Source organism: Chiloscyllium plagiosum, unplaced genomic scaffold (assembly GCF_037043375.1).
Source record: "Chiloscyllium plagiosum isolate Xiang-an unplaced genomic scaffold, Cpla_swu_hap1 HiC_scaffold_19, whole genome shotgun sequence".
NCBI lineage: Eukaryota > Metazoa > Chordata > Chondrichthyes > Orectolobiformes > Hemiscylliidae > Chiloscyllium > Chiloscyllium plagiosum.
In genome coordinates, this window is record NW_028270157.1 from 36,546,085 (window position 1) to 36,690,263 (window position 144,179).

Genomic DNA, 144,179 nt, shown 5'->3' on the forward strand with positions numbered 1-144,179 from the left:
CAATGGACCAAGGAGTGGCAGAATGAGTTTAACTTAGATACATTTTATCAATCCTTTCTCCAATTGCCGTCACAACACTGCATCTGACTCAAACGCAGGTTCATGCTAGGCTTTACTTCTATCAAGCCATGAAGGAGTAGAGACTGCCTGAAAGAGCCTCGTTTCAAACTATCAGTGAGTACAATAGTCAAGATGAAATAAAAGTGGAGAGTTTGCCAAATGTTTTCAGGGGCCTAAAGAATAAATTTTAAAATTCAAGCCAGAATAAGAGCATGAATACAGTGAAAGGAAAGTGGGCTGAATGGTTAACAGATTGCAAACGACCTTTCAGCTGTAGAGATGCGCAGGATGTGTGTTCAGGTTGAACCTGGAGCTGAGAATTTAATTAATTTATTTATTGTCATGTATATATTGTCATGTAATTTATTAATTATTGTCATGTATAACTTGTCACAGAATACAGCGAAAAGTGTTGTATAGTGTGGCATTCTCTGGCACCATCTTAAAACTGTAAAATAAACCAAAACATCGACAATAAAGGCAGAAAAATGAAGAGAGCATCCAACCTTACAATCCTTCTTGCAAAGTGGTCCATCATGGGCCATGGGTCTGGTGGCCAAGCATGAGACCCCTTCCCAGCATCCCCCCACCCTCCCCCCCAGTCCCCCTCACCCACCCCCAACATCAAAAGTTGCTATTCTTTGGCGCTAGCTTGCCTTCACCGACATTCTCACTATTGTGAGTCCTTGCTGCCACCAATGTTGCCGGGTATCAAACTGACCCAAACTTCACTCTATCGGCACCATGAGTCCTCTGTGGGTACAGCTCACCGATGCAGCAGCTGCTGATGTTGCTGCGTCTCATACTGGGCCTGAACTTACCTCCACCGCTGCCACCATGAATCTGCACTGGACATAGACAACATAGGGAACCCAAACTCACCTCTGCAGGAGCAACCATGAGTCAGTGCAAGGACTGCCTCAGTAATGCCTCAAATAAAGAAAGCAAAACTGTACACAGTACTCCAGGACTGCAACCTATACAGCTGCAGCATAACCTCCCAGTTTTTAAACTTCATCCCTCTAGCAATGAAGGACAATATTCTATTCTCCTTCCTAATTACCTGCTGCAGCTGCAAACCAACCTTTTGTGATTCATGCACAAGGATACCCAGGTCTCTCTGCACAACAGCCTGCTGCAATTTTGCACTATTTAAATAATAGTCCATTTTGCTGTTATTCCTACCAAAATGGATGACCTCACATTTACCAGCATTGTACTCTCCATCTGCTAGACCTTTGTCCACTCACTTAATCTAACTATATCCCTCTGCAGACTTTCAATGTCCTGTGCACACTTTGATCTCTGACTCATCATAGTGTCATTGTTTCATTGTAAGTATGACTCTAATTGGCATTTTAAGACAGAAATAGTGAGGGCCTGCACTGTGTATGCTCCAACATGTTGTATTGTCAATAGAGATAAACACGCAGATGGAATGGATGAGCCCTCCCCCATCTCTCTCTATCTCTCTCTCTCTCTATTGCCTGTGAACAGTGCATGACAATTATATGGCTTTAAGAGGTGTATTTTGCCCTTTTTTTTTAAGAGACATTTTAAGACAGAAGTGATGAGCCAGCTATTGAAAGTAAAAGGCTTGTGAGACATTAAGTTTTTTCTTGAGTAGGATCAATTAAAGCACCCTGAATAGGTGGGGCAATCTCCCACATAACTAATATTTTTAGTTTTAGTTTCTCAGTAGCAGCTGCTGGGCTCTTGAAGCTGGATGTGGGAGCTGTTCTTCCTTTCTCGGTTACAGCTAAAAGCTGGGAGGGGGGCTAGAATTGCATGTGAGACAATCTGATTTACTGAATTTGTCTTTTGCCAAGGGTGTGTTTATGGCATGTTACCATATTGGAACAGTTACTGTTTTGTCATTAACTAATCTATTATTCTGTTCAGTTTTCTGGTAGAGTTAAGTAATTCCAATTTTTTCTTTCTTTTGTTGTTTTTGAACTGTAGTGTATGAATAAAGTGTGTTTTGCTTTGAATCTGGTATTTTGACCAATCAAATTGCATCTGGAATGCAACACCTGGTGTTCACCTTTTATATAAGAAAACACTGGGATCTACTCTAGTTTTTTAGATATATTTTGTTGGGTATTGGTCTGGTCCATAACAAACATTGCCACTAATTTTGTTCTTGACTACATGGACCTCTGAGATCCACACGCAGCCTCTTCTGGAACCAGAAGCCAATGCTGCGAATTGCACTGTTTCACCAATTGGTTTGTATGGATCCACAGAGCACCTGCAGCGTCATGTAGCTCAGAAGGGATGTTACCTTGAGGTTTCCTTGCTACACTGTACAATAGAATCACCGAGGTGAATAACACCCATTGGCCCATTGAGTCTGCACCATTCAGAAACAACTACCTAATTATTCTAATCCCATTTTTCAGCACTTGGCCCATGGCCTTGTATATCTTGGCTTCAGATTCAAATACTTCTTCAAAATCATGAGCGATGCTAAATCTTAATATTGACACCGCTCACAGGCAGAAGACAGTGCCAAGTTATTAGAAAAAAATGGTGTGTATATATCTGTAAGACAATAGCTCAATTCCAGATGTGCCGAAGTAGAACATAGTTATAGAGCAGCAAAAGGTCAAAAAACTACTCACGCAAAGATATTAATGAGCTGGAGTAACCTACATCAAATATATTTCTATGGGACATTGGAGAGCCAAGCCTGACTGGACACAGACGATGCCAGAAACCCAAACTCACCTCTGCACCTCTTGGTTTGGCAAGGAGCAAATTTGTTGCAAAGACCTCTTTTATTATTTATAGATTGTGGACTGAAAATGGGAAAGGGTACTGCTTTAAACCAATAAAACTGTGTAATAGGATGTTTGCAGTTTTATAAACAAGTTGTAGGAGCATATTGTGAGTGTTATATAATGCCTTATTGGAGTAGTGTGGGAAAATTCCAGTTAAATCAGCACCACATGCGTGTGTGTGCTCAAGGCAATTCTGCCCAGAGACAGTCAGTTCATTGGCTCTTTACTCTGTTCAATCTGCTGCCTTGTCCCTTCCATGTTGGCTTCTCTCATGTGCCCTTAAGCTTTTTGTACCTTAAAAATTGAATACATTCTGCCGATTTCCTGTGAAAATGATCTTCTCCTCTTAGTGTTAATCTGTCTTGCTTTTTGACTTCTGGTTCACTCATTACGTGAATAATTTTCTCCAAATCAAATTTTGCTTGGACTGTAATAACGCTGACAAAGACTCATTAGTAATTCCAACAATAATTCTGTCTCTATGAATTCTGATTTCAAAGCTTCATAGTTACACTTGTCCACATGATCTTTAGAGATCATCCATCATGTTATTTAAGGATTCCAATGAATGTTGAACTTGTCTGTTAAATCTTGCTCTTACAGAACTTTTATTTGTTCTCAAATTAAAGTGTCAATGTTGTCTCTTAAGTCTTGGTGAATTAATACATTAATCAGCTTTGGTCCCAGTTGATTAATATAGTGTATTTATTTGCGCAGCTTCTGATTTAGTGTCTTGTTTGGAAGCAATCCTGTATCTTGATAACTGTTTTTCTCCAAAATGTCCATCTCTGTATTCTATTTGGCCCATCTTTGAGATTAAATCTTCATGGCAGTGTTATTTCTACTGCTATTTCTTCCTAAAGTAATTAATTATTCTTCTTTCAATTCTTCACTGTCTCAGTGCTGCTTTATTCTCTTTGTGGTCAAGAGTTCTACATTTACTGCAAAGCAATACTGTTTTATTTTCCCTGTATTAAAGGCTTTTAACTGTGCAGAGTGGTAATGATGCTTGCTGTGTTGTTTACTGCCAGGTTTTGTCATGCTTTTGTAACCAAAGTGAAGGTTTTCTGTCTTCCTTTGAACAAAATGGTTCATTTCTTGCCTTTCATGATCTAATAAATAATTCCTTTTCTTCCTTTTCCCTGACTTAACAGAGTGAATCCTGCTGCCTGCAGACATAATGCTGAAACCCTTTTGCTTTAAAGCTTTCCTGAGATGATTCATGCTATCCCTGGTTCTTCTAATAATGCCTTACAATTTGGCCTTTCAATTTTAATAAAGGTCCCTGTTCGCTTTAATGATGTCTAAATAAATTCCAGTTTCCGCAGAATGAATAAATTCTTCCCTTTTTAACCATGACTTCAGTTGTGGATCTCCTACTCTTATTGTGACCTCAAAAGTCAGCTTAATTTCTTCTCCTATTCGACTCTTTCTACTCCGGATACCAAGATAGGCCTCACTGGACTTCATACATGCTTTTTCCACCATGTTTGCCATTGCCCACCTTGTTCAGGCCTCCACTTTGTGTCTTTGAATGAAAGCTTTTCATCTCTTAGCATCTTCACATTTGTTAGCCTGAGTTTCCATTCAGTTGGGCCATAAAAGACAGCCTCCAACTACTCTTTATTTTGACTTAAAGTAATATAGCACTCAGAACACAGACACTCATTCACAGACAATGACTCCAGTGACAGTCTCACAGTGACTAGAATTAACAGAATATAACATTTATACCTCACTTGCTTGACTATTAACATAACCAAAATAAAACTCAATAGTTGAAAACTAAAAGAAGTCAAGAGTGAGGTGCATCCGAGGAGCAGGAGAATCGATGTTTCGGGCAAGATCCCTTCATCAGGAATGAGGCTGTGAGCTGAGGGGATGGATAGATAAAAGAGAGGAGGGTACGGCTGGGAAGAAGGTAGCTGAGAATGCAATAGGTAGATGTAGGTGGGGGTAAAGCTGATAGGTGGAGAAGAGGGTGGAGTGGATAGGTGGGAAGGAAGATGGACAGGTAGGATAAGTCTTGAGGGTGGTGCCAAGTTGGAAACTTGGAACTGGGATAAGGTGGGGGAGACGAAATGAGAAAACTGGTTAAGTCCACATTGATGCCATGTGGCTGGAGGGTCCCAAGGCAGAAGATGAGTCACTCTTCCTCCAGGCGTCAGGTGGTAAGGGTGTGGCAATGGAGGAGACCCAGGACCTGCATGTCCTTGGGAGAGTGGGAGGAGGAGTTGATGTGTTCAGCCACAGGGTGGTGGGGTTGGTGGGTGTGGGTTTCCCAGAGATGTTCTCTGAAGCGTTCTGCGAGTAGGCATCCTGTCTCCCCCATGTAGAGGATACCGCATCAGGAGCAACAGATACAGTAAATGACATGTATGGAAGTGCAGGTAAAACTCTAATGGATGTGGAAGGCTCCTTTGGAGCCTTGGGTGAGGTGAGGGGGTAGGTGTGGGGTGCATGTTTTGCAATTCCTGTGGTGGCAGGGGAAGGTGTCAGGAGGGGAAGGTGGGTTGATTGGGGACATGGACCTGACAAGAGAGTCGCAGAGGGAATGGTTTTTATGGAACGTAGATAGGGGTGGGGAGGGAAATATATCTCTGGTGGTGGGGTCCGTTTGCAGGTGGCAGAAGTGGCGGAGGATGATGTGATGTATACGAAGGTTGGTGGGTGGAAGGTGAGAACTGGGGAGGGGTTGTAGAAGATGTCAGTGTTGAGTCAGTCTCTTTTGATGGAGATGGAGAGGTGCAGGAAGGGGAGGGAGGAGTTTGAGATGGTCCATGTGAACTTAAGGTCGTGGTGGAATATGTTGATGAAGTTGATGTACTGTTCAACCTCTTCGTGGGAGCACGAGGCGGCGCTGATACAGTCATCAATGTCGCAGAGGAAAGGGTGGGGAATGGTGCCAGTGTAACTGTGGAAGTTGGACTGTTCCACTTAGCCGACGTAAACCACATAATCGGTTTAGTTGAAAATGAAACCTAGTTCTGCAGGTGAGTGAATGATTGACTGCAGTTGGAGGGTGTGAGTGTAGGGGCACACACGTTTCATCTCAAAAATGACATTTCAAAATGGTTATCACTGTACCAGTGCTAGAGTTCCACTTTTTTTTTTACTCAGTGTGTAAATTGAACTCTGTGTTTGGAGGGATTTTTAAAGCACCAAACATCAACTTAAGGGCTGAAGTCTGTGGTACGCTAATTACCTTCTTCTAAAATGTTGTTCTTTGAAAATGACCATACAACAATATATATCATATTTATGAGATCAGATTCCCTACAGTCCGGAAACAGGCCCTTTGGCCCAACAAGTCCACACCGACCCTCCAAAGAGTAACCCATCCAGACCCATTCACCTACTCCCTACTAATGCACCTATCACTACGGGCAATTTAGCATGGTCAATTCACCTGACCTGCACATCGTTGGACTATGGGAGGAAACTGGAGCACCCAAAGGAAACCCACATTGGTGCTGCGAGGCAGCAGTGCTAACCACTGGGCCACTGTGCCACCCTAAATATCACATTCTGTAATTAGATCTTACTGAAAGCTTATCAAATTTGCTTTCAATATTAAACAGACTGAATTAAACCATAGCAGTATAATATTTTCTCCCAGAGAAATTTCAAAATCACTAGTTAATATAATTAAAAGCAAGCGGATTAATATATTTCAAATTATGGTCATGGTTTGTTGCTTTTTATAAAGAAACCAACACAAGTCCTACCTTTGCATTAAAGATATTTAAATAAAACATTCCATAGGTCACAATTTTGACTTTGTGTTATTGAATGGGTTTTGATGAAAGGTGCCTTACTTCACTTACATTGCATGTTTGTTTTTTAGTAAAACGTCAAATTGGCTTGGGTTCACTTGCCCTCTGCTGGCAGTATCCTGTCACTCTTATATTTACTGCCCTACTGACAATTAAATACTTTAAAGGAATATTCGTTTCGAACAAACAATGGTAACGTATCTATCAAGAAACTGATATTGTTGTGCTGTATTTAAACTTGATAACTTCCTATTCTGAAGAAGGGCTTATGCCCGAAATGTCGATTCTCCTGCTCCTTGGATGCTGCCTGACCTGCTGCACTTTTCCAGCTACACATTTTTAAGCTCTGATCTCCAGCATCTGCAGTCCTCACTTTCTCCTAACTTCCTATTCTGTCTGGCTCAGAGACAATGGTTTTGATTACCGTCTTCACTGTCTGCATATTAAGCTGGGGGAGCCCCTGCCCATTGTAGACCCTCTGCTTCTCATTCAACTGATTCCTTGGAAATTCAAATTGGACGGGTTCTACAAAATGTAGTTGATCCATTCTGCCAGTTTATCAGTCAAGCAATGAAGACAATCATTTACACCAGGTTTGGAGTCTCCAAATGAAGCCTTGAATCAGCTATAATAAAAACACGAGATTCCACAGTTTGTTGTGAACAAGTCAAGAAACATAATTTATTGGGTTGTAATTTGGTGCGGAGGTAGCTGGTACACAAAATGATGTTTATCCAGTGATGCATCTTTAACATTTTGATTATTTGATGTGGACACGCTTACATATAGCCACAAGAATTGATTGATTTATTGCTGTTACTTATACTAAGATATAGTGAAAAGTATTGTTTTGCATTCTGTACAGGCAGATCGCACCATACAAAGTGCATCAGGGTAGCAGAACAGACTGCAGAATACTGTGTTACAGCTGCAGAGAAGGTGCAGAGAGAGAGATCAGAATCAATGTTTGAGAGGTCCATTCAAAAGTCTGATAACAACAGCGAATCTGTTCTTAAATTGATTCATATGCATATTCAAACTTGTGTATCTTCTTCCTGCCAGAAGACGGTGGTAGAGAATATAACCAGGGAGGGAAGGACCTTTGATTATGTTGGTTGCTTTCCCGAGGCAGCAGGAAATATAGATGGAATGAATAGATGGAAGATTGGTCTGCGCGATGGACTGGATTGTGTACATGACTCTGTAGTTTCTTGCAGTCTTAAGAAGACAAATTGCCATATCATACTGTGATACATCTAGATAGAATGATTTCCATGATGTATCTATAAAAATTAGTAAGAGTCCTTGTGGACATGCCAATTTCCTTAGCCTCCTGAGGAAGTAGGGGCATGTTTGTGCTTTCTTAACTGTTGCATCAAAGTAGATGGATCAGGATAGATTGTTGGTGATCATCACTCACAGGCACTTGACGCTTTTAACCATCTCAACCTCAGCACCACTGATCCAGACAGGGACGTGCCCTCCACTCCACTTTCTGAAATCAATGACCAGCTCCTTCATTTTGCTGATGTTGATGGATAGCTCAGTTATCTCAGCTTCAGGACATGTCAGCAGGAGTTCCTCAGGATAGTGTCATTGGCTCAACCATCAATGTACTTCCCTCCAGCATAAGGTCAGAAGTGGGGATGTTCATCGAAGATAGCACAATGTTCAGCACCATTCATGACTCCTCAAGAAGTGAAGCAGTCCATGTTTAAATGGAACAAAAGCTGCACAATGTCCAGACTTGTGCTGACAAGTGGCATATACCATTTGTGCCACACAAATGCCAGACACAGACTATCACCAATATGAGGCAATCTATTCTGCCTTTGTTATTCAGTGATGCTTCTATCACTGAATCCCATACTACCAACATCCTTGAGGTTACCATTGAACAGAAACTCAACTGAACTTGCCACATGAACACAGTGGCTACTACAGCATGGTCAGAGACTGGGAATATTGCAACTCCTCCTGACTCCCCAAAGCCTGTCCAACGTTTACAAGGCACAACTGATGGCATACTCCCCAGTTGCCTGAATGGGTACCGCTCCAACAACACTCAAGAAGCTTGGCACAATCCAGGACAAAGCAGCCCACTTAATTGCCACCACATCCACAAACATCCACTCCCTCCACCACTGATGCTCCGTAGCAGCTGTGTGTAATATCCATAAGAGCCACTGCAGAAATTTCACCAAGATCTTTAGACAGCATCTTCCAGACATAATCGCTTCCAACTAGAAGGAGAAGGGTAGCAGATGCATGGGAACACCACCACCTGCAAGTTCCCCTCCAAGTCACTCACCATCCTGACTTAGAGCCAACGAGATATACAACATGAAAACAGACCCTTTGATTCAACTCGTTCATGCCAACCAGATATCCTATATAGATTTAGTCCCATTTGCCAGTACATGGACCATATTTCTCTAAATCCTTCCTATACATATACCCATCTTTACAACATCACAACATCTTTCCTATAGAGGGTTATGCTTTCTATATTTTATATTTTTTCTTATTCACTACTTAGCTGGATAGAATTCTGAGAAGGAATAATTTAACTAGCATTAAGTAGAGATACGGAGGAATGAAATAAATAACATTTAAAAAGGTTTATTATTTGCCCTCTATTTTGTATGTCACTAAACCAAATAAAACAAATAGATTGGTTGTCATCAACCATGAGTGTAATTAACCATAGGAAATTGGAAAAAGACACTGAAAGCATACAACTGAGCATTGTATAAGTAAGTTTTATATCTAAAGTGCCAATGTTGATGGAAATGTTCTCGAATCAATAACAGTATTAAACACAGTTATCAATAGTTATGAGAAGATGTATTATTTTGAACTAAGTCCTTGACTAAAAAAAAGATTCATTAGAGCAATGTTTCTTTGAATTGTTATCGACTTGTAAACTGAATTTGAAATGTAATTTCAATTGTCACTGTTGTTAAAGATTTTCTCAGTGTAATTTATCGTCCCATTAAGGACAGGAAGAATTATACTTGGACTGCAAAAGCCACCAACTGGGTCTTAACTAGAGTATGGTATACAATTCTGGTCACATTAAAAAAAGTGATATGGTCATGATAGCGACAATATGGAGAAGATACACAAGGTGTTTCTGGGAATGAAGGATTTTAGCTATGAGGAAGGGTAAGGTGGAGTTGTTTTCTTCTGAAGAGGAAGCTGAGGGGAGAGTTAATTGAAGTATATATACTTGAGATAGTGCTGGATAGAGTGGGTAGGCAGGACCTATTTCCCTTGGCAGTATTGCCAATAGCTGGGGGTGTAGATTTAAAGAAATCAGTAATAGGGTTAGGATGGAATAAGGAAAAAAATATTTCATGTAGTGAACTGTAGATACCCTATCACATTTAAAAATGCTTCAGTATGCACTGGAAGGGCTATAATCTGCAGGAATAAGGACCAAGACCTGGAAAGAAGGATTAACATTTTTCACCTGACACAGATGTGATGGGCCAAATGACCTCTTTCTGTGTTATATATTTTCCAGAGCCTGAGTTTATCAACAGATAATAAGTTCCAGCTGGGACTGAGAAAGGGATCTGTTCCACACCGGCAGGCAGCAAGATCCTTGGATGTCATTAGACCAGCAGCAGCCAATTAAGAGGTGACCACCGGTCCTCCATGCAATTCAAGTTGTCAACTATTGCTCCAGGCCCAATCAGAAAGCCAATAGTTTAGCAACCTGGGCAGTGCTATTAGTAAAGCTGGCTCCTGCTGTGGCTGCAAGATGAAGGAGAGGGCACTTCAATATTGAGGACACTTGAAGGCAATATTTGCCTTTGTACTGCACCAGGCTATATACTGTAGGAACCAGTGATTGGTGGGCCACATCCTGAAAGTGGAGTCCTAACCATATGGGGGCCATTGCTCTTGGGAGTCCCTGCTGCGGAACAAGGAGTGGCTATAAAAGTGGAAACCATCCTACAGCATGGTGGTTCAGAGTTTAGCACTGCTGCCTCACAGTGCCAGGAAGCTAGATTTGATTCCCTTGGACGACTCTCTGTGCGGAGTTTGTACATTCTTCTTGTGTCTTTGTGGATTTCCTCCAGATCCTCCAGTTATGTCCCACAGTCCAAAGATGTACAGGTTAGGTGGATTGGCCATGGTAAATTATGATAGCGTGCAGTGGGAAATGCAGGGTTACAGAGATGGGATGGGGGTCATTCTGGGTGGGATGCTTTTCAGAGGGTTGGTGTGGACTTGCTGGGGTGAATCACCTGCTTTCACACTGTAGGGATTAAATTCTATGACCTGGGGATCGCTTCAGGAGGCTTCTTGGTGTAATCTGGTAACTCTCCCCAGTCTTGAATAGATTTGCACCATTGAGGTTCCTTGCCATATAGCATGGCAGCGGAAGCTATCAGAATTCCCTGTAGATCCATAAACTTGCATATAATTTCTTCAACACTTCTCTAACATGGGATTGAAACATTTTATTAAGTTATGGTCAGAGTGCAAAGGCAAAATGAAAAAATATTAGGCAAGGTATTTCACTAAACATGATGGCTATAAGATGTCATATTGTGGTCAATATGCAATTGAGAGGTGATCAAAATTAAACAATAGCAATATGGATATTTTAAAAAGGATTACGAACACTGTGCTGCTTTGTTCAAATTCTAGTATGGTGGAGCTGCAGTGCAAATTCCCTGCTGGTTCAATTAGGAGGTGATCAGTTTGAACCCACTCTTAAGAACAACCAGAATGTACAACCAAAATATTGACAATCTGTGAATAAAGTCAACTGACTCAAGTAAAAAATTTATGAGTTAGAAAAAGCTCTTTCTGTGTAATCTCCACTCTCGTCTGACACAAATCTTCTACAATTGAACAATGTTGGCTTTTGAACTTGACATCCATGATCCATTGGAATGTTAAAAAAAATGAAGATTTTCCTGTCAGAATAATGATAAAGTTAATAGTATGATCATTTTCTAAGTGTAATCTGCACAGCAGCTTCGGTATTTAAAATCAAATTCCAGAAGTTGCTGTCCAGATTGGTTTAATCAGATGATTGTTTCATAAATATGACCTCTTGTTGTTTGGCCAATCATTGCAATGCATTGAACTCTCTGACCTTACTGTGTTTGGATGGTAGATAGAACAAAACACATCAGAGAAAATTGGTATTGTTCATTCACATCAAATACTTTTGATCAATCAGATTACTGCCAATCAACCTTTCTGACAAGGAATCTACTACAACTGTGGAGTTTCATTCATTCAGGTGCTAAATATCAATGATTTAAAAAAAAAAATTACCCTTGATTAACTTCTTTCCTTTTTCTCTACTTTTCTCTCTGTATTTTATTTCTACATCCCATTTTCTCCCTTTATCCCATTTCTTTACCTGATTTGGTATTAAATTCATGCACTCTAATTTACATTTCCTTGGCAGTCTCTGCACTGATAATTTCACAATTCTTCAGTCAGGTCGGTTAAGGAGATAGGTAGTGGCTTGACCTGTTCATTCAGGTGATGATTATACAATCTTCAGCATAATTTGAAACTCTTCAGGCACTAATATAGGATATGGACAACATTCAGATCACTGATATACTCACTGTAATACTCACTGCATACTGCCCAGCAATGGCTATTTCCAACAGGAGAGAATCTGACAAATGTTTTTGAGATTGAATAGCATTACCAGAAATGAAATCCCTATAATCAATATCCTTGGGTTACCCACTGGCTTGAAACTTAATTGTAAAAGACTTATAAGTATTGTAACTAAAAGAGAATATCAGTGGTTGGGAATTCTGTGGTGTGTACCTCACCTCCTGACCCACCAAAGCCTGTCCACCATCAACAAAACATAAATCAGGATTGTGATGGAATACTCTTCAATCTTCTGAATGACCGAAGCTCCAACAATACTCAAGCAGTTCAATACCATCAAGGATAAAGCAGCCCACTTAGTTGGCAATGCATTCACCACCTTGTATATGCTCTCTCACCATCAATGGTGTACAGTGGTAGGAGTGTGTGTCATCTACAACATAATTGCAACAATTCCCCTTGTCTCCTCTGACAGTACCTTTCATTATCAGAATCTTGATCAGCAAGAAGAACAAAGGCTAAAGACACAAAGGAGAAACACTACCTCCAAGTTATTCACCATCCTAACAGGGGAATATATTGCCGATTCCTTCCATGGCTAGCTAAGAATGCTGGAACTCTGTTCCAACAAGGCTGTGAGTGTACTTAATGCACATGAATTGCAGCAATGAAGAAGGTGCTTCATTACCATATTCTCAAGGGCAATTAGGGATAAGCAATAAATATTTGTCTCGACTGTGGTGCTCATATTCCAAGATGAATTTCCAGCCAGAGATTTATGGGGTTCATCCAGCTAAATTTCTAGTCACTGGTAATGGTAAATCAATCAACAATAATAATGGTATCTCACTAGCATTCGCACAAGTCCATCCAGTATGAGTGGAGTGGAGTGGGTTTAGATATCACTGTCGGGAATTAGTAGAGCAGAAGTGAACAGATGCAAATGAAAGCAATCAAGAATGAACAGGATTCCATTTGGAGATCAAGCAAAACAATTCCTGATCCATGAAGTCAATCCTTCGTCAAGGGAAAGCACAAAAAATTGTTGGCCAACTTGCCCAGACTCCTTAACCCAAGACGAGTTTGAAATAGTTTGCATTTCTGCAGTTGTGACATTGAAAGGCCACATTCACTTGGAATAAGTGGCAATTGAAGCTCCAGCTATAGTGCAGCCCCTCTCAGAGACCACAACACCAGTTTTAATCTCCAATCTGAGTACTCTCAATGCAGCCATAAGACAAGACATAACTGTCAACTGACAATTCAATAATGTATTATATCCTAATAACAGGAACAGGAGTAGACCATTCCGATCTCTTGATGCTGTGTTAGATCAGGGTTAATCTATACTTAAGCTTCATTTACTCACATTTACTGCACATGACTTGATATTTTTATCAAAAAAATTAATTTCAGCTTGAAAGGTTGTTTTGTCTCCCAGCATCCACAACTCTTCTTGGGAGTGAGTTCCAGATTTCTATTACTGTCATTATGAAAACATTCTTGCTTATGTTGTTTTTATTTCTAATTTTGTTATTCGCCAAACACTTTTTAAAATCATGTTAATACATCTTTCGGAGTCAAATCATGACATCCTATCACATTGCGTATCTCACTGAGATCAAACATTTCTTATTTGCTGTATAGTGCACTTTGACTGAGGAAGTAAAAGATACTATTGTTAAAAGGACAAGTTAGGATGCTCCTTTAATGACATTTAAATACATTACTTATTTTGTAATGTGAAGAACAATGTACAGTGTATTGCAAATTCTGCCGCCTAGTGGAAGCAACTCAATCCATTTGAAATCTAAACCCTGCATTGCCTCATGTTGTGTTCAAATATTGACTATAATTTTATAATATGTTACCAGTAAAAATCTCTTAATTTAAGCTGTAAAGAAAATCAATATTGTCAATCAATTATTTTTAGAATGAGATAAAAATATTTCATGATGACCATCTGACATAATACTAATGTCTAATTATAGCCTTTTTGCTGACTACCAGCAATTCCACTGAGATGAACCACAGCCCTTAATTTTCAGATCTGGTTTTAATTACATACACTAAGTGCGTAACTGGTTTAACTACCTGCTTTCCTGACATGATTTAAAGTTAGCACAAAATATGATTGAAAAGATCCTTTTGTATTGTCCAGGAAATCTTCTACTGATGCTTTTTAATTCTGCTTCAGTGTCGCTTACATCTGATGTTTGATTGGGTGGATTATGTCTTAACAGCTAAATTAACTACACTCATATACACAGATGCACACACACTCTCACATAGAGACTGACTCACACATGGAGATTCAGACACGTATAGTTCACTGATATATAAAGTAAAAGTAAACTGTGAGAAGGAGATAAAATCAGCAGAGGAATACGGATACATTAATGGATTGGACATGCAGGTGGTATATAGGGTGTAAAGTGAGGAAATGTGAGGTTAGACACTTTGGTGGGAACTTTCAAAAATGGATTTTATATTGAGAAACTATTACACGTTCGAGTTCAGAAAGATTTGGCTTTCTTCTGCAAGACATGAGGGTACAGTAAACTATTGGATAAACATAAGGTGTCAGCTGTTATTGGAGGTTCAGCGGCAAGAATAAGGAAATGTTTCTGTAATTCTTCAAAGCTCTGAGAATTGGGGGCCATTTAACACCCAGTGCATGGCTTTTACACTATCTACTTGCTGACTTCCATGATGTGAGTGAATGTCTGTGTTTGTGAGTGAATGTGTTTCTACATGTGTGCAAATGTGTGTGTGTCTGTGTGTGTGTGTGTGAGAGAGAGCGTGCACCTGTATAGTGTGTGTCTGTATGCATGTGAAGGTGTGCTTGTCTGTGTGTGTATGAGAGAGAGAGAATGTGTACCTGAATATCTTTACATGTGTGTATGTGTGCGCATGTGTGTGCATATTTGTGTGGGTGAATATGTATCTGTATGTGTGTATACATATCTGTGTGTGTGAATGTATTTGTGTGTATGCGCTTGTATCAGTGCATCTGTAAGTGTGTATGTCTGTCTGTGTGTAAGTGAATATGTATCTGTGTGCATACGTATGTGTGTGAGTGAATGTGTGTCTGTAGAGGCCTCCCTCTCCTCAAGGTTATACCCACACATAACCACCACCCCTAAGCAGCCTCTCAAACTTGACACCCCACACACCCCCATCCCTCACTGAGACAACTGACCCCAGACGTACTGGTCTTTCCATTATGGTGGCTCTGCTTATAGTCAAATAATGGTTCTGGATTAGTCGTGCTGGAAGAGCACAGCAGTTCAGGCAGCATCCAAGGAGCAGTAAAATCGATGTTGCGGGCAAAAGCCCTTCATCAGGAATACAGGCAGAGAGCCTGAAGCGTGGAGAGATAAGTGAGAGGAGGGTGAGGATGGGGAGAAAGTAGCATCGAGTACAATAGGTGAGTGGGGGAGGGGATGAAGGTGATAGGTCGGGGGCAGGGGGAGGGTGGAGTGGATAGGTGGAAAAGAAGATAGGCAGGTAGGACAAGTCATGGGGACAGTGCTGAGCTGAAAGTTTGGAACTGCGGTGAGGTGGGGAAGGGGAAATGAGGAAACTGTTGAAGTCCACATTGATGCCCTGGGGTTGAAGTGTTCCGAGGCGGAAGATGAGGCGTTCTTCCTCCAGGCATCTGGTGGTGAGGGAGTGGCGGTGAAGGAGGCCCAGGACCTCCATGTCCTCGGCAGAGTGGGAAGGAGGTTGAAATGTTAAGCCACGGGGCGGTTTGGTTGATTGGTGTTGGTGTCCCAGAGATGTTCCCTAAAGCGCTCTGCTAGGAGGCGTCCAGTCTCCCCAATGTAGAGGAGACCGCATCGGGAGCAATGGATACAATAAATGATATTGGTGGATGTGCAGGTAAAACTTTGATGGATGTGAAAGGCACTGTCCCCATGACTTGTCCTACCTGCCTATCTTCTTTTCCACCTATCCACTCCACCCTCCCCCCGCCCCCGACCTATCACCTTCATCCCCTCCCCCACTCACCTATTTTACTCTATTCTCCTTTCTCCCCACCCCCACCCTCCTCTCACTTATCTCTCCATGCTTCAGGCTCTCTGCCTATATTCCTGATGAAGGGCTTTTGCCCGAAACATCAATTTTACTGCTCCTCGGATGCTGCCTGAACTGCTGTGCTCTTCCAGCACGACTAATCCAGAATCTGGTTTCCAGCATCTGCAGTCATTGTTTTTACCTTATAGTCAAATAATGGCCATTCTTACATCTCAAGCTGAAAGAACACATTTGAAATCAGACAGAACAACGATTTAATCAGCGATAACAGAGGCTATCTCTCATTGCTGTTGCACGCACTATCTGCTTCTGTGGAGTACCCTCGGGTTGCATGATTCCCCATGAAGTACAGAGTGTTCCTGAATCTGTGGAAATTGTTCTGATCCATGCAGATCATTTCCATTTTGTTCAAGCAAATTTTGTCTCTCAACTTACTGATACATCTTGTTGAAACATTCCTCAACTTGTTGATTAGCTTGGATTTCTTAATTTGCTGTCTATGGCTGTCTTACTGGTGAGCTGGATAGTTTTACATTGAGCTCTACGTGTCTGTAAACACCATCAGTTTTGCTGCACTGAAACTACTTCCTACTTCTGCACATCATCTGGAACTGATCTGCAGATTTACAGACATAGCATTCTTTTTGTTGGGGCTGGGCAACACTTCTGCTTGTGTGGCATTATTGTTTTACAATGCCGATATTGAGACTCAAGGTCAAGTAAACCATTTGATGTCTATCCGATCCACTGTAAATTTCACACTTGCCTTTTGTGCTGGCCTGTTACATGTGTTTGTAAAGTGTTTAAGTGGATAGGTTCTGTTATAAAGTGGATAGGTTCTGTTGTCTCGTAGGGTGAGGTTGTCCCACTCTTATCAGGATTTGTTTCAGAGTCTCACTGATTTCTGCTGCCAGCACAATTTGAATGGCATTTTCTAATGTAATAAATCTGACAGGCTCATCATGAATTCCAACAATTCCGTCTCATACAAATTCTGGTTTCAAAACTCCATTGTCACAATTTTTCATTAATCTGCAGAGGTCATTAATGAAATTAACGAATCCCCTGGATGCTGAACTCTTCAAATAAATCCTTGCTCTTTCAAGGAGTCTGTTTTCTCTCAGACTAAAGATTACCAAAAGCTGTTTGACTTTCTTCAAAGGTATCTGTGCCTTCTTTTACATTTTGGTAACTTATAGCATCATCCATAGTAAGTCTGCCTGAATAAAACAGTGAATTTACTTATTCAGGTTGAGACTTAGTATTTAATTTTGAAGCAATTCTGTATCTGAAGAACTGTTTTTATTGAAGACGCCCAATTGAGTGTACAAGATATCCAATCCTGTTTGATCCATCTCTGATATTATATCTTGACGGCAATATTATTTATTCAACCAGTTCTGCTCAATGCATTGTTTGTTCTTATTACTTAAAAACTATTTTGATCCATAGAGTATCAATGCTGTTTATTACATTTTCCTCAAAGGTATAATGATTTTTAATGAGTAAATGATGGATTTAAAACTTTAAGCTTGCATTAAATAAGTAATATTTTATTTCTCATCTTAAAGAATCTTTGAACTTTCACATGCTATACCAGCAATATTTTCTTTGCAAGTGTTTAAATGCTATTATGGAAAAATTGAAGTTTTATATCCTAATAAAGTTTTAAAATCCATGTTATGACAAGCTGCCTGTCTCAACTGTACCTCCTCATACTATCCTCATACTCCTTAATTCCTTTAGCACCCAAAATTTATTTCCCTTAGTTGTGGAGCATTTTTAAGTCAGCTCATCCCTCTGCTGTACAAAATCCTCTGAATGAAAACAAAATCGCCTTGTGAAAGTTACGTTGCTCAAGGCGTAGACTTGCATAGTTTGCCCACTGGTAGCATTGCATTGAATAATATTTTAAACAAAGTTTAAGATTATTTCTATATTTATATTGGTTAAATCTAGCTCAATCCCACCATCACTTCATCAGCCTCTCCATGGTGTCTTTCAACATCTTCAATATTTACTTTGATTCCTTTTTTCACTGTCCCACTAAAGAACAACATACATTTCTTTGCTTTTTAACCTGTTTTACTATTTTCAAAATATTTTTTTCTCCGCTCTGCGCTACGGAAACTGTCTACACTGAAGGAAAGGCATAAATGAAGTTGTTGTAATTTTATTCCGGCAAATTGTTTTCCAAGATGGTGAATCGTCATTTCCCGTTTCGGGTCCACTAACCCTTCCTCAGCACTTCAGTTCTGAGGAAGCGACACTGGACCTGAAACAGTTACTCTGTTTTCTCCCCACAGATGCTGCCAGACCTGCTGAGCTTTTCCAGCAATTTCTGCTTTTGTTTCTGATTTCCAGCATCTACAGTTCTCTGTTTTTAGTCATTATTTCCTGATGGCTTTGGGAAATATATAGAGATTAGTACTCTTAGAAGTTATTTTGGTGGCCCTTCATAAATTATAAAGGACTGTTGGATAAAATGTGAAACTGTGACCAACTGCCTCCTCAAATGAACATAAAAGATCCTTCAGCACTAGTTGAAGATAAGGGGATTCCATTGCAGTGCTAGACTCCAATCAACATAAAATGTTGAATCTAGTAATTTATTTCATTGCTATTTGTTTATGTTACCTGTGTTTATGCACAAATTGGCAGTTATGACTCCACTACAACCATAATTATGTCTCAAAATTAGTTGCAATATGCTTTAGAATATCCTGAGGTCACAGATGGCTTCATGAAAACCCAAGCCTTCTCTCCAAAACAGGTTCCAACTATTGACACAGTCCAAGTCAAAAATATGGAGAAAAATATTTGATCAACTAATGCTTACTAATTAATTCATTTATTATTGAAGCTTCTACCTCAGAAGAGGTTGCCAGAGGCTAACCACACTTAATTCAGTTTATGCATTATAGATTGAGTTTATATTGCCATAGGAACTGCATTCAGCTTTTACGTTTGCTTAATTTAAATTGTCTAACCAATTAGTTCTTGTACCTTTTAATAATGCAGTTTTCAGATTATTAATTTTTAATTACATTGCCTTTAGTTCTTGTCTCAGCTAATTAAAATTCACCAATTATATCCATCGCTTTAAATATTGACATGTCAATTTTAATCCTTTTATGCAAATTTGTCACATTATCTTTCCAGGTTCATTGATTGTTACAGCTACATATCTCTTCAATATTTGTTTCAATTTCATGAAAAAAACAAAATCATGAAAAATTAACTCGTAGTGTTTGACATCTAGTCCCATAATATGTGGTCAACTCTTAATGGTTTAACAAGCCATTCACTTGTAAAAGAATGAGCATTAACTTACAAAGCTTTCAAATTGTGCTTGCCCTTTGAGCCAGCTCTAGCATTCAGCAAGTTGGCAGTCACCTTGAACAGCAGAATTTGGAGCAGCAAAAAACTGAATGAACTATTCATGAAACTACACAAGTAAACAAACAGGCAGCAGTAGTGGGAATGAAAGTTCTAGCTGTACTGATATACATGCTCATGCACCGACACACATATCAATTTCCATGTATTTACATTGCATGCCTTCCTAAAATTTCATGCCATATTCCTCATTCTGTTAATGCTGTATTTCCCATGGCTAGAACCACCTAACCTGCACATCTCAGGACACTATGGACAATTTAGCATGGCCAATCTACCTAACCTGCACATCTTTGGAGTGTGGGAGGAAACCAGAGCACCCGGAGGAAACCCACGCAGACACGGGGAGAACGTGCAAACTCCACATAGACGGTTGCCCAAGTTGCCCAGTTGTTAAAAGTTCTCCAGAATGAATTTAACCCATTGAATATGTCATAGCACACTCTTGGACTCAGTCTTTGCAGATTAGCATATTTCACTTTGATTAGTAAAGAAGCAAAAATTCTAGTTGATACTCTCATCAAAGGATAGAATTTAGTTAGCGTATTAATTCCTATTTCTGAACAGGAATTTGAAGATACTTGTTTTTGAAACAAATCAAACAGTTTGGTTGCTATTAGTTTCATATAGAACACTTTAATACCAAAGTTCATTCATAGATTGATACTTGCATTGGGAAGTAAATGAGAGATTGTTTAGAATTAAACAGACTCCTGTAAAAAGGAATTAACTGCCATGCAGCATTGTGACTTAATTCCTTTTGGATTTCTTGTTCTGTAATTCAAATCAGTTTATTCTGCTGGGTCAGGTGACTGTAGTCAGTCAATGGCTGATTCAGTTTAATTAGCTGGAACATTTGCAATGGATCACATTTATAATTGCATTCACTGCGAAGGGTTTGTTATTCTTTAATGTTTCTTGAAGGAATCCATGTGACTGGGCTTAGGCATTCTTCCAGCACCACAGTTGACAATACAATAGACATAGTTTGAAGAAGATTATGTAAACTGAGGCATCATGTTGGATGTTTTAGTTTTCATTGGAGTCTTTAAAACCTGCAGACTTTATAAGTCATTGATGCCTTTCAATTACATTCTTCTCATCATGGGCTTTGTATGTTAGAGATGGGAGATATTCCAGCTACGTTACTATCATTTAGCTCGTTTGAAACATTGAAATGGTTCATCATGAGAATCTTGATGTCTTTAATATTTCTCTCTTCTGAGGTCACTCTTGTTGAAATGTAATTAAGCTGATTCTCCATTCTTACTGGATAAACAAGAATATATGTTTGTTATTAAGTGTTTTCCAACTATGTGTCAATTTTACATTGCTTTAAAGACACAAAATCCAATCAGTTCCACAAAATGAGCACATTACTGCGTATAATTCTCAGTTAAAGGTTAGGTTTTTGAATAACACTTTATAATAAAGCTATACTTAGCAGAATTGACATCGCAAACTAAAACTAGGGGGATCGCATTTAAGTGTCCAGCTCTGAAATGAATACAAAGGCCTCAACCTTGAAGTAAAGTACAAATCCATGTCAGTGTATTTGGCAGAGCCACCCAAAGTCCTACCCAATTTAGTAATGCACCCAACTACTGTGCAGACTAGGTATAAGCTTTCTGCATGACTAACTTGGTTAATCTTTGTACCTGTAAAGTGGACGCAACTAGGTTAAAACTATCGATAATTATCTGAGAAATTTTGAAATGATATAGAACCATTCAGACACTGATGTAGCACCTTCAACTGATTGTACCCAATTACAGTTTCTTCTCAATTTACATAATTCCAACAAACAGATTTTGTGACAGTGAATACATCTATAATTAATCCACTTACGTTGTCATTATGCTACCACCCCAAATAAAGAGCACCTTTCATACAATAAAACATCCCAAGCAGTCCAATTTCACTTCAGACAATTTACCAGTCAGAGAGATCGAATTGATCGCCAGGGAACCATGGTTCAAGTGGGGACCAAGGACCAATGGTTAGGAGGGAAATAAACTGCTCACCCAGCATTGGATGTTGGACATACAGTATGATGGTTTAGAGAGAGGGCATTGGGCAAGAGAGGTGGAGGTGGGTATTAGCAAATGATGTTGCCACAGTGTGACATGTAGCTGAGGATCAGGAACGGACCAATAATAGCTCCTTGAGGGATATGAGAGATAACAGTGTAGGAACAGAAAGAGAAGTAATTACAGCTGACTCCCTTCTAGGATTGAAAAACATCAGATTAGAATCAGGTGCTGCAGTCCCAGCTAGCCAGATATCAGTGGAAAAGCGGGGGGTGTGGGGGTGGTGGAGCACTCTTGTAGTGCAGTGGTAATATTCCTAACCCTGGGTGAGGGGCCCAGGTTCAAGCCCCACCTGCTCCAGAGGTGTGTCATAACATCTTGCAACAGGTTGGTTAGCAAAATAGGTAAAAAAAAAATTAAAAATCAGTGGAGAAGCATTAACATTGAATTCCATGATCAGCTGTGCCAAAGACTGCAGGTAAGATGAGGAAGAAAAATAGCTTGCAGTTGGTGGTGTCCCTAAGTCTGAGACAAACCCATCTGTGTTCAAATCCATCTCCTCTGGAGGTATGTAATAACATCTCTGAACAGGATGAGTAGAAAATATCTACATAGGATGTCATTTATCACCTTGGTAACTGCCATTTTGTTACTTTGAACTGAATGGATTCAGACATGACATTCCAAGAAAGACAGCCCAAATTTGAGAGACAAAAATCTTGGTAAGAATGGTGTTTTAGAAGTGGACAGGTAGTTTGTGTGATGAAGGGGTCAAAGGTTAGTTTTTTGATGAGAGATGTGATGACAACAGATTTGAAGGAGAAGGTAATAGTACCTGAGGAAAGAGAATCATTAGCATATTAGCAAACATGGGAATCAGGAAAGGAAATTGTACAGTCAGCAGCTTAGTAAGAATGGGGCCGAGAAAGCAAAAGATGGATCTAATCAACGGAGAGCACATGAGGGGATTTTGGAGAAAAACTAATGACATTTATGAATTCAGGGTCAAAGTAGGGAGAACCTTAGATTTAATCAGTATCAACAAGTTACAAAAGAGAAGGGAAACAATCAAGGTAGCTGATCAAATGGACTCAGTCTTTGTAACGAAAAACTCCATCAGCTAAAATAAAAAACAGAGAATGCTGGAGAAACACAGCAGGTCTGGCAGCATCTGTGGAGAAAGAAACACGGTTAACATTTCAAATCCAATAACTCTTGAGAGTCAGCACTGATTTGCTCAGCTTATCAGAGACGGAAGAATGTGGTGATTTCATCTGAGGATTACCATGTCTCAGGGAGGGGCAGAGGTTGAGAGGGAGTGTCCTTCATGGTAAGGAGCCCACACTGTTGGCATTACAAACCAGTCATCCAGCCAACTGAGCTAACTGACTCCTTTTGTATAGGGACTTTCATAAGGTATTTGACAAAGTGCATTTTGTAGATGATGGAAAAATCAAGTACAATTGGGGAAAAGGGCAATAAAAACATGAATGCAAAAACAGAAACAGAGTTTCACGGTGATTTTTTGAATTATAATAAAATATGCAGTTGTGCTCCCCAACATTAAGGGCTAAGACCACTGTTGCTTTGGATGAGCTGAGATGGACTTACCAAATGTTGAAATTGGATGAGGAGATGAAACTAGGAAGTGTAGTAAACAGCAAGAAGGATTGCTGTGGATCAGAATTTAATGTAACTAACAGAAGGCCCATCATCCACAGTGAAAGCTGATGGCACCCCTTTCAACCCAATCTCTCCGTGAAGCAAGATTTATTAATCAGCAGCAGGGCCCATGCACTGAGGCTCCTGGATCCTCTGAGGCACACAAGATTGCTGTATTTGATCACTGAAGATGGTGGGGAGGAGGGTTGATCATAAGGGGAGAAGCATTTTCCTGCAGTCCCTCTTTCCCAGGTCCCTTGATTAGACAGCAAGAGTACTCCAGGATAGCAGAAGTCCACAGACAAACCCAACAAGATTTGTTGCATGTCTGGCCCAGATGGAAAGTTGAATAATAGCAAGACTAAAATGAGATCCTTAGGAGGTCCTTTAGTGGTCAATTCAGGGCCTCAATTGATCTCTAAACATGAAGACCACCTGTTAATCTTTCTGCCCCACAGTTAATCACAGAGAAAGTCAGCAGACAGCACTATTTTTTAATGTTTAGAACTAGAGATGTGTGTTTGAAATGCACTGACTGATAGAAGTAGTGGCTATCTTTTCAGTAGCAATCTTCAAAAGGGAATTGGGATAAATCTGATGAAAAATACAGAGATATTGGCAAGAATGTGGACTGGGAATAATTGGAATTATCTTCAAAAGACCTAACACAGACTCGGTGGACTGAATGATCAACTCATTTTGAGTAAGTCACATTGACCAGAAAAGCTAACTTTGTTTCTCTTTCCACAGACGCTGCCAGAGCTGCTGAGACTCTCCAGCATCTTCTGTTTCTGTTTCAAATTCCATCTGAACTGGATTAAAATGTATTGGTTAACATGGGTTGGGCAAAAGACTAGGCCAAAAAGATTGCTCAGGTAAGAAGCAAAGAGTCAGAGAAAGACATATTGGAGTGAAAGGCACGATTCTCATATAAACATCAAGAAAACTTGCAGAAAGTCACATTTAGTTATTACCATAACAATTGTCTGTCAATTTGTTCACTCACAGAAATGTGAAAGTGATATCTGATCTAGTACAGATAGATCAGAAATCTGTTTCCACTGCCAGGTATATAGGTTCCCAGAAAGAGTTTCCAACAGAATCTTAGAATACAACCACAGAATCCTAAAGTGCAGGGAGAGGCCATTCGGCCCACCAAGTCTGTGCTGACCTTTTGAAGAATATCAGAACATCCGTGGACACTACAGAACAATTGAGCATGGCCAAACCACCTAACCTGTACATCTTTGTACTGTGGTGCACTCGGAGGAAACCCACACAAACACAGGGAGAATGTGCAAACTTCACACAGACAGTCGCTGGAATCAAACCCAGGTCCCTGGCGCTGTGAGGCAGCAGTGCTAAACACTGAGCAACCATGCTGTCCCAAAGTATTAATTTATTCAATAAAACCTATTTCAAATTTTAAAAAGAAAAATTACGTGTTGCTCAGTGACCCAGTTGCTCTGTCTGCCTTGGGCGAGAGCCATCAGAAGCAGCCAATTACTACTTCTTGCTCTGGGAGTGGTGAGATTGTAGGAGCCATTTTAAGGTAACAGGAATGGAGCAATACCACTCTGAAATTATTGAGGAAGAACAGCTGGCTCTCTTCCAACCAACACCACTTCCCAAAGATCCATGGAATAGGCAGTTCAGCTCATTCAGTGACCTAAACCAGGGTTCCATGATGGGGGAGTCTCAGCAGAATAGAGTGGGTGACATGAATGATTCATCTTAGTGTTAGGCTGGTGGCCCAGACAAGGAAGTACCTTTTGATTCCCTGAAGCAGCTTAATAAACCAACCAATCCCACTGAACTTGAAAGGGATTTACAGCGAATCTAAAATTTGTAATACTCACCAATAAAAAAGATAGCAAGCGCAGCAAGTGCAAAGCTGACCAGAAGAAGTATGATTACAGTAGCAAGCAGTAACATTTTCTTCAAATGCCGAAAGCAAGACGGAGGATCAGTTTTTGTAGAATTAACTGTTGTTGGACCTGGGAGAAACAAGATAACATCATACCAAAATTAAAATATTAACTGGGAAATTATAACATTATTGCAAAATTGTTTCCATTTTGAACACCTCCCCCACCACTTAAAAATTGTGTTTTTTTTCCTTTATTCCAAGGGGTTGAATGGTTGATGGGGAAAGCAAAAACCTATAAATATATAATTGTTTATTTTGCTCAGCAACCATTTAGCAGGACAGTAGCCTGGAAGCTTTATTATCCCTTTCAACATAAGAAAGGACCTGGTCTACCCTTCCCTTTATCAGCTATTCAACATCAGGAGATAAGGCATGTAGACTAATTGATTATGACCTTGTATCTTTGCCCATCTTTGCATTATGCCAAGGTATGATGACCAGTGTAGCCATTAATTAAAAAAGGTTTTTAACTCTGCAGGGTTTATTATATGCCAGAAATGTCAGTCAATGACTAGTTATGTCAAATTTTTCATATTTTGTTAGTTTAAGTAACTAAGTTAAAAGTTAAGGAATCTGCTTTTTCTACTATGGAAGTTTTTGGTGTGTAAAATGGCAATATTGGACCAACTGTTATTTAACAGGCTGCCTGTTCACATCACCATGGATTTTCTCTTTCAGTGGAACAAGCTGGAATATAGTCAAGAAGATAAAACTATGTCGATTAGGTTTAACATATTAGAGTATCGACTTAAATGGAAAAAAGACTGTAGAAAGCTGTAGCAGAGGAATTTGGGAGTATTCGTGCATAAATCCCAAAAGCTAACAAACAAGTTCAGCTGGTAATTGTGAAAACAAATGGAATTTTGGGCTTTATTTCAAATGGAACAAAATAAACATAGGGAGGTCTTGCTAAAACTTGGAATTCAAGGGAGAGTGGCAAATCTGATCCAATGTTGACTTAAAAGCATGAAACAATGATTGATGAGTATTTTTGTGACTGGAGGTTTATAGGGCTCAGCACTGAGTCCCTTGCTTTGTGTTTTTATAGTCTATATTAATAATTCACAATCAAATCCTAGAGTTACAATAAAGAGTTTTTACAGATTATTTTAAAATTGGCCATTTGGTTGGCAATAGGGATGAAAATTTTAGATTACAGGAAGACATGAATGGTTTGGTCAGGCTGGTATATGGAAGTCAAACTGGAGAAGTCTGAGCTCATACATTTTGTGCAGTGAAGCAAGGCAATGAAATCCACAATAAATAGAGAATATTGGGTAGTGGAGGAACAAACAACACTGGAGTGGATGCCCACAAATCTTTGCATGATAAGGTGGTTAAGATGATATTTTGGCATGTCTGACTTTATCAGATAAGATAGAGAATATAAGAATAGCGAGGTTAGGCTAGAACTGTAAACAACCCCAACTAAACTACAGCATGAGTAATGTATACAATTCTGGTCTGTATTACAGGAAACGTGGAAGAAGGCACAGAGGAGATTTTTGAGAACGTTGCAAAAATTGTAAAGTTTGGATAGGCTGGGGTTATTTCCCTTGAAACGGGGAGGTGATGGTTGAGTAATTGGGTGCATAACGATACGAGAAGCCTTGATAGAGCAAATCCATTTACCTTAACGGAAAGATCAAAAAGCAAGGAGCAAAGATTTAACACAAGTGGTTGTAGGATAAGAGAAAAAATGTTTTCATGCAAAGGCTGGTTGGAATCTCAAATTCAGTGCCTGAAAGAGTCATAGAGTCAGAAACTCTGGTCATATTTAAAAAGCACTCAGACCAGTCATGCTGGTCATGCCCAGTCATAGCAGGGCTATGAACCAAGTGCAGGAAGATGGGATTCAGCTGGTTAGCTATTTATCAACCAGCACAAAAATGACAGCCAGAATAGATGTTTTTGTTCATTTCTACGAATTCTATGATTCTAAATTTAACCTGTATCATTGAACTTGTGTTTGGTTGCTTTACAACATTCGATATTCCCATAGTTTCTGTAAAACCAAAAGCTTTAAGTTTCTTTGGATATTTAACCATCTGTGTACACATGTATCCTTTCAACTCCAGTGCATTTCTTAACCAAATATTTGTCCAGTTCTTTTTCAAACAGGTAATCAGATTTAACATAGATAATAGCAGTTTGAGAGAGAAACATATTTTTCTAGCTTGAGTTCAGCCATTACTGCTTTTCAATGTTGAAATTGGAGAGTAAATAATCAAATAACAGAATTGATTTCAAAATTTTAAGATCCTGAATTCTGCTCTTCCCAACCTTTAAAGAAGGCAAAACTGAGGAATGCAGATGCTGGAAACCAGAGTTTAGATCAGAGTGGTGCTGGAAATGCACAGCAGGTCAGGCAGCATCCGAGGAGCAGGAAAATCAACGTTTTAGGCAAAAGCCCTTTATCAGGAATAGAGACAGGAAGCCTCCAGGGTGGAGAGATCCCAACCTTTAAAGAAGTCTCGTGCAGAAAAGGACACTGGGAGATGGCGCTGGCATATTCGAGGTGAAGGATTACCTTTGAGGTGTTTTTTTTCAAATGGTGAAGGAAAGCAGAAGATTGAAATACTTATTGAGGGAAGAATTGCAAGCAAATAAAATGGATTTAAATATTGGGATTTTTCTTATTATTATCAGTTTATAGGGTGCGGGTGTCGCTGGCTAAGATAACATTTACTGTCCATTACTAATTGCCCTGGAGATGGTGACAGTGAGCTGCCTTCTTAAATTGCTGCAGTCCTTGGGTGTAGAAACATCCATGATGATGGTCAGAAAACATTGCCAGAATTTTGAGCCAGTGATTTTACACTGCTAGCAGGGGCTCTTACCTGCAAGAAACCAAACTCAGTCAGCACGTCTGGGATTTTGCAACCATTCAATAGGCTGAAAGTCATGGCAATGCATACCTGCATTCCAATTTGTGCTTAATCTGTTAAGTTTCCTCTTCTGCAAAATCAGCCCAATAGATTACATTTACTGTCAGAGAGCTGACTCCCAAGTGAATACAGAATGCACGATATGGTAGACTATTGTGGTACTTCACCAAATTTATTATTAATTTCTTTTCATTTGTATATTAAAGGCATGCTTGGCTTTACCTGGAATTCATTTTTTAAATATATTCTACGTGCAAGTAAACTCTGGTTATTTGTTAGTCGAAATCTATTATTCTCAGCTACATTTAAAATGAATATAAGCCTTACAATAAATATTTAAAAGTTGCAGTGGTTTGATAAAACAGTTTCACTATTACAGCTACAGAATGAAGCTCTTGAGTTGAAGGATTAGGCATGCTGTTGAGAACTTTAAAAATAGGTCTGCATTACTCCCAGCCTGTCAACTACTTGTTTGAAGAGTGCTTTAGGGCTGGGTATATAATGGAAAATACATTATTTCATCTTGATATTCTTTCAACATTGTCCAGCAATAAGTAGAAGCAAATAGAGAGGATAAGTGTTACACATAAAATGTTAAAAAAATATTCTTGGTCCTCATAGCTAATAGACAATACAGATACCGTACATTACCAGTAATCTAAAGAACAACCCACAAGTGTATTGTTTTAAATGACAGATTTTGAATTATCTGTACAATAAAGTGAACATCCTAACTCTATTTCACGACCGTACTGAATGATTTTAGCTGCTTGCATGATACCATTAAGACCATTTTGTTTGATGAATTACACTGTTAATGATACACCACTGAAGGCAACTCTGATAATATATACTTGTTTTATGTTAGTGTATTTGATCATTTGCTTAGGAAATTACCTCACCCCTTCTGGATCACCAACACATCAATAACCTGTCTACAGAAATTGCAGCATTTTAACATTTATCTCTGATTGCCCATTCAGAATTTCTGTGCCTCATACCAACTTCAGGCTCGTTTTTCTCATTATTTTTCAACAATTCCTTCGTGGGTGCTTCAGTTTCATCAGCAACACTTCCACATTCTGCTGACTCTAGGAGAGATTTAAAGAGAATTAACTTGGCACACATTCTGCATGTTTAAAATGACAATGCCACTGAACCACTTCAATAATTTCCAGCAAACTATTGTATGAAGGCTCAGTAAAAGGAAAATGCTAATGATTTCATTTTTGTCCTTTCCCTGATGTGCTTTTATGCATTACAGATGTTGGATAAATTAACATCTTACACATTGTTAGTGCCTTTGTAGCAGTGTTTTTTAAAAAAAATGTATATGATACAAGGACAATTGTAGCAAGGACATATGTTACATGGTAGTTGGTAGTATCAAAGAAAGATGTTAGAAATTGTAGAATTGTACTAGCTGAGACTTTTAAAATTGATTTTATTTATTTGTCAGATAATGTTACTAAGCGGTAAGGCCACCTTAGTGGATGAAAGCCTCGGAACATAATGCCATCATTGAAAGTATCGTTAGACAGGAAAATTAAAGTACTTTTAAGCAAGTTACAGGTTCTTTGGAATAATAGTGGCAGTACACTAGGGATATTGAGTAGGTAAGTAGAAATCAGAATTAACGTGTCAGGGTCCTGTTGATCCTTCCTCAGACCAATACACGGCAAAACATTAATTCTGATTTCTCTCCACAAATGCTGCCAGATCACCTGAGCTTTTCCAACAATTTCTGTTTTCGTTTCAGATTTACAGCATCCACAATTCTTTTGGTTTTTATTAAATATTTCCTGTGATTGTCTGGGAATGGTAGTTGTTCTGTGAGGGATAACATCAGGTTCTAGAGAAGAACAGAGATGAAATACAAGGATTACCTTTAACTACATGTACTGGAGTATACCACATACTAAACAAAATGATTACACTTTCTTTATCAGTTACAGGACAATGCCACTATATCATTAGCTCAATCAAGATTAACATGAGATGGCTATTTGACCAGCAGGATCATTTTTACATTTATACTTTTCTTCTGTCTCTTTCTCCCATGTTTTCCTAAAGTTAGCAAATCTTATTGTTACATGATTGCACAAGTATCAGTCGTCCTCAGTTCCATGCCTGCATGGCCAGCATTTATATGAACCCAAAAAACAGGGGGAAGCAGTGACACAGAGACTGGTAATCTGGAGGTCCCTGGTTAATTTTCTCGGGACACGGGTTTGAATCACAGAATTGCAGATGGTCAAGTCAAAAAGAGCTTATCTAATGGTACCCCGGAAACCAATGTCAATTATTGCAAAAATTCAACTAGTTTTCTAATGTATTTTAGAGAAGAAAAATCTGCCATCTTCACCTAATCTGATCAACATATGCCTCCAGACTCACAGCAAGGTAGCTGACTCTTAATTCTCCTTTGAAATGACCCAGGAAGCCATTCAGTGTAAGGGCAATTAGGAATGGGAATTAAATGCTAGCCTTGCTGGTGATTCCCATATCCCATGAATGAATAAAAACAAAAAATGAATGTTGACGATATTAGATGGCACAATGACATGGTGGTTTACACTGCTGCCTCACAGCACCAGGGACCCAGGTTGGAATGCAGCCTTGAGCGATTCTGTATAGAGTTTGCACATTCCCTCTGTGTCTTTATGGATTTTTTCCATGTGCTCTGGTTTCCTCCCACAGTTCAAAGATGTGCAGGTTAGGTGGATTGGCCATCCTAAATTGCCCATAGTGTCCAGTGACATAGAGGCTAGCTATATTAGCCATGATAAATGTAGGTTCTGAGCTACGTCTGCATAGGATGCTCTTCAGACTTGATAGGCTTAATGGCTTTTTCCACACTTTAGTGATTCTTTGATTCTAATCACTCTGATTTTAGCCTCACTTCATATCTTCATATGCACACTTCCTAGATAGGCTGGGAACAGTGTCCTATTTCATTTCAATACCAGTTTTTGTAACTTTACCATTGCCTTGATTGAATGAAACTAATTCAATAGGGACCAGTCAAAACATTTTTAAGTTCCATTAATTAACATTATAATTCAGTATAATTACCCTACAGCTTCAATAGTGCAAAATGAACACTTGAAAATAGATTACATAATAATGTAAGAATTCCAAACTTGATCAAAAAGACTTGCTTTTAGATAACACCTTTTGCGATTATAGGATCTGAAAGCATTTGACAGCCAATTTAATTAATGCACTCCAAAGTTCGACAAAGAGCAATTTGATACACAACTAGATAATCTGTTGAATGATTTAATTGAAAGGAAACTGAGGAGAACTTTCCTGTTTTTCTTAGGAAAATGTCACATGAACTCTTTCTTCCATTTAAAGGGCAACTGGGGGCCTTTGTTTAATATCTTCCGACAGGCAGCACCTCCGACATGTCAGCACTCCTTCAGTACTGCACTGGAGAGTCAGACTAAATTTTGTGCTCAAGTTCTGGATTGCAATTTGAAATGATAACATTCTGACTCAGAAGTGCAAGTGTTCCCCAATCGATTGAAAATATTATTAAAATATGATTTTGCAGTAATACGTACTTGACGTTGGGTCACAGGGGTCTTCACAGGTATTTGCCCTGTGCAAATTGTTTATCGAATCAACCACATAGAGTTTGCTTTCACCATCCAAGTCAAAAAGTGTAAAATCCTTGATACCGTTCTGCATTTTCATCTAACAGAAAAGAAAATTATGTAGCAAACTAAAATATAAATCTGCAACAGCTTATCTGTGATACAAAGAATACAAATTCACAAGGAGTTTAATTTCAGACAAATAGGGCATCCAAATCTCTTAAAGATTAAAACCATGTGTAATACATATATAAACAGATTAATAATCTTGAATTGTAAAGTACAAATGATGGTTTGGTGTTTTTTACATTACAATTCAAGATTACTAATCTTAATAATTTGTATAAAGAGATTAATATGTATTAATTCCCATTCAGTATTCCATCAAAACTAAATAAAAGAGAAGGAAATCAAGGTAGAGAATATTTTCATTAAATGTAGCCTAGCCCTATTCAAATAATGTCAAATCTTTGTATTAAACCCCTCATTAGCATTCGTATTTTTCAACCCAGATCCACTACTTTGTAAGGCTGCACAATTCTCAATGGCTGGCTCTATTCAGGATCTCTCAAAAGGTATTAAAGCCAGGAAAAGATAGTACTTACATTCTATAGGTTTACAAGTAAATGAAAGTTTTAGTGCATCTTCATTATAAAAGAAGATGAAGAAAATTTGTAGAAGGACAAAACCTTCAAACCCCCGTATACTGTTGGGTGATGACATTCTTTCTTAATAGCATTATGGTTGCACATACCTTAATTTTATAATTTCTCCTCTATTCCATGCTATCACAAACTCCATATCACTATATAAAACTTTGGATTTCTATCTTACCTGCAGCTCTGACATTGAAATTAGGGGAGATTTTCCATTCAGGTGTTTATGACAAGATGTCTTGGAACTGCAAGTTTGCAGCTTTGATTTCTCTACATTTAAATGGAATGAGTTGAAAGTTGGGACTGAGACAAAAAAACTGCAGATGCTGGAATCCAAGGTTGACAGGCAGTAGGCTGGAAGAACACAGCAAGCCAGGCAGCAGCAGGAGGTGGAGAAGTCAATGTTTCGAGTGTAACACTTCTTCAGGACTAAGAAAGTTGGGACTGAGCAGGCTTGCAACTTCCTATCTAACAGTCTTTGTGAAGTTTATTTTACTTTTGTCTACATACACTTTGTTCTGGAATCAAACCTCATTCATTCTTAAAACCATGGATCAATAATATGAGATTCCTCAGTAATAGGCAATTAGCTCTGGTATCCCATTCTTTGAGATTCTTCAGAACATAGGCTAAGCTAACATCTGACAATAGGTTTAAACTAAGGTTACTTGATCAATTTTTAAAAAATGATCCAATTCATGCTATTGCCGTTTCTGAACATTGATATTTCTATAACACCGCCTTGTTGCGACCTGCAGAGCTTCCCTTGCTTTATTTACAATTCATTCATATATTGTCATGAGACACGTTGGCAATCAATTAATGCTAAATTCCTTGTTACAAAGCTCAAATCAGTATATTTCAATGCCTTTTTTTTCTAAATCATTCTTGGCAAAGAGAATACCTCAGGAATTTACTGCCCATCCTTAAAAACCTCTCAAGAATGCAGAACTGAACTGCTGCAGTTCAACGTACTGTAGGCTTGATACAATTAGCTTGTTACATCAACTATTACACTTTGAAGCTAAGTCTCACGGTCTGGAATCATAAGTAAGCCAAGCTAATCCAGGCCAGATCAGAATGGCAGATTTCCTCCCCTAAAAGACATGAGTGAACCAAACAAGTTTTAAAAGTGATGAATTGTTTTTATATTACAGATTTATTAACTAATTGATGTATGAATTCCCTAGCCACTAGGATTTGAGTTAATGTCTCTGGAATGTGGGTGCAGGGGGCTGACCAGCAATTACCAACATGTTACCATTCCCTTACAAGGCCCCTGTTAATATCATCAAAGCTCAATACTTAGACCCTATTCTGACAATGGCACAAAAATAACATTGAAGCATAAAGCTCTTCGCTTTCTAAAGTGGTTCCTGAAGACGTGATAATTTCATGAAAACATGACAGCTCTTCTTTATGAAAACTAATCATTTTAACTGTAAGGTTATTATAAAATTGCCAAGTAAATCAAGCTTTGTTTTTAAAAAAGCAGATGTCTGCAATGAACCAATCCCATTGCTATTAAGCTAGCTCCTAGAAAATACAATTCAGAAATGGATGATAGAATCACTTATTTTATCTATCCTAAATCCTGTGGTCTTAATATTCCACCCCTTTTCACCCTACTTCAGCTGAAATCCTGGCAAGACTTCACATTGTGAACTTTTGCCTAACAAACCCAACCCCATCCATTTAGTGGCTAACTAACCATTAAGCTGGCCAAATCTGGCCAATTACCACTCCATCAATTGACTCTCAATCATCAGGGAAGTGATGGAAGGTGTCATCAACAGTGCTATCAGGCATCACTTGCTCAATGATAACCTGCTCAGTGACACCCAGTTTGGAGTCTGCCATGACCACTCAGCTCCTGACCTTATTATAGCCTTGGTTTAAAACCTGGATAAAAGAGGTGAGATGAGATTGACAGCTCTCGACATCAAGGAGGCCTAGCAAAACTGGAATCAATGGGTATCGGGGGTAAACTCTTTGGAGTCATACCTGGCACATAGGAAAATGGTTGTGCTTGTTGGAGGTCAACCATCTCAGCTCCTGGATATCTCTGCAGGAGTTCCTCAGGGTAGTGCCCTAGGCCCAAGCATCTTCAGCTGCTTTATCAATAACCTTCCCTCCATCATAAGATCAGAAGTGGCGATATTCACCAATGATTGCACAATGATCAGTATCATTTGCTACTCCTCGGATACTGAAGCAGTCCATGTTCAAATGCAAAAGATCTGACAATATCCAGGGTTTGGCTGACAAGTGACAAGTAATATTTGTGCCACACAACTGCCAGGAAATGACCACTTCCAGTAAGAGACAATCTAACCACTGCTTCTTGACATTCAGTACTATTACCATCACTGAATCCCTGGCTATCAAACATCCTGGGAGTTACCATTGATAAGACTCACCACATAAACACGGTGGTTACAAACGCAGGTCAGAGGCTAGGAATACTACAACAAGTAACTCACCTCCTGACTCCCCAATGCCTATCCACCATCAACAAGGCACAAGTTAGGAGTGTGATGGAATACTCCCTATTTGCATGGATGGGTACAGATTCAGCAATACTCAAGCAGCTTGATACTATCCAAAACAAAGGAACCCTCGTGACTGGCACCACATCCACAAGCATGCACTCCCACCACCACCAATGCTCTGTGGTAACAGTATGTACTATCTACAAGATGCACTGCAGAAATTCACCAAAAATCCTCAGACAGCACCTTCCAAACCCATGACAGCTTCCATTTAGAAGGACAAGTGCAGCAGATACATGGAAACCTGCAAGTTCCCTTCCAAGTGACTCACCATCCTGACTTGAAAATATACTGTGATTCCTTTAGTCACTTGGTCAAAACTCTGGAATGTCCTACCAAACGGCATTGTGGGTCAACCTACAGATCTTGACTGCAGTGGCTCAAGAAAGCAGCTCACTACCATCTTCTTGATGGCAATTAGGGATGAGCGATAACTGCTGGCTGGCCAGCGATGCCCAGGTCCACGAAAAGTGCCTTCAAGTTGGTTTTCTGACCAACAGGAAGTCTCAGCACAGGGAGCAACATGCAAATCAGAAACCATCATGTCTTTATTGGGAGCAATGGCTTCTGTTGGTACTGCACTGGAACTGGCACAAAGGCATTGTTGTGCTGAAACCAGTACTAAACGTAAGTCTGGAGATTTTTTGCCTTGTCCAGGCTGGTAGGCTCCAGAAAATGCAGTGAGGGGCCTGGGGCAAAGGAGCCAAACATGTAGGAAGGTATTGGTTCTCTGACAAGCCCACTGACTCCCCCTATCCCCTACCAAATATTCATCGCCAACCTGCACAGTAAAAGCCTACCAGTGTAGCATGATCCAGCCTCTAAGTAACACTTAAGGCGCCTCAAATGGCTCATGGCCTGGCAGGCTCCCTGACAACTCCACGCCGCTGGTAAAATTGTGGTGGACACTGATCCAGGTCGATAAGCATGGATAAAGTACTGTGGCATTTACTTCCCCCTTCCTGTCCGCACAAACTGCCAGCCTGCTGTCATTGTCAGATTAGATCAACTAATTATATAAAATAGTTTGTTTTACTATCCCCATGTTACATGGCTTGAGGAAATTATTGTTATTCCAATATTTTCAATTGACCATTAGAAGCTGCACTGTTTGTGTTCTGATGTAATTCGAGCTGAGTTGACAGCTCCTTTTCTCATTTCATTATTGCACTTCTATTATGGGTCCAGATAATTTGAGTGTGCAAATCTCACACCAGTGAAATTTTAAATTAACCAATAACAAAAGTCTAACTTTATAATTACATATCTACTTGGATTTTTCAAGGAAAACAGTAAATATAGACGTATGGAGTCTTTGGAGACTCAAGTTTGGGTAAATTGATAAGAACATCTTAATTATATTAAACAAATACATTTTACTGTTCAAATTTAATAACAATTACAGAATCACTCTCCAAATCTGTGTGCGTCAGGACTTAGGTGCATCTTAAACATTTATTTCACTAATCAACTGTTAGAGAAATTTGATATTAAATTGGAAATTGATGAACAGAAGTTTCAGGTTGCTGTCTAGTGTCCATTTGATATAATGTTAAAAACTCAGCGACTTAAGTATAGCAATCACTACTTACACCACTTTCTCCAAAAATAAATTCAACTTACCAGGCTTCCTTTGGAATCAAATTCTGTGAAGCATAAATTGAATCAATGGGTTGTCAGCATTCACCAAGAAAATTACAAAATTGAGGTGATCTTTTAATATAAACAGCGTACTGCTTGAAATTCTCTTTACTGAAACAGAACTGCTGCAGATCAGCTGTGTGATTCCAGCAAACTACACTCAACAATCTAAATATAGATGTTCCCACATCAAGTACTCGGGTTTCTAAATTTTAAAATATCGAACCAACATGGGAATATCCATGGAGAATCATTTTTACAATATAGCTCTGTATAATTTCTCATTAAAAAGTTTTTAAGTTAAACTTTGGATTCTACTTAAAATTGAAAGTTCAAGACATGACGATGAAATATTTGTTTCCATGTATGGTCACAGCTGCAGGGAAACTATGAATTGCATTCTTACAAGAAGGGAATGGTGGTCTTTTAAGCTGGCTTGCTGGTTCTGAAGGAATGCACAGATGGACCTTCAACCTGAAATAACAAAGATCTCCCTGGGGTCGAATATGGTTGCATGGCAGGCTAATGATTGAAAATGCGTTTAAGCAGAGTCAAACAAATTAATCCCAGAAATAAACAAATTGAAACTAATCGCCTTTTTTATACAAAAGTACTGTAGTCAAAGTGGTGCTACAATGACCTTGCAAAATAATCAGTGAGCTCTTTAGATGGACTCAATTTGATTTGAGTATGTTAGAAAAAACGTGCAATATCATCAAGATATCTCAGTGCTTAAAATGTTCCTTGTGAAGGTCAATGAGGAGTCAAAGTGAACTGGTTCTAAAACATTAATGTTCAGGGAGCAATCACAAGTTGTTTGTGAGAATGCTATTAACAGAGATTTGTATCTAAATCAAGTGAGCCAAAGACATTTCAGATCCAATTTTCACAGTGGGCAGCACGGTGGTTAGCACTGCTGCCTCACAACGCCAGAGACCCGGGTTCAATTCCCGACTCAGGCGACTGTGTGGAGTTTGCACATTCTCCCCGTGTCTGCGTGCGTTTCCTCCAGGTGCTCTGGTTTCCTCCCACAATCCAAAAATGTGCAGGTTACGTGAATTGACCATGCTAAATTGTCCGTAGTATTAAATGTAGGAGTATGGGTCTGGGTGGTATACGGGTCGGTGTGGACTTGTTGGGCCGAAGGGCCTGTTTCCACACTGTAAGTAATCTAATCTAAAAAAAATCTGAGTCTTGCAGGAATTATAAGTTGGTGAACGAAGCTCCTGGTCTCTTCTTGCTCCACTTGTCATCACCTTTACATTTAAGACGTTCAAAAGATGAGTAAGTAAAGATATCTGTCTGCAATGTGAAACTAGGAAACAGCACTGTGAGGTGATGATTGTGCAAACATTAGTTGTGGGGTGAGATTGTTTTCAGTATTAGTGTGAAGACAGTGAGTATACTTAGAACAGGAAAATGGTGCTGCAGTGTTTTTTTTGGTTGAAAGGAGTAAACTATTATAATTTGTGGGTAGGGACAGAGACAGGAGCATTGGTAGTTGTTGTTAAAAGACAGGAGAGGTGAGGAACTATAATCAATTTCAATTGTGAAATAATTGAACCCTTTCCGACTATATAGCCAAGTCTTGCTATTGTTGCAACTAACTAAGCTCCCCTTAACTCACTCTGCCCAATCTGCTGGGTAATTACATGATGATCCTGCTATTAGAGGCATGCCACATCTTTTTCCTGACTTCCAAAGAGGGACACGAAAATTGCACATCAAACTTGTCCCAAACTTATAGAGCAGACAAAATTCTGTCTAGGCTGCCGTTAAATTTGAAAACCAGAAATTTAATTTCACTTTAAGGCATGCATCCAGACTTTAAAACACTCCTCAGATGATCCACTTAAAAACTGGACTGCAAAAATATAGAAACTGCCTGTTTTCTGATATGATTACATGAGATTACAACAGTCAGATTAAAAGAGGGTCTAGATATTACAATCACTGGTCCCACTCTGGCATTATCACAAGGGTTTGTTGGTTTTCCTGGCTACCCCATGTTAAAACCAAGACTTAGGATTCAGCAGCAATTAAATAACTTTCAATTTTGCATTGGGCAGATGGTGTGCTGAACAGGCAGCCTGTCCAGCCAATGACTGAAGACCTGAATGATTTACATAATCACCTGAATTTGAAATTTGGGGAGGGCTGGTTCACGAAAGTAATCACAACACCATATGGGTAACTTTTGCATTGGGGTGTGGGATTCTTGGGTAGTATTGAAAGGATTTCTTAAATGGGTAGAGCCAGTACTCAAATCTTCAGGAGGTAGCTCTGGCCTGAGAAGCAATCTCCAGCATTTTAGATGGTATTGTGACAGACATTTCTTGAACAGGTCCACAACAAAGTGATCCGAGGTGCTAGTTCCCTGGCTAAATAGCTGGATCCTTGTAGGTAGAAAGAAAAACAAATCTAAAATTGGATTTAACATTGAATGTTTCAGGCTTATTATGACAACAGCAAGCATCGACGACCAATACTCAACTAATTTCCTCTGACTTTAATGCTCTAGACCTTCATGATTTTTAAACAAGATAAACACGGACCTAAATGGTTGCTATGATCAGTTGGCCAGGCTGAGCCAAGCTCATGAAATCATCAGTAAAGAAGAATCAGTCTGAGCTGAAACTACTACTGGTACAAGACACTGGAATCCAGCTATGTATTATATGGTTTGAAATCAAACCTTTCTGGAAGTTAAACATTGGGATGAAAGTCACAGTGGATCATTTTTAAAAGGAAAACAACAACAAATAACGTCAGTTACACAGGTTAGAAAGAAGGGCATGATTTGGAGTCCCCTCATCTGGTTGTAAAAATGGGACAGAGTTAGGAATTTACACCAAGTTTGACAGCTTTAGTGGACTGTAATGAAATAGTAAAGCCTAGAGATACCAAAGCTGCAGGTTTTGATAGCAGATGAGGCAGGATCAGAGATGAACAATGGTACAGATTTGAAAGCACATAGTAATGGTTCAGTTAGGTGGTCAACAACTCACCTGGAAAAAAAAAATTTGCAAAACAATCTAGTTCAGCTTCAGACAATTGTCTGAATGAGGGACAGGGAACCGATACTGGGAAAAAAATTCTGCTTGTCCAATACTCCATAGCAGACAAGCAGAAAGTGGTTAAGAGGTGGTGAAGGAAGCAAGTGCCAGAAGAATATGTTACATTCCTAATGCGTTTGTGGGTGAATGCCTTGAGGGCTCGCACGTATATGACTAACTAAAAGTAGATCCTCAGGAGCTTTCCAGGAATGGGGAAAGGCCATTACAGGTAATTCTCTAAATTTGATTGAACAGCGAAGAATGGAACTAAGTATGCCAAACAACTCTGGACATGGGAGGAGATATGTTGGAGGAGGATGGTGCCAACCACCAGTTGAAGGCTGTCAATACGCTTAGAATGTTGAGATTGAATGGTTTATGCTCATCACTGCAAAGTCTAAAGAGATTTAAGGACTGTGATTGGGTCAGAATATGACTGAAGTATCACACAAAATTGAAGGAAGAACTGCATTTGAGAGACCACAAGACATAGGAGTGGAAGTAAGGCCATTCAGCCCATTGAGTCCACTCTGCCATTTACTCATAACTAATGGGCATTTCAACACCACTTATCCACACTCTCCCCGTATCCCTTAATTCCTGGACTTGAGAAAAAAACTAACCGGTGGCAGAGTCCAAGTCACTCAGCATAAGGTTTTAGTTCTACTATTTTGATCATGCTTTGCAACATTTAAGAGATCATACCTAAAAGATTCAAAGGAATGCATCAGTTTGGTTGCAGTGATACAGGCGGTCTATTGCTCTCATGTAATTCTGAGCATATTAAATTAGTGACTGTGTCAAAATAATTCCACTTCCAATATCTACAATCTGTTTTATGTTTGACCAGTTTCGCTCTCCACAAATGCTGCTTAAGCTGTTGAGTGTTTCCAGCACTCTTCTACTGCAAGACAGCATTCATTGACATCTACACATTCCAGCAGTTATCAAGAAAAGGATTTAAGTTCTAAAAGAGCAGCCAAAAACTTATCAAAACTACATTTGCAACTGCAATTGAAAAATTAGCGAAATGCAAGGCCAGCTAAAGCTACATTTGGATGCTGTGAACAAAGCAATTTTCTAATGCGTGTGTGGTTGAAGGTTGCAGATGGCTTTTAGGAATGAATACCAGATGCACACAATAAGAATTACATACAAAATTGAGTCCAGGCTTTCATTCCACTCAAACTTTTACCAAATAGTTTTTGTTCAATTAGGATTTGCAATTAAATATTCAAGAGATATGGATTATACAACATTGATTTATCAATAGCTCAAGACTATTTATACAGCACACAATTAGCAGACACTGAGAAAACAGTTAACTGAGTAAATATCTATAAAGCAGACCCATTTGACTGACTTTAGAAATATGAATAAAAAAGGATAAAACATGAAATATTAAAAACCTTTGATAAAATGTCATTGTAAGGCCTCCAAAGTGGGGTTGGCAGTTGGCAAAAGCTGGGCAGAGCAAGGATGCCAGACCCAGTGCAGACTGTGGTGGCAGTGACATGTCACTGTGTTCAGCTGTTAATTATTCACATCATAACAATGGAAAATGCTTGAAACATTCAACAGTTTAAACCATAGAGGAGTAAGGTACAGATTAACCAGGATTAAGGTTATAATTATGTGGAGAGGTTGGTGAAGACAGTGTTTCCCATTACACTGGAAGGTTTACTGCAAAGGCTTGTAGTAAAGTATCTAAAATATGACCTTGAAAGTCTATTTTTAACATATAATATTGCGTGAGATAAGAAAACATCTAGAGTGATTAGAATTCTCTACCATGAACCATTTAAGCAAAACTATAATAAAACATTAAATAGTCATTCAAGAGAGAAATCAGAATTTGAGAAATCAAATGTGTTTCAGCTGTGACGATTGGATTAAACAGCAGGAGAGACTTTAAGCTAAATGGTTGGCTTTTTATGCAAATATTATGAAGGTGCACAAGTTAATAGCAATTAAAGTCTAATTACGTACAATATCTTCTGAAGCCCATTCCATTTTCAAACACTATATTCAAAATTGTGATAAAATTGGAGGCCAGGAGGCTTGCTGTATTCAGTTCCATATTCATTCATTATTCACATTTGATGTGATACAAAACTTTCTGTAAGGATGGATGCTATGGAGTTGTTCTTTTTGTTACATTAAGATATGGACTATTGAAACAGAGAACATTTCGGCGCAGTACAGGCCCTTTGGTCCTCGATGTTGCACCAAACATGTGGAACCAATCTGAAGCCCATCTAACCTACACTATTCCATTCTCATCCATATGCCTATCTAAATGTTCTTAAAGTTAGCAAGTCTACTACTGTTGTAGTGTGTTCCACACCCCTACTACTGAGTAAAGAAACGACCTCTGACGTGTCTTATATTTATCACCCCTCAATTTAAAGCTATGTCCCCTTTTGCTAGCCATCGCCATTTGAGGAAAAAGGTTTGAGGAAAAAGGATCTCACTGTCCAACCTATCGAACTCTGATTATTTTATGTCTCAATTAAGTCACTTCTCAACCTACTTCTAACAAAAACAGCCTCACATCCCTCAGCCTTTTCCTTATAAGACCTTCATAATAAAATTCAATTTATTATTTAACTTTTATCATATGCTGTTTAATACCAGAGGTCTTTAAAGGACTAAAAGTTCTCAAAGAAAAATGTGGGCTAAAATGCCTGCAGTTGCCACCCAACCACAAATCCAGGCAAGCTTCAGAAGATCCATACAGTCCATCCGAGAGATTGATTATGAAAGTTCAAGCATGTGGTATCAGAAGTAACATACTGACATGGATTAAAGGTTGGCTAACAGACTGAAAAAAAAAGAGTGAATGAGTCATCCTCAATAGCAGTTGATAAATGTTTGGTTACCAATGAGCAGAGGCTCATTGGATAGGGTATAGGTAAAGAGCTACTGAAGTGCTTAATAAGTCACAATCTGACTAGGCTTGACAGGCTGAAAGGTCTAATTCAGTTCCAAAAAAATCCCACAGAAACCAGACAAAGAAATGTATCAGGAAACACACATTTCTGGTTTAATTCACGTCGAGTTTGTTTCACATATTGGGAGAGGAAAAGCTTGCTTACTTTTTAGCCATTTTAGAAAGGCCATGGAGCGAGACTCTAGGATGCACACAAATGTAGCTGTTTAAAAATAGTTAAGCAAAGCAGTAAGGAGAATATATGTGTAACAAGAGCTGGAACTCTTCCTTTCTGTCTATTTTCACTATTTCAAAAAATAAAACAGCACTCTGAAAAAAATCAATTTGGGGAAATGACAATTCACTGAGAGCTCAGAAATAAATCATCTACCCTCTCCAAATCTAAGCGATGACTTTATGACAACTTTTAGGGAGGCTGAGCATGGATACAATGCTGCATAGTTTGCACAGGAGCCATCAGAGGCAAATTGATAGGCCTCATGACAATGTTCTTATGCTTGGACAGATCAGGACCTACTTTACATCATTCGATAGAAAGAGTTCCCTGCATAATTCTTGCATGTTGTGGCTCTACTAACTAGAGGCAGCAAGAAGGGGAACATGGAGGACGAGGAGCTATGACAGCAGCAGCATTCTTGAGGAAAATAAAACATTTATTAGGAACAATACTTTCATCATACAGCACAAAAAGCCAGACAGGACTTGACATTTACAGCAGATTTGAATGAAGCAATCATTCATTGCTTTTACATCCATGTGTTTACAGTCAAACAGCCTGCATATTCCCAAATGCATCTTTTTGGTTTGTTTGTAGAATGTCGCCGAACAACTATTGCAGGGCTTCACAATAGCTGATACTCCCACATTCAGACAAGCTGTTTTGCCACAACGGGAGTAACAGAAGGAGCAACACTCCTTCAATTTGGGTTCTAACATTAGGCAATACTTGGGAAGGGGTACTACTTTGGATTCATTCTGGTAACTGGAGCTAAAATGACAGAGGTATTAAAGTGAAAATATTTACAAAAGAGATTATCTATATTTTACCCTCAGGTGATTTCCTTTTCCCCTCCCTAATGTCTCCAACTGGGATAAGGGCTAGACAGTGTCCTGGACAGATGCAAGCTCACTCCCTTTTCCTCCCTCCCTCCCCTGCCAAATTGAGCTTTCAAAGACTAAACATTGTAACCTGAGTGGAAGGGGCAACTTTGGAGTACTTGAAGAGGAAATGCTTGGGGGTGGGGGGGGGGGGGGGGGAAAGAGAAGAGAGAAGAAAGGACCTGTATGTGTTGACTGGCACTACCCAGTCTCTTTGGAGTGAAGGGGCATCCAAGTTCCAAGTGTAGGTCAAGGTCTCTTGTGCACTAGCCATTGAGGCAGACTATAATGTGGTATAGCAATGAAGTGTAACTGTGTCTGCGCGCACATCTCCAGCAACCAGTACGTATTATTAGACCAGGTTATTCAGAAGCAGTTACCAAGCTCTCTACAAGCACCCAGCAATACTGGGGTCAGCATAGTAGCAGGACAGAGCTCTTAACCTTTAATCCCATTTGTCAGGTCTAACAAACTCAGTTTGTGTAAACACACAATGTTGTTATTAATGGCCAACAGCATAGGGTTCTCTCCTGCCTGGGGATAAGTGGAATATGTTCTCCAGTACTTTGGAATGTGAGAGTCCAACTGTATTTTTGCCTGAGGCAGCTGCAGAGATAGAAGCTCACAATGTACTCTTGACTCTAATCTAGCTGAAATGCCACAGGTCTTAGTAACTTGGCTGATGCAGAATGAGAGGCTCTGCCAATCCTCACTTGAGAAGTGTTTTCTTCCTCTCAAAGAGTAGCAGCTAATCAGACAAAAAAAAAGCTGACTTTTTCATAGCAGACATTGTGTGGGTTCTTTCGGTGCCAGTGGAAGATAGAGTGAGAAGCTGGAGCACATTAAAAGCTTAATGGGAAATGCAGAACAATTTTTCACATTGCAGTGAATGTTGCTTGGTTGCTGGGAAATGGACTCAGCATGACAGGAGCAGTCTCTATCCTATCCCACCTAATGATAGCTTCCTTGTAGGACTGAACATACCATGTCAGCCAACCCTCAACCCAATTTAAGTCACTGTCCTCTGAGCTATTTTCTCCTGGAAAAAGGTCAGGAATATGTTAGCACAGCTTCTAGTCTCTGTGCAAGTGGGCAAAGATTGAGAGATTTAGGAAACAGAACAGAAATGAGAAAATCAAGTGAAATCCATGTAGGAAAGATACTGCATATGAAGGGTAGATCCACAGCCATGATGAGAAGTGGGTCCAGTAGCAGAGATGAGATAGTTGCACTTATCCTTGCAGAGCAGAGGGTATTAACTAGCTCTTTGCACTGCTAGATGTTCCTCTCAATTGAGTATAGTACTGATCCAGGTGGCAGCTTCAGGCCAGGCTGGCAGGGTCTGATACCATGGTCTCCTCTGTCAGTTCTGAAGACAATCATCCTCTTCACCACATCCACCTGTCTGCAAGCCATCATGCCAAAAAACTTACCTCCAGCCAAAAAGGAGATCCATTCATGAGCAAACTGAAGAGCTATTCCTGGCTTGCAGCATTTGAACTAGTATGCAACTGGACTTTAAAATATGGTCTTGGAGTACTGACTGTTGGACAGCCTCAGCACTGCTGAGTACTTCTGTTGCTGATCCATGCAAGGTAATCCAAAATAGATAGCAAAATTTAAGATAGCCATTTAGCTGTTAACTTTAGACTTATCAGTCTTAAGACACTTAAAATTACACAATTTTTATTTGACATATTTCTGCCTTTTCTCTACATTGAGAACAAAGGTGTTCTTGAGTGAATAACTATTACCCAACCAGTTTTTGTTTTCTAAAAAAAAACTATTTTAACTGAAAGCAGAATTTTTGTTGCTTGCAATCAAGAGACAATTAAGAGATCTTATCCCTGCTCAAGATCACTATCTCACAGCTGGGCACAAGAGATTGCAATGCATATCATCATCTCAGGTCTTTGAACCGTGTTAAAAGGTGAGCCCCTTGATAACAAAAAAGGTTCCATTCTTCCATTGTCAAAAAGAGAGCAAGCAATTTTTCTTCATAATTCAAGACACGTAAACACTTGCCTTCCAATAAGAAAGGCTTACAATTTTATCCCAATACAAAAGCATTACAGATGCAAGAAAGCAAGAAATACCCTGCTTTGGAGGAGATTGAAACAAATAACCTGCAGTTTGATGACTGAACAGTTCACATTTTAATTCAGGGATCCTCAATGTTGCTAAGTTTCTTCCTCTGGATGCTGCCAGACCTATGAAATATTGCCAGCCTTTTAAAACTGATTAAGTGCTGTACTTAAGCTTGCACTCAATTTTTCAATTTACATTGAAATAAAGTTCTTGCCAGTTTTTTGTATGCATTTATTAAATACAGTCAGCACAAAGTGGATGCAATGTTTACATTATAAATTTTAAAATCCAGTCACATTAAACATGAATACTTCATTATAACCAAATCACTTTAGAGTTACAAAAGTTTACTTACACCAATTAAAGTCTTGTACAAATTAAGTAGCATCATTCCCATCTGTGCAAAGTTCAGTTACAAATTAAAGAGAAATCCATTAGACCTCAGTGCTGGTGGTTATTTGATATACAGAAGTGATTGAAAAGTGAAGTGAAGCAAACACTTGAGGTGGGGGTCGGGGGGGGAAAAAAAAAAAGTTAGTGTGTGTATATTATGGGAGGATGGAGAGATTTCCTCCATTTGCTACGTCTAACAAAGATCAAATATAACAGTCACACACAGGGCAGAGGAAACCTCCCACAGAATTCTGTCAGGAATTTAAACATATTCTCCGATGTCTGCTCTCTTGTCACGGAATTTGTTCCTGGCCTTAGTTCTAGCTTTACAAACAGCAGCATTGTAAAAGTGCTGAAAAACAAAAAGTGCAGAAAAATAACTTTAAAAATTTTTATTTGAAATATTTGTGCTGTACTGTACTGTACTGTTCTACCATTTCACAGACAGACAGTCAACAGAATCACATTTTGTAATTAAAAGTATTGGGAATAGGAGTGGTCACTGATCAGGAAATAAACTGAGCATTCAAATTTCATCCAGTCGACCTTTCTTTCAAAATGCAACCTAACCACATTAAATACAGAAAAGTTTATGAACTATTTGGAGGAGAGCACAATTTTTGCCTTACCCGTTCAACACGAGATGTTTTGGTTGCTTTGAGTGTAGCAGCATCAAGCAGCAGTGGTGGTCCTAGGTCAAAGACACTGCGCACAAATTCATTAGCCTGTTTAACATATTGAACAACAAAAGCTTTTGAGCTCCTGCAAAACAATTTAGTTACCTTGAACAAAATGTCACCAGGCAATCAAGATATACAGGGAATCAATCACCACTTCACTCCCTTAGAAGTAGCTGCACAATTGTTGTTGGCATATTAAGTGAACAATATACAATCTACTTTGCAGGACAAAGCCAATATCCTTGATGTTTTTGAAATGCAATTTTGTAACTTTTCATAATTTGATTGGAGGAAAAAAAAAATCAGTTAATTCCAGGATATTTATAGAACTTAAGCTAGATTTTCTAGTTCTTTTCTTTGAACTTTAGAAAAAAATAGCCAAATGATTAACTAAGCAACTGAAAAAATCCACTAGTTATACAGCTGCAAACAGCAGTCAATAGAGCAAAATGCATCAGCTTAACTTGGGAGTTATTTGCAGCTTTACAACTAAAAGGACTTAGAAATTAGGACAAAAAGAGGCATTACATTCACTAACTTAATTTCGACCAATCAACAGCTAAAAAAAACGACCTAGTCACAAGTTCCCCACCACCACTCCCCCCACCCAAAATGCATAATATATTGCAATTAAATGAAAGTTTCCTCCCCCTAGCTTCTGACTGACCTAGCAACAATTCAATTTGAACATTTATACAGGCCCTATATTCAAACAAGTCAGAGATTGTCAATTCCTAGGGGATCCACACTAATATTGAGAAGCACCAGCTGGAACCTAAAAGGTTATATCTACATGGATTTAACACCTTTGTGAAGCCAGATGGAAAATCAAGATATACAAGACAAAACTGAGAATGTGTAAGAGAAAGTTGTTGTGCTACGCATTAAAAGGGCAAGTTTAAATAAAACAGGAAGAAAGGAACAGAAATTGAGGAACTGGAAGAGAGAACTACAGAAAATAATAGGGATCATTTAGACTGAAGAGGGTTCTGATCTAGAGTAGTTTCATTTATACTTGCAGCAGTTCATAAATTGGCTTGAAATATGAAAGCACATTAGTAAAAAAGTGAAGTTGGTCATCATAACAAATAGTTATTTTTATGATAACATTAAAAGCATTATTTTTCCACAGGGTCATGAAGTAGAAAGCATTAAAATATCAGATCTCTGGACTCTCATTCTTGAAGATGGTCCTGAAAATCTGACCAATGTTTTGGTCACCTGCCCCATTAATTAGGTTACCTAGCTCAAATTTCACATAATGTTGCTATGAAGCACCTTTAGACATTACATTAAAAAAAGTGACAGAAGATACAAATTCACTTGAAAAAAAATGTTGCATTTTCACAAGTAGTGAAACAAAAACAAAGCCACTTTTTATTTAGATGGAAATGCAAGATTCAAAGTACTATTCCTCAATCGGAAACAATTAGCCCCCTACACTATTACAGTTTAAGTGATGTTTGCACATTAAATTAGTTATGTTTGACTCCATGGCAGCAATTTTTTGGTTGGGAATTACATCCATAGAGCTCGAAAAGATACATAAAAGCCAAAAAGGTTGTCGCTGAACCTTGAATTGAGAAATCAACTAACCTGTAGATGCAATCTTATACCAGATGCAAGCAATTCCTTGAAGGTTTCATAAGTACGCTTTTTAACCCAACTATCAATATACATGCATTCAGGACCAAATGTAATAGTTTCAGGGTCAAAGTCTCCCTCCTGTGGAAAGCAAAAGAAAAAGTAGCCAGTGTCAAATATTTACAATTTACACCTTTAAGATTGCGATGAGTGTTAGGTTTCCAGGTACAGATTCCCAGAAAAATAAGTAACTCCTCCAACATGGGCTGTCTGCCTTGTGCTTAAAATTGCACATTTTAAAAGTTAGAAACTTTTTTTAAAAAAACTTGTCTGTGGAGCAGGTAGCAGTGGTGGAAGAGAGGGGTTTCTTGGCTATACAACATTTGTCTCAGGACAACTGAAGGGGACTTGTTCAAAAAGTTTATCCCCTGTCCTAAAAACAATGTTCTAAAGTATACAAACAAAAAACAACAACATGAAGTACATGTCTAAGCCAGCAAAATGGTTCAATAATGAAGAACTACAGCTTAGTTACTTGAATGCTTCCCCAACAGTGGCATTCAAAATGAACTTTTTCATCATTTAGTAAATAAGAGCTTGTCAGCACATATGCATTCATTTGCTGCAAACTGTAGAAGACAGGAGTACAGAAAAGCAAGCTTCAGTATACTGAATCTATGATGCAATATGGAACAATGTAATTCAGCTTGGACTTTGCAGTAGACATTAAGTCCAGCTTTGCTTAAATATAAACAAGTATACAAAGTAAGCAGTGATTTAATTGCTTTTAAAGGTATATGGACATAACTTTGAAATGTAATAAAAAACTTTCTGCAAACAAATATTGCATATTCTAGGAAAATGACAAGGTTTTCTGTCTCACTCCTGAACAGCAGTTCACATTGCATATACAGAAGATTCTCTCCATACTTGTATAAATGCTTTGTCCATAGCAGCACACAAATAAGCACAATAAATTCAGTAAACAGGACAGGGGTACTATGAGTGTCTTGCACATGTTCAGAGAGCATTTTAGGGTGTGGTCAGGCATTCTCATTAGAAAGGGACTGACGTATTAAACTCAACTTTACAAATACATCAGACATCCAACTGCATCTACAGTTTGTTAGACAAGCTCTTGCAAATTTACATTTTATTGCATACGCATGTAACCTGCATTACAGCAAGTCAGGATGTCCGTGAACATCCAAACATCATAAAAATCCAAAGTAAAAAGTACTGTGGATTTTGGAAACCTGAAACCAACAAAATGCTGCAGAAAAATCAGCAGGTCTGGCATCACATGTGGCAAAAGAAACAGTTAAGTGAGGCCCAGTGCAAAAGACAAAAGGGATTGTTAGTGATTGCAAGAGAAACAGGTATAAAATGGTGTAAATTGAGGCATAAAGGGAGAGGATATGCAAAGAGAACGCAAGAAACATGGAACACAGGCTTGGTCAGTTTCTGAAGTAATGGATTCAATATGGAGACAGACTATAAAAGTGCTTAAAACAGGCAATGAGGTTGTATACCAATAGCCTTTGCAAAAGACTGCAACAGGGGCAAGACAAAACATTAACCGGGGAACAAGGTGGTTTATTGAAATAGTAACCGACTAGGTTATTGTAATTCCTACACAAAGCAGAAGTGTTCTACAAAGTGGTCACCCAGTCTACATTTGGCCTCACCAATGTAAAATATCACTTCTGCGGTTAATGCAGTAGACTAGCTTGAAATTACAAGTAAAAATCTGCTTTGCCTGGAAGATGCATTGGGTTTGAGGCCATGGACAGCAAGGAAGGTGGTGACTGGGCAACTACTACACCTTCTGCAATTGAATGGGAAGGTGACCGTGGGGGGGAAAGAGGAGGATGGAGGGGAGAAGATGTGAGGGAGTGTTAGAGTGGACCAGGGTGTCATGGGTCTCCCTGTAAATTCTGATACAATAAGGGGAGATGTGTTTGATGGTGGCAGAAAATAATTTTTGGAATGTTGTGTACTGGGGTGGAAAGGGAGGACAAAATGGAACCTTCTGGAAAGGACAGGAAGGGGTGAAGGATTGGACACAACTGAAGGCCTGAGCACACAAAATATTACTCGCCCACATGCAGGGACAGAATCCTTAAACGAGAAGAGGTCATGGCAGACGCAGTCAAGTGGGAGGTGGCATCAGGACAGATAAGACAGGAAAACTGGGAATGGAATGGTATCCTTGCAGGAAGCAGAGTGAAAAGGTGCATTCTAGGTAAGGAGAGATTCAATAGGCTTGTAATGGACAGACAATAGCAGACAGCCTATCCTGAAATGGAAATACTCAAGTCAAGGAAGCATGGATTCTTAAAATCGGAAGCCTATGAACACTGGTAAGCAGTAACAGGATTTAAGGACACAATTTAGAGGTAATAACCTGAAACAGAAAACAGCAAGAAAGCTGCAAAAATTAAAACTGAAGTAGTGAATGAGTATTCATGCCTCTAATAACATTGGCATGAATTTAAAATTCAGCAATAAGCAAAACCTGTTAAGTTTTAAAAGTGGCACTAGTCTAAGATAAGCAATACCATGTTGCCAAATTTGTATTTTTGCACTTAAATATGAACCTTACCATAGTTGGTGCTGTTTCATAGATAAGTTATATTATTCTAATCACAAATTCAGGTCCCATACATGCCCAATAAAGTATTCCAGCTTGACAGTTATGCAGCCAATTTTGTAAGGCATTTCCAAAGCAGGAGTTCAAGAAAGGTGGATTTAGATATATTGCTCGTTTCAAAATCTATTCATGCATTCTGCCAACTGCAGCAATCCTTACAGATATCACACAAAATGGCCTAAAAGATGGACCCCCCCGTAACTATATTCTAATTTGTCAGGTACAATTCCTGAGTTTCACATGATGAGTAAACAACTTGAGCTCAACATGTGGGCCATTTGATTGAACTCAGTCATTCAAGATCATGCTTGATCAGATTGAGGACTAAACTCCACATTCTCATTTACCACCAATAATTTTAAGACGCTGAGTTGGAGTTCATCTACCTCCATTTACATTAACATTTGGCTCCATGGTTCTATTTCAGAACATTTTCCCCACTCATGACCCTTGAATTTTCATCTCAGCTGTGTTGAATTGAAGATCCATATTTTTGAACTACCTTCCTAGTTCTCATCTAACATGGGGAGGCGAAACATTAACCATAATAGATATTAAATACAGAATTGGGTAGTAAAAACAGTTCTCTGGAAAAGGAGGTAGACAAATTGACTTGGTACACAGTACAAAGCAACACATTACTTACAATGTGATACTGAAATCTAGGCTTTGCTCATTTAAAATGAGCAAAGCAAAAAAAACTCATTTAAATAATTCAAATATCAAAACATTTTTGCTATTCAGTGAAAACATTAGTTGCAAGAAAATGTCCTATTTGTATTTGTATTTGTTGAAATGCTTGCCAAGTTTAGAGACACTGCACAGATTGAACACTAAAATATTGCAACTAACTCAGCTCACTATACTACAACCAGACATGCAGGAAACTGTCCAGTGGGTTTTACGTAACAAAGGAAATATTTCACTACAAAACAGATGGGCAGATGCTTTCAAAAATGGTTTGAATTAAAAAAAAGGGAACATGTTTGCAAAACTTAAATCCAAATAAAATGGATTTTCCTCTGGAATCCTGGAAGCCTCCACTGCCTATACCTGACTGACTATTTAGGTTTTATTTGAGAAACGGTCATATCTGAACCTCTTAATCAATTGCTCACTTTATGAAGTAAGTGTTTGTATTAATTATGAATTAGGAACCAAAAACCCCAAACTTAAAATCCAATGAGTCTTTAGTAAAGTTAAAATAGCTTTCAAGACACCAAACATCAACATGTAAAACATAAATGAGCTGCCCAAATGCTTTGAATAGACACATACTTCAACAGTCTTCAAAACATCTCTAAAAACAGAGCGCTGTTTCTTCCTGTCGGTTTTAGCTCGATATTTGTTGCCATCTGTAGCCAGACCCTTCAGCTTTCCACATAGGTATTCCATATCTTCATATTCAAAATCCTGTTGAAAGATATAAAGCCTTTACAAAAGGTTGTGCCACAGTAACTGAATTTGAAAAGCTGATTTTCCCCCCCACTTGGGGATTGCATATACAAATATGTATCTCAGCAAGACCTCATGCAAATTACAATCAGAATGGTTATTATCTCTAACCAGAGACATCTCCCTGCAAGAGTTATTCAGCTAGTTGCAGTCTTCCACTTTTTCCCTGTATCCCTCAATCTCCAGATAGTGATTTAATTGTTTTGAAAAAACAAACAAACAAGTTTATATTGAGCCAGAAGTGGATTTTGCACACAGCATTTAAGTCCCATTAGAAAAAAGGGACAACTTAGATTTTATTACAATAAACTTTACATAACTAAGATCAGGCAGAAGGCAACTAGCTCCTGATGACTGCTTCAATCTTACAAGGCTCAGCAAAAAAGTGAGCAAACTGGTTTACTTGTTTTGATACTTCTTATTTACTCATGTTATGCAATTTAACTTTCCAATATCTCATTTTGGTGGTCAGTTACAGTTCAGGCATTTAAACATTTCCATTACTTCTCCCTCTTTCAAGGACAGGATCCTTACTCGCAAAAGTGGGACCAAGCTGAAGTTTTAGATTAATTGGATTAAAACATTAAGTTAGGCAAAACTTCCTTTATTCAAATATTATTTGACTTTCAGTTTGTGGATCTGAATCTCCATTATAGTTATCTTTCCATTGTCCACTTATTAAAATGGAGTCTTACACAAATTTGATGTTAGTAGAGGACAAGAAAACCAAAATACTTAAGAACTTACATCACACAGATCTCTGGCCAACTCAAACAGCACAGCCATCGTCTCTCCAGCAGCAATCCTCATGTTCACATCACCACAAGAAAGAAGACTGGGAAGTTTGGTCAAATGGCTAAAATACAATTTAGTTGGGAAGTCTTAATTAGTTTGTTCTCAAAATGCATTTGTTTAACTTCTATTCTCAAATAGAGTAATCTTTATACATATTTAACAACAAATGTAATAAAAATTAAACTTCAACTGGGGTACAAGATCCATTAAACCAGCAGGTTGACAAGACCAAGTTTAAATGTACTGATTCAGTTCTTCATCAGGACTGCAATTGTGATATTAAAATATTTAAAATTATGCAAGTAAAGTAGAGAAGATAAAATAATCTTGACAAGCCAATTTTATAAACAGCCAACTGGAATGCAAATTCACAACAGGTTTGGCTTACATGGTAAAAAAATTAACATGGATAAAACAACAATTATTAAAATCACTGCATTTGAATAAACTTACATTTCAAATATTTTCTTCATGAGTGAGGGTGGACAAATGGTTAGCAGCAGTGTCCATGCTACCAAAGTGCTGATACCCAAAGTTGTTGATTGAGGGCTGTGAAAGCAATCAGTCTGAAAATCCTTCTGATAGGATGTAGTGAAGACACTCTCAAGGTAGGTCATTGTTAAATGGAGATCCTGTTGGCAATTAATTTGTACTGTAAACATCTGGTCTTAGTCTTCAAAACTATTACTTTTCATACATGTTTTTAAAGATACTCATGCTCACCTCTATATCATCAGCTGCAACATAGCAGCAAACAGCCAAACTGGTAGCACACTGCAAGGACAGCAAAAACAAAAAAAATTACAAGTTAGTACGCAGCAGAAAGACAGTTACTTCAGGATAGTTAAAGATCAAACCTACTTACAGCTCTTCGTGTTTGTACACAGACTGATTCATCAGTAAGTATGATCTTGAAGATGGGCCTCAAACTTTTGAAGACTTCTTCACTTTCAATGCTAGATCCCAGCTGAATGCAAAGAAGAGAAGCAACTTGGGCAGCCATACATTGTTCTTCTGTTTTGCCTTCACATGAAAAAAAAATGTCACACAGTAGCATAGTTTACAAAGTTAATTGCAGTTTGGGCTTTATTTTAAATCATGCCAATACTCAAGGTTGCAGAGAGAAAAAAAAATTAAAGTAACTAATCTGAACAGGATTAAAGTTTGATGCCAAGTTCTAAACTCCAAAGCAAAAAAACTGCAACAGTCATTACTGAGGACCTTAAAAGGAAACAGCTGGATTTCTTTAAACATATCAAAACTTTTCTATTATATAAAAAGAAAGCAATACTTCCTGTATCCATTACCTTTTTTCAGACAACGTTCAATAATGTCAGTTAAGGTCACCCTTCTTTCCAGAATAAAGTCATAAAGGATTTTAGAAGAGAAAGCAGACTTCAGTCCTTCGAGAGCAGACAATCTGACCTTTGCACTGTTAAAATAATGACAATTAGCTTAGTGAAACAATGAATTCTAAAAAACTCATGAATTTGTAGCAATGGTTATTGGAACATCAATGGAGTATTAAAACAGATATTAATCATTAAACTGCATTGTAGAAGTCATCTACTTTCCCCATTAATTTTAGCACAGTTGTCTGGAATTATCCAGATCAGCAATTGGCATCAAATCAGTATAGATTACAGAGCAGTTAGCTTTTACCCAAAATCACCACTTCTGAAGACTGGATACAATTTATAAGTGTTACAGTTCACCTTTTATCCAGAGTGTTGTCAATAAATCCTCTCAGTTTATATTCATAATCCTCTTGGCTTGCTTCTTCATCAATGTCTTCAATAGCTGGAAGACAAATTGCTTTTATGCAAGACAGGAAGGTTTCATCTTGGTCAGTAAAATGATATGCACATGGTAGATTGTATTCAAAATACATTGCTAGTTGAACATGTGAAGGAAAAGATTCTTTCACTGCAATCTCCCTTATCCTTCACTGCAGGCATGACTATTGGTGACCAAGTTCTCAATGTGCAAAACTTGACATTCAAGATATAACTTTCAGAATTTGATTGAGGATTCACACACCAAATTTCCACATTAAGGTCCCCAACTCAGACTCTACTAGACACAAGTCTAAAAAATTTACTGCTAACTGGGGAATAGACAGATCCAAAATAAATGCAGTCCTCCTCATTCCATAACTGCAGTTCACACTTCAGAATGAAGTTGCATCCATCTATAATTTAGATATGAAATTAAGAGGAATAAGGCTGCAGAAACTGCAAGAGTGGATGTCAATGGCAATAAAGTGGTACCTACATGTTGAGAGTTTAAATTATTTGATTTCAATTACAGAGCCTTGTGACCAATGTTTTTGGAAATACCAAGCCCAAAGGACCAGGGAGATTTGATCATTGACCCTTGAAGGAGACATAAAAAGGAAGCTAGGTAGGCAATAGTTTTGATCCAAAATAAGTACTGAAGGAGTTTGCCTCCACCCCAAAACTGTCTTCACCTCACTTCAGCCATCAGGTCTGGGGAGCTCACCCACAACAATCGCTACAAATCAGACCACCAACATTCATAAAATATTTAGCTTACTATCACCGCTCCTTAGAATTGCTTGGTTCTTTACCTCTTGCCCTATCTCCATAATTGGAAGTGAGCAGGGTAGAGCCATAGAAACAGATTTTTATGATTTGGATATTGGCCTTAAATTCAAACCACCCACTTGCACCTAAATTAGTCTAACTTCACACGAAGTTACTATTTGAACTAATGCAGAATCTGCAGTCAAGATGACAGGTTAAAATTTAATCTTGAATAAGCAATACTAATCACAATGGTGCACAATTGTAAAACAAAACAAGCCCCATTTAGTCTGCTTTATCATCTAGTAGTCTGAATGATAGAAACTTCACAATCTCCATATTCTAACAATCCCAGTCATTTGACACAATCATTTATAAGATTCTGATGCAAGGAAAACCTCAGACATGGAAAGCTCCAAAATCACTAGCTTCTCAAGTGCTCATGTTAAAACACAGGTGAGTGAGAACTTGAAGATTTGTAACTAAGGTTGTTGGTTTGCTCGCTGAACTGGGGAGGTTTGTTTTCAGACGTTTTGTCACCATGCTAGGGAACATTACCAGTAAGTCTCCAGGTGAAGTGCAGTTGTTCTGCCCCACTTGCCATTCATGTTTTGGTTTGTTCCAGTTCGGTTTCTGAGAGAACTAGAGAAATGCATCCATACTGGGATAAACCAAACAAAAAACATGCACTAGAGGAATTCCTAGAGATCAGGCATTCAAACCAGAACTCCACTAAAACATACCGATCTGAACTCCCATTTACCAATCAGCCACCACAATAAACCAAGACAACTTGCAAGAGGGACAAAATACCAGTGCTTCACCAGAGGATCAATGATGTTGCCTAGCACTGTGACGAAATATCTGAAAACAAACCCATCAGCTCAGCAAGCAAACTAAATCACCTGACAAAGGAATATTTTAAATTTTTTTGGAGATTATTTCACACAATTGATTCAATGGCCACTAACTAGTTCCATAGTCCCACAAGGCAGTGTTTCACAGACTAATCACTTAAATGTCGTTTCCACTGAATTCAGCATTTAATTCACTCAAGATACAGAACTAATGTGGAAAAAAGATCTTTACAGCAGACGTTTAACATTACAGAAGGACCAATTGACACTCTACCTTCGTCAGCCAAGCTGGTTGAATCACTGAAGCTGCTGCAGTGGCTCAATGTTTCAATGGACGCATCCTCATCACTGAAAGGCTGCACTGCTCGCTGCTGTCGACCTGGAAGTGCGAAAGAGAAAAAAAAAAGAGTTGTTGGATACTGGCCAAAGATCAATGATCCATTTGTCCAAAAGTGGCAATTCTGATATTGACCTTAAACCCAAACCACCCATTTACACCTGCTGAAATTTAACTAATGTAACTTCACATGAAATTACTATTTGCATTGAACCAATTCAAAATCTGCAGTCAAGATGACAGATTGAAGTTAGGAAATTCACTTGCAAGGACAACTTTCGACTGCTCATGTTAAGCAACATTCATATCATAAACCCCAGGAGTTTGACCTCCAGTGGAGATAGCATATCATTTTACACCCAAAGTGTAAATATGCTGAAGCACTACGCTTGTCAATAGACCTCTTATCCTCATAACAGCACTGGCTGGGAGGAACCTTATATTTTGGAGGAGGACACTATTCTCCAAGTTGACCATACACAACAGCAATCCTGTGAGATCAAGGTTTTGGCTTTACGCTCATTCCCCATTTCTAAGTGCTTACTGCACTAGCAAAGGAACACAAGTCCAAGCTAAGAAGGTGGTGTCATGGAGTTGAACATGCAGGTGTTCCCAAATGCCTGTTGGCCTTCTAGGTGGTAGAGAACATAGGTTTGAAAGATGCAGTTGAAAGGGCCTTGATGTTTGATCTGTATCTGGTTGCCCTGTTTAGTGAAAAAACCTAGACCAATTAAATATCAAATTAATTGCTGGAAAATTAGCTAAAAAACAAATTTCAATGTCTATTGTTTCTGTATCTAAAAAAACTGAACTCAAATTAGTATCCAGGCTCAGATGGAAGTTTGCCTCAATTAGAATGTGGAATTCAAAGTACAATCCAGAACAAGCACAATCTAAACTATGTCAATGTAATACCAAGGAAGTACCATATTGCTGAAATTCACTAATTAAACAGAGGTCCCATCTCAAAAGACAGGTGAATTTTTGTAGTTATTACTCAAACAGCAGCATTTTCAATCTGCTAGCTAACAGATGCCAAGAGATTAACTAGCAATTTGGTTGTTTAATGAGATCTTTGTATATATAAATTTGTTGCTACACTGGCCTAACCTTCAATGTGAAGAATCCAACTCATTGCTTAAATCAAGAGACTAAACAAATGGAATATATCCTCTTACAGAAGACACTCAACTTGAGGGGATTTAAAAGACATTAGGTGATTTGGAGATGTTCCCTAATAAGCTTATGATCAAGGAACAAAGCAAACTTGATATTCAAAAAGTTAAGCATCATTATATCCACTGTTGCAGTCTGAATACAACGGAATATTAAGAAGCTAGTGTAAAATTTAAACTAGCCTTTGGAAGTTTTGCCTTCATATAATCCATTGGATTACAAATACCACCTGTGGTGAGAAAAATGTACCCAGCCACCTCTCACCTACTTTAATGCAGTCTCAAGTATTGGATCCTTTCCAATCACCCAGGTTCCTAATTTGAGGAAGTAATTTGTGGGGAGTATTAACTTCCTTGTTTTTGTTCTGTTCCTTTAATTATAAAGCCCAGGATCTTGTTGCCTTTTTAAACCATTTCCTCAAGCTTCAATGATTTGTACACAAATGCACCCCAGACCTTCCTTTACACAAGGAGTTTATCATCTCTTCAAGAATCTCTGCATTACAATGTTCATCTACCATATGTCCACCCATTCCACACAAGCTTACCTGTCCACAGTTCACTATACTGTATACCAGGTTGCATGCCATCAACCATTTCCAAATTACACCTTACAAATCCAAGTACAGTAATAAGAAAAGCAGAACCCACTGTATATAGAGCCCTCTAGTCCATTTAATACCTTTTAAATCATTGCTCTGTTGCTCATTCCTGTCAGCTTAGTCATTGCTGCCAGTCCTTGAACATTATACACTTTCAAGACATGGACAACGTTTTATTACCCAGCCCCAAGTGGATGGAACAAAATGGCTCACTAGGTCATTTTGAAGGGCAGCTGAGAGGAGATCGCAGTGTCATTTAGACTAGACCAGGTAAACATAGCAGATTTCACTAATGTCTTTCAGGGAAGAGAGATGGATTCCTACTTCTATTCATGATTAAATTAAATTTTAATCTGATCTGCTGTGCTGAATTTTCTGAAAATTCTCTTGCAAGGACAACCTTTAACTGCTCAAGCATTCATATCAACCACCACAGGACTTACAACCTCAAGTACAGATAGCATATCATTTTACCCCAAAGTGTAAATATGCTGAAGCACTACATTTGTAGTGAAGAATTGACCTTATCTTCATAACAGCACTGGCTGGGAAGAATCTTATTTTAAAAGAGGCCACTATTCCACAAGTTGTTCGTACACAACAGCAGTGCTGGGAGATTACTAGGTTTTGCCATTACTTTCATTCCCCATTTCTAAGTACTTACTGCACTGCCATGAACAGCTAAAACTTGATTAAAAAAGGAAGCAATCATTTCACAACATCCATATTCCACCACTGCAAACCATCACATTTTGCAAAATTCATACCATTTCACCTTTCAAATCAACTACAGTTACAATCCAAGAAAACAGCTAAAGTCAAACAGCTGATTAATCATTCAAGAGTTCCAGTCAACCTTTGCAGAAACAAGTCCAACATAATTACTTGGAAGTTTCAACTTGTGCAGCTGGATTTTATTCAAGATATGCATGTATTATTGTACAGTTGGCTTATTAAATTGAATAAAATAGTTTAACAATACTTAAAGTTAATTGCGGCTAAAAAACTAGTTATTTTCCTTACAACCACACTTGAGTATCAAATTGATGTTTGAGCCAAATAGAGAGAGTTCCTTAAGAATATTGATAATCTTTAACCAACTAACTAACTATCATCAGGTGCCAGAGGACTGGAGGTTTCCTAGTGTCCTTCAGAAAGGCTGTGAGGAGAAGCGTGGGAACTATCAACTCGTGAGCCAGACAGAGGTGGTGGGTAAATTGTTGGAGGCAACTCTGAAAGATGTACTTACATGGATTTGCAGGGACAAGGAATGATTAATAGTCAGCATGCTTCTGTGCCAGCAAAATACTATCTCAAATTTGATTTGAATTTGAGGTGGCAACTAAAAAAGTGATGAGGGCAAATTGGTACTTGGACTTCACATTGTTTACTTGGACTTCAGTAAAGCTTTGGACAAGTTTCCACATGGGAGACTAATTAGTCAAGTTACATCACATGGGATTCAGGGGGCTTGATAATTTATACAGAGTTGTATTCTACTGTCAAGACAAAGGGTGAGGGTTGTTTTTCAGACTAGAGGCTTGCGAACAATGGAGTGTCACAAGGATTGGTGTTGGGTCCATTGCTTTTTGTCATTTATATAAAGTGATTGGGATGTGAATATTGGAGGCATGGATAAAAAATTTGCAGATGACAACAAAATTCATGGTACAGTGAAGGCTATTGAAGATTACAAAGTGATCGTGATCAATTGGGACAATAGGCTGAGAAATGGCTAGATGGGAGTTAAATTTGGATAAATTGGAGGCATTACATTTCGGTAAAAACAAGGATGGGATTCATACAATTAATGTTAAGGCCCTGGGTAGTTTTGGAGAACAGAGCTAGAGTTTCAGGTACATAATTCTTTGAAATTGCACAGGGTGATTACAGTGGCATTTGGTGTGCTTTCCTTCATCAGTTCTTTGAGCATATAATTGGGATATCATGTTAAGGATGTTGGTAAGGCCTCTTCTGGAATATAGCAAGGATCATTAAACTGGAAATGGATTTAAAAAGATTTACCAGGATATTGCTGGGAATGGAGTGTTTGAGATATTAAAACTAGGCTGGAAATACTGGGATTTATTTCATTAGAGCTTAGGTGGTTGGGGATGACCTTATTGAGGCTTAAAATCATAGGGGCATAGATAAGATGACTGACAAGGGCAGTTTCCCTAAATTGGGAGATTTCAAAACTAGGAGGCATACTTTTAAAGGAGAGAGGAGAAATTTTTTTTAAAAAGGATAGGAGGGCAACTTTTTATTAAATATAAACATTAGTTCAGGTGTGGAATGAATTGCTAGATGAAGTGGAGAATGCAGGTACAGTTAGAACGTTTAAACAACATTTAAGTACACAAATAGGAAATGTTTGGAGGAATGAGTCAAAATGCAGACAAGTGGAACTAATCTAGTTTTGTAAACTGGTCGATGTGGACTAGTTGGACTGAAGGGTGTATTTCCATGTTGTGTGATTATAACATTACATAGATGATGCTATTCCATTCCCACAAAAGCAAAGACATGCCGTTGAACACTAATCCTTGCCAAAACACATTAGTGCAGCAAGTGACTCCTATAGTCTCCATTTTGAGACAAGGTATTAAATGAATGTGATTAACACTCTTCCACACATCATCTTGCATAACCTCCTGGGTTATGATAGTACACCAAACTGGTTCCCTGCATTTATGTTACAACAGAGGACACTTATGCACAACAAAAAAGAAATTACACTCTTTAGTGTAAGTCAGCTCAATTTGCAACTGAGAGCATACACAACACCAAAACTTGCCTTCAGAGATGCAACATCCACTCAAGAGAGATTCACCTAGCAGTGATACTATAATTAACAACAGCATTTTTAAACTGGGAAATTCCTGGTATGAAACTCAAGTAACATTAACAAGCTGTCTAAGCAGCCAATCACTTTCAAAGGATGCTCCAAATACCCAGCCAAGAAACCATAAACGTGAAAAATCCTGAAGAAACAACTTAAAATCTACTTAATTAGCATTCCACAAACAATGTCCCCCCCCCCCCCAAAAGGGTGAGAGTTCAACTGTTCAATGGTCAGACCTAAGAGTGAAGAAACACTGTTTTCTGGAGCAGGAAAACAGAAATTCTCATCAAGTTTAATAATTGGGACTTTGCAGGAGTGTCACATTTCAGGACTTCCACTTGAACTACCTGCATGTCATATAGGGGACTTCTCATTCCTGATGATGGGCTTTTACCCGAAACGTCAATTTTCCTGCTCCTCGATGCTGCCTGACCTGCTGTGCTTTTCTAGCACCACTAATCTGGACTTCAATTTCCCAATGCTAAATACATGGTACAAGTGAGCTTGGCTGTGAACACATAAGGTGTCATTTCGAGCAGAATTGCACCACAGTAGTTAGCATTGCTACTCCGTGCCAGAGACCCGGGTTTGAATACAGTTTCCGGCTACTGTCTGTCGTTCCCATGTTGGTGTGGATTTCTTCTGGGTGCTCTGGAATCCAAGTATGTGAAGGTTGGGTGGATTGACAGTGCTAAATTGCCTGCCATGCCCAGGGTTATGCAGACTGGGGTGGATTAGCCAGGTGCAGGGTTGCCAGAGTCTGGATGGGATGGTCCGAGGGTTGGTGCGGATATGGACTGAAAGGCCTCTTTCTGCACTGCAGGGATTTTATGATAACTGTACCAAGGTTCAAAGGGGACATCTTGCAACATTTCTTCAAATCAAAAACAAATGGTCAATGTTGTCTCATGCCTTTAGGGGGGGGGGGGAATTCCTTAAAAATCTACATGACATCAAGCAGAAAAAAGCCATTGGAAAGTTTTAGATCTGGAATGCTATTATTTTTATAGCAACTTGATCAAGATTAAAAAATAAAATTCACATTCACCACAATTTATTCGTATTCTTTCATGGGATATGGGTACCACCAGCAAGGCAAGCATTTGCCTAAGAACAGAGGGTTGCTGAAAGCTTAAGAGTCAAGCACATTTCTGGAGATTTGGAGTCACATTTAGACCAGAACAAGGATGACTGATTAGATTTTGTTCTGAAGTACATTAATCAGATGAGATTTACAATAACAGCCTCAACGACACCATTCTTCAGAAGAGCTTTCAAATCCAGTTTTGTAATCAGTTAACATGGTGGGACCAAGACAGTGTTAATGGAACATTAACCTGGACTACTGGATTACAGATAGCATTACAAATAGGGATCAACAGATTGTGCTGTCGTAATAAGGAGGCTTTTGTTTGTATTTAATTCAAGCCAAAAGATCAAACCAGTAGGTACCTCTGCAACCCACATGACCTAAAGTAAAGTATGCAGGTACACATGCCATACTGGGGCAAACATAAGGTGATAACACTAACTTTTCCAAAACAGTGCAACTCAAGACATGAAACCATTCAAGGTTGAACAAACAAAAAGGTACAGACGTTGCAGGGCTCAGACATACAGGGATCTGGATCAACTTATGTATTAATATTAAAAGATTAGTGTTGTACTGCGTAATTTGGAAAGCCAATAGAGTGCCATTTCAGAAAAAAAAACACACATGAGGTTATGCTTCAGTTAGATGGACAATGCAGACCACATCTGGAGTACTCTGCAAAATATTTGTTACTTTTTTTTTTAAAAAAGAAGGAAGGATGTAAAATGCATTAGAGGCAGTAGTCAGAGACACAGCACAGACAGACCATTCAGTCCAACTTGCCCATTGTATGAATCTACCTATACTTCAAAACCCTCCAACCACAGCAATTAGTTGTAAATCTTTTCTGCACCATTTTAAGTTTAAAAACATCTTTCCTATAGCAGGGAGTCCAGAACTGAACAGTATTCCAGAAGTGGCTTACCCAACGTCCTGTATAACTGCAACCATGACCTCCCAAATCCTATACCAAATGCACTGACCACTAAGGGCAGTGAACTTTCTGCCTTGTTCACTATCCTATCTACCCGTTGCCTCTACCTGCATCCCAAGGTCTCCTTGTTTGTCAACAGTCCCAAGGACACTACCATTAAGTGTGCAAGTACTGCCCTGATTTGCCTTATGAAAATGGATCATCCCATTTATCTAAATTACATGTCATCTGCCACGCCTTGGACCACCTGATTAAGGTTCCAGTGTCCTGAGAATCTTCTGCACTGGCCATTACACCAATTTTAGTTTCAGCTGCAAACTAACCATTCCTCATTCACAACCAAATAAATTTTACATAAGTGACAAAAAACAGCGAACCTAGCACAGATCTTTATAGCACACCAAGTCACATACCTCAATGTGAAAACAAATCTCATCTACTATCCCCTGTCTCCTTCAGAGGAAATTTGAAATACCGCACTGTAAGCCAGTGGTTAGCACTGCTGCCTCAGTGCCAGGGACCCAGGTTCGAATCAACCCTTTGGCAACTGTCTTTGTTGAGAGGACATTTTCCTCCTGTTTGCGCAGGTTTCCTACAAGTGCTCCGATTTCCTCCCACAAATCAGAAAGATGTACAGATTAGGTGAACTGGCCATGCTAAGTTGCCCAGTAGCTAGACCCCATCTACCACCGAGAAAAGGGAACAGGAAGTGACTTCACCACAGGAAATAACACCACCGGAAGTGAAATCACCAACCCAAAGAAACCCAAACAAATAGAAAGCAGCAATGCTGAAAATTCCTTTGCAGGTTGTCCACTGAAGATGTTACCTAGTAAGGTAATGCAACATCTGGAAATGAACCTTTCAGCTCTGGAAACCTCAACCTGAGCTACAAATCCTCTCAAAACTTGCTATTGCCCATAGTGACCAGGGATGTGTAGGTTAGGTGCATTAGTCAGGGGCAAATAGTGTCAGGGAATGGGTCTGGGTGGGATACATATTGGAAGGGTGGTGAGGACTTGTTTGACCAGTTTCCACACTGTAGGGATTCTAATACCAGGAACAGTTAGAAAAAGGCTTGGATTCTATCTGCTCAAGTCCTGAGGTCAAAAAAATAGCCAAGTATAACAGGTCTACATTGTAGACACATTTTTCATTAACATTCCTGTCACAAGTTGTACATTGAGAATGCAACAGGAATTTGGACACATGTCCCCGAATTTATAGTCACTGATGTTTAAGCTGTGCTCATGCAGGAGCTCTTCCTGCATGCATGCTGGGTCAGTGTCTACAAAGTCACCGAGTGACATCCCAGACAATTCTATTTAAAAAGTGAACAAAGCAGAAAAGGAAAAGGAATGACTGCTATGGTAGGACTGCCTCCACTACCAGCCCAATATATTTGGGGCTCCACCCATCACACATGGCACCTCACTAATAGAAGTGATCTTAGTCCAACACAACCTGGATAAAACATCAAGTATTCTCAGAATACAACTCTAATGGCCAAACAAAGCAAAGATGTACATATACTATTGAATGTGTCCTTATCAATTTTGGACAATGTCTAATTTCAACATTAATTTGTTTCAAAACACTTCAGGTATCACCTCCAATACATAATATCAGTGCATGACTTACATCACCTGTAGTAATCTTGGTATTTAGCTTAAACAGTAATGTTTAGCTAGCTTTTGTCATTTGCTCAGGTACTATAAAAGACTGCACAATCACTGATCAGATGTCCCCTTTAAAAGAGGATTAAAAGCACCCATGTTTCTCCCATTTTTCTTCACTAGTTGTGCCTTTGACAGCAATGATAGCTTCTAGTTTGCAACTAGAATTTAAATCGCGAGGGCACAGCCTGACTAAAGCACGATAGCAGGTTGCAATTTCCTCATTTGCATTCTGTACTGTTTTGGCCATGTAGTTCAACACAAATAAGAAACAACCAGCAAAATCAATGTCCATATGTCAAAGACATGACTCTATAAATGAATCTCAAAGGATAACCACTTGGGCAAGATACAATTGAAAACCCAGTAATGAATCAAAATTATCAAAAGATGCAAGGTGAAAAATGATGGAAACTTAAATTGTATTACTGAAGTAACTTGTGCAAAGTTGGTTACTTTCCTTTTTAAAAAGATTCCCTACAGTATGGAAACAGGCCATTTGGCCCAATAAGTCCAAACCGACCCATTCCCCGACCCTATATGCACCTAACACCCTGGGCAAGTTAGCATCACCAATCCACCTAAGCTACACATCTTTGGACTGTGGAAGGAAACCTGAGCACCTAGAGAAAATCCACACAGACAAGGAGAGAACATCTGTGTTGAATTCGCAGTCACCCAAGGCAAGAATCAAACCTGGGTCCATCGCACTGAGAAGCAGCAGTGCTAACCATTGAGCCACCATGTCACCCACAGTGAAAGAATGTGAACCCTTACCCCCAATGCAGACAGAAGTTGTGTTTGCCATTTACTTCTACATAGAATGAAGCTAAAACTCCTATGTTCCAGGAGTCAGTCAGATGTACAGCATGGAAACAGACCCTTCAGTGCAACCTGTCCATGCCAGCCAGATATCCCAACCCAATCTCATCCCACCTGCCAGCACCTGGCTCATATGCCTCCAAACCCTTCCTACTCATATACCCATCCAAATGCCTCAAATGTTGCAGTTGTACCAGCCTCCACCACTTCTTCTGGCAACTCATTCCATACACGTACCACCCTCTGCATGAAAAATTTGCCCTTTTAGTCTCTTTTACATCTTTCCCCTCTCACCCTAAACCTATGCCCTCTAGTTCTGGTTCCCCGACCCCAGGGAAGAGACTTTGTCTATTTACCCTATCCATGCCCCTCATATGGGAAGGACCAGCATTCTAATTTTTCTCAAAGTGTTTACTGAGGAAAGCTGCAATCTCGAACTCGATACAGAGTCAGAAATGTACAGCATGGAAACAAACTTCGTCCAACTTGTCCATGCTGACCACATATCCTAAGTATGTAGTCCCATTTGCCAGCACTTGACCCATATCCTTTAAAATCAACTAGGAGAAAGTGAGAACAGCAGATGCTGGAGATCAGAGCTGAAAAATGTGTCGCTGGAAAAGCACAGCAGGTCATGCAGGCGAATCAACGTTTCAGCCCATATCCCTTAAACCCTTCTTATTCATATACCCATCCAGATGCCTTTTAAAGGTTACAATTGTACTAACCTCCATCACCTCATTCCATATACGTACCATCCTCTGCGTCAAAAAGTTGCCCCTGAAGTCCCTTTTAAATCTTTCCCCTCACCTTAAACCTCTAGTATCGATGTGTGTGTTGACTATGCCCTCTAATTATGTAACTGGGACAGCTTGGATAAGTTGAAGTCTATTTCCTGATCTGAATCCTGATGTGTTTAGAACTCAGCAGTTGAATTGACTATTTACTAACATGGACAGGGTAGGAATCTTTTAGTCACCTCAGTAACATGCAGAACAACCTCTGTTATCCAATCAATTATCCGAATTTTAGATCATCGATTTCAGATGATCTCAAGGTGTCTGTAAGGCTTCCTTTATGATCAGATCAGTTATCTAAACAAAATACTCCTCACCCATTTTGTTCAGATAATTGAGGTTGTTCCGCACAGCAGAGTGCTGCATTTACAAGATTCACTTCAGGACACGCAAAACATCCCTACTGCTCTTAAGAATTTGCACACCTTTTGCAGTGACTCATTGGGAGTAACTTCACCTATGATCGAATTTGTCCATTCAAGTCACACACACGATGGATACACACAGCAGAGGTTTGATGGGTTGAAAGGCATGTTCTTATGGTGTACTGTTTCTTTGTATTCTGCACAAAAATCGATTCAGGCAACACATGGTGGAAAGATGCAACTTTTCAGAGGATACCAAAAAATACTACTCCTGCACAATGATTGCAAGATTCTACTGTACAATGAAGGTGGGTAGATCTCAACTCCTAGCTACGATTTAATTCTTAAAATCAACAGCATTATTTATTCGTCACTTAACGCTGTTTGCGAAACTTCCCTGTACACAAAATTTTAGTTGATTGTAAAGAGCCTTGGGCGCTCTCGGCCATGACAACCTCCTACCCAGGCACGAATCAATTGGAGGTTGAACATGTTCAAAGATAAGACGGTATTGTATTAGTCAGATTTTAAATTAGGAGTGAGGGAGGAATTTCTGAATTATTTGCAACAATCCGACTGCGGACAATCACAACGGATAGTCGCCAGCGTTTTATGGCACTTGCTGAACAAGGAGTGTGTGCGAAGTCGATGGGACGGGTGGAGAGATCTGGCCGAACCAGAGAATTAGTCACAGCAGGCCAGCCTATAATTTCATAGAAATATTCGCGCCCTCAGACCGGCTCTCGGGGTCTCCTCATCGCCGCCGGCTGGATTAAGAAACTCACGCAGGTTCGTGTGCGCTTCCGAACAATTCCAAATATGAATCACCGTCCGGATCGGGCGGCGGACACTGACACTGACCGCCGGATTCCGCCTCCGCCACACGTGGCTTTAACGGGAAAGCGATCAGCACCGGCGGTGGCGGCCACAGCCCGGCTGGCACCGGCGCGCCACACCGCATTGCCTGCTGGGTGAGGTAGTCCCTACAGCTCCACCCTCTCAGCCGTGGCTGCCGATTGTTCACACAGAGCGAACTACAACTCCCGAAGAGCAGTGCGATGGCGCGCATGCCCAGTGCCCCTTCCCTCCCAATCCTTACCTCCCTTGTTGTTCCGCTTCTTCGATTTCGGCATTTTCCCGAGTCCCGCTCTCCGGGATTGACACGCCGCAGTTTATTAAATATCGCCCTACTGGTCTCTCCGATCAGCCGATTGAAGAACACTTTTTACTGTAACGTCTTTCAGGAACCAGATGTGAATCACCAAACGGCAATAAAAAGTAATAAATAATCCCGGTAAATGGCGACGAACCAAAACGACTCATTTTACCTCTGCATTCACCAGAGTCAACGTCAGACTGCCCGCCTCGCCCTTTATATTAGCGTCCTCACGCAGGTTACGTAACGGAATGACGTCAATGGAATGCGGAGGGGCGGTGTCACGTTCAGCCAATAGGCGGACAGCTGTGTTACAATGCGGACCAGCTGCTGGTGACACGTTGGCGGAAAGTGACTGACTTGGGTGAAGCTGCCAGGGAAAGAGACGTGTCAATGTATTGAACTCTCTCTCTCTCCCCCCGTCGCTCCAGAATGTGTCTCCTGAGGTGACTGTCTCCCCCTCTGCCCCACAAAAAGAACATCAGATCGTCTCTCCCAAAATTTTCTGCAACCAATGTTTACAATGAAATATTCAGTGTTGGTGATACGAACGTTCCAGGTTTCTCAAAAACGTAATGGTATCATATCCCTTACAGGCCTGGTTAGTACTTGGATGGGAGACCCGCCTGAGAAATACCAGATCAGTAGACCGGCCCTTAATGTGCAGTAGTAGTGTTCCAACCTCTGAACCAGGAGACCCAGGTTCAAGTCCAACCTGCTTCAGAGGTGTGTAATACCACTTGTCAACAGCTTGATAAGAAAATTTGTTGTTAACTTTATTCCTTCCAAAGCTGTTTCATCTCCAGTTCTCTGTCCTAAAGCCAGATGTGAACCACAGCCTTTGCCACGGGCAGGGTAAGGAAGCAGGTTCCAAATCAAATCGGGTACCATGCCTTTCGCACCAGTCTAATCTTCATTGGCCATCTAGCCAACTGACCCTGTAAGGAGTCTGAATTATACACTGCCTACAGTGTGGAAACAGGCCATTTGGCCCTATAAGTCCTCACGGACTGTCCAAATGAGTAACCCACCCAGACCCATTCCCCTACCCTATTACTCTACATTTCCCATGACGAATGCACCTAACCTACACATCCCTGAGCACTATGGGCAATTTAGCATAGTCAATTCACCTAACCTGCACATCTTTGGATTGTGGGAGGAAACTGTAACAACTGGAGGAAACCACGCAGATACAGGGAGAATGTACAAACTCCACACAGACAATTGAACCTGAGTCCCTGGTACTGTGAGGCTGCAGTGCTAACCACTGAGCCATTGTGCCACCCTGAGTTGCTGTAGCAACATACACATTGTAGTCCAGAGTTATGAATTGTGATGGTCAAATTTTCTTTCCATTACAAAACCAACCAAGAATCTTCTCTGTTAATATTACCTAACATTTGCATATGCTTGAAACATTTACAAGTCAACATCAACTGGTTTGGCTGTGACATAAATACATCTGCCTTGACCAGCAAATCCATGAGTTTCTGGGTCAGAGGCAGGAGAACTACCCAATGCACTGCAAGATCTTTTCGCAAAGATGACTAACTGTAAAATTATGAATGTTCATAAAAGGGCAGTATTGCATTTACACTATTCAAATTATACTTACCATTGAAGAAGATAATAATTCTGCACAATGAATAATTGGTAACAAAAATCATGAGTGACTAAATGAGAGACAAATTAGAGTTACTCCCAAATCACATATAAAGCATTGAGTCGAGAGTGTGGTGCTGGAAAGGCACAGCAGGTCAGGCAGCATCCGAGGAGCAGGAGAATTGACGTTTCGGACTAAGCCCTTCATCAGGAATGATCACACTTTCTCCACATGTAACTGCTTAGGAATATTAGAATGCACCTTATGAATGTTAACTATGCGAGGTAAATGGAAACTCTCAACAGTACAATTGTTTTTGTTCTGGACTGTCATAGGTATTTAACTCATCCAATGTGGTGCTGGGAACTTGGCAGATTTTCACAGTGGATGCATTGAGGCTAATTATAAACAAATGTTACATGACTTACATGTGAATTTAGAAAGCTAGCAAAACTGATGCACAAAAGAAAGATGGGCTCAAAAAGGTGTGACCTCAATAATAACCTTGATTACACATGTATGAAATGTAAAGCAAGGTATTACATGATCTTCAAAGTTTATGCTGCAATGAAAGCCAACAGTCATTCATTAGTATTAAAGAGAAACACAATTCCCCTTAGTGTGCTTTGTTTATATACACTATGTAAGAAAAAGATAAATTGGAGTTTTGTTTCCAAGTTTGCTGATTACAGAAAAAGTGAAAATTGGGAACAGATACCTATTCAATTTGTGACAATCCATTTAAGAACTGTTTAACATTCACAGAGAAATCCAAAGCCTTGTTTTAACCAATACAACTAAATTATAATAACTACATTATAAAGTAAAAAGGACTTTACTGTAAATGAATGATTTAAATAAAACAAGCATATTAACTTCATATGACTCACAAATGTACTTACTATGAACTTTGTTCTTGTTCTTACTTCTCCCAAGTATGCTATCACACTATGAGTGTTAAGAGTTATTTACTCCTGACAGCACCAAAAGTCTGATTGTCACCTGATGAAGGAGCAGCGCTCCGAAAGCTAGTGCTTTCAAATAAACCTGTTGGACTATAACCTGGTGTTGTGTGATTTTTAACTTTGTACACCACAGTCCAACACCAGCATCTCCAAATCATGATCATCCTTTGGATCTTCACTTTAATTCTTTCCAGTATTCTGACTATTCTCAGAGGTGTGACTGAGTTGACGATCTCTTGACTGTGGATGCTTCAGTACTTTGATTCAGTTGATTTCTCAATAATTCCCAAATAATTTTCCTGATTGCTCCCTTTCATCACAAGATGTGACTATAGATTTTTCCATTTGTTTCAAACTAGGCAATATCCCAGCAACTGTTTCTTCACAAGTTCCAAAATTAAATTAAATCTCACCTGTTTTCTACATCATGAAAGAAAATGTTTGCTTTTTTCCCTGCGTACCTACCTAACTGCTATTTACTTCAGTTGTCTTAACTCAACAAGCTTCAAACTAGATTAAATCCAAGCTACAATTGACTTTGTCAGCAAACTCTCATATAAATTGAAGCTAGATTGCCTCCCCAGGCTCCTCTACATTTTCTAATATGATGTAGAAAATGCTGTAATGTCCTTGAACAGGTTAAGTGTCCCTTGCTTAAAATTTCTTCTTGATGTAAGGAAGGTAATCGATTTTACAAACCTCCAGGTTTCACAAAATGCTCTTAAACAAATTTATCAAACAAAGTTATTAAAATAGAAACATGTCTCTGGACTGCCCTTACTGGGAGGATTGCAGATATCATTTCTCCACCAAAAGTCTACAGGAAGGCTACGCATTGTTTGACTTTCTTCGCCTGCTGTTTTATGATTTTAACTTCCCAGCTATTAATCTTTGGATTCAACTTGGCCCCAAGCATTTAACATAATAGTTTCCAAGTTTGTCTTAACTGTATTTGTCCAATTAACCATAGCTAGAGCTTTGACTGTTAAAACTGAAAGCTATATTAAAAAAACAAAAAAGGGATGATCACCTTATTGGGATTCTATTATAGATTCCCCAGTAGTCAATGGGAAATTGAGAAACAAATTTGCAAGGAAATTTCAGTTATCTGTAAGAATAATAAGGTGGTTATGATAGGGGATTTTAACTTTCTAAACATGGGCTGGGCCTGCCATAGTGTTAAAGGTTTAGATGGAGAGGAATTTGTTAAATGTGTACAAGAAAATTTTTTGATTCAGTATGTGGATGTGCCTACTAGAGAAGGTACAAAACTTGACCTACTCTTGGGAAGGAAAGCAGGGTACATGACTGAGTCATTAGTGGAGGAGTACTTTGGGGCCAGCGATCATAAAACAGTGATGGAAAAGGATAGACCAGATCTAAAAGTTGAAGTTCTAAATTGGAGAAAGGCTAATTTTAACAGTATTAGGCAAGAACTTTCAAAAGCTGACCAGAGGCAGATTTTTTTGCAGGTAAAGAGACTGCTGGAAAATGGCAAGCCTTCAAAAATGAGATAACAAGAGTCCAGAGACAGTATATTCCTCAGGGTGAAAGGTAAGGCTGTTAGGTATACGGAATGCTGGATGACTAGAGAAAATGAGAGTTTAGTTAAGAAAAAGAAGGAAGCATATGTCAGATATAGACAGGAGAGATTGAATGAATGCTTAGAACACTATAAAGGCAGCAAGAGTATACTTAAGAGGGAAATCAGGAGGGCAAAAGGGGACATGAGATAGCTTTGGCAAATAGGATTAAGGAGAATCCAAAGTGTTTTTTATAAATACATTAAGGACCAAAGGGTAACTAGGAAGAGAATAGGGCCACTCAAAGATCAGCAAGGCAGCCTTTGTGTGGACCACAAAAAATGGGGGAGATAATAAATGAGTACTTTGCATCGATGTTTACTGTGGAGAAGGACCTGGAAGATATAGAATGTGGGGAAATAAATGGTGACATCTTGAAAAATCTCCATATTACAGAGGACGTGGTGCTGGATGTCTTGAAACGCATAAAAGTGGATAAATCCCCAGGACCTGATCAGGTGTACCCTAGAACTCTGTGGGAAGCTAGGGAAGTGATTGCTGGGCTCTTACTGAGATATTTGTATCATCAATAATCACATGTGATGTACCAAAAGACTGGAGGTTGGCTAACATGGTGCCACTATTTAAGAAAGATGGTAAGGAAAAGCCAGGGAACTATAGACTGGTGAGCCTGACATCGGTGGTGGGCAAGTTGTTGGAGGGAATCTGGAGGGACAGAATTTACAAGTATTTGGAAAGGCAAAGACTGATTAGGGATAAGTCTGCCTGTGTGGGAAATCATGCCTCACAAACTTGATTGAGATTTTGAAGAAGTAACAAAGAGGATTGATGAGGGCAGAGTGGTAGATGTGATCTTTATGGACTTCAGTAAAGTGTTTGACAAGGTTCCTCATGGGAGACTGGTTAGCAAGGTTAGATCTCTCGGAATACAGGGAGAACTAGCCATTTTGGATACAAAACTGGCTCAAAGGTAGAAGACAGACGTTGGTGGTGGAGGGTTGTTTTTCAGACTGGAGGCCTGTGACCAGTGGAGTGCCACAAGGATCGGTGCTGGGCCCTCTACTTTTTGTCACTTACATAAATGATTTGGATGCGAGCATAAGAGGTACAGTTAGTAAATTTGTAGATGACACCAAAATTGGAGGTGTAGTGGACAGCGGAGAGGGTTACCTCTGATTACAACAGGATCTTGATCAGATGGGTAAATGGGCTGAGGAGTCGAGATGGAGTTTAATTTAGATAAATGCAAGGTGCTGCATTTTGGAAAAGAAAATCTGAGTAGGACTTACAAATTAATGGTAAGGTCCTAGGGAGTGTTGCTGGACAAAGACCTTGGAGTGCAGATTCATTGTTCCTTGAAAGCAGAGGCGCAGGTAGATAGGATAGTGAAGAATGCATTTGGTCAGAGTATTGAGTACAGGAGTTGAGAGGTCACGTTATGGCTGTACAGGACATTGGTAAGGTCACTTTTGGAATATTGTGTGCCATTCTGGTCACCTTCCTATTGGAAAGATGAACCTTGAAGATTTACAAGGATGTTGCCAGGATTGGAGGGTTTGAGCTATAGGAAAAGGCTGAATAGGCTGGGGCTGTTTTCCCTGGAGTGTTGGAGGCTGAGGGGTGACCATATAGAGGTTTATAAAATCATGAGGCATATGGATAGGATAAATAGACAAAGTCTTTTCCCTGTGTTGAGGGAGTCCATAACTCGAGGGCATAGGTTTAGGGTGACAGGGGAAAAATATAAAAGGAAGCTAAGGGGCAACCTTATCACCCAGAGTGTGATGTGTGTATGGAATGAGCTGCCAGAGGAAGAGGTGGAGTCTGGTACAATTGCAGCATTTAAAAGATATCTGAATGGGCATATGAATAGGAAGGGTTCAGAGGGACATGGGCCAAGTGCAGGCAAACGGGATGAGGTTAGGTTAGTACAATTTGGATCGAAAGGGTCTGTTTCCATGTTGTACTTCTCTATGACTCTAAATCCTCCTTTGGATCTTCTCTATGGAAGCAGTGTTGCATCTGCTGTTGTGTCTTTTTCATTTAGCATTAATTAAATGGCCATCCCCAGCGGCTGAGCCATTCTGCCTGCCAAGGTCCCTCTCAAGTCCAGTGGTCTACCTGTCCACCTCATTATTCTCCTTTTACCTTACAATGTCACTCGGCTGTGATTGCAGAAACCCCCACAAATGACTAGGCACAGAAAAACTTATTCTTGACTCAAAGCATGAGTAAGACAACTTGAAGTTAAATTTGATCTCAAACAAACCAATGGAGTGGTTAGGAAACTTGACAGTAAACTGTGACAAATGCTTCTACTCATAAAGCCATATGAAAGAGAAAAGGTCTTCACTGGAATACCAACCATGATTTTCTGTTCAAGTCCTTGAACCTGGAATCTTGTGATTCAATTGAGTCCATCAGAAATGAGAGGAAAAAATCAAGCAAAGTTGACTGGTTGAGTAGCCCAGTGTTCATCTGCATGTATGCAAACGCATAAGTATTACAAACAAATTTAGAAGTTGTTTGTGCAAGTTGTCACGTGAAGTTATAATATAGCGACTAAAATGGATACCTAGATAAAATATGGTCAAGAATAGAAACCAAACATTCCTGGCTAAAATGCATTTAGTTCAGAAAAGAAAGGAAGAAAAAGACAGGCATGTGACAGCTATATCAATCAAAGATAAATTTACAGCTCTATGGAACGGTGATGTATTAACACATTCAAAGACTGAATCTATTTGGTTAGAGTTCACAGACACAAAAGAGCTGTGGTAGTGCTGGGTGTTTAACCTCCCATTAGGAGGAAAATAGGGACATCCAAAGCTGACGCTCCCTGGCTGACAAAGGAAGCAGAGGCTGGAATAAAACAGAAAAATTAGGTTAATGACAGTTGTTAGCTGCAGAATATGGAAAGGGCAGAGTGAGACAAGTGAAAAAGGGATATGAAAATGGTAAACAGAGAGTAAACAAAAACTTTCATAGATAAAAGAGAACTTAAAAATCTGCTATCATGAAACATAACAGCATAGTTCAAGGAATGGTGGAGCCAATTATGAAGAAAAAATATAAACCTTCTTGGAGTTATGAAGGTTCTAATTAATTTATCAAATTAGTACTTTGCTTCTGCCTTCACTAAAGGTAAAGGAAGTCTTACATTTTTACGTCACTTTTCATGAGCACTGGGTGACTCAAAGCTCTTTGCAGATAATGAGTGCATTTGAAGTGTCATCATTGTCATAATATAGAAGGTCAGGGTAGCCTATTTGCACATAGTAAACTTCCACAAAGCATAAGTCTGGCATTAAGTAAAAGACAGAAGGCAAAGAATAGTGGTAAATTAAAAACAGAAAATGTCTGTAATATTCAGCAGGTCTTGCAGGAAGTTTGGAGGGAAAGCTAGATTTAATGTTGCAGGTCATCTGTTTCTCTCACAATCATAACTACTTTGCAGTGACAGAAAACTGTAGTTTTGATCACAAATTTACACATTTCTATAACTTGTTTTTATCCTTACCCTAACAATGGTTGTATATTATACAATGAGAAACTAAGTAACCAGCTATTGGTGTTGTGTTTTTGTTTTGTTCAGCATTCTGTATTTACCCTCTCCTCCAGTATCAAGGTTTGTTATCCCTAATTGTTGTATAGTTTAGTTTCTAAATTCTTTATGTTGCATGTCTGCTCTCTGTTGGCATTACCTCAATAACTTTTAGTGGGACTGATTCCCAGTAGAGCTCCATGACAACCAAAGTTGGCAGGCTCACTAAGGTAAATAACAATTGGCAGCAGTGTAAAAAGCCATATCAAAAGCACTCTGAGCAGCCAATGGTGTAACAATCTTCTTTTCACTGTGGGATTGCCAGTCTTGAAGTATGAAAGATGGTGAATGAAAATCTAAGGACTTTTTGCATGTAATCTCCAGAGAAATGCAACAAAAGATAAGGTTACTAGTCTCAGGAAGGGAAACAGATATACACAATTTGAAATTTAAGAAATTTGGCTCCACCGTACTTCCTTTTCTATGTTTTCAGTCTGAGAGTGTGAGTTTACTGGATTTGAATGTTTGTGTGTTCAGCATTTTAAGCATCTGTAAAATGATGAATCGCAGATTAAATGAGAAATACATATAAATAACAATTTCAATTAATTCAATTTTGTACTAATTATTGTTGTGGTTCTGTTTGCCGAACAAATCTTCTCCCAAACTTTGTACTAATTATAACTTATGGACAAAGGAGTGTATGCATGAAGTCACACAGAGTTCTGTTTGCAATTTGACGTGGCATTTGCAGCTAGTGAGGTTACATTCCTCACATTGCAAACATTGGTTTAGGTATTTTTAATCAGCATGTTATGACATATCTATGGGGCACATTGGACTGGACCTTCAGGCCAAAGTGTAGTGACACTCATTCTGACGCAAGAACCTGTTTGGTTAACATTTTGCAAATATTAGCGTAGGTCCCTCATTTATAAGCAGAAAGAAGACAACATTTTTGAAGGATTTTCAGCATTTTAAAAAGGTTAAAATGATAAAGAAAGTAAGCATCAAGTAAATTCCTTGCCAACTATGGAATTTGAAAAAGACATTTGGAAATGAATACATCCAGTATGGTGAGAAGTTTAGGGAATTGTATGAACCATATTTAAAGCATAATACTTGTTCTCGAAGAAAATTATTCCTCATTAGTCATGAAAATTAATTGAGTTGATCACTTCATTATTAACTTTATATACAAGGTAATACCCCTTGATTTTTGTTTTGGAATATGGCATCAATGTAAGAGTTACAACACAGAAAGAGCCCATTCAGCTGTCATGTCTATGCCAGGTCTCTCTGACAGCAACCTGAGAAACAGCTTTTGAGTGTGTTAGAAAATGTGTTTGTTTTCAAAAGTAACAAGATCTTTCATAAAATGACACTGGTTTTCAAAATTACTCACCATGAAAATGTGCCCCTACCAAGCTCCATACTTGTATATCATGTAAATGATCTTTGATACATGATAAAAGAATTCAATGGTCTTAATATTTTTTATTACCCATTTCAGAACAAAATTCAAAATCTCTGCCATACAGACTTAAATTTTACCATACTCTAGACTTTGCAGAGTGGCTCAAATATTCTGCAAGTCAACTCATGGAAGCTAAATCTTTTTTTGGAAAGTGAATGATCATTGGGAGTGAAGCATCCAAACTTCAGATAAATAAACCACAGGATATGCAGGTAACCATTGAGAAGAAGTTGGCATCACCACATTCCTCTGCTGAGAATCAACACAGTGAAACAACATCATATGAAGTCACTATAGTCTTACCAGATCATAGACTTCCCTTTCATTAGAGAGAGCCAACTGATGGTAATGGCCACCACGCTTCAGGTGAGGGAAAATGTTGAGAAGGAGAGTCTTTCATGGTAACCTCAGCTGGTGTGGGGATTGAACCCATGCTGTTGGTATCATAGTGACTTCACAAACCAACTGTCCAGCCAACTAAGCTATAATAACCCCCAGCAGTGAAAACAATCATAGGAGGGTTATAAACTGCAGATGCAAACACACAAGCAGCTCTTTAAAGATCAATATAGTCCTTAAGTAAGTGAAGGGCATTACAAGTTGGAAAAATATGATATGCAAGAGAAATCAAGCAGTTATACATATATGTGTACAACAGAGCAGAGAAATAGAGTCATAGAGATGTACAGCATGGAAACAAACCCTTCGGTCCATGCCGACCAGATATCCCAACCCAATCTAGTCCCACCTGCCAACGCCGGTCCATATACCTCCAAACTCTTCCTATTCATATACCCATCCAAATGCCTTTTAAATGTTGCAATTGTACCAGCCTCCACCACTTCCTCTGGCAGCTCATTCCATACACATACCACCCTCTGTGTGAAAAAGTTGCCCCTTAGGTCTGTTTTATAAGTTTCCCCTCTCACCCTAAACCTATGCCCTCTAATTCTGGAGTCGCCCACCCCAGGGAAAAGATTTTGTCTATTTTATCCTATCCATGCCCCTCATAATTTTGTAAACCTCAATAAGCGCAACCCTCAGCTTCTGACACTCCAGGGAAAAATGACCCAGCCTGTTCAGCCTCTCCCTATAGCTCAAATCCTCCAATCCTAGCAAAATCTTTGTAAATCTTTTCTGAAAACTTTCAAGTTTCACAACATCTTTCCGATAGGAAGGAGACCAGAATTGCACACAATATTCCAACAGTGGCCTAACCAATGTCCTATACAGCTGCAACATGACCTCCCAACTCCTGTACTCAATATTCTGACCAATAAAAGAAGGCATACCAAACGCCTTCTTCACCATCCTATCTACCTGCGACTCCACTTTCAAGGAGCTATGAACCTGCACTCCAAGGTCTCTTTGTTCAGCAACACTCCCTAGGACCTGACCATTAAGTGTATAAGTCCTGCTTAGATTTGCTTTCCCAAAATGCAGCACCTCACATTTATCTGAATTAAACTCCATCTGCCACTTCTCAGCCCATTGGCCCATCCGGTCCAGATCCTATTGTAATCTGAGGTAACCCTCTTCACTGTCCACTACACCTCCAATTTTGGTGTCATCTGCAAACTTACTAACTGTACCTCTTATGCTCACATGCAAATCATTTATGTAAATGATAAAAAGTAGAGGACCCAGCACCGATCCTTGTGGCACTCCACTGTGTCACAGGCCTCCAGTCTGAAAAACAACCCTCCACCTTTGAGCCTTTGAGCCAGTTCTGTATCCAAATGGCTAGTTCTCCCTGTATTCCGTGAGATCTAATCTTGCTAACCAGCCTTCCATGGGAAACCTTGTCGAACGCCTTGCTGAAGTCCATATAGATCACATCTACTGCTCTGCCCTCATTAATCTTCTTTGTTACTTCCTCAAAATCTCAATCAAGTTTGTGAGACATGATTTCTCACATACAAAGTCCCAAATTGTTAGCAAAATTTAAAAAAAGGCTAAATCAAAGGTGTGTGGAAGATTTTAGAGGGTTTGTCATTGCACGGCATAGTAAATTCACTCACCATATTTTACCAAACTCTCCTCATTAAGAGTCAAGAAAACACACCATCACTGCTACTTCCTCAGAAGGCTAAGGAAATTCAGTTTGTCTACAATGTCTCTTACCAATTTTTATAGATGCACCATAGACAGCATCCTATCGGGATGCATCACAGTGTGGTGCAGCAACTGCTCTGCCCAAGACTGCAAGAAATTACAGAGAGTTGTGAACATAGCTCAGTTTATCATGAAAACCAGCCTTCTTTCCATTGACTACATTATACTTCCCACTGCTTTGGGAAAGCAGCCAGCATAATCAAAGTCCCTTCCACCCCAGTTATACTCTCTTCCATCCTCTTCCACCAGGGAGGCAGAGGTAAAAAAGTTTGAAAACACGTACCAACATATTCAAGAACAGCTTCTTCCCTGCTGTTTTCAGACTTATGCATGGACCTCTCATATATTAGAATTGGTCTTTCTCTGTACCTTCTCTGTAGTTGTGACACTATATTCTACATTCTGTTCTATTACCTTAATATAGTTATGTAAGGCATGATTTGTCTGGATAGTGCGCAAAACAATACTTTTCACTGCATCTCAGTACGTGACAATAATAAATCAAATCAAATCAAATCAAATCAAATTCATCATGTCTGATATCTGTTCTATCTCACCATGTGCCATTCCTGGAAAACACAACACTCAGGGGCTATCCTAGAATTCACCAACATCCCTTGTGCTCACACCATAATTAAAAACCCATTGTGCGCTTGGACAAGCACTATCAGTCCAGAACTGCCATACACCAAAATCAGCATCAAATTTTGCAGTTGGGTTCCTAGAGCTCCTGCTGAATGGGGTGGTGCCAATGCAGATGGTCAGCAGGGGAGCCATGACATTAGAAAATGCCACCTTGGATGGAGGTCGATAGTTAGGTTAAAGAACTCTCACCATCTGGAGGAATGCCCAACAATGTAGATACAAGGTCAATATCCCTCTCACTCAGCCAGTGTGAGTGCTATCATCTTTCCTCTGATACCTCATATTCACTTTATCTCTGTCACTGGACTCAACTCCCACAAAGGCTCATACTCTACCACTCTCTTTGTGGCCTGCAATTTGTACCCTACTCACTCTCACCCATCCCAATCCCTGACATTACCAACCCTACATACTCTGCGCTATCTACTCATCCGTTTGGGACACCTCCCGACCTTCACTAACAATAATAGCTGTTTCACCATCTACCTTAATACCTGCTTCTTACACATTTCATCGAGGAAAACAGCCCACAATAGGGCAGAGAGGGTCAAGATCAGTCATACTCTGCCCCCGTTTAGCTCCTCATCCCTTATCATTAAAGTATCTTACCTTTGACTGCTGCAAGCAAGGCCTAGACTGGTATTGGAGGCTGTCCTTGACCTTGAGTGAGGGCTATTCCTCTTAAATTTGCTGAGGCCTGCTGACAACCATGACAAGCTTCCTGGCTTTGTATCTGTGCTGAGTGGCAAGGCAAAACAGCAAAAATATGAGTTGTCTGTCTGATGGGGTAAAGTGCAAAAAGGCAACACAATGCAGGGATTGAGCATCCAGGCAGGTTCAGAATAACTGAGGGCCCTGAGAGCAAGATAAGAGCTCAGAGATGCAGCAAAATTCAGTTCTTGAGCTGGATTTGTGTCCTGATTGTAAATGTTCTTGCTGCAGCATTGCAAAAGATAGTTGCCACGCAGACCAAGGTACAGCGTTAAAGTGCAGAATTCCCTTGTAAGTGGATTGGAGATGTACCATGTGGATTCCTAGAGGCTGGCACATACTGGATGCCAGGTTCGCTGGACATGATGTGTGCATGGTGAGTACCCATGGAGGATGCCCTGTGATGTTTGTGCCCAATTTCCCACATGGAGCAAGTTAAATAAAGTACATGCTCTGGTTTTGTGGTTGAGTTTTCCCAATATTGAGTTTTTTGGTGAATTGGGTAACATAGGATGTTGAATATTAATGAGGTGTTTCAGCATTAAAGGGATATTTGACAGGAATTAATATTCATCAATTGACATCTTGTCACTGTCAAGTGAGAACCATGCCACACCATTTGTGAAAAACATTAAAGGTGGAGTGCGACAACCTCAACATCAAGATGGACCTCTTCATACTTGTTGCCCAATTCTGCCACCCATCTCACCATAGCCTATGTCATTCAGTGCCACATAAGACCCTACCCTTAGAATTACATAAAATTTGCAGAACAGAGGTAGGCTATTTGACCCAGCAGGTACCGTTGATGTATCTGCTCCAAACGAACCTTCTAACTATTCTTCTTCATGTATTAGTATAACTTCTTATTACTTCTTTCTCTCATGGATTTATCTATCCTTTTCTTAAACGTGTCAACCCTACTCACATGAATTACACGACATGGGACTAAAAAAAAGCCAGTTTTAATCAGAAATAATTGAGTTCAGTGAGTATTTTCAGGGACTAAAGTTTACTGAATCGAAGTATGTATGCTCAAAACTCAATTCAATTGATCCAACTCAAGGTGCAGAAAAAGTGATGGGAAAGTGTAACTCTAATAGCCTTACAGTTATCTGAAAAATTGTGCAATGTTACATTAACAACTATGACAATTTATTTAACAAACAAGTGTGTTTGTAAAGCAATATTCTTTTTAAATCTTTAATTCTTCTTTGTTTACTGATTTGTAAGATTATAACACTGGTTTGTATCATCTTTTTTCTGGCCACAGCTGCACTTACGTTGTGGTCCCTCATTAAATTCAGTTCCTACATCAGTTTTATTGAAATCCTAAGAGATGCAATATTAGGAAATTCTGACCCAAAACTTAGAATTCATTAATGTATTATGGCACCAGTTCAGAGACCAACTTAATTGTACCTTATACTCTGCAGATTTACAGTGAACAACATACTCTATATTGGAAGGTAATGTAACAGCGAAGGATTTTGCTTCCATGTCTACACCCCAGGCTTCTTTCTTATATTCTTGATATTTCAGACTCATGTAGTGAACTAATCAGACTCAATCTGACTTCAAATACATGAGCCAATGAAACTCAACATTTCTGAACTGAAAAAGAATCGGCAGAAATATTTCAACAGATTGACAGTGTGGGAGTTCCATTGATGTAACAGGAACTGGAGCTCTTCTTCACAATCTTGAATCACCCAATTAAAGTAAAAGGATTTCTTTCACTGAAGCATTTTGACAGATTTCACTGAGCAAACTCTGACATAGCTGCAGTCTGTGCACATAGTTAAGAAAATTTGTTGGCTTCAGTGTTGTGCAAATTGAATACAACCTTTGAATACTTAGGCAAGCAGTGACTGATCATGTACATTGCCTGTACATTTTGTCTTACTTTATTGTTTTTGGCAGCTGACTGCCTCCCTGGTTACCAGCATATTTTAATTCCCACTCCCACCACATGCATAATAAAGAACATCATATAGTACAAGTTTTTTCTTGAAAATTCCTTTGTTGATGAAGAGTAGATAAGCAAATGTGATGGAAGAAATGAGTTGTATTACTATTAGACATCTTGTAAAAGGGAGCAAGATGATGTGATAGTATTTTTTTAGTAACCTAAGGTACCTTGCACAGGATAATTTACTGTTCTAAATATTCACAAAATGATATGATCTCTAAAAATCAGTGCAGCTCATGATTTGTCAGCTGTAGATAATTTGAGAATTTAAAAAGTCAGGATGAACATTGGAGGGATTCCACATTGCCAACACAAAGGACAAAAGTGACAATTTTGTATTGTAACAATTGTAATGCCATTAAACCTCTCGTAGCACTGTTCTATTTCCCTGCTAATGAGTGAACTGATGTTTAGCAGTAATACTGCCTTCTTTCATGAGACACTGATGACTATCAATCAAACTATCACCCTCACATTCTCATCTCGGAGAATCAGCATGCTGGTTTCTGAAACATTCTGCACTTATCTGCTTTTACCAGCCCTTGTCTGAGGCCCTCCTTATGAGTAATTATTGAGTGAAGCTATAGACATGGTGAACTAGAACAGGGTTCTCAACCTCTTTTGCTTTTGAGTCCAACTTTCCACAAGTCCATGATATAAAATTTCTGTGGATCCCCAGCAAAATAATTATTCTATCCATAGAAAAAAGCAGTTACATAATTAAAAATAGTGAGACAATTAAGCATTCATTATTATTATTTTTATTTTGCTCTCTTAATGTGAAATGTTGCTGGTGATGGATATCAGACTGAAGCTCAGGTAAGGGTCTTGTATAGTTTTAGTTTAAAAGAGGAAGAGGACATAAAAACAAATGACTATAGACCAGTTAGTTTAATGTTTATTGCCAAAGCAGAGTATTTAAAATTACCCAATAGAATCAAGCAGAATTATCATGACTTCATGAAAGGAAAGTCATGTCTGACAAATTTATTAGAATTCTTTGAGGAAGTAGCATGCAACCTAGATAAAGGAGAGGCAGTGAATATGGAATTTTAGGATTTTCTGACGGCATCTGATAAGATACCATACATTAGCCTAAATAATAGGATAAGCGTCTACGATGTTACAATAATAAAAGATTGAAGATTTGCTAACTACTAGAAGATAGAAAGTTGGGATAAGTGGGGCATTTTCAGGATGGCAAACTGTAACTAGTGAAGTGCCACAAGGATTAGTGCTGGGGCCACAATTATACAGAATATATTTGAATGACTTAGATGATGTAACGGAAGGTGCTGTAGCCAAGTTTGCAAATTAAAACAAAATAAGTGGGAAGGATGACATACAGAGTCTGCAGAAGCATATAGACAGGTTAAATGAATGGGCAAAAACTTGGCAGATGGAATATAATTTGGGAAAAGTGAAGTTATGCACTTGACAGAAAGAATAGAGGAACTGAATGTCATTTAAATAGAAAAAAAACTGCAGATTTGGGAGTCATACATAATTCTCAAAATGCTCATTCACATATTCAGCAGGTAATTGGGAAGGCAAATAAAATTTTGTCCTTTATTTCAAAGGAAAAAGCATCTAAAAATGAAGTCTTGAAAAAATTATCCAAGGCACTAGTCAGACCACAGCTGAATACAGTGAACAGTTTTGAGCCCCTTGTCTAAGGAAAGATATACTTTGAGTCTATCCAGAGAAGGTTCATGAGACTGATCTCGGGTTAGAAGAGAGTGAATTGTAAGGAAACGTTGAGTGGGTTGGGCTGTTCTCATTGGAATGAAGAAGAATGAGGGGAGACCTTATTGAAATATATAAGATTCTTAGGGGACTTGACAAGTTAGATGCAGAAAGGTTTGTTACCTCTTGTGGGGGAGTCTAGAATGAAAGGATCACCTTTTTAAAGACAGAAATGGAAAGGGATTTCGTCTCTTACAAAGTAGTGAATATGTGGAATTGTGGAGTGCTCTGGTGTATTCAAGGCTGCAGTAGACAGATTTTAAATCAGTAAAGGAATCAAAGACTATTGGGAAAAGGAAGAACGTGGAGTTGGGGATTATCAGATCAGCCATGAGAAAACATAAAACCTGCAACAGGCAAAAGCACCTCTTTCATGACAATTGTCAACACTGGAGGCCCACAAAGATGCAAACTCAGGCCCTGACTGTACCCCACCATGACTGTGAGGCGAAATTTAGTCTGAGTTCCATCTACAGATTTGCTGATGACATCACCATTGTAGGTTGGATATCAAACAATGACAAGACACAGTGAAAGACGCAGGTGTACAAATCTTTCTTCAATTTCCACCATCAGGAAGAAAGGAGATACCCAAGTGGCATCCCCTGTTCATATTTTATTTCTTTTTGTATGGAGCAGGCCCAGGCTGCAGTAGCAGCAGTGATGGTGGCTGCTTGTGCAGCTGAGCACAGCTCAAAAGTAAAAGGGAAAAGCAAACAAACACAGCAAAAAAAAATAAAGAAAACCAAAAGAGCAAATGTCTTCCCTAAACAAGGGGAATAAAAAAACTCTCCTCCTCCAAAGGAAAAGCAGAAACCAACAACAGCAGTAACATACTGACTGGAGCACCAGCCAGCACAGATTCAGTGGTCCAAACTGAGGAGACTCTAAATCTCCTGATTATATATATTTTTTCAAACAATAAAGAAATCCAAACAAAAAAGAAACAAGTATCTTCCCTTGACAAAAGGGGGGAGAAAAGACAAAGAAACCCTTCTCCTCCACAGAGCCAGCAGGAACACACTGACTGTAGCACCAGCCAGCACAGAGTCAGTGCTACAAACTGAGGAGACTCAAAATCTCCTGGTTATATATATATTTTTTTCTCTTTACCCCCACACTACCGCTTAATTGCGGTAGTACTTACGTTTTCCTCAGTCCCCGTGTTGTGTGTGTGCAGGTGTGAGACACAGTGAAAGACAACAGGTGTACAAATCTTTATTCAATTTCCACCATCAGGAAGAAAGGAAATACCCAAGTAGCTTCCCTTGTTTATTTGTTTTTTTAACCGCGTGCTCCTTCTCCAAGGACACCCGGGCTCTAACGTAAACCCCTGTTTATTTATTTCTTTCTTTTTTTTTAACCCCCACACTACCACCTAAGTGCGGTAGTGCTTATATTTTTTTCCCCAGCACCCATGGTGTGTGTGTGCAGGTGTGAGACACAGTGAAAGACACAAAGTGCACGAATCTTTATTCAATTTCCACCACCAGGAACTTCCCTTGTTTATTTTTTTTTTTTCTTTTTTTTTTCGTGTGTGTGCAGGTGTGAGACACAGTGGAAGACACAAAGTGCACGAATCTTTATTCAATTTCCACCACCAGGAACTTCCCTTGTTTATTTATTTTTTTTTTATTTTTTTTCGTGTGTGTGCAGGTGTGAGACACAGTGGAAGACACAAAGTGCACGAATCTTTATTCAATTTCCACCACCAGGAACTTCCCTTGTTTATTTATTTTTTTTCTTTTTTTTTTCGTGTGTGTGCAGGTGTGAGACACAGTGGAAGACACAAAGTGCACGAATCTTTATTCAATTTCCACCACCAGGAACTTCCCTTGTTTATTTTTTTTTTTCTTTTTTTTTCGTGTGTGTGCAGGTGTGAGACACAGTGGAAGACACAAAGTGCACGAATCTTTATTCAATTTCCACCACCAGGAACTTCCCTTGTTTATTTATTTTTTTTTCTTTTTTTTTTCGTGTGTGTGCAGGTGTGAGACACAGTGGAAGACACAAAGTGCACGAATCTTTATTCAATTTCCACCACCAGGAACTTCCCTTGTTTATATTGGTAACCCAGGGTTTACCAATTGGCTGACGTTAACAACCCTAATCAAGGATCTCATAGGCAACAAGATCCTCCCGGTTCCAATCACTGCACCTGTTTTGCAGAAACTAGTTGCTTCACTTTAAATATTTTATTCTTTGCAATAATTGCATTTATAACAAGACAGCATTTTTGACTTAACTCTTCAATAATTGCTGATCTGTTGTGTTGCTGCTTTATGGCAACTGACTGTTCTGATTAATTGAGGTGATAATGATTTTTTTTTAATAATTGGAGCATACTAAGCTTATATTTCCCTAACTCAAATGTCTATGGAGTGTCTCATTGTGTCTATATGTCTATGGAGTGCCTCTTTGACCAGATAGGATTTCCACACTTAACATTCAGTTATAAAACGTGGTGCTTCCATGCTAGACTTAATATAGTTTTCAACATCTATGCTATTAAAATTATGTCAAATGCTTCTTTAGAAGTAGAAAAAACATAATATTGAAGATGTGTAATGATGGTCATCCACTTTCCATTCCTGCTTAGAAATTATGCTGACAATAAATACATGGTTGAAAACCTTTTGTTATCTTTTCCTCATGCATTTTGCTAATTGTACTGAAAGCCATCACAGTGAAAAGCCTTATATTGGGATCTCAAGAGCCTCACTTGAAACATTTTGTAATTTTCATAATCTGTTGTCTTAGCTTGATTCAAGAAAGAATTTTTAAAATAAATATTTTATTTGGGCCTGTCAATGATTCTAAAATATTTCTTGAACACTATTTATAACATGGCTACGACGTGGAACTGATTCAAATGCTTGGGACTGTTTTTGATTCTCTTGAAGGACTATTCTTCTGAAAACAACAATCCAACGTCAGATGGATTGACCCCGACATTTCAGAACTTTCTTCGCAATGGTGATACTCTTTACTCTTGCAACATACAGAATACTGTTTAGCTTTATTTCGATGCAATAACGTGGGAAATAGTTTGAAATCTATTCAAAGTTTACGGCAGGTTTTTTTTGTTAACCATACTGTACCTGCAGGCACAGAAATCATTATAACTGCATGAAAATATTCATTTTTTTTCGTATTAAAGTCAAGTTTAATTTTGGCAGATTTAAAGGGAAGTTGGACTCCTTAAATTCAGATCCCACCATCTACACTCCTGCTACTACCCATACTGAAATTGTACAAATAATAAGGATTGTGTCAGATGGTCTGCTCATCAGTGAGCCAAATGAGATCCTTAAGTCAGTAATGAATGTACTCTTAAGGGCTGTATCTCACTGCCACTGGCATTTAACCATTGGCAGGAGAGGCCCATGGCAAAACAACCAACACAGCTGGTTTCCATGTGTGGGCTAGTGGTGAAGCTTCCTGACTCAAGCATTTAAATCATCAAAAATTGTCCTAGGACAAACTAAACAATGACACACACGAAAATTCCTAGAAGCATGGCATTCCAACCGGAACTCTCTCAACAAACACATCGAGTTAGACCTCATCTACCACCCCCTGAGAAAAGGAACGGGAAGTGACTTCAACACAGGAAATAACATTGCTACAGGAAATGACATCACCAACCCAATCATATAAATGGAAAGCAGGAATTTTCAGCATTGCTTTGCCTGAGGCCCACTGAAGGCTTTTTTAAAAAGATTACTTAATGTAAGTCCTTTTTATATCTATTTTTCAAATAATGAAACATTCTTGATCTAGGTCTTTTAATACTGTGTTAATAAAGGGATGTTCTGGATAAGTGCAGATGAATCTTTGATAACCACATAGTTTGCCCACTCTGCCTTGACGCATTCACAATTGGGATAAAATGTATTATCCTTTTAATGGTGGCACTGCAAACTGGGAATACAGCATTCACAATTATTCACAGGTGTGTTCATAATCTCCACACACAGATGTAGACAGGCACACAGTGGTAATGTCCCCATTCACATGTGTGAAAATATGATACTATAGTGTTATTTATAGACCAAAGCTACGGTATGTTTTGTATGTCCATAAAATTACTAATGTGTGTATTTCTGGAACTGAAAAATTGCTTGTGTCATTATCAATAAGGTCTTTGTGCCATATCCAGAAAAGTGGTTTAAATAAGGAGAATCCATCAAGATATGTAGAATGAGATATGGAAAAATAATTAAAGTAAAAATGTCCATTGAAAATGTGATGTTTGCAATAATATAAATTCACATATCAAGGAAGTTTTAATTGTGAGCCTGCTGAGTGACAAATTATAATGGCAGCATTTACCTTTTCTGCAATTGGCAATCGTAAGTGAATTGCTTTTTCTTTGTAATTGCTCTTTAAATCTATAAAATACTCCCTGCATTGATGATAAATTTGAATATTAGAATTACTATTAATGAAACTTGCATGGCTAATGTTGCAGTCAGTGTCTTGATTGTTCAGTGAAATTAAATTTGGATAATAATTCAATGCAGCGAATTCTAAAGTAATTCACATTCCACACCACATTATGTTACAAACTCAGTGAACTTACAGAAGTAAAAACAAATATGACAAAATTTGCCTTATACAAACATTGAGACTCATTTGTTTGTTGATTTTCCAGTAAAGCCATACAAACTGCTTGAACTAGGCTGGAAAATCAGTAAAGGGTTGTAGTAACAACTTCTATCATCCAATGGCAGATTAGAAAGTTTTTGACCAAAGTGTCACTAAGAGTATAATATGGGTGGGTGAAATATAAAATCATGCAAACTATGGGATGATGTAGAATAACAACAAGGGGAGGCATAGTGGCTCAGTTGCTGCTTCATAGCGCTAGCGACCTGGGTTTGATTCCCACCTCAGGCTGTGTGGAGTTTGCACAGTCTCCCCATGTCTGCATGGGTTTCCTCTGGGTGCTCCAGTTTCCTCTCACAATCCAAAGATGTGCAGGTCAGGTGAATTGGCCATGCTAAATTGCCCATAGTGTTAGGTGCAAGTATAGGATAGGGGAATGGGTCTGCGTAGGTCCTCCTTTGGAGGGTTGGTGTATACTTGTTGGGCTGAAAGGCCTGTTTCCATACTATAGGGAATCTAATTGAATATTCTCAGTTATTTGTGTCTTCTCATAGCATTTGTTTTCGTTTTGTTGCTCCAGCAGTGTGTTTTTAACTGTGGGCTACTTCACCAAAATCGAGTAACACAGAATATTTAATGATATGACTCAAAACAGCAATTTAATTTTTGTTTTTCCCTTTTTGGTTTGCGCTGTCAACTACATCATATTTAAGCAATTTCCCTCTCCTCTACTTCAAAAGGAATCAGTTCCAGCTTTTTACATATATTACTTTGATCTGGGAAATGAGCCAGTATTAAGGAAAGGAGATTACAAGATGCACCCTCTACTACAGTACAACATTCCAAAACAGTGTAGAAGCCAAATTGCAGACAGTGAAGTTCCAGAATTAGAAATATGATCATCTATTCCATAGATATAGGTAAAGGTCAGGTGTTTTTCCACTATTGCAGTCATGGGGGAAATCTAAGTCATTATGGCATGAAAATGTATAAAAAAGCTTCGTTACATTTACATGGAACAAATACATTCTCATGGTTTTCCCTGGAAAGTGGTGCATGGAACAGCTATATAACTGTGACAAATGAAATATTCATCCATTGAAATAAAATGGAACTGTGATTAGGTAAAACAAAAAGATGTGACAAATTGATGAAGTTTACCTCAAATCCTTAGTTCAGTCTACGAATTAGGTGTTCAAGACAAATATCAAACTCAGAGAGGCAGTGACATTGAAGGCATCAATCCTGGAACTACATAATGTGTTAAATACAATACGTGAATCAGTCAGATAATCATTGTGTAAAGTATCATTCATGGACAAAAACAATAGGCAATATGTACAATTCATTAATAGTGTTTCCTGACATGGACAGCCCTTGTAATTTCACAAATACTTCTGTGGATGTTAGTTGCCTCTACTCACTGCAGCTGCACTGCATTGGTCTCCTTGCAGGTACATAGGTAGATCCTTCAAGTTTAGATAGCCTCACTCATGGCATCTGCACCACATCACAGCTATTATTAGACAGTAAATTGATGTTCTTCCCCTCAAAAAGAGACTAAGAAATTCCCAGAAATGATGTGACGTCGTGAGGTATCCGTCAAAACTCTGTAGTGGGCTCTAACTAAGCTCCGGGACAGGAGATTCCGCACAGAATCGTATACCTCAAAAGTGAGCGCATAGATTATAAGTGTACAGTTGTTTTAACATAACGAAAAACAAAGAAGTGTGGATGCTGGAAATCTGAAACAAAAACAGTATTTGCTAGAGAAACTCAGCAGGTCTGGCTGCATTTATGGAGGGAAAGTTTGACCCAAAACATTGACTCTAGTTTCTCTCCACAGATTCTGTCAGACCTGCTGAGTTTCTCTAGCAATTTCTGTCTTGAACATTTTTTATTTTGAATATGCATATGATTTTAGTTTGGACCGATCATTAAAAATCAAATGCTTTATCATATTTCATACCCTTACATTTTCAACTTCAGTCTATTGTCTGTCACACAACAATGAAACATTACTTGTGATTTACAAATTGGATTGTTATAAATAGCATCAGGAAAATACCTAAATTAACACGGAACGTTATTGACTCTCCAACAATAAATATTTTCACTCTTTTAATTTCCTACTTACCTAACTTCCATAAAATTTAAGCTTCATTCATGAATGAGCACAGTGTTATAAAAACTATTCTAGGTAGAAGGCAATTTTCTGTTACATCACACTTTTATGCTTCAGATCATTTCATACTAATGTAGAAAATAATACATCTAAATCTAATTCCAAATATTCCTGTTGTGGACAAATGAGCAATCAAAAGTGGATCAAAGTAAGTGCTGGGGTAAAGAAACAAAACATAAATAAAAATATGGAGGGGGATGTTAAAATGAGAAAGTTTGGGAGGGAGATGGAGAGAAGCAAGTTAATGGTGAAGAAAACAGCAATGAAACTGCATGGAAGCAGTGGAGGGATTTGGAGTAGGGGAGGCAATTTATGGGAGCGGTAAGGGAGTCACAGAAGGGAGCCGAATATTTGGATCAGCAAAAGCAACGGATGAGTGGAGTGGGAGGGAGTAAGGTCAAGCAAACCAGCAGTGAAAGTAGCAGCGAGGTACTTGGTGAATGGGGACACAAGCAGGGGAAGAAGCAGCGAGCAGCTGCAGAAGCAGTGGGAGAGACTTAAGCTGGTTGTGAAATGGCGAGAAGCCATGGCAGAAGTGAGTTGGAATGGACTGGGAGCAACAAGAAGTGGATGCAGGAAAGTGGGAGGGAACAGGGGAATGTGACAAGAGCCAACGGGAGTGGTGGGGTGCTGTGTGAGGGAGCAGGATGGGAGTTGCAGGGATCCATTACATCAGTCTTCTTTTGGCATTAATGAGGGTGATAATGAGCAATAATTCCTGTTAATAGGAATCTTGCCACTCCTAAGTAGGAACCTCATCTTAACATCCAAAACTCTGTTGGGAAATGTAACTGTGCTCCTGACATCTTATACATCAGGTTTCTTTTCTGCTTTAATCAAGAAAGGCCTCGCTGGATTTCTCCTGCAATTCTCCCAGATTTCTCGCCTTCAGCCATGTTGTTCAGCAGTTTATAAGGTTACCCCCAAAGTATTTACACACATTTGTTTTCTCCTGTGAGAAATACAGATAATTTGTATACCTGAGGCTCTCAATTGGATAAGCAGTTTAGTTTCATGTGTTCATTCAGCTTTAGGCACTTAAAACATCAGTAACATGAGAAAACATGAAATAAACATAGTTTTGTTTCAAATGTGCATACCATCATCATTTTGTTTCCTGGAATCCTTTGACTTCGGCTCGTTCATCATCCATGAAACATGATGCATCCAGGTTTGATTTATTCTAGATACTGTTTTTTTCTGTTAAAAGATGTTACTGGAAATCATTTCAATTATTTGCAATTTAGAAATTCAAACTTTGTATAAATACTTGGAACACTGAATACACAAATAAGGAAAACATGCTCACACCACAGACATTTTTTTATGACTAATACTCTTCGCTCAGAGCTTATCTATTCACAAGGTATCATGAATGTGGATGTGTGCCCCTGAAGAATTTCCAGCCATTCATTTTTAGGCTTTGTTTATTCGTGCCACTAATCTAGGGTGAGCATTCCCTGCGCATAAGCAGGTATGGTGTCAATCTCTATGATACCACTGACAGTTGTGTCCCAGCCAGCTCCCTGCATTATTATGAATTAATGCAGAAAAGAAACCTGATGTAGAAGATGTCAGGAGCACAGTTACATTTCCCAACAGAGTTTTGGATGTTAAGATGAGGTTCCTACTTAGGAGTGGTAAGATTCCTATTAACAGGAATTATTGCTCGTTATCACCCTCATTAACACCAAACATTAGTTCATTAGCATTGAAGTTCCTATTCTACCATGCACTGGATCGAAACAACAGACATGTGCCAGCTTTTTGGTACCGTCATGGTACACCTCTGATCCACTTTGGAGTGCATTGACAACAAACATTGCAAGGCTGCTGCAAGGACACATTGCAACAAGGACAGGCCCTAGTTCACAGGCTGGACCAAGTTACCTCACAAGGTTGCACACTTGCTCTCTTAGTGCTCGCTCATTTAGCATTGACCTGGATGCTTACAGCACCCCCGCCTTGCCTTGCTTCACCTTTATGTGCTTTGCTCTTTCGGCCAAGTTTTTAAGGCTCACAGAACTGCTGCATTGCCTTGTCCCTTAGCCCGGATCCAAAGACAGGCAGTTTGTCACATTTAACAGCAGTTGGCAGTCATGCAGATTTACATGGCTAAATGCTACATCAATCTTACACATGTACCATGTGCCAGGATTTAATGTGGCAGACACACTGCACATACTGCAAGCAAACAGCCATGTCTCAAAGTCTAGGGGAGTAGTCCATACTTGTCCAAGGAGGCACCTATCATTCACAAGCTCCTGGTACAGGGAGTGAAGGTCAGCTTTTGATATTAGCACAGGGGCTTTGGCATGGTTAACATTCCAGTTTAGACAGTCACAGTCAGTGTGTCCACACCTTTGCAGTTTGGGAGTCAAGGAAACCCAATGGGGAGCTTTAGAGACATCAGTCAGGGATCTGGTCACTCTGACAAAGTTAGAAAGCTACAAAGGGATCAGTTCCATGTTTTACTTCTCTTTCAAGGCATACTGGGGACTCAAGAGTTAAACATTCCACTACCAAAAAGACTCACTGCAGTAAAAATTGCGTCTGTCCTCTGACAGAATAGACAGAACATCTCAGTAGGGAGAAGGCTGACTGAATCTCAGAGAAGGAATCCATTGGAGCCACACATGTGGATTTTTCTGCAGCCTTAGGCAAAGGTATTTGTCCTCCCCAGACAAGACTGACAGCCTTGGCCACAACCCTGTTAAACTGCCTCCTGCTCCCATTATCTTGCTTCCCCTCCTTATTAGCATAAGTATGTGAATCCCCTATTGAGAACAGACAAAGCCCTTCTGTTTTAATCTCTTCCCATCAACATATGATCATGAAGAATACAATAATCAGTCCCTGTAATCCATTCACTTGTTATCACAGGATATTGTCATTCACCGGGCCTTGTCAAGTTATAATTGCCAATCTTAAACAATATAATGACATCAATCATGTGACTTATAGACCTTTTGTATTATTCCTATAAAAAGTACTTCCTTTGTGTGTAGAGCAGAGATTCGTGGAGAAGTGTCACCACAAGTAGACGCAAGACTACATTTGGGGGCATTGAGGATCTCTCGCCGACTGTCCGATAATAAAGCATCTACCATTGTACTGAAACTTGTGTTGTCCGAATCTGTGGAACAAAATATACATCAATAACTCATCATTCAGAGATGTTCATCTAGGGTGTTTAAGGGATTGGCCATGGTCTGTGCAGAGCTCCATCCACTAAAAGTCAAGGGGGAGCCTGAGGAATTTAAGTGTGGGATTGGAGTCTGAATGCTGGGTTGTCAAGGGGCTTATAAATGTGACGCAGTGCAAGGTATGGGGGGGATATGATAAAGCTTGGGAGGGAAGGGAGTCATGTGAGACAGCAGGTCATCAATGTTGAGCAGCACTCTAGATTTGGGTAGTAGACAGTACACTACCTGTCCTGGCATGTCAACTTGGGGCAGGGGGAAGTGGGCAGTACAGACTCCTCTAGATAGGTTGGATGTTTAAGTTGGGGGTGGTGGGGTGGGAGGCAAAGCCTGAGAAGCAGTTGCTGTTGCCTAGAAATCATAAGCTCACAATGGAAATGAAAATGTCTGCAAACACACAGAGTGTGGGTAAGGGCTTCATTCTGTGAGGGAGGAGCTGCAGGTCAGTGCAAGATGAGGCCCTTCAAAGGGGAACGTGATTAGATGAACATCCATAAATGGTAGGTTAAACACATTTATGGGCTTAAACTTCCTTGGGATTCCCAGGCAATTGCTTACTGTGTTGAAAAGTGTGGCACTGGAAAAGCACAGCAGGTCAGCCAGCATCTGAGAAGCAGGAGAATTGACATTTCCGGCATAAGGAATGCTCCTCAGATGCTGCCTGACCTGCTGCGATTTTCCAGTGCCACACTTTTTGAATCTGATCTCCAGCAACTGCACTCCTCACTTTCTCCTAATTGCTTACAGTGTACAGTTCAAATCCTTGATCCAACTCTCCTGACATGCAGTTGAATGGTTGAACCTTACCAGTGCCTGTGATGCACGAGCAATGCCTGTGCACCTGCAAGGTGGAGTGTAGTTGCTAAAGTAGCAGTTGCATGTGTTTTACCCACAAGCTGCTTACTTCACACCATGGTCCATGGAACATCTGGTCAGGATAAGGATGGGTGTCTGTAGTACCTGGAATGTTGCATTTGTGATCACTCACACACACACACAGATACACAGAAACAGAGTACGTACATACAAAAGTGAGAATTCATTTGTAATGAAGTGTCGCTCATGCCACCAACGTGCCCAGGAAGGTCTTCTTCTTCCTTTTCCTAACAATATACATCAGTGTAGACCAAGGTTCCAGAGCTCAGGTAGAGGGAGCCTGCCCTCCAGTGGAGCCCTTTGGCCTAAGAGAACTGCCAATGTCAGTAAAGTCACAGATTGCTGACATCATGTGTCCTCTCCTGCCTGGTGCTGAACAGGTGCCTGGTCCGTGCCAGTGATCTGGGGCATTGCTTCCTTAGCCAGTGAGGGCTATAATCATAGGGGTGAAAGTCCAAACGTTGGGAATCCCAAAATCTACTGTGGCTTTTTCAGCTCTGTTACTGACCATTTCCTCTTGGGATGGGAGTGTGGGGTGCAGGTGGTGGTGTGCTGTTTGAGATGAAAACCACTGGCACAGCTGTTAGACCTGGTGCAGGCAGAGGAAGGTTGATGAAATGTCCCTAGTGGGTGAGTAGGTAAGACAGATGGCAGGCAGGGGTCATGGTGTGGAGGTTTGGGATGGGTAGGAGTGAGTGAGGCAGTGCTGCATGCAATTGTGAGATTTGTCGTCCATGAGGCTTGGTGGGGGGGTAAGTTCAGTAGCAGAGGGACACTGAGGACTAATCTGTGCGGTTGTGCAGGGCAGCTCTGGTGTACCAGCACTTAATCAGCAGTGTAGTTTATATATGATGCCAGTATCAGGGATGCCAGTCCTTTCCAAGATATCAGGGCACTGGCAAATACCTCTGGCTATGGAGAGTAGTAGAATTAGACTCGCATCAGAGAGGTGACTGCAGCCCTTAATCGGTGCAATTATAACGCTGTAGACTCAAAACATTAAGTCTGTTTCTTGGTTTCCCGTTGCTTCTAGTCCGGCTGGGCTTTCTTTTAATTTCATCCACATCTCCAGCATCTGGTTAGGAACCAGTATTTGTTCTTGTTTATTACCATGTGGAGAAAGTCGGTTCTACATTCTTAACAATCTCTCGAGATAGCTTGTTGATACCATTCAAAAGGGAGTTAGAAAGAAGGAAATGGTTACCAGTCCAGAAAATATTAAAGCTGTACCAAAACACTTATCTATTTCAAGGCTATGGGAAACATATACAAGCCAAAAATTTTATTTATTGAATGCACAACTATTATTGTCTTGTTTTCATTCAAATTTCAGTAAAAGGCCTGTGTATCCAATTAATATAATGAAGCTTTATAAAATTTGGTATTTAAACTCTCACATCAAAAATAAAGCAATTTTACAAATCCACCAATGAAATGATTGTTACTCTGCCAAAAAAAATTTACAAATTTCCATTCCTAATAGGAATCAACAATTACTGTGAGCTAACCATTAGTTTCCTGGCTGGCTGAACTTCAAAATTAGCAATAATGATAACGATTATAATTATACATTCTTAAGAATTATTTCAGCTAAATAATTATTAGATAAGCGTGTCTTTCCTACTTCTTTTAAATATGGATTGAAAGTATAATGTATTATTTGTTAGATGTTAATTATGGTGCCTGTACTGCTTTTCTACATATTTATTATAACTAATTATTGTGTACTGCCTTCAGCTACCTTCTTAATCAAAATTGAAATCTAAAGAATTAGCGTTTTGTTTGTGCTACAAAAGTAGGTTAATCTAAAACTGTCATCACTAGAAACAGTTAAAAATCACACAACATCAGGTTATAGTCCAACAGGTTTATTTGGAAGCACTTATGGGTGACACAGTGGCTCAGTGTTTAGCACTCTGGCCTCACAACGCCAGGGACCCAGATTTGACTCCCACCTTGGGCGACCGTCTGTGTGGAGTTTGCACATTCTCTCTGTGTCTGTGTGGGATTCTTCTGGGTGCTCTGGTTTCCTTCCACAATCCAAAGATGTACAGGTCAGGTAAACTGGCCATGCTAAATTGCCCATAATGTTAGGTGTACTTGTTAAGGGTAAATATAGGGTAGGGGAATGAGTCTGAGTGGGTTACTCTTCGGATGGTCCGTGCAGACATGTTGGGCCATATGGCCTGTTTCCATACTGTAGGGAATCTAATCTAATCATAACCTGGTGTTGTGTCAATTTTAGCTTTGTCCAACACTAGCTCCTCCACATCATCACTAGAAACATGATACCTGATTTCCAATAAGGCCATTGCCAGTTTATAAGCTGAAGTACAGGCAGTACAGCTGTTTTGACGTTCAATTTGTTACAATCTCTGAAAAGATTGCCAAATTACGTCACAAACTGGTTAGGGACCAGTATTTCTTTTTGTTTAAAGTAGACAAAGTTTAAAATCCCAGAGAATAAAAGAATAAACCCACAAGATTCCATGTTTTTGAACAAACTAAATAAACTTTAGAACAGAAATTTAGAAAAGTGAAACAAGCAACAGTATGCATTCATTTCCAAAATTAACACAAGGTCAATGTGGGTTAGGAACACAGCAACAAGAGAAGATTATTTCGCCTGTTGAGCCTGCCTAACTTCAATATGATCATTGTTGATCAAACGCTTAAATGCTATTTACTCACCCCATCACCATAACCCTGGTAACCAAAAATCTAACAATTTCTACCTTAAACATACTCAAAGATCTGAGTGTTCCCAACCCTCTGTGGTAGAGAATTCCAAAAATTCACCATCCTAAACAGACAAACTACAGTTGAATAGTCCATTGAGCACACAAAATAACTTCACAGTGATACGGACCCCTTACTCTGACAAGCCCAAGCAATAGACAATAGGCGCAGGACGAGGCTATTCAGCCCTTCGAGCCAGCACCACCATTCATTATGATCATGGCTGATCATCCACAATCAGTATCCTGTTCCTGACTATCCCCATAACCCTTGATTCCACTATCTTTAAGACCTCTATCCATCTCTTTCTTGAAAGTATCCAGAGACTTGACCTCCACTGCCTTTTGGGGCAGAGCATTCCACATATCCACCACTCTCTGGGTGAAGACTTTTCTCCTCAACTCTGTTCTAAATGGCCACCCCTTATTTTAAACTGTGTCCTCTAATTCTGCAATCACCTATCAGCAGAAACATGCTGCCTGCCTCCAGAGTGTCCAATCATTTAATAATCTTATATGTCTTAATCGGATCCCCTCTCATCCTTCTAACCTCAAGTGTATACAAGCCTAGTCACGCCAATCTTTCAACATATGATAGTCTCGCTATTCCGGGAATTGACCTCGTGAACTTATGCTGCACTTCCTCAATAGCCAGAATGTCTTTCCTCAAATTAGGCACGCAATATTCTAGGTGTGGTCTCACCAGGGCCCTGTACAGCTGCAGAAAGACTCTTTGCTCCCATACTCAATTCCTCTTGTTATGAAGGCCAGTGTGTCATGAGCTTTCTTCACTGCTTGCTGTACATGCATGCTTGCTTCCATTGACTGATGTACAAGAACACCTAGATCTCATTATACTTCCCCTTTACCTAACTTAACTTATTTAGGTAGTAATCTGCCTTCCTGTTCTTGCCACCAAAGTGGATAACCACGCATTTATCCACATTAAACTGCATCTGCCATGCATCAGTCCACTTACCTAGCCCAGGGCATCAATGTGGACTTCAACAGCTTCCTCATTTCCCCTTCTCCCACCTCACCCCAGTTCCAAACTTCCAGTTCAGCACTGTCCCCATGACTTGTATTACCTGCCTATTTTCTTTTCTACCTATCCACTCCCCCCTCCCCCCCGATCTATCACCTTCATCCCCTCCCCCACTCACCTATTGTACTCTATGCTACTTTCTCCCCACCCCCACCCTCCTCTCATTTATCTCTCCACCCTTCAGGCTCTCTGCCTGTATTCCTGATGAAGGGCTTTTGCCCGAAATGTCGATTTTACTGCTCCTCGGATTCAGCCTGAACTGCTGTGCTTTTCCAGCACCACTCTAATCTAGACTCTGGTTTCCAGCATCTGCAGTCATTGTTTTTACCACTCACCTAGCCTATCCAAGTCACCCTGTACTCTCATAACATCCTCCTCACATTTCACCCTGCCATCCAGCTTTGTGTCATCAGTAAATTTGCTAATATTACTTTTAATGCCTTCATTTATATTTTTAATGTATATTGTAAACAGCTGCGGTCCCCGAATCGTTTGTGGTACCCCACTGGTCACCGCCTGCCATTCTGAAAGGGACCCGTTTATCACGACTCTTTGCTTCCTGACAGCCAGCCAATTTTCAATCCAAGTCAGTATTTTGCCCCCCATACCATGTGCCCTAATTTTGCTCATTAATCTCTTATGTGGGACTTTATCAAAGGCTTTCTGAAAGTCCAGGTACACTACATCCATTGGCTCTCCCTTGTCCATCTTCATAGTTGCATCCTCAGAAAATTCCAGAAGATTAGTCAAGCACGATTTCCCCTTTGTAAATCCATGCAGACTCTGATCCATCCTATTATTGCGATCGAAATGAGTTGTAATTTTGTCTTTTATAATTGACTCCAGCATCTTTCCCACCACTGATGTCAAGCTAACTGGTCTATAATTCCCTGTTTTCTCTCTCCCTCTCTTTTCTTGAAAAGTGGGACAACATTAGCCACCTTCCAATCCACAGGAACTGTTCCTGAATCTATAGAATATTGGAAAATTATTACCAATGCATCCATGATTTCTACATCCACCTCCTTAAGTACCCTGGAATGCAGACCATCAGGTCCTGGGGACATATCAGCATTCAGACCTTAAAGTCTAACCAACACCATTTTCTGCCTAATATAAATTCCCTTCAGTTCATCCATTACCCTCGGTCAGGGGTGGGCAACCTGCGGCCTTAAGGCTGCGTGCGGCCTTTTAGGCCATTGTCTGTGGCCTTTTTCTTCAAAAGGAAATTTCGGATGAACATTTTCCCCAGTTAGCAAAGGTCATTGATGAACAGGAGGATTCTTGCGAATCATTTGAAGAATACGCAGCTGTTATAGACTTATTAATTGGAGAATACAAGAAAAGGTTCTCTGACATTGAGAATCATGACATCACATTCAAATTGGCATTTCAACTTCACCTAGTTGATGTCTCCAAGGCTCCTAAAGAACTACAGATGGAATTAATTGAGCTCTCAGAAGATGACATTTTAAACTCCTTATTTGACACTAAGATCCGATTGAAATATGGAAAAATGCAATAGAATATCCATGCCTTTGGCAACATGTACGAAAAATGTTTTCTTGCTTTTCAACCACTTATTGCTGCGAATCTACATTCTCCTACTTAACCAAAATCAAGATGCCCTTAAGGTCACAAATGACGGGTATCCTACAAAAAGCAGTCACAACAAAGTCATTAAAAGGTTAGTTAACTTTAGAATTAACATTTTTTTTCTCTTTTTAGTTAGTTAGCACATAGTAGTTAGATTTTTACAAAATAATGTGAATTTTGAAGAATATATAATTGAAGTTTCTTGGATGCGGCCTTATTAGACTACAACTAACATAATGCAGCCTTCCAACATGAAAAGGTTCCCCACCTCTGCCCTAGGTCCTTCAGCCACTATTACATCTGGGAGATTGTTAGTGTCCCCAGTGAAGACAGATTCAAAGTACCTATTCAATTCTTCTGCCATTTCCTTGTTCCCCATAATAAATTTACCCATTTCTGTCTTCAAGGGCCCAATTTTAGTCTTAACCTTTTTTTTTATTTTCACATAACTAAAAAAGCTCTTACTATCTTCTTTTATATTTTTGGCCAGTTTGCCTTCATACCTCATTTTTTCTCTGCTTATTGCCTTCTTAGTTATCCTCTGTTGCTCTTTAAAAGTTTCCCAGTCCTCCGGCTTCCTGCTCATCTTTGCTATGTTATACCTCATTTCTTTTATCTTTATACAGTCCTTAACTTCCCTCATCAGCCACAGCTGTCCCTACCTCGCCTTAGGATCTTTCTTCCTATTTGGAATGAACTGATCCTGCACCTTCTGCATTATATCCAGAAATACCTACCATTGTTGTTTCATTGGCATCCCTGCTAGAGTATTGAACCATTGAACTTTGGCCAGCTCCTCCCTCATAGCTCCATAGTTCCCTTTGTTCAACTGCAATACTGACACTTCCGATTCTCCCTTCTCCCTCTCAAATTGCAGATTAAAACTTACCATATTATGGTACCTACCTCCTCATGGCTCCTTTACTTCGAGGTCCCTGATCAAATCCGGTTTGTTGCACAACACCAGATCCAGAATTGCCTTCTCCCTGGTAGGCTCCAGTACAAGCTGCTCTAAGAATCCATTTGGGAGGCACTCCACAAATTCCCTTTCTTGGGGTCCATTACCATCCTGATTCTCTGTGGTGTAAAATTCCAAGCAGTGGAATGTGGTGAAACGGTTAAAAATTATGTCCCAATACATGTGTGAATCTAACCGGAATGGAGGTGTTGCTTAGTCCCGTGTGAATCTTCTTATCTGTATGTAACCAGAATGGAATGTGTTTTTTAGCCTTGCTCTGCTGTTCACATGAATGTTTATATCTGGAAAAGAGTATATCAGCTGAAAAAGTCTCCAGTTCGGTGAGTCTGCTCCGGGGTTACGTTTAACCGCCGAGCGTGGGTTGTTGGCAACCGCTCTACGAGAACTGACGGCTCCCAGTTTTTGTAACATGTAGAGTGAGTATAAGCCAGACCCGTTGTGCGACGCTGCGGGGAATAAAATGCCCATATTCTAGCAGTCTCGCCTCTTGGTCGTTTGTTCTGTGTCAGACTACTCTCCTACGAACCTGACCTTGAGAATTTTTTAAAACATTTGGCGTAGTCGAGCAGGGTCAATCGCAATTGAGGAGAGATTTTGATACAGAACAATGTTTTGGAAAAAGACTAAGAAACCAGAAGAACAAACTGTGGAGGTCCCGACCGTCCCGGGATGGCATGGATGTGGGCATGTACGTGGCAGTTTGTTTGAGAAAGGATCCCAGTCCTGCCGAAGAACCCCTTGCCTGGGGTACAGCGGAGGATGTGGGCATGTCCAAAAAGCTGAAGCGGAGTTAACAAAATTGAATGGGATTGAACTGAACTGAACTGAGTGGAACTGAAGTGAATCAAATTGAACGGAACAAAATGGAACTGAGCTAAATTGAATTGAAATGGACGGAACTGAATTGAACACAATTGAATTGAACTGAACAGACCTGAACTGAGCTGAATTGAATTACACTGAATTGACTGAACTGAAATTAACTGAAACGAATTGAACTGAATTAAGCATAATGTAACACATGTATTGGGCCAAGCAGTGGAATGTGGTGTAAAATTATGTCCCAATACATGTGTGAATCATAATGTAACACATGTATTGGGCCAAGCAGTGGAATGTGGTGTAAAATTCCAAGCAGTGGAATGTGGTGAAACGGTTAAAAATTATGTCCCAATACATGTGTGAATCTAACCGGAATGGAGGTGTTGCTTAGTCCCGTGTGAATCTTCTTATCTGTATGTAACCAGAATGGAATGTGTTTTTTAGCCTTGCTCTGCTGTTCACATGAATGTTTATATCTGGAAAAGAGTATATCAGCTGAAAAAGTCTCCAGTTCGGTGAGTCTGCTCCGGGGTTACGTTTAACCGCCGAGCGTGGGTTGTTGGCAACCGCTCTACGAGAACTGACGGCTCCCAGTTTTTGTAACATGTAGAGTGAGTATAAGCCAGACCCGTTGTGCGACGCTGCGGGGAATAAAATGCCCATATTCTAGCAGTCTCGCCTCTTGGTCGTTTGTTCTGTGTCAGACTACTCTCCTACGAACCTGACCTTGAGAATTTTTTAAAACATTCTCCCAGTCTACCTCCATGTTGAAATCCCCCATAACAACTGTAGTAATACCTTTGTGACAGGCCAATTTCAACTCCTTATTCAAATTACACCCTACATCCAGACTACTGTTTGGGAGCCTGTAGACAACTCCCATTAGGGTCTTTCTACCCTGAGAATTTCTCAGCTCTATCCATACTGACTCTATATCTCCTGATTCTATGTCCCCCCCCTTGCAAGGAACTGAATATCATTCCTCACCAACAGGGCCACCTCATCCCCTCTGCCTGTCAGTCTGTCCTTTCGATAGTGTGTATAGCCTTGAATATTCATTTCCCAGGCCCTGTCCACTTGAAGCCACATCTCAGTTATCCCCACAACATTGTACCTGTCAATTTCCAACTCAGCCTCAAGCTCATTCACCTTATTTCTTATGCTTCGTGCATTCATATATAATATTCGTAATTTGTTACTCCCCTCACCCTTCCTATCAATCCCTATTTCACTTGACTATACTATATGATCCCTTCTTGAGTTTTCTGTTCCATTGGTTCTGTTGTCTTTCTTAACTTCTCTTATTCTCACTCTCCCTTTAACTTCCTTCTTAAATTTCCAGTTTGTCCCCTCCCACCCCCACTATTTAGTTTAAACACACCTGTGTTGCAGTGGCAAACCTGCCTGCCAGAATGCTGGTCCCCCACCTATTAAGGTGCAACCCATTCCTTTGGTATAATTTATCCTTACTGCAAAATATACCCCGGTGATCCAAGAATTTAAATCCTCGCTTCCTGCACCAGTTCCTCAGCCACACATTCAAGTCCATTATCTCCCTGTTCCTGCCTTCTCCAGCTCGAGGAACTGGAAGCAAACTGAAAATAATCACCCTGGAAGTCCTGCGTTTCAGCCTTCTTCCGATTTCTCTGAAGTCCCGCTGTAGAATGTCCCTCTTCTTCCCGAAGTCATTTGTGCCGACATGCACCACCACCTCTGCTCTTCACCTTCGCCCTTGAGGATCACACCAACTTAAATAGAACTCACTTACCTTCCCAACAGCCTTTATGCTATGACCTCACTTCTGCCCAGCTCCGCTGCTCCCTGCTGCAAAAAAGACTGCTGGCTTCGAGGTAAGTACTTAAATAGAACTCACCAACCTTCCCAACAGCCTCTGTGCTCCGACCTCACCTCTGCCCAGCTCCTGCCGCTCTCTGACTGACCACATCCAAGCCCTTGAACTGATAGTGGGCACTGGCCTTGACTTACTATTCAGCACTACTTGACAGTAGCGCGTCACATTTGACTCAACTGAGGACTACCCGCTTAAACTTTGCAAAATGGCCATTTGGTTGAAGCACATGCAGTGTGTTTGCCGCATACACTTCCGTCACGTAATATAGATGAGGTATTGGTATAGCACCATACCATACAGCAACATACCCACTCCTTTTACTGACAACCATAACAAGGTCTATGACAAACAGCAAGGCATCATGGAACTTTTAAGCTCTGGCTGAGGAGGAATAGTGCAAAAAGGCAAGGCAAGGCAGAGATGTTCTGAGCATCCAGGAAGACACAAAGTGAGTCAGCATTAAGAGCGCAAGCAAAAAGCCTTGAGAAGCAAACCTGCTCCAATCCAGGAGTGCCTGCCAGGTGTCCCTTCTTATCCCTCTCTGTTGCATCCATCCAGCATTCTCTGACCCTGTTATGGATCAGATCAAACCCCCTCAAAGTATATTAAGAAGATATGATGTGGAGATGCCAATGTTGGACTGGGGTGGACAAAGTTAAAAATCACACAACACCAGGACGTGGTCCAGCAGGTTTATTTGGAAGCACTAGCTTTCAGAGCGCTGGTCCTTCATCAGGTAGTTGTGGAACATGCAGAAACTTGATGTCTGTGTTGAAAGGTGCGATCTTCTTGGAGATCCTCTTCACTTTGAGCTGGCAGTTAGTGGTGTCGATGGTAGCCAAGATGTGGAGATGTCAGTGTTGGATTGGGGTGGACAAAGTTAAAAATCACAAAACACCAGGTTCCACAGTTACCTGATGAACGAGCAGCACTCTGAAAACTAGTGCTTCCAAATCAATCTGTTGGACTATAACCTGGTGCTATGTGATTTTTAACATTAAGAAGATAGTCTTGCCCCTCACTTTTTTTAATTTTAAAGGTAAGTGTGAGGCATTGCATTCCAGCTTCAATTCGATTGGTCAAAATACACAATGTTAAGCATAATACACTTTATTTTTACATGACAGTTAAAATACTGACAAAATAAAAATTAAAGAAAAGAATTGGCTTAACTATAGCCCTTTTAAAATGCTTACCAAAATAATAGATATTAACTACTATTAATTAACTTTCCAATATAAAAACATCCCATAAACACATCCTTGTCAAAGGCAATTACAGTAAAATATATTGTCTCACATGTAATTCTAGCACCAGGAAAGGAACCCCAGCTTTTAATCGTAACAGAGAGAGGCATAAAAGCTTCCACATCCAGCTTCAAGACCCTAGCAATTGCAGAAAGCTAAAACTAACAATCTGGTTCTGAGGGAGCTGGACACCACCCATTCAGACTGTTTTTAATGTTCCAACTTTTAAAAAATCCCCAAGGCTTGACACCTCTGTCCCAATCTTTCTTCTTGAAAATAAAGGATAAAATAAACTTCTTAAAGTCATAGTATTGTCATAGCCTTCACACAATCGATCTTCCAGATCAAGGTCATGGTGTCCAATGAGATCTCTGATGACATACCTGAAGATGCTGAGGCTGTGCTCAAAATTCATCTCCCAATGTGTCAAGGCTCTATCCATCTTTTCATCCATGGTCATTGGCAGAAACTCAGCTCTGGCGAGTCTGCTAGCTGTATTTCAATACACAAACCAGTCTAATTTTCCAGGGCAACTCCAGGCTTGTCCTTGCCTGCATTTGTTGTTCTGTCCTGAGAATTCCATCAAGCCTGGTTGCTCAAAGGTGCCCATTTTGGTTTTGGGCCTTGGCTACCAAGCCACAATTCATGGCACGTCTTTGGGACAATTTCTTTGACAAGCATAAAGTTAAAAATCACACAACACCAGGTTATAGTCCAACAGGTTTAATTGGAAGCACACTAGCTTTTGGAGCAACGCTCCTTCATCAGGTGATAGTGGAGGGCTCAATCCTAACACAGAATTTATAGCAAAAATTTACAGTGCAATGTAACTGAAATTATACATTGAAAAATTGATTGTCTGTTAAGCCTTTCATCTGTTAGAATACAGTGATAGATTCACTTCTTTCATGTGTAAATCACAAAACCTTTTTTTTAAAAAGTTGCATTCTCGGGCGGGTTAGCTGTTAACAATGGTGATAGCTAGACAATATATTGAAGGTGTTGGCCCCCTGTGTTCTCTGTCTATGCCATGATGCTTAGAATGATTCTAATCTAAAAAGTGAGATAACAGTTTTACATAAATTCATGCAGGTTTTGAGCTCAGAGTTCTACATGAATGCATGCAGTTTTTGAGCAAAGTACAATGTAACCCTGCAAGTACAAATTCACCCCACAAAAGAGATGTGTGCATGTGGGTCTTTGTCTGTGTGTGTGTGCCTGTCTGGGTTGGGGGTTGTGAGTGTGAGAAAGTGTATGTGTGTGTGTGAAGTGAGTGCAGAGTGTCTTAAGTCTGTGAGGGGGTGATGTGTGAGTGTGGGAGTGTGTGTGTCTGTAAGGGTGTATGTGGGTGTTATGACACCAACCAGATAGCAGACTATACCAGACTTGGTCTTGAACAATGAGACAGGATAAATTCGTGGCCTCATAGTGAAAGTGCCTGTGGGTACTTTAAATAAAGGCAAATAGGAGGGTATGAAAGCAGAGCTATCAAAAGTGATCTAGAAATTTAGGTTAAGGGTAGTTCAGTAGAGATGCAGTGATTAACAATTAAGGGGATATTCCAGAAAGTGCAGAATATTCCAACAAAAAAGAAAAAAAATCTAAGGAATGGACCCATCACTAATCTTCGCTTTCAATTGTGCTAGTGTCATGTTTAATTAACAGAGCCACTCCTCCATCTTTCCTAGCTTTCTGTTCCTCCTAAATATCAAAATCAAATCAAAGAAAAGGCACATAATTGTACAAATAGAGGTGGCAAATCAGATTGGAAAGAATATAAAATAAAGCAAACAATTACTAAATGATTAACAAGGAGCAAAAAATTGGAGTACAAGAGAAAATTATCCAAAAGTATAAAAACAAATAGAAAAAGCTTCTTCAGATATTTAAAAAAAAGTGAACACAGTAAGTGTTAGTAATACAGACAATTAGCAAAGGATTTCAATTCTTGCCAAACATGCGAGGACTAGATTACCATACCATGTGATACAAAACATGTGCAATATTAATAAAACGAATGTACAATTCTTTGAAAACAGGTTCAAGATTCTAAACAGTCAGCAATCAAGACTGAGACATTAACTGCCATAGCCAGGAAACCAGCTTCACAAGGATTTTGCATTCAACTGTTCTCCAAAGTAAGGACACTGGAAACATGCTCAAATTGCAGTGATAATCTGTTAACATAGGTGTCCATCTTTGACAGTGCTCTAGTATATTTCAGAAAACAAACTTCTTCAACAGTGAATTGCCTCTATTCTACCAAAATTTATATATTAGGAGACTCAAGGTGACAAAAGATTTGACAAATGTCTATATATTGGCTTCTGCATCTGACTGTTGCTTTGCTTGGGCTCTGTCACATGCTCATGGAGTCATTAAGAACATTGCCTTGAAAATATCAAATGGTCAAATGTGCTTTCTGACTTTTACATTGAAATGCTAGAGCAACAGAACATTCTCTTGTGAGGCAATCTTCAAGTAACAGTCTTAGTCATTGGATTTACGTTCTGGAATGTCTCTGTGAACAGTCATATCTGCACAAATTTCTTATCGGGATGAAAGGAACACTGAATGGCTCAATCAACAGGTTCAAGAACAGCTTCTTCCCTGCTGTTCTTAGACTTCTGAATGGACCTCTCAAATTTCAAATCTAATATTGATCTTACTTTTTGTCCATATTCCCTGCAGCAAAAACGCTGTATTCCTTGCTCTGTTCAATGATCTTTTTATGTTCTGATCTGACTACTGTATGTAAAAAAGGTATTTATGGCAACAGTAAATCAACCAAATCAAATCCCAACTCTTGGAACACAGGCTCTTAAGATCTGACCCAGGAGAAAGTTCCCCAGAAGTTGGTATTCTTGTTCTGGCTGATCAGGTTCTTTGGGAAAGAATGCAGAACCTGCCAGATATGGGGGTTGTTTGGTCTGCCTTGGTAGTGTGTTGGAAATTTAAATAGAAAACATAAAATAGCCCTCCGATCATCACCGCCACACACTCTCTAAGCCCAATCCTTGCCAACCCATCACACGCCCACTTCTCACAACTTCATAACCTTCACACCAAACTCTGCTCCCTAACCCCACACCTCATGGCCCTTCGTACCCTCAATGACAATCCACATAATCACCACTCTCTGGATGAGCAAATTTCTTCTCATCTCGGTCCTAAATGTTGTACTCCATATCCTTAGATTATGATCCCTGGCTCTGGACTCCTCCATCAGAGGGAACATTCTTCCTATATTTACCCTCGCTATCCTTTTATAAGTTTCCATAAGAAGCCATCATTAATATACGCAATGCAATTAATTTTCACTGGCTTTTGTTCATTATTAGAGCATTTATAATGTACAGTTGAGTGTTCTACCATACAATTGGGTTCTGAATACATTCTGGAAATGTGTTGCTGGAAAAGCGCAGCAGGTCAGGCAGCATCCAAGGAACAGGAGAATCGACGTTTCGGGCATAAGCCCTTCTTCAGGAATGGGGAAAGTTTGTCCAGCAGGCTAAGATAAAAGGTAGGGAGGAGGGACTTGGGGGAGGGGCGTCAGAAATGTGATAGGTGGAAAGAGGTCAAGGTGAGGGTGATAGGTCAGACTGGGGTGGGGGCGGAGAGGTCAGGAAGAAGATCTCAGGTTAGGAAGGCGGTGCTGAATTTGATGGATTTGACTGAGACCGGGTGGGGGGAGGGGAAATGAGGAAACTGGTGAAATCCGAGTTCATCCCTTGTGGTTGGAGGGTTCCTAGCCGGAAGATGAGGCGTTCTTCCTCCAACCGTCGTTTTGTTGTGGTCTGACGATGGAGGAGTCCAAAGACCTGCATATCCTTGGTGGAGTGGGAGGGGGAATTGAAATGTTGAGCTACAGGGTGGTTGGGTTGGTTGGTCCGGGTGTCCCAGAGGTGTTCTCTGAAACGCTCCGCAAGTAGCCGGCCTGTCTCCCCAATATAGAGGAGGCCACATCGGCTGCAGAGGATGCAATAGATGATATGTGTGGAGGTGCAGGTGAATCTGTGGCGGATATGGAAGTTTCCTTTGGGGCCTTGGAGGGAGGTGAGGGGGGAGGTGTGGGCGCAAGTCTTGCACCTCCTGCGGTTGCAGGGGAAGGTGCCGGGAGTGGAGGTTGGGTTGGTGGGGGGTGTGGATCTGACGAGGGAGTCACGGAGGGAGTGGTCTTTACGGAATGCTGATAGGGGAGGGGAGGGAAATATATCCTTGGTGGTGGGGTCCGTTTGGAGGTAGCGGAAATGACGGCGGATGATGCGCTGTACATGGAGATTGGTGGGGTGGTAGGTGAGGACCAGTGGGGTTCTGTCCTGGTGGCGGTTGGAGGGGCGGAGTTCAAGGGCGGAGGAGCGGGAAGTGGAAGAGATGCGGTGGAGGGCATCGTCGACCACGTCGGGGGGGAAATTGCGGTCCTTGAAGAAGGAGGCCATCTGGGTTGTGCGTTTTTGGAACTGGTCCTCCTGGGAGCAGATGCGGCGGAGTCGAAGGAATTGGGAGAATGGGATTGCGTTTTTACAGGGGGCAGGATGGGTGGAGTTGTAGTCCAGGTAGCTGTGGGAGTCGGTCGGTTTGTAGTAGATGTCCGTGTTGATTCGGTCGCCTGAGATAGAAATAGAAAGGTCGAGGAAGAGGAGGGAGGAATCTGAGACTGTCCAGGTGAATTTGAGGTCGGGGTGGAAGGTGTTGGTGAAGTGGATGAACTGTTCAACTTCCTCGTGGGAGCACGAGGCGGCGCCGATACAGTCATCGATGTAGCGGAGGAAAAGGTGGGGGGTGGGGCCAGTGTAGTTGCGGAAGATGGATTGTTCCATATATCCTACGAAGAGGCAGGCATAGCTGGGGCCCATGCGGGTGCCCATGGCTACTCCTTTCGTTTGGAGGAAGTGGGAGGATTGGAAAGAGAAGTTGTTCAGGGTGAGGACCAGTTCAGTCAGTCGAAGGAGGGTGTCAGTGGAAGGGTACTGGTCGGTACGGCGGGAAAGAAAGAAGCGGAGGGCTTTGAGTCCTTCGTGATGGGGGATGGAGGTGTACAGGGACTGGATGTCCATGGTGAAAATAAGGCGTTGGGGACCGGGGAAGCGAAAATCATGGAGCAGGTGGAGGGCATGGGTGGTGTCCCGAACGTCGGTGGGGAGTTCTTGGACTAAGGGGGACAGGACGCCAGCTCGCAGATACCTCCTCCTACTGCCCCCTTGACCATGACCCCACCCCCCACCCCCAAACCATCATCTCCCAGACCGTCCATAACCTCATCACCTCGGGTGATCTCCCATCCACCGCCTCCAACCTCATAGTCCCACAACCCCGCACCTCCCGCTTCTACCTCCTGCCCAAAATCCACAAACCTGACTGCCCCGGCCGACCCATTGTCTCCGCCTGCTCCTGCCCCACCGAACTCATCTCTGCGTACCTTGACACCGTCCTGTCCCCCTTAGTCCAAGAACTCCCCACCTACGTTCGGGACACCTCCGATGCCCTCCACCTGCTCCATGATTTTCGCTTTGCCGGTCCCCAACGCCTTATTTTCACCATGGACATCCAGTCCCTGTACACCTCCATCCCCCATCACGAAGGACTCAAAGCCCCCCGCTTCTTTCTTTCCCGCCGTACCGACCAGTACCCTTCCACCGACACCCTCCTTCGACTGACTGAACTGGTCCTCACCCTGAACAACTTCTCTTTCCAATCCTCCCACTTCCTCCAAACGAAAGGAGTAGCCATGGGCACCCGCATGGGCCCCAGCTATGCCTGCCTCTTCGTAGGATATATGGAACAATCCATCTTCCGCAACTACACTGGCCCCACTCCCCACCTTTCCTCCGCTACATCGATGACTGTATCGGCGCCGCCTCGTGCTCCCACGAGGAAGTTGAACAGTTCATCCACTTCACCAACACCTTCCACCCCGACCTCAAATTCACCTGGACAGTCTCAGATTCCTCCCTCCCCTTCCTCGACCTTTCTATTTCTATCTCAGGCGACCGAATCAACACGGACATCTACTACAAACCGACCGACTCCCACAGCTCCCTGGACTACAACTCCACCCATCCTGCCCCCTGTAAAAACGCAATCCCATTCTCCCAATTCCTTCGACTCCGCCGCATCTGCTCCCAGGAGGACCAGTTCCAAAAACGCACAACCCAGATGGCCTCCTTCTTCAAGGACCGCAATTTCCCCCCCGACGTGGTCGACGATGCCCTCCACCGCATCTCTTCCACTTCCCGCTCCTCCGCCCTTGAACTCCGCCCCTCCAACCGCCACCAGGACAGAACCCCACTGGTTCTCACCTACCACCCCACCAATCTCCATGTACAGCGCATCATCCGCCGTCATTTCCGCTACCTCCAAACGGACCCCACCACCAAGGATATATTTCCCTCCCCTCCCCTATCAGCATTCCGTAAAGACCACTCCCTCCGTGACTCCCTCGTCAGATCCACACCCCCCACCAACCCAACCTCCACTCCCAGCACCTTCCCCTGCAACCGCAGGAGGTGCAAGACTTGCGCCCACACCTCCCCCCTCACCTCCCTCCAAGGCCCCAAAGGAAACTTCCATATCCGCCACAGATTCACCTGCACCTCCACACATATCATCTATTGCATCCTCTGCAGCCGATGTGGCCTCCTCTATATTGGGGAGACAGGCCGGCTACTTGCGGAGCGTTTCAGAGAACACCTCTGGGACACCCGGACCAACCAACCCAACCACCCTGTAGCTCAACATTTCAATTCCCCCTCCCACTCCACCAAGGATATGCAGGTCTTTGGACTCCTCCATCGTCAGACCACAACAAAACGACGGTTGGAGGAAGAACGCCTCATCTTCCGGCTAGGAACCCTCCAACCACAAGGGATGAACTCGGATTTCACCAGTTTCCTCATTTCCCCTCCCCCCACCCGGTCTCAGTCAAATCCATCAAATTCAGCACCGCCTTCCTAACCTGAGATCTTCTTCCTGACCTCTCCGCCCCCACCCCAGTCTGACCTATCACCCTCACCTTGACCTCTTTCCACCTATCACATTTCCGACGCCCCTCCCCCAAGTCCCTCCTCCCTACCTTTTATCTTAGCCTGCTGGACAAACTTTCCCCATTCCTGAAGAAGGGCTTATGCCCGAAACGTCGATTCTCCTGTTCCTTGGATGCTGCCTGACCTGCTGCGCTTTTCCAGCAACACATTTCCAGCTCTGATCTCCAGCATCTGCAGACCTCACTTTCTCCTTCTGAATACATTCTGTCTAGTCCTATTATATTAATACACAATAATTGATGACCTACAACAAAAACTGCAGTACAGAACCTCCGTGACAATACAAAAGAGTTATTGGAGGATTACAGTTGACAATCTGAAGTGATTCACAGCCTGAACAAAGAAGTAGCAGAACTGGAAACTGTGCATAAGGAGCCCTTGACGCTTTGTAGAGATCAAGAAATAGGACTTCCAATTCTACACAAAACTCACCTGCTTCTTTCTCAGTGCCAAAAAGGCTAAAAGTAAGTTATAAAAAAATACTTAGGAGTTAAATATTGAAGCAGTTGATACAAGAAATTTGAAAACCTATGCTCTTTTTAGAAAAAGGACACTTTTGGGATGGAGAGTGTGGTAAAGGCTCATAACCAACTACAAGATCTCTGTGGAAACATCAATGTATTTTGTCATAATGGGTAGGATCCAGTGGCACAGACTACATTGGAGTTTCTTTCAAGTAAGGATATATCAGTGAACCACAATGGAAATGGGAAGGTATTCCTCCTTGGCTAAAGTTCATCATCCTACTGTACCAAGGTAAGCATTCTAGCATACACAGTGCAATTCATTCCCATTAGTCATTGAGATGTACAGCATGGAAACAGACCCTTTGGTCCAACCCGTCCATGCCGACCAGATAGCCCAACCCAATCTAATCCCACCTGCCAGCACCCGGCCCATATCCCTCCAAACCCTTCCTATTCATATACCAATCCAAATGCCTTTTAAATGTTGCAATTGTACCAGCCTCCACCACTTCCTCTGGCAGCTCATTCCATACATGTACCACCCTCTGTGTGAAAAAGTTGCCCCTTAGGTTTCTTTTATATTTTTCCCCTCTCACCCTAAACCTATGCCCTCTAGTTCTGGACTCCCTGACCCTAGGGAAAAAACTTTGTTTACTTATTTTATTCTATTTCTTATGGATTTCCAATAATTGAGCACTTCCTGTGCACAGCCAGCAATCTGGCAATCTGGTTCTAAATATAACATTCAAAAGGTTACTTCTTCTCAATCGAAAGATTACCTTCTCATGGAATGAAAGGGAGGCATTATAGTGCAGTGAATGTTAGTGGCACAGCTATTTGTGCTGGCACAGGTGATGGAAAAATTGTGAAGAGTTCCAAGGGAGTGAGGTGGCAATGTGGAGGCCATGCAGGGTCAGCAAGCTGGGGGTTGGGAGGAGGGAGTTTACCAGGAGAGAGTGAGGGAATATGTTGCATATGATAGTGAGAATGGTAGAGTATGAGCCTAAGTGGGAGGAGTATGTAGTAGCAGAGTTGGAGTGAGTGTGAGGCAATTGATGGAGGTGCATGGCACTTACTCTGGTGGAGAGAAGAAGGTCATTGATCTTTTTATAGGTCTGTTGGCCATTTCTCAGCACTTTTGGCAGGCCCTGACCAGCTACACCAGAATTTTGAAAGGCAGCTTACTTTTGACCAGTGGAAATGAACACTTAAGACAGAAGATACTTATGAAAATTGTCATGAATTAAATCTCCTTGAGGAGTTTAAAAACTACATCAACATTCCAGTAAGAATATACCTTGAGGAAGAGAGAGTGACTGGGACAAGGCAGACAGATACATTGCCTGATAGTTACCCACAAAACACTGTCCTGGACAAAATCCTTCCCGACCCATCCCAACCAACCGGAAAGGACAGAGGTGGAGAGAATGAAAGGACACGGAGGGAGGGAGGGAGGGATGGAGGGAGGGATGGATGGATGAATGTTGGGTATTCTCCAAGCTAAGAAACTTGCCTGTTTTAATGACAGAAAGATAATGCATGCTGAAGGCTACGGGAAAGACCAGGCTCTTATATTCCATGCAGACAATGGGGGTCAGTCAAAGAGGGTAGCAGACGAGGCTTACTGCAGCTGTGAGTCACTGTAAAGACACCCATTTTCCAAAGACTGAAAATCATTCCCATCAAAAAATTGGGAATTGATTCAATTCTTCGCCTGGTTTGATTTGAGATCCAGTCTGACCAGGCCACAGATTTCTTTATTTTCAAAATATACCACAAAGATGTGGGTAATCAGGCTTGAACAGAGAAAGTCGTATCATGTCCAGCGGAGAGGAGGGGTGGGGGCGGTATTACTGTAGCACCATCACATGGTCAGGATATACTGCCATGAGTTGCTTTATGACTTGGAGCGTATGTTGTTCACCACCAGGTACTCACCCAATAAGTCCATCAGATTTACTCTGTTTGAGTTAGTTTATGGGGATCAAGTACAAGTTCCTCTGAAACTAATCAAGGAGGGGTCTCAGAAGGAGAAAGCTTTCACCTTGTGACTCACACAAGCCTGTGAAGTGATTTGAGAATTCGAGAATAATCCATCAAACATGATGAAACCTAAAGCAAACAAACCTTACTGCTTCATACTTCTTCCTCTATTCATTTCAGCTCAGCTGCCTGTGGTGCCATAAACATGGCTCTGACTGCAATCCCTAAAAACCCATTGCCCCCCACCATAAACCATCATGGAAACCTAATTTGCAAATGGGATCACGAAAGGACACCTGCACTACATGCTTTTGGTTCCCTGGCACTGCCTGGTGTTCACCCACTCATTGTCTGCCACTATGCTCCTAGTTTGCAGTGTGACCATCTCACTGAATGTGCTATGTCGCTCTCAGCCTCACTAATGCTCAAATTCCAAACCCTCTTGACAATTCCAATGCATACCATTGTTGAGATCACTGATAGCGTCCATGACTTTCTAAATATTTCAGACCCATATTTCACATGACTGAGTTGCCCTGCCTTGCTTTAAAATTTAATTCACGTTTCTTAATTGTATTCACTCTTAGTAAATCTTACTACTGTTGATAAATCTTACTAGTACTGAAAAATCTGACTAATACACAATCCTTAAAAGCAGTTACTCATAACCAGTAAATCTATGACAATCTAGTGATGTTGCTGATTTTATTTTCAAATCTGATGTAACTGCAACTATCAGACTCATCTCCTCTCCCTCTGCTAACACCTGAAGGGATGTGCCCTGGGCCCAGTGTATCATTGACCAAACCCTATCCTGATTGGCTTACCTTTCAGTTGCTGTCACTCTACAGCTTTCCTGTGATCTCACTGAATTTTTTTTAATTGCAAAAATGTACTTTATTCATAAAAAAATCTTTATGTACTTACAAATACTATTCTGTCAGACTTTGCAGAGGAAGAAAACAAATACATCGGAATTTGACAAACCTCAGAGTTTCCATGCAGTTGCAAACAAAGGCATTTTCTACTCAGAAAAGGACACCAATTACATTTGTTTTGAGGCAGCAAGAGGATCTAACAACTGAACAGACCCCCATTGCACTTTGGCAAAATGACCTTAGATGGCGGTCTTTCCCCACAGTGCCTTAGCAGCAGCTGCCCCAAGCTTTTGTACATCCCTCAGCATGTGGTCGTGGACCTTGAAATGTGTCAGACTGTGACACATGGTTAAGGTAAACTCTTTACACTGTAAAACCAGCAAGTTTCGGGCTTGGTCGATATTGATCACTGTTTGTGTCCAAATGCCTGTTTCAGCATTCCTTGTTCACCTCAACCGCTAGGTGCTTCTAGGTCCACTGCTCACACATTCCTCTTGCTGATGCTGACTGCCTCCTCATGTAAACCCCACAAAACAAATCAAAGATGGTGGCAGGTCAGACATCTGCTTTATTCTTTCAGCTCATTCTGTGGGAAATTACAAATATTTGTTCAAAACAAATATTCTGCAAAGAGGCTTTTCTTTTACTGAATTTGGGCAAAAAAGTTATATCTGCTACTGAAGTAATATTTAACAAGACTGTAAAGGTAAGATATATGACCAGTATAAGATAACAGTGGCTATTCTATTTCTGAATTTTATATTGGCAGGAAACTAATCTCAGTTCCACATGTTGCAGCAATAAACATGTTGAAAACAATGTTAGCCTATACTATGAATATAATATACAGTACATCTTTCAGTACTCTGTAGCATTTAACATGGTCAATTACAACTTTTCTAATCATTTTCATTGTTTATCCACCTCTCCTTATGGTGTATGAGTCCAAACTTTGCCATCTGTTTTTCCTCATTGATGTTTCCTTTTGCTTTCTCTCATTCCCACTTTATCCCTCTTTCCTCATTACTCTCAGGAGGCAAAGAGGAAGCTTTCATATATTTGATGAACTCTACATTTCCACTTCTACTCTTGATTTACAAATATTTTTTACGTGTGTTACCAGATTACATGTCTGAGACAAAAATTGGCCAGAATTTTCTTCAGTTGAACACTGGAAAGGCTAAAGCCATTTAAATTGCTTTCACCGCAAGTCTCAACAATGCCCCCATCTATTATCTTAGGTTTAAGTACACAAGCTAATATTTTCTCCTCTTGAACATTGGGAAGAGCAATGATCTTATTCAGAACTTACTAAAAACTGACCCAGGACTGAGCTTTGGATTCTATATTCTAATCTTCCTCATTACTTTGTACCACCTCCATGATTCTGCATGTCTGCACTCCCACCCTGTCGGAGTTCACCACACAGCTGCCTCTGCATGTCTATCTTCCCTGGAGCATTCTGTGTATTCCCTATCCCTTTCATCACCAGTGGTGATAGTGTCTTCAGTAATCTTGTTCATGCCCTTTAATGTTTTTTTCCTCAAATCCTCTTCCTTTGAACCAACGTCTCCAAATTTTATAAATCTTTTCCTTCTTATTTCTTCTTGGAATATAGCCACAATTGGTAAAGTCAGCATATATGGATCATCCCTAGTTGCTCGTGAGAACTATTTGAGACTCTGCAGGGCATGTTGTCATGTGTTAATCCAGTGACAATGAAGGAGTGTATATATATATTTCCAATCAAGGATATTGTGAGACTTGGAGGGGAGCTTGTAGATGGTGGCGCTCCCATACATTTGTTCCTTTCTTCCCATTTTTCAGATGGTCAAGATTAAAAGTTGCCTTCAGAAAAGCCATGATGAATTGTTTTAATGCAGTAAATATTGTATGCTCTACCGTGGCATACTGTTCGTGGATAAAATCGAGATGTAAGGAATTGAATGAAATGCCAATCAAGTAAGTGCTTTTGTGCTAGCTCGTATTGAGCTTCTGATGCTCTTAGAACTGCATGCTTCCAGGCAAATAAGGTCTATTCCATTACACTACTCATTGTACCTTGCAGACAGTGGGCAAATTTGGTTAGTTTTGAGCTGAATTGCTTGCTGCTGAACTTCCAATTTCTGACTTGCTTTTGTAACCACAATACTGAGGTAACTTGACTAGTTAGGTTTCTGGCCAATTCTCATGATGTTGATAGTGGGGGAATTCAATGATAATAATTCTGTCGACATCAACAGGCAGCTGCTAAGTTTCTGCCTTGTTGGATATGGCCTGGCACTTATTTTGGATGAATTTTATTTTTCATTTAGCAGCCCATGTCTGAACTTTATTGTGATCTTGCTGCTGGAGAGCTGGGACAGCTTCCTTATTTGAGGAGTTACAAAGGGAATTGTATACTGCAATCAATGAACACTCCCATTTCTCATGTTTTGTTGGAGGTCTAGCAACTGAAGCAGTCAAAGATGGCTTGGCATAGCACATTACCTTGAGGAACTCCTGTCGCGCTATGCTGGAACGGAGATGATTAATTATAACCATCTTGCTTTCCCCTAGGCATGATGCCAGATATCCTTTGTAAAACCTATCCAATAAACAAGCTTTAGGACACATCTGCCACTACTGCTTATGAGCAGCTTTTCCTACATGAGTATCCACATGATGTTTTGCTATATTCCTGAAATCTGTCAGCGACTGTAACCTCAAACAAATGGCTGGGAAGGTGATTGTGCACATGGACCTCTGTCTACATTCTTCAAGGCAGGACTTAAACAAATTTGCAACATTTCATGCCCAGTATTGTGGTAGCAGTTATGATTTCTTCATTCTGCAGTATTCTACCAAGCTTGCTGCATGTCAGCTTCCATAACAAACCAAAGGGTAGCAAACATGTCAAACATGCACTGACAACATGACTGCTATGAATAAGCTATGCACATTTGGGCAGCATCCATTCATAAATGGCATTGAAGTAATGGTAATGCAAACTCAATGGTGGCTTGTTGGGGGGGGGGGGAGCGGTGAAGACATGAAAAAATGGATCCATTTGGCCAACTTAATGCTATGTAATCTGCAACTTATTGTGTTAACTGCAATTATGTATGGCTGCACACCTAACCAGGAGGCATGAGGTGAGTACATTAAGGCTAGCATTAATTAATACCAGCCTGCACCTTCTCAAAGAGGAGATATGTTGTGGCTACAGCAGCTGGTGTAGCAGCTTGTAAAAAGACTGGAATGGTTACACATCATGGAGACAGCAGACTTCAAGGATCTTTAAAGTTGCACTGGAGACCTTTGGTGAAGAATGTGCAAAGGTGCGGTTTCCAGCGGCCCATCCAGATAACTGCTCAGAAACACATTGAATTAGATAATTGTAGTGATCAATGGCAGGAGTCAAGCCCAAAGAACTGCTTGCAATACCAAAAGAATGTTCATTGACTTTACAGAAGTGACTGAGGTCAGGGAGTGCATCTTTCAATGTCATTGCTCACCAATTGCATCCCTCCCCTACCACACTACTCAATATAGCACAACCCCTTTGCTAACAAACTAATGCAATCACACAGGATTTCTAATCTTGCTTTCAGAGCTGCATCTCACTCGCAAATTTTATACTGCTGCGTGCCTCACACCCTTATTTCGCAGCTTGCACACATTGTCGGCTAGCACCATCACATTCTGCTACATTAGTCAAACAGATTGCAGGACGCTAAGAGGGAGAGGTATCCTAACTTCCATTTCCCAATGGAACAACAGCAACATTTTTGTCGAGTATCTCTTGGACTTAACTGCTCATTAAAAATAAACAATTTAACATCTGTTGAGCATGAAATCATCCTGACATCGAAATGTGGTAGCAACAATTACATTTGTAAATAAAATCAGGCAGAATGTAACTCTGCAAGGAAAATTTAAAATTTCCCTCAAAATAATAAATATGCCTTGCGCAAAATCACAAATTTATCCACTTTATTTGACTGTTGTTTGAAGATTCAGTGGTGACTGAAACTTTCTAATATTGCATTTCAGGCTTTTTAAAAATCAAAATGTGTCCAAAATTGGGTGAAACATTAATAACGTTTCATCTTGGTGCTTCAGTTGGGCATAAGTCTTAAAAGTCAGAATCATTTTGCTGCTAAAACCAACAACTGAAATTAATTATCGAGTTTTGTACAGAACCCAAAATGAACGAAACTCTTCAAAATTATTTTTAAAATGTAATTTTACAATATCTTATTGAAGGAATTTAAAAAGTTCTGTACCAAATCATTTGCCATTTACTTTCAAAACAGTTACTTCAGCTGCTAAAGGTTAGCAAAATGCAGTCAACCCTGCAATTCTGATCAAGAAAATAATGTGATTTCAAAATTAGTACTGATATTTGAATTAAAATCACCAAAAAAGTAGCATATACACTTCCAATAAAGAACGCAAATGAATCCCATGTCAAATTGGAACATACTTATCCAAATTTTGCAGTCAGTGATGAATGAACAGTACGCTCTGTTGATCTTGAAGAAAGCCACCCACAAAGATTTAGCAAGATATGCAATTTTGACTTCCCCCATTACAGTAACAATTTCATTTCGTCAACCAACTATAGGGACTTCTGGTGTCCAGAAACAGTGAAGTCATCAAGCATACAGAATAGCCAACAAATGGAAGATAAGAGCACAGATTAAACTTTACATTTCAAACATTTTACAAAGAACAAATTAAAGATTGAAGCATAAATTGAATGATAAATATTTAATTATTTAAAATTTAATAAAATAAAAATTGGGTTTTTACAATTTCAAAAATGGACTTTTAATCAGGAAGGAATAACACTAGAATTCTACAATTAGTTTTTCAAGAGTAGAGAATTTTGAAAATCTCAATTACATCTCATTCAACAAGGCACATTTACAATTTTTTAAAAATACAGTAATAGTCTGAAATATTAATATCCAGGCCAAAATCATGTGCTGATTGCAATTGTGAAGACTGCATATGTGCAACCTGTTGAATGATAGGCTATCTCTGATAGCAACTGACAAAATTCTGTGTTGAGCTGCAAGAGGATGCCAGTTTCATGGAGTAATGACAACAAATCTTGGCAGTCTTACCATCATTACAATTTCAAAACCTGGACCTTTACTTTGTTTCATTAAACCACTGGAAAATGTTATTTATTCTATTGCTGTGTTTAGATTCAGCTATGTGTCAATCCAGTTGATTGTGTGTGTGAATACATGTTCGCTTACAGTCTTCCAGACCATTTTAATGTTTTGACTCCCACCAAATCCAATGGGCTCAATCTCTCCAAACTAAACATTAGTTTCTCTCAGTTGGGGGTGAAAAAACAATTTTATCCCAGTAAGAAGCTATTTTTGTCAATAATATACTTTCAACATATCATATTTTGAAATTTGGAACCAAATCGAAAAAAAAAAGCTCTTTAAGCCAATTTTTCAACTAAAATATGGAAATGATGTGCAGGAGAATCTCACTCATTTATAAAGAAATATTTATAGAATGTTAAGGCTCACTCAGGGAAAACAAAATCCAGTGATCAATATTCAAGCAAGCGTTTAAAGATACTTTTAACTAACCTGTTCAGACATACTAAGACATACCTCTGGAGCAGGTTGAACTCCAACCCAGCAATCTTTGCTCACTACCATTGCACCACAACAGCCCAGCAATCTCATGTACTGTGAAATCAGCCACAGATAATACCCATTCAGCCCCATTTAGAACATCTGCAATAAACCAATTCTCACTGGGTAAGCTAAAGCAAATGACAAAAAAACTTGTCTAACAAGTTCTAGACTTATGTAATTTACGTAAACCTCTTGATTCTTGTCAAACTATCTGATTCAAATAGTCTCTCCAGATAAGAGAACGCTCAGGCCTTTCATCAGACCTCAGTCAAATGTTTTTCTAGCTTTCCAATCTGTGATGCAAGAGGCTTTTGGCTAGGTATCAATCGTTTTAAAGAGCTTTTCTATTCAGTAATTTGACAATTACAACTTGATCAGGTTGTTCTTTAACTTCATATGTTGTCAATTTCCTGAATGATTTCCACTGTAGCACTCATATCAAATTGTTCCCTATATGAGATAGTTGTTCAAGTCAGAATAAATCTGCAGTGATTTCCAAAGGACGACTGCTTGAAAATATCCTGCTTTTCAACTTAAAAAGTGGATAGAAAATACATGACAAAAAGAAGGGTTGAGAAGATTTGTCTTATTTTGCTCACTTAATCTGTTACATATTTTTCCTGCTCCAAAACAAAAACCCCAACCACTTGTTGCATAATTTATAATTTTGTAACATCCTATCGTACACTGACTGAATTAGCATTTATTGCACTAGGTGGCAGTCTATTCCATAAATGCATGATTGACTGTAGATTTTAGTCTTCACAGTTAGTTCACATCCGATCCATGTAACCATAATTTTGCTGAAGTTTACATGAAATGAGTGAGTCATGTACTAAGCCACATTCCCCTTACTTAATGTTCTTAGAATAGCTCCATTCAGTTCCAGTTCTGTTTTCCATAGTTTTATTTTAATGTTTTGTGACAGCATGATTTTAGCAGTGCACATTATTTCTCTGGGTTACTTGTATGAAATATTGCATTTGAGTGATATTAAGGTCAATAGTGTTGATAAATGAGCAATAAAGAGATGCTGAAAATTGTTGAGTTTAATTACCATGACTTAATGTTTGGTTTTTATGCTAAAGTCAACGGTATATAGAGCAAAGCAGACCAATGGATAGTTCTCATTTGCCACATTCAAAAAATTGACTGGATTAGCATCCAAAAGAAGCTGGTCAGAAACTCCTGGGATTCCATCGATAACAGTTTCCAAACCCATGATGTTGAGTAGGAGGCACATGAGAATTAAATTACTAGCAAGTTCCCTTCAAATCATACATTATCCTGATAAGGCACTGTCATGTCATTCTTTCACTAACACTGGATCAAAATCATGGATCTCTCTCTCCAACAGCAATGTCTGTATATATCTACACCACATGAAATGCATGAGTTCATGATGGTGGTGAACTATCTCGAAGTTAGGGGTGGTCAATAAAAGTGCTGCCTTGTCAATGACACTTAAGTCTAATGGGAAAAGTAGCCATTTTGACAGAGAAGTTTCTAAAAAGTACTTCTAGCATTAAATTAAAAACAATGATTTACTATTGGGAAACATAATCGAAGAAACTGATGGAGAACACAATTTACAGAAAACTTGATGGTTTTAAATTACATTAAACTTGAGAGGACAAATGAACCTGCAGCTTTTTCAATCACTGAACAAAACTGCCGATGATGATCTTTCACTTCCAAGTTTCTACTGGTGCTTCCTTTCATAATGATTTTAAAAATAATTATGTATAACATTAGAAAATCCCAGTTCCTGGTTTTGATAATTTAACACTGAAATGAAGCTCTAATATCATATGTGGTAGCATGCTCACTGTGAATTTTTGTTTAAATATAAAAGTTATCATGTAAGCAGTTCAATTTTTTAAGTGCTGAATCAAAGGAAAATTGAAGAAATCAATATCACTGCCAGTTCCAAGTGTTTAATAGGTGCAAGAGCTGAAAATGTGTTGCTGGAAAAGCGCAGCAGGTCAGGCAGCATCCAGGGAACAGGACAATCGACGTTTCGGGCATAAGCCCTTCTTCAGAAATGCCTGAAGAAGGGCTTATGCCCGAAACGTCGATTCTCCTGTTCCCTGGATGCTGCCTGACCTGCTGCGCTTTTCCAGCAACAAATTTTCAGCTCTGATCTCCAGCATCTGCAGTCCTCACTTTCTCCTTTTAATAGGTGCAATGCAATTTTTCAGCAAATCTGACATTTGTACACATGCCTGAATGTGAAAAGGTGGATAAAAAACTTTAAACTTTCTTTTGCAAGGTCTGGGATTAAACAAACTAATAACATCGAAAGTTTGTGATCACTTTAGAACTAGATTTTTGAACCAATCATAAAATTATTTTAACATAGTTAGCACTGCTGCCTCACAGCACGAGGGACCCAGGTTCGATTCTTGCCTCGGGTGACTATCTGTGTGGAGTTTGCACATTCTCCCCGTATCTGTGTGGGTTTCCTCCAGGCGCTCTGGTTTCCTCCCACAATCCAAAGATGTGCAGGTTAGGTGAATTGGCCATGCTAAATTGCCCATAGTGTTAGGTGCATTAGTCAGAGGGAATATGGGTCTGGGTGGGTTACTCTTCGGAGGGTCGGTGTGGACTTGTTGGGCTGAATGGCCTGTTTCCACACTGTAGGGAATCTAATCTAATCTAATCAAAAATTCAAAACCTGCATTTGAGGTTATTCTTTCTTGAACTAATATGAATACACAATAAATAAGTTAACCTTCCAATGGATATCTTACTTTTGTCCTTTTGTTAAATCAATTCTTTCAAAGGGCAACTTTTATTTTGGGGTAATGTGCCCATTAGTCATTTCCCTTGTTCATTTCCAGAATGCCACAGCACAGCTGCCAATGTTGTAATGGAACACTTTTAAATAGTTTGGAAAATAGTCTTCTACTGTAATTAAACATTGCTGTCATTTTACATTCTGGGTGGAAAAGTGTTCTAACTTTTCTTAAGTTTACTTATGATTGTGTGGAATATTTTAAACATCATCTTAAATGAGTTAACAACTTTGCTACTTATGAGGAGTTTATGCAGATGTTAACCAATAAGCTAAAAATCACAAACCAAACTAAACCGAATGCTGCCATGTTTAAGGAAATACTCAGTTGTCAAAAGTAATTTATTGGCCAAGTCAATGAACTGTTCAACAAAAACAAAACAATAAGCAATGAAGCAATAAAAATAAAAATGCTGGAGAAGTTCAGCAGTTCTGGCAGCAGCTTTTGTAGAGAGAAACCGATTTTATGTTTCAAGTCCTCCCAAACCTTCTTCAGAAATTTCAAAAATGAATTCTTCATTTCAATTTTAGCAGTTCAGAAACATACTTTGAATGCTTTCTCCCTGGCTAGATCACTCTTTCATATTAAATCTCAATTAGACATATATAGTGTGAAGGGAAACAATTCACAAAACCAATAGGGAAGATGAAAAGATCTGACAAATTACAAATAATCAAATTATTTCAAAAATGTTTTGTTCCGGTCTAAACCAAGTAGCTCAAGACCAGCAGAATGTCATGATTATATTCAAGTAAAATTTTGTTGCTTATGAATTATCCGATGAGCTCCAAGCACCTGGATGTTCAGCAGGAGCACTACCAGAATACCTCAGTTTTGCTGAGCAGATTAACTAATCACAGTCAAATCATACAAGTACAGAGGAACCTTGATTATCCGGCATTCGATTATCTGAATATTGACTTATCCAGTAAGATCACAAGGTCCCGACGCTTGGCTAAACTATGTTATCCAGCATTCAATTGACTGAATGAAATCCTGCCCGCCTGTGTCCTTCAGATAATAGAGATTCCTCTATACTCGGACAATTGATGTTGTCTAGTTATAAGCTGCCACTGGTGAATTCACGAAATGATGGTTCTCTTTGTTTAGAAAAAGAACGAATATTAGTTCTTGGTATCTGGGTTGTGCAAACAATTTAAAATGCTATTTTTTTTCAAAGCTTGCAAGTTTGAAATATCTTCTGCAATGACAGGAACATTTGTCGCTTGGTTGTCATCCATAGATTCACTCTCCCAGTCAGTCAGGGAGCAAAGAAGAGCATCATTTTCATAAGTAGGAAAATAATACCTAAAACAGAAACAACATGGTTGCATGAATTGACATTAAACCAAGATGTGCAAAATTAACAACTGTGAACAATATATGGTTAACAAAGTAGTTTTTTCAGAGAATTTTGAAATTCTCTGAAATAACTTAGGGAGTAGGCGAATGTTGTTCCTCTGTTCAAGAAGGGGAATAGGGAAATGCCTGGGAATTACAGACTCGTTAGTCTTATATCTGTGGTAAGCAAGGTACAGGAAAGGACTCAGATAGAATTTATGACTATTTGGAAAAACATAGTTTGATTAAAGATAGTCAGCATGGCTTTGCTTTGTGAGGGGCAGGTCATGCCTCACAAGCCTTATTGAGTTCTTTGAGGATGTGACGAGACAAGTTGATGAAGGTCGATCAGTGGATATAGTGTATGTGGATTTCAGTAAGGCAGTTGATAAGATTCCCCATGTTAGGCTCATTCAGAAAGTTAGGAGTTATGGGATAGAGGGAAATATGGCTATCTGGATACAGTATTGGCTGCCCAAAAGAAGACAGCGAGTGGTAGTGGATGGAAAGTACTCCACCTGGAGTTTGATAGCCAGTGGTGTCCTGCAGGGATCTGTTCTTGGGCCTCTGCTCTTTGCAATTTTTATAAGTTACTTGGATGAAAAAGTGGAAGAGTGGGTTAGTAGGTTTGCCGATGACACAAACGTTGGTGGTGCTGTAGATAGTGTAGAGGGCTGCTGCAGGTTACAACAAGACATTGACAGGATGCAGAGCTGGGCTGTGAAGTAGAAGATGGAGTTCAACCTGGATAAATGCAAAGTGATTCATTTTGGAAGGTTTAATTTGAATGCTGAATACAGGGTTAAAGAAAGGATTCCTGGTATTTTGGAGGAACAGCGGGATATTGGGGTCCTTGTCCATAGATCCTTAAAGTTACCACCAAAGTTTGATCGGGTTGTTAAAAGGGCGTATTGTGTTTTGGGTTTCGTTAACAGGGGAATTGAGTTTAAGAGCTGTGAGGTCTTTCTGCAGCTCTATAAAACCCTGGTTAAACCACTCTTGGAATAGTATGTCTAGTTTTGGTCGCCTCATTGTAGGAAGGATTTGGATGCATCAGAGAGGATGCAGAGGAGACTTACCAGGATGCTGTCTGGATTGGAGTGCTTGCTTTATGAACAGAGGCTGAGTGAGCTAGGGCTTTTCACGAGGACGAGGAGGAGGACGAGGACGAGGACGAGGACGAGGACGAGGAGGAGGACGAGGACGAGGAGGAGGACGACGAGGACGAGGAGGACATTATTAGATTAGATTACTTACAGTGTGGAAACAGGCCCTTCGGCCCAACAAGTCCACACCGACCCGCCGAAGCGTAACCCACCCAGACCCATTCTCCTACATTTACCCCTTCACCTAACACTACGGGCAATTTAGCATGGCCAATTCACCTAACCCCTGCACATTTTTTTTTGGATTGTGGGAGGAAACCGGAGTACCCGGAGGAAACCCACGCAGACACGGGGAGAATGTGCAAACTCCACACAGAGAGTCGCCTGAGGCGGGAATTGAACCCGGGTCTCTGGCGCTGTGAAGCAGCAGTGCTAACCACTGTGCTACCGTGCCGCCCAGGACGAGGAGGAGGACCACGAGGAGGAGGAGGAGGAGGACCACGAGGAGGAGGAGGAGGAGGACCACGAGGAGGAGGAGGAGGAGGACCACGAGGAGGAGGAGGAGGAGGACCACGAGGAGGAGGAGGAGGAGGAGGAGGAGGAGGAGGAGGAGGAGGAGGAGGAGGAGGAGGAGGAGGAGGAGGAGGAGGACGATGACGACGACGACGACGACGACGACGAGGAGGAGGAGGAGGAGGAGGAGGAGGAGGAGGAGGACGAGGAGGAGGAGGAGGACGAGGAGGACGAGGAGGAGGAGGAGGAGGAGGAGGACGAGGAGGAGGACGAGGAGGAGGAGGAGGACGAGGAGGAGGAGGAGGACGAGGAGGAGGAGAAGGACGAGGAGGACGAGGAGGACGAGGAGGAGAAGGACGAGGAGGACGAGGACGAGGACGAGGACGAGGACGAGGACGAGGACGAGGACGAGGACGAGGACGAGGAGGAGGAGGAGGAGGAGGAGGAGGAGGAGGACGACGACAACGAGGAGGAGGAGGACGAGGAGGACGAGGACGAGGAGGAGGAGGACGAGGAGGAGGAGGACGAGGAGGAGGAGGACGACGAGGAGGAGGAGGACGACGAGGAGGAGGAGGAGGACGACGACGAGGAGGAGGACGAGGAGGAGGACGAGGAGGACGACGAGGAGGAGGAGGACGAGGAGGAGGACGAGGAGGAGGAGGACGAGGAGGAGGACGAGGAGGAGGACGAGGAGGAGGACGAGGAGGAGGACGAGGAGGAGGAGGAGGAGGACGAGGAGGACGAGGAGGACGAGGAGGAGGAGGAGGAGGAGGAGGAGGAGGAGGACGAGGAGGAGGAGGAGGAGGACGACGAGGAGGAGGAGGAGGACGAGGAGGAGGAGGAGGACGACGAGGAGGAGGAGGACGACGAGGAGGAGGAGGACGACGACGAGGAGGAGGAGGACGACGAGGAGGAGGAGGAGGACGATGAGGAGGAGGAGGACGACGAGGAGGAGGAGGAGGACGAGGAGGAGGAGGAGGACGAGGACGAGGAGGAGGAGGACGACGACGAGGAGGACGACGACGACGACGACGAGGAGGAGGAGGAGGACGACGAGGAGGAGGAGGAGGACGAGGAGGAGGAGGACGACGAGGAGGAGGAGGAGGACGAGGAGGAGGAGGACGACGAGGAGGAGGAGGACGAGGAGGAGGAGGAGGACGAGGAGGAGGAGGAGGACGAGGAGGAGGAGGACGAGGAGGAGGAGGAGGAGGAGGACGACGACGACGACGACGACGACGAGGAGGGCGACGACGAGGAGGAGGAGGAGGACGAGGAGGAGGAGGAGGAGGACGACGACGACGACGACGAGGAGGGCGACGACGAGGAGGAGGAGGAGGACGAGGAGGAGGAGGAGGACGAGGAGGAGGAGGAGGAGGACGAGGAGGAGGAGGACGAGGAGGACGAGGAGGAGGAGGAGGACGACGACGAGGAGGAGGAGGAGGACGACGACGACGAGGAGGACGACGACGACGAGGAGGAGGACGACGAGGTGGAGGACGACGAGGAAGAGTGACTTGATACAGGTGTACAAGGTAGTCAGAGGCATAGATAATGAGAGTACATAGCCAGAGACCTTTTCCCAGAGCAGAAATGGCTGGGACGAGGGGTCATAATTTTATGGTGATTGGAGGAAGGTATAGGGGAGATGTCAGAGTTGGGTTCTTTACACAGAATGGTGAGTACATGGAATGCACTGTCAGCTGTGGTAGTAGAGTCAGAGATGTTAGGGCCACTTCAGCGACTGCTGGATGAGCACATGAATGACAGTAAATGGAAGTGTGTGTGTAAGTTAGGTTGATCTTAGATTAAGATAAATGCTCGGCATAACATTATGGGCTGTACTGTTCCATGTTCTCACATCTATGAGAGTCTGTCACCACTGTAGCTATACATCTTAACTTGTATCATTTGGAAGTAGCTCAATACTTAACATATAAAATATACACATATCTGTAAAACATGAGGCATGAAATGTTCAGTTTAATTTAGTATAGCTAATTTGCGTTCATTGCTGAGTTTATTTAATCATGGAATTAATGAATAACTGAAACATCATAGCAACAAGAAAATTAGTACAGAACTCTTGGATTATTTGAATACAATCAAGTCACTGGAGCATTCCTTCAATTTAACCATTCTGTAAGAACAGTGCCATTAATGGGAATTGATTTCTTTCTTGTTTTGTTCTGCTGGACATGACTTGTGTGGAAGAACAAATATCTCATGATTACATGCCCTAAAAAATCCTCCACCTTTTACATGAAATTGTCAAATGCTATCTTCAAATTTTTGTAAGCTGTCAGAAAGACATGTACTTTCCTCTAAGGATTCTGATACATTGGTCAGAATTGTCTTGGGCCAGATCTGTCATACAGTCATAGAGATGTACAGCATGGAAACAGACCCTACGGTCCAACTCGTCCATGCCGACCAAATATCCCAACCCAATCTAGTCCCACCTGCCAGCACCCGGCCCATATCCCTCCAAACCCTTCCTATTCATATACCCATCCAAATACCTTTTAAATGTTGCAATTGTACCAGCCTCCACCACTTCCTCTGGCAGCTCATTCCATACACGTACTACCCTCTGCGTGAAAACGTTGCCCCTTAGGTCTCTTTTATATCTTTCCCCTCTCACCCTAAACCTATGCCCTCTAGTTCTGGACTCCCTGACCCCAGGGAAAAGACTTTGCCTATTTACCCTATCCATGCCCCTCATAATTTTGTAAACCTCTATAAGGTTACCCCTCAGCCTCCGACACTCCAGGGAAAAATGCCCCAGCCTGTTCAGCCTCTCCCTATAGCTCAAATCCTCCAACATCAGCAACATCCTTGTAAATCTTTTCTGAACCCTTTCAAGTTTCACAACATCTTTCCGATAGGAAGGAGACCAGAATTGCACGCAATATTCCAACAGTGGACTAACCAAAGTCCTGTATAGCCGCTACATGTCCTCCCAACTCCTGTACTCAATACTCTGACCAATAAAGGAAAGCACACCCAACGCCTTCTTCACTCTCTTATCTACCAGTGACTCCACTTTCAAGGAGCTATGAACCTGCACTCCAAGGTCTCTTTGTTCAGCAACACTCCTTAGGACCTTACCATTAAGTTAATAAGTCCTGCTAAGATTTGCTTTCCCAAAATGCAGCACCTCGCATTTATCTGAATTAAACTCCATCTGCCACTTCTCAGCCATTTGGCCCATCTGGTGAAGATCTTGTTGTAATCTGAGGTATCCCTCTTCGCTGTCCACTACACCTCCAATTTTGGTGTCATCTTCAAACTTACTAACTGAACCTATTATGCTCGCATCCAAATCATTTATGTAAATGACAAAAAGTAGTGGATCCACCGATCCTTGTGGCACTCCACTGGTCACAGGTCTCCAGTCTGAAAAACAACCCTCCACCACCACCCTCTGTCTCCTACCTTTGAGCCAGTTCTGTATCCAAATGGCCAGTTCTCCCTGTATTCCATGAGATCTAACCTTGCTAATCAGTCTCTAATGGGGAACCTTGTCGAACGCTTTACTGAAGGGCAGCACAGTGGCTCAGTGGTTAGCACTACTGCCTCACAGCACCAGGGTCATAGGTTCAATTCCAGCCTTGAGTGACTGGCTGTGTGGAGTTTGCACATTCTCCTTGTGTCTGCGTGGGTTTCCTCTGGGTGCTCCGGTTTCCTCCCACAGTACAAAGACGTGTAGGTCAGGTGAATTGGCAAAGCTAAATTGCCCATATTGTTAGGTGCATTAGCCAGAGGAAAATGGGTCTGGTTGGGTTACTCTTCGGAGGGTTGGTGTGGATTTGTCGGGCCGAAGGGTTTGTTTCCACACTGCAGAGAATCTAACATAGATCACATCTACCACTCTGCCATCATTAATCCTCTTTGTTACTACTTCAAAAAACTCAATCAAGTTTGAGAGTCATGATTTCCCAGGCACAAAGCCATGTTTACTATCCCTAATCAGTCCTTGCCTTCCAAATAGATGTACATCCTGTCCCTCAGGATTCCTTCCAACAACTTGCCCACCACCGACATCAGGCTCATTGGTCTGTAGTTCCCTGGCTTGTCCTTACCACCCTTAAACAGTGGCATCACGTTAACCAACCTCCAGTCTTCTGGCACCTCACCTGTGACTATCGATGATACAAATAGCTCAGCAAGAGGCCCAGTAATCACTTCTCTCGCTTCCCACACAGAGTTCTCTGTTACACCTGATCAGGTCCTGGGGATTTATCCACCTTTACCTGTTTCAAGACATCCAGCACTTCCTTCTCTGTTATCTGGACATTTTACAAAGTGTCACCATCTATTTCCCTACAGTCTATATCTTCCATATCCTTTTCCACAGTAAATACTCATTTAGTATCTCCCCCATTTTCTGTGGCTCCACTCAAAGGCCGCCTTGCTGATCTTTGAGGGGCTCTAATCTCTCCCTAGTTACCCTTTTGTCCTTAATGTACTTGTAAAAACCCTTTGGATTCTCCTTAATTCTATTTGCCCAAAGCTATCTCATGTCCCCTTTTTGCCCTCCTGATTTCCCTCTTAAGTATACGCCTACTTCCTTTATAGTCTTCTAAGGATTCACTTGGTCTATCCGGTCTGTACCTGGTACATGCTACCTTCTTTTTCTTAACCAAACCCCCAATTTCTTTAGTCATCCAGCATTCCCTATACCTACCAGCCTTTCCTTTCATCCTAACAGGAATATACTTTCTCTGGATTCTCATGATCTCATTTCTGATGGTTTCCCATTTTCCAGCCGTCCCTTTACCTGCAAACATCTGCCCCCAAACAGCTTTCGAAAGTCGGCTGTCAAAATTGGCCTTTCTCCAATTTAGAACTTCAACTGTTAAATCTGGTCTATCCTTTTCCATCACTATTTTAAATCTAATAGACTTATTGTCGCTGGCCCCAAAGTGCTCCCCCACTGACACCTCAATCAATTCCCTTGCCGTATTTCTCAAGAGTAGGTCAAGTTTTGCACCTTCTCTAGAAGGTACATCCACATTCTGAATCAGAAAGTTTCTTGTACACACTTAAATTCCTCTCCATCTAAACCCTTAACACTATGGCAGTCCCAGTCTATGTTTGCAAAGTTAAAATCCCCTACCATAACCACCCTATTATTCTTACAGATAGCTGAGATCTCCTTACAAGTTTGTTTCTCAATTTCCCTCTGACTATTAAGGGGTCTATAATACAATCCCAATAAGGTGATCATCCTTTTCTTATTTCTCAGTTCCATCCAAATAACTTCCTGTCATGTTTACTTTCTAATCCAAATCCTGGCCTTTCAAGTGATCATTCAGCATTAGCCTCAGTCACTAAAGTCTTAAGTACGACCCCAAAGTTTATAGGTCTAACTATAATTATAATTTTCACTTCTGCCGTTTTTTCAAATTGTTACTCCACAATGTTTTCTATTACTTCCTCTTTATCACAATTCTTTGTTTCCAGTTTGGACCGCATCTCATTTCTGGGTTAAATTGTAGATTTACAATACTCTAGATTTAGTTATAGTTGATGTGCAAGGATGAGTATGAAAGTAGATCATCTGGTCTTTTTCTTCATGCTATTCTTGAATGACTTGTTCAGAGGGACATCCAACAACCAAACAAAGGCTGGTTAAACCAACTCATCATATGTTTTGCAATCAAACTTCAATAACAACATAGCCAATGCTACATAATCTGATCACATCCCAGATGAAAATATATATTGCTTTGTGTAGTTCCAGATCCTCTCACACTAGGAAATTTCCTTTTAACATCTTCATGATTAAGTGCCCTTAGGATTTTATTTTCAATCAAGTGACCCCGGATTCTTCTGAACTCGAGGATACAGGCCTAGCCTATCTAGCCTTTCCTCATAAGGTAATCTACATGGTGCACAAGATGCAGTTTCACTAACACCTTGTTGGGGAAGGCTTAAGGGTCCGCATGGCCTACTGATTGGCTCTGATTTCTTATGTTTTTATTTTTAAAATTTTTAAAATTTATTTGTTACAAAATTTAGTTAGGAGCCACTGTGTAATTTTGGTTTGTTTGGTCACAATGCCAAATTGTTTCCTGTCACACACGTTGACATCATCCAGGGCTGGCGCTGAAATCTGCAATGCTTATCTTGCTTGTTTGTTTCAGGTTGATGATTCAGAGATACGAGAAGCTGAGAGTTCATTCTGGCGATTTGCCTTGCATGTTTTGCAACTTTGACTTCCAACTGTGGCCATGTTATGCTTTGCTCATTTATTCTCAAGTGCCTGCCTATGTGGAGATTTCCAATCTATCATGTCTTTCTCAGATACCTTGAATTGTCTAGTTGCTGCACAATTATTTGTCCACTCTGCAATCACAGGTGAGACGATGGTCTAGTGGTATTATCACTCGAGTGTTAATCCAGGGATCCAGGCAACATTCTGGGGACCCGGATTCAAATTGCATCATAGCAGACAGTGGAATTTGAGGCAAACAAAAATCTTGAATTATGGTTTGAATGGTGACCGTGAAACAACTGTCAATTGTTGGAAAAACCCAACTTGTTCACTAATGCCATCCTTACCTGATCTGAACAAAATGTGACTCCAGACGCACAGCAATGACTCTTAACTGCCCCCTGGATAATTTGAGATGGGTGATAAACACTGCCCTAGCATCCTGAATGAATTTTTAAAAAATCTCAAAGGGCTGAATCTTCCTAGAAATCAACTAAGCGTCATTTTGACGAGTTGATTAGAGGGGTGTCTCTCGGTGAGGCCTAGTGAGTTTTCTCATGCGATCTTCTCAAACTCACATCATTACCTATGCACCACTTCCTGCTCTTTGTGTACATACCTCCCACCAAGACTTACAATCTACCACTCTCACATGAAACATCTTCCTTTTGTCACTCTCAGCCACTAAATTGCCCCCACAGTAACTAATCCTGCATGGCATGTGCAGTGCCTACTCACTCACTTGGATCATCACATCACCTGTCCCCCACCAGCATGAACAGTTGTGCCAGTCATTTTCATCACACTCAATCCCTCCTTATGTTTCATCCAGGAGAAAATTGCCTATAAATGAGAGGAGACAGCCAAGATATCGGGTGGGGTATCCGACATTTGGCTCCTCACTTCCTATGAGTACAGAATCCTGGCTGGTGAGGACTGTGACTGTTCAAACCATGATGCCAAAACCTCCATGTCCTAACGACCAAGTGAGGAACATTGCCCATTTGCTGTGCTACTGTCCCATTACCACCACTATGAATGCACTCTGAAGATGCACCTTTGTTGGTGACATATTCTCTCTTTTGTCTCCTCCAGGTACTAATGATATTTGCACTGTTGTGGTGGTGCTCATCAGCCCTGAAACACATTCTCTTCCTCTACCTTGGCGCAAGAAGCCACAGATTTCTTACAGGCTGCCTTCTGCACTCTCCACCAGCTCAGATACTGATGACACCTAAGTGGATAGCTTGGTAAGATTACAGTCAGGAGCACATGCTGGTGAACATACCACTGCCATGTTTCTACAGGTGATCAAGGAAGGAATATTACTGTTTGAGGACTGTCAGAGACCAGAAACCAATTCCAGGGAAGTTTAAGCCTATAGTTTCAGCAAATAATAACTTCATTTAAATTGTAAAAAAGGTATCTTTAGGTTTTTCTTTATTGTTGAATGCACATTGAACTAGGAATAGGGCTGTTTTTCAAAATAAAGGAAAGAATTATTGCACTTTTGAAAAACAAGCTACTGAAACTCCGCGAGTGTGTTAACACTCTTGCTTTGCAAGCAGTGGGGAAGATTAAGAAGAAACTCCAGGGGTCTGTGACAAAGTGCGATTCAGCCAAAAACAAGTTGTTGATTATAGAGTTGTAACCAGTTGTGGGTGGCAAAAGCCACTGACCCACCAACAATTATCAAATTGACTCCCGGGGAGCTAAACAGCTTGTGGGTGAGCACATTGGTGGCAGAAACTTTCAAACTGCCAAAAAGGGCAGGTGATGTGTGCGTGTGTGTGTCGTTGCTAAAATATCTAGAGACTGAAGGAAGCCACTTTATTTTCCTTCACCAGTTACTGTACGTTGTTGTTTTTAACCAATAAACACAGATACCATATTATTTGTGAACTAATTGCTCTGTGCTTCCTGTCAAGAAATGAAAAAATAAACTTAAGGATTCGAGAAACCCAAAGAACTCCTTCAAAGCCCGAGGACTATGAGAACTGGGAAGATGCTGGCAATTTGGACAATTAGGACGCATCTTTCCAGACTGTAATATGTTGTTTACTCATCATAATCATTATCTGTTATCTCTGATGCTGCAAGGTGTGGTGAAGATTGCTTGGATCAAGGATTTGTAGTGCACTGCCTAAAGTTCACACAGGTCAGGTAGTGTTCCTAAGAGTCTTCCACCTCTATTGTATGGGCGTATGTGTAATGTTATGATGCTTTGAAGGGCCTCACATCGTTCAAAAATGACACCCCCTCTCACACAGAGCAAAGTACTTAACACTCCCATTCAGGTATGATTGTAGCTATCTTCATCACCATTGTACACTTGTTATTTGTATCCCAGTGGGAGGAAACAGTAGTCACACTTCATACAGAAAGATTCAGGCTCAGCTTATTACCCTTGGTAAAAGCTCAAAATGTACACATTGCCTTCTTGGTAGCCCTCCTTTCAATCTTGTCAGCTTTGACCATCCCCACATTCCCACTGATCCCTCGCTCTAGGTATTGATCTCCCCATTTAACCCCTTGCCCCAGGCATATTTCCACACCCCATGGAAACCAGGCGATTGCTGTTGATGATCCCAAACTCCCACCTTGTGTTACTCTTACCCTTCCATGCTTTTATCTTCATCCCCAAACCTCCATCTCATATGTAGAGGTGTCATCCCTTCTACATCAGAGCATAAATCTGGTAGGATTGTACAACAATCTAATAATTTCATGACCACCTTTACTCATCTAATTAAGTTTTTATTTCATTAACTGAATTTAAATTTACATTTCCAGCCTCTGGATCAACAAGCAATAGCATTGCCACGATAATAACACACCCTTAAATTAGAAATTCAGTATACTAACATACAGGTAACAAACAGCACTAAGTATATGGTAACAATAGGGAAAATATATTCACAGTATTTGAAACTAATTAAACTACTTGAATTTAACACTTACTGTGGTTGATCCCAGGCAGATTTGTCTAGCATTGACATAATGTGGTTTGTCTCAGTCATATGGCTGACAACATCTGCTTTTGAGCTAAATGCTTCCCCACACTTATTGCATCGGCACTGGTGAATTTCTCTTCTGATAAAATTTACTAATTTTACCTGTTGGTAGAAATTTAAACCTGCGAAATATAGAGGGAAAAAAAAACAACCTTTTTTCAGTGTATTCAGGATAAAATACATGCGAGCTCCAAATTGTCACAGAATGTTATAATGCACCTCAAAATAGCAGTAAACATGTGAAAATCAATTATAGGAAAAGACCAAGTGACTCATCAAATTAGTTTCATAGTGTTCTTAGATTTGAGATGTTATTTTGTATAGCTTCCCTCAGAATTTTGGAGATTAAGCTTATCAACTTATAAAATGGCGTTATTCGGTGGGGTGGAGGTCACAGTTTCTGTAGCTTAGTATTTAAACTACCCACTATCAATACTTTGCCACTATTGACTCGTTTGTTTTTATAGTATGAGTCTTAAAATGAGGAGAAATATTTCTGTGCAATCCTTGGAGTTAGACACTGGGAAATTTGTATCTCTGTAAATATTATCAGTCTTGTGGATCAGATTGCCAAATCTACATTACAATTGCGCCAGGGAGCAGTAATTTTTCAGAAGAAAATGTTAACAAGATGTAAGATCCAGGTACGAAGAGAGTAAAGAAACATGATTCTATGGTTTTGAACAAACAAACACAAAATTTACTAATATAAATTTAGAACAGTATTACAAAGCAACAATATACAACTTACTCTAACATCCAGAATTAACCAGACATAAATACATAAACTAGCTAATACCCCCCAAAAGAAGAAACATATTCAGTCAAGACAGATTCCATGGATTTATCAGCAACCTGTTCCTTTGATGCTGCCTGACCTGCTGCGCTTTTCCACGAACACATTTTTAACCTCCTTTATCAGCAACCTCGCAGACATGAATGAATCATGGACAAAATTCCACCTGAGATTCAATTTCTTCTCTTTTGGAGATCAAGCTTCAAAATTCCCTCAAAAACCATTCCATCACAGACTTCCTGAAAGCCTGATCATGTACTTCACCCTCCTTTCTTAGGATGATATTCCACGAGATGCATGAAACTGCACTCCAGCACCTACTTGCAGGTACAATTGCATTATTTTTGCTGATAGCTAGCTTCACCAAGAAAATACAGTCCCCAAGTTTCTCAGAATTCTAACTGTTCTCAGCTGCATGGAGCAAATATTTCTTCTGGACTTCTTTCATTCTCCTGTTAAACCCCACTGAACTATAAATTATTCACAGACTTCAATGAGTCACCACCCAACATCTCACACATACTTCTCTTTATCACAGATTGCTGGTTTACACAGTTAAAATAGATTGCAAAGAAGGATTTTATCAGTCTAATTTTAAATTGAATATTTATCCTTTGCAATTTTTGTTTATTCTTCTATTTTTCAGCCAGAAAGTCTTTAGCTGCTACAAAAGATAATGCTTTGAGAACCTCCATTCTAGGCTAATAGAAAAATTGCTGGAGCATTGCGGCCAACTGATCTCCTCTTTCATTGTTGAGAATCGCTAAATGCCTACATTTGATGTCAGGAATTCCGTATGGGAAGATTGTGGGTGGAAATGTGTATCCTACGTTTGAAGACATTACATCAACATAACAATGTCAATAAAGCTATTGCAGAAAATATAACCAAATAATATCAAGAACATTTTTTGTAAATATAATAGATCTAAAACCATACATACCCATTTCAGACTTCAATTTTGGAAAGTCAAATTGATGGGCTACCTACAAAATAGGGCAGGCAGTTTAATGTCAATATCAACAATGCTAACAATAAAATTGCATTAATAACATTCTGGCATGACAAGGTGAAAAGAATGGGGGGAAAGCAGTGTATTGGCTGCTATATTTTTAACTGCCTTGATAGTCACAACAAATATTTGAAATCTTTTTCAGCATGCAGATATATCACACCTCAATTAACATATAGTTTGCTGTATCAAAATGAAGGAGCCAGCTACAAGGTTATTAATGAACCTTAGAAAAATAATATAATATGACATTAAGCACATGCACAAACATAGGTCTAACATTTCAAAAGGACAGAAGTTCTGATACAAAATAAAATGACAGCACAAAGTTGTGGAGAAGCTAATCAAGTCTGTCAGAATCTGTCGGGCAAGAAACAGATAATTTCTGACAAGAATTTTTTAAATTGCATAATTTTTAAAGACGCTTGATTTGTTATTTTTGAATATGGGACTATGACTGTTTTGTGGATGCCTTGCATCCTAAGGAGTAACAAAATCCATGCAATCCTTGAATTCTCAGTGAATAGTGTTCTCTACTTTGTTCTGTCACTGGTACTGGCTTTCAGATCTTGTAAAAATAACAGGAAGAAATGAAGAGACTTTTTCAGTCCTTTGTGTTATCCATTTATGTTCTTCTCCTTTCTGCCCGAAAACTGTTGTTCTAAAATACAGTTCACTTGTGCATATTCATTTGGCATTATTTTTCCAAGCTAATGTGCAGGCAATTCTTTCCTAGTATCAAACACTTTCTGGAAGATGTAAATGAAAAATAATAATGTGAAATAACCTACTTGGGCTGCACTTACTGACCTGTGGCACAGCTTGCCCAGAGGAATTAAAATGTCATGACCCGAACAATTCTCAAATCCTTAAATTAACGATGTTTTCAAGTAATTAAATAGAATTCTTTGCACCAGTATTTCAAATGCAAGATGTTGTGATTTAGAAGTAATGATACATTTCTATTACTGCACAAGATGACCAAGAGTTTATGATTTAGAGATGCCGGTGTTGGACTGGGGTGCACAAAGTTAAAAATCACACAACACCAGGTTATAGTCCAATAGGTTTAATTGGAAACACTAGCTTTCGAAGCGCCGCTCCTTCCTGATTAGACGCCCAGTTTTGTTAAGAATTTATGGACAATTATTTGGAAGTATTTGAAGCTGCAAAAGAAACTAGGTTGAAACTGAACAAGGTCTATTTGCCACATCCTCATGAGAACCTTTCATTCCACTACTCAGGTGGACTTAAATCTTAAAAGAAAGTAATTCAAAAGTAATTCATAATACTATTAATTAAATCCTCTCTACCCCCTCCCAATCTGCCAGCCTTTTCAAAATATCTTGAATGTTATTAATATTGATATTCTAGATACGTAACAATTTTACAGAATGCTTTTATAAATTAAGTGATAGTTTTGTAATGATATTCAAATTTTATAGTGGGGATGGAATTGAATACTAATACACATCTCAAATTGTAAGCTCCTTTAATTATATTTTACCCATTTATGTATTTCTATTTTAGTTTTCTCGTGGTATATATTTTTCTCCTATTGATAGGCCATTCAGCTTCATGCCCATAAGCTACTATTTGATCTATGTTGGGGTCCATAAACTAAAATACCCAAATTCATTGAATGACACCCAAATGAAGAAATTACCAACAAGATTCCATATTTTGTCACCTTTTTCCTTTAAATGAAAGTAAATCAACATGAATTGACAGGCAAATGAAGTTACAAATAAAAGTATAAATGACTTTAAATAGTCTCTATTTACTTTACACATTAGGCCTGGAATCCTTTCCAACAACAGCGTTCACTTTCAAGTTTTATGGGGGCATCATTTTCGTCGGCACACCTCTCTGAAATCTCTTTTTCTTGGGTCACCACAGTCCTGATGATGCAACTTTCCAGAGTTCCTTTTCAACTGACCAACCAAATCAAACCCATTTTGGCCATTTCTGGGAAATCACCAGGCACCTTAATGTGCCTGGTGTCTCAAAGCTATTCAGTCCCCTCTAAACTTTCCAGACAGAAAAAACATTATCTTTTCTTGAGAGTAATTTACTTCTCGCCTTGGAAGAATTCTGTGTTCTACTTTGCATCTGAAATAACTGCACAGGTGCTAGCATTCTGTCACCAAGTCATCCTTTATTTACATATGCATACTAGCCAGCCAGCTGGAGTCAGTCCCTGAAAAGAGAAAATTCAGAATTCTCTGTTCATTTTTTTTAAAAAGAGTCAGTCCCCTTAACTGAGGAGATTCTAATCTCCTGATTATATATATATATTTTCTTTCCTTACCGACTAACTTGCAGTAGTGTTTATATTTTCCCCAGCACCCATGTTGTGAATTCCCTGTTTGTTTTTTTTTTCTTCCTTTTTATTTTTCTTTTTTTTTTCTTTGTGGACACTCCCTTTTTTTTTACACTACCACCTAAGTGCGGTAGTGCTTATTTTTTTCCCCAGCACCCATGGTGTGTGTGTGCGCAGGTGTGAGACACAGTGAAAGACACAAAGTGCACCAATCTTTATTCAAATTCCACCACCAGGAAGATAGGAATACACCCGGGTGGCCAGTGACAAACACTGCCCTTCACATCAAAGGGCAGTGCTGTGTGATCAAAACAGTGAGGGGGAGGGTAGGGACTAAATCAAAATAGAGTTGGAGGGAGAAATAATTCCCTGTTTGTTTTTTTTTTCTTGTGCAAACGCCCACACCCAATATACGATCCTCTGTTTTTTTTCTTTTCTTTTTTTTTTATTTGCGGTAGTGCTTATTTTGTCCCCAGCACCCTAATTCCCTGTTTGTATTGGTCACCCTGGGCTTGCCGATTGGCTGAGGTTAACAACCTCAATCAAGAATCTCATAGTCAATAAGGTCCAACTGGTTCCAATCATGACAAATGTCATTGTCTATTTTCTCTTGGTCTCTGCAGCTGGGCAATGATTACATTATGGCAACTGTTTCTCAAGCCACAGATACGATCACACCTGCTGAATTTCTCTAACACTTTTTGTTTGTATTGCAGGTTTCCAGCATCTTTTGCTGCTTTTGTTTGAGTAGGTAGTCTCAAGACTTGGTACAGGCTTGATGTGCTGAATAGCGTTTTTCTGTGCTGTATAATTTTACCAATTTTGCTGGTGTACTGCTAACAGGCCAGGGGGTCACAATTGATGAAAACTCTTAAAACAAAGTCTTTTTCAAATACTCTTACCAACAATTACACTCTCCACAAATCTTTTAAACAACAAATTTTCCTTACTGTATTTTCAGGTAGTCACACGTGTGGCACTTGAGCGGGTATGGTCTGGATATGCTAATTTTTGTTTCCCTCGCAGGGATGCAGTTATTATTTTGATGGGAAGGGGGTGGGGTTTGAGGTAGGGTTAGGGAAGCTCCATTGGTGTTAGACTTCCACCTACTTCTATGTCCATGTGACCCTTTTCCCAACTCCCTGGACTGGGTCATTCAGTGAGAATATCAGGCTACCAGCAGGATTCTCAACATCAAGGGGGAGCTTGCTTTTGCTGTGAGAAAATTTTAAATGGTGTCTGCTGTTACAACACTAGAAAATGAAATGATGAACCTGAAATAGGATGACTAGAAAATAGGAAGACCAAAGATTAAAGTGAAGATTCTCTCTGGAGGTTGTTGCTAACTGAACTGTTAAAGGCTAGATTTCAGAAGGGGAAGTGGCATTATAGGCCCTCTCCCTCTACTAGGAGAATGTGTTGCTCATATCATAATTCCAGATGGCAGAATGCCATTTTCTATACAGCAGTAATAAGGAGCAAAACTTGATAACAAGAATGTACACCTTCTGTACTATAGTTCTCTCTAACTGGGGCATGAAGTGAACTTTGACATGGATTATGGCCTTGGTTTCCTTGCATATGTTTGGAGAGGAAGCAGTAGTTAGCAAAGGCCCTTACAGTAAAGGAAGTCCTGATTGGTTCAGGATTTTGGTAAGGGTGTCACTGCCTAAGCTTTCTAATTATGGATGGGATTTTGGAAAATAACTCCCTCTAAATGTTACTGTTAGTGATATACATTGGATTACGTGACTGAAGAGCAAGTTGCATGATATGCTTTCTAATCAGAAGAAGTCTGCAGCAGAGATATTAAGGACAAATAAAGAGAACCTTTAGAAGTTTATATGCCCAATAAAAGCTGAGAAAGAGAAAGTGAGGACTGCAAATGTTGGAGGTTAGAGTCAAAACGTGTGGCACTGGAAAAGCACAGTGGGTCAGATATTCCTGATAAAGGGTTTATGCCCGAAACATCAACTCTCCTGCTCCTCGGATGCTGCCTGACCTGCTGTTGCTTTTCCAGTGCCACACTTGTTGACAATAAAAGCTGAAAGTTAACAAGATACAAATGACTTCAATGACATCAATTCATTGAAAGGAATAATAATGAAAGCTGGAAGTGTTTTTCTTTTCAACAAGGAAATACAGTAGCCTATTTGTATATGTAATTAGACAAGATCACTATAGCACATTTATACGTTTCTGCCCCAAAAGTGTTTATTTGATTTAAAAACGACAAATATTAAGCTTTTGTTAGCTCTCAGGTAATTTCATTAAGAGAATGTTATAAAATCCTTTTAAGGTATGTGGTGCTTTTAATAAAATATGAAAATCAAGGCACATATTATGTAAGCTATTTTGTTTGTTGACTGCTCAGTGGATAAGTTACACATTTCATGGTTTTATTTTACTGAGTTTTACCTTCATGTGAATTTCCAGTTTTTCAGTTGTATCTTTTGCTTTCTCACAGAAGAGGCAAACAACACATACTGGATGATCTTGCCAATCTGACCAATCACTGTAAAAATAAATCATCAGAAATATTTATAATAGCTTGTTCCTGTTCTTAAATGTTCCTCTTAAATATTACAAAAATAGCCAAATGCTTTACAAATGAAAGGTGACACTTACAGGTCCTAAACGAGTTTGAATTCAATATAAAAGAATATAGCCTTCTCATAACCAACACTAGCAAGACAAGCACAAGAATTTGTGGCAATATCAATGGTCCAAATACTGGCACTTGGTTGACTATGTTATTGTCGGAGCAAGGAATGCACATTATGTTCATAGTGACTGCAGGAACCCAACGGTGCACAATGAGCACTTGTGACAATAAGGGACAAAAACAGAAATTGCTAGAAAACCTCAGCAGGTCTGGCAGCATGTGTGGAAAGAAATCAGAGTTAACGTTCCAGGACTCGTTGGAACGTTTCCAGCAATTTATATTTTTGTCTCTGATTTACAGTATCCA

At 40.2% G+C, this 144,179-nt stretch overlaps 3 protein-coding genes across 5 annotated transcripts in view; all 3 read right to left on the reverse strand.

The window, feature by feature from the left end:
* Nucleotides 1-17,416: 17,416 nt before the first annotated feature.
* On the reverse strand, nucleotides 17,417-36,761 carry LOC122559668 (leucine-rich single-pass membrane protein 1). Its single transcript, XM_043709523.2, has 5 exons — nucleotides 36,607-36,761; nucleotides 31,743-31,875; nucleotides 29,175-29,264; nucleotides 25,215-25,352; nucleotides 17,417-20,932 (listed from the first exon to the last, which is right to left on the reverse strand). The coding sequence occupies exons 2-5, from the start codon at nucleotides 31,873-31,875 to the stop codon at nucleotides 20,766-20,768; spliced, it is 528 nt and encodes a 175-aa protein (XP_043565458.2). The 5' UTR covers nucleotides 36,607-36,761; the 3' UTR covers nucleotides 17,417-20,765.
* Nucleotides 36,762-45,506: 8,745 nt separating this feature from the next.
* On the reverse strand, nucleotides 45,507-68,765 carry ifrd1 (interferon-related developmental regulator 1). 3 transcript variants are annotated; one of them, XM_087997224.1, is made up of 12 exons: nucleotides 68,528-68,765; nucleotides 57,057-57,161; nucleotides 55,095-55,194; nucleotides 54,687-54,811; nucleotides 54,245-54,402; nucleotides 54,103-54,153; nucleotides 53,833-54,011; nucleotides 53,332-53,440; nucleotides 52,408-52,542; nucleotides 48,489-48,617; nucleotides 46,842-46,937; nucleotides 45,507-46,564 (listed from the first exon to the last, which is right to left on the reverse strand). In XM_087997224.1, exons 1-12 carry the CDS (start codon nucleotides 68,559-68,561, stop codon nucleotides 46,475-46,477), a joined length of 1,311 nt encoding a protein of 436 aa, XP_087853350.1. In that variant the 5' UTR covers nucleotides 68,562-68,765; the 3' UTR covers nucleotides 45,507-46,474. The 3 variants fall into 3 exon arrangements, 2 of the variants coding, with proteins under 2 accessions (XP_087853350.1, XP_043565457.2); XM_043709522.2 differs by having other exon boundaries at nucleotides 55,095-55,179; nucleotides 68,528-68,764; XR_015760437.1 differs by having other exon boundaries at nucleotides 46,505-46,564; nucleotides 46,842-46,917.
* A 56,089-nt stretch (nucleotides 68,766-124,854) lies between these two features.
* Nucleotides 124,855-144,179, reverse strand: part of znf277 (zinc finger protein 277) — a 74,921-nt gene continuing 55,596 nt past the window's right edge. The window contains exons 9-12 of the mRNA XM_043709521.2: nucleotides 143,627-143,723; nucleotides 138,817-138,859; nucleotides 137,025-137,199; nucleotides 124,855-126,191 (exon numbers count right to left, since the gene is read on the reverse strand). Coding sequence (XP_043565456.2) covers nucleotides 126,008-126,191; nucleotides 137,025-137,199; nucleotides 138,817-138,859; nucleotides 143,627-143,723 — 499 coding nt within the window. The 3' untranslated portion in view covers nucleotides 124,855-126,007. The remainder of the gene's footprint in view (nucleotides 126,192-137,024; nucleotides 137,200-138,816; nucleotides 138,860-143,626; nucleotides 143,724-144,179) is intronic.

Coding starts and splice junctions, on each gene's coding strand:
- LOC122559668 (XM_043709523.2), bottom strand. CDS start 31,875: ATGAAAATGCAGAACGGTATCAAGGATTTTACACTTTTTGACTTGGAT. Junction 29,265..31,742: donor CCCCTGTGACCCAACGTCAA/GTACGTATTACT, acceptor AATCTCTCCTAG/AGTCAGCAGAATGTGGAAGT. Junction 25,353..29,174: donor GAAAAACGAGCCTGAAGTTG/GTATGAGGCACA, acceptor TGTTTCTCCCAG/GTCCAACAACAGTTAATTCT.
- ifrd1 (XM_087997224.1), bottom strand. CDS start 68,561: ATGCCGAAATCGAAGAAGCGGAACAACAAGGGAG. Junction 53,441..53,832: donor ATGAAGAAAATATTTGAAAT/GTAAGTTTATTC, acceptor ATTGTATTTTAG/CCATTTGACCAAACTTCCCA. Junction 46,938..48,488: donor GTATAAGATTGCATCTACAG/GTTAGTTGATTT, acceptor TATGTTAAACAG/GCTAATGAATTTGTGCGCAG.